Raw genomic sequence first — 104578 nt, 5'->3', positions numbered from 1 at the left:
TCAATCCAGAACGACACGGAAGTGGTTCGTTATGTTGTTCTAAGAACCGGTTCGTTGTATGATGTCGAACTTGTGATATAATTCAATTGAAAGCTCTCATTAATCATAGTGACGCAAACCCCAAGTATCTTATAATGAGGTTCTCAGCAATCTTTCAAATTTAAACGAACCTTAAATAAAAGATAAAACTAGGTATTCTAAATAAAATTTACTAATAGCTTTCTTTACTTAAGCGAAGAGGCTGTCAACAATGTGAAACTAGCCAAAACATAGATATTCATTTACTACAAAGAACTGGCCAACAAAAAAAGGCACGACAGAGAAATGTTTAGTTCGAGAGGCTGACTTCAGTTTAAACTTTACCCGTTTCAAAAGCATAAAAGCGGCTACTCGAGCATAATTGAATGTTCGATGTATTCCATTGAATAGCAACTGATTTGCAAAAGTCTTTCTCTAAATCTCGCATACAGATATAATGGCTATCCTCACGCGCTTCCCATCGCCCTCCCTAGAAATCTTCCGCTGCCGTTTATGTCGACTGCTATGGCCTTTTCGTTGCTTGCTGCTATAAGGTCTGTGGGGAATCTTTCCGTGTCGCTGCCACTCGTGCTGCTATGCCTGCTTATGTAAGAACAGGTAATATTGTCCACGTATTCGTCATGTACCTTGCGTATCTACACTCACTACAGGCTTGTTGTGCAGTCTCAATAGTTGTGTAGCCAGCGATAGCTACTGTATGGAACTAGGATTCGAGGACCTAGAAGACCTTCGGTGGAACGCTGACCCCATTGTACTCCTTCGGCCTAACCCACTGTTCCTACGTTGCTGCTGTATTCGCAATGTCGCTGTCTCATCCGTCATTCACTGCTTCTCTAGCTGGCAAATGTCTGAGGTCGAGCAGCTAAAACTTAGTAGAGCTCAGCACAATTTTTTTGCCTGACCTGTTTAGGACCCTTACAACTTCGAAGCTACGTAGAATTTGAAAGATGAGACTTGCTAGTGACGTCAATATAGGGAAAACGCCGAAGACTACTATTTAGCTACGTTGTAAGATGAATGATATTTCAGACAGAGAGGAAATCAACAGTAGTAAACGCGGGTACACGGAATCTAGTATTTTGATGTAACTGAAGTGGCAGATGGCATAAAAATAGTACATAATCACAAACCATTATTTACAGTACAGTTTGTATATATTCGATCGTATCTAGATGAAGTGTTCAATTCAAGATCTGAGAGACTGAAAGGAACGATCAAGGCGGTTACCTAGTACTAATCCATGGTGTCACAGATTTGGGCAGCAAAGGACTTTTCCTAAAACAAGGCTCAAATGCATTGGCAGTGCAGTCATCTATTAGGCTTAGAAATATACGGGTGAATATATTTCAATTTCGACGTGGCGGAACGGACCAAAAGGGACGAAAAGCTCAAAACATTTATACCATTGAAATGCATCACGTCATGATCATTGTGGGGCCTCTGGCGCCGGTCTACTCATTTCATAAAGTTGGTAATTAGATTCACAATAATATTGGGAACTTCGCTGAACCAAGGTTAAGAGATAATTGGTTCCTGTCGCGGCCGCTATGCCGATAATGCAACATAATTTTTCTCAATGCTATACTTCCTTCACGAATGAAAGTTATACAATCCCATACATTTCCGAAATCGTTTTGCTTAAAATTGAAATTCTTCAAGTCCAGGTGACCCATATCTGCGCGGTAATTTGATTTGCAGTCATGCCTAGTTAGCAGGACTTAAGCTCTCAATCGTATTAAATGACATACGATTATTTTTAAAGAAATGATCGTGGGTCGTTATCTGGAGTGGGCAGCAATTCTAGTCTAAGAAGGGGACCCGCAGACTCTGACTCCTGATCTATCTGAAGTAGTTAAAGAGACGAATCTGGTACTTAAACAGTTATCTTCCAGGACCAGCAGTAAAAGTTGGCTCGTTCTATTCTGCAACGTGCAGACGATTTCACAAGTTGCCCAAACCGTCAGGAGAACGCCGCGTTTCGGTAAACCGCAATGTAATTCGGTAGCATATAAAACTAGTTTGTTTTATTACTACACTGCGAGGCACGATAATGTAACCGTTTTAGACTCTTATTCAGTAAAACTCTATCAAACCTATGTATTAGCATTACGGCAAGACCTCGGTTCCCTAGTTAAAGATAGCTAGGCTATACTGTGCCGTTACATATCGTTCGTTAGAGCTATCCGGAGTGCACTTCATACAGAGATTTTGTAGAAATCGAAAAGTATTGCCATAAAGTTCAGCACAAAGCAAGTTTATAAAGGAAAATTTCCCTCAAAATCGACGTACCTATTACCTAGAGGTCGTTATGCCGGTAGTATAATTTTTATAGAACATGGGTCCTAATGCTATTAGTGAAAGGTGGGATACGGTTGCATTTTGGAAATCTTGCAAGTAATGCTATACGTGAATTAACACCTCGAAGATTTCACATACATTACTAAGTCTCGGCTTCTGCGTCTACACTCGAACTTTAAGCAAGTAGTTAATAAAATCCTGAGATACCCTCACAGCCAGTGGCCCACGGGGAAGAGCCTGCGCGTGTCCATAGGTATATAGCACAGTGGTACGCTACATACAATACAATAGATCATTGTCGTTTCTAAGTTAACACAAAACTAATGATAAGAGTGCAGCAATGTTCGTCAAGACAAGCCCGGGTGAAGGATACCATTCATGTAGAAAAATGTTGGGGTGTAACTTCTTCGCGAACAATCTGAAGCCTTGCTTCCGGCTGACATAGACGAGCGTCAATTGAGGACAAATCACGAATGAAGGCTTTACAGATACTGGCAAAGCCTTTTATTTGTGACTGGATTGAATAGGGTGCGGAGCCAAACACTGATAACAGCTGCACAGCACTTTGTCTATGCAGTTGTTGTCTAATCGACCAATATACAATAGCATTGACGACATATAAAAGTAATGCCAAGAAACAGAGGCAAAAATAAGAGGTACAGTTACGAACAGAACTCGCCAATGAATATACAACCATTGTATAACGCTAGCGTTTTCGTTCGTGTTAGTAACGGTATTACATTGCCATATAAAATAGCCTCACTTTTCTATGTACTTCGTCTATTATGTTCCTCAATTTTCTCGCCAATTGCATTTTAAGGGGACCAGCTTTTAAGAGTCTGTCAGCTCAAAGTCCTAAGCTATTTCATCAATCACCCTTGTTGTAAAGCGCTCTTTGAACGACTTTATTTGATAAATGTTCGATTGGTACCTTGGCATTATGTGCTTCAGAACGGTTTTGATCTGAACGAAAGGACGATCGTTTCCATCAAGGTGTTGATGACACATCACCCACTTCCGTTCGGGATAAGTCAACCTGTTTATCTAGCTCCACCAAAGTTCCAACATAGCTCAAAGAAAATGCAAAAACGCAAAACAGTTATACGTCTCTTCAGCAACTACAACTGATTAGGATTATGCCGTCATTGATAAATGGCATATATGGTCTATCCTACCATCACTTAACAAACACAGTGACAGACGCGTGTCTTTGTGAAGCGAAGTTACTGAGACAAGCAGCTAGCCATATTAAACATGTTCTAATTTCGTTATATGAGCGTTTCTTTGTATTTCGAGGTAGATAAAACCCGATGTTCCACGAAGTATCGTGGCCATAATGTGTAACCACAATTTGTGGCCATAGCTTACTCTGATTACCCTTGATATATCGTCACCACGATCTCTGATTCTCTAGCCGGTTCTATTGCTATCATAATAGTCCCGAACTCCATGGCACATTTGTATGACGCACCGTTCGGCAATAGATACGCCGAGACCTCCCCAGGAAGAGACCCCAGCCACCGGTTAACGCCTGCCTGTGATCTCCTACAAAGCAGAACTTCAGGGATTCTAACGGAAAGCTATGCGCGTTGCCATTACGGTCGTACGGCAACCTCGCAAGCCATTATACTTGACGGACGATTTAGAACGCAGACAATGGTCGATGATGCGTGCCATAGGGCGATGACGGAGCACGCGCGTTTCGGATAGACGGCTATAGGGGAGAAATGGCGCACCTAGGAAAGAAAACAAAATGTTGAGCAAAAGCTAATAAAGACGCAATGCAATAGAGAAGAAATGAGGGCACGCGAATCATTTTTACGATGTTGTCTTCCCGCTGCAGCATCCTCGCCAATTGTCGCTGTTGAGCTCTCCCCTCTCCCACTGATTGTCACGCCTACCTCCGAGAAGTATTGGACTCTTCTGTCTCTAATTCTCTCCCTGTCTCTTTTAGATTACAGCGACAACCGTTTGACGTTTCCTGGCCCCCTTACCCTTAACTTTCCGCTGCATCCGTTGATCCACTGGCTACCAATGCAAGCATTGGCGAGAGATAGTGCTGGCGGCACAAAAGCAATGCTGGAACCTTCCAGCGTAGTACAGCTAAAAGACGGTCAGTCAGCCCGACTCTATTGTATAAGCTTGAATCGCAAGCAAGACTCAACCGACAACCGGTTTCTCAGTAACTAACGATAGAATATGGCAGTGATCTATGCACCGGTGGGCGGGAAACAACGCACAGTATAGGTCTGGAGCTATGAAGGGGTCCTGTGCGTTACGTTCTACTCGACTTGAAGCCATCGTGCTCTTTCGACCTGCAGCCTGCCGTGTGCTCTCTGATAGCCGGTAGGTGACTGACTCTTTCCTGCACTAATTATTGTGCCGCCCACTAGGCGCGTACTGCTTTTACTTCAGAAGGTCTTGGTTTCTGTTTATGAAATATCCCTGTCGACGTCGTTGTTATCGATGCCGACACCCTATTTCATATATATACGCCCACATGCAGTCGCCACAGGCACGAACTCACCACTTCTCTTTCATTGTTACTACCTCTGCCAATTCTTTTCACCCTCTTTGCTCGTTACGCTACGCTACTTTATAGCGCGCACTTTGTCGTTCTTTTTTTTATCTCACTTACTCTCTATCATCATCACCTTTGTCAACAGCTATCCATAGAGACTAAACTCCTAGGGTCCTCATATTAGTTTGTCAGAATCTTTCCTGAAGATCCTGTTGTTATAGCGCAAAAGCCTAGCTTTTGTTTTTGGTTTTACTATCTATTCTTTCACCCCTTTGCACCGCCTTTCTCTTAGGTTTATCTATAATGGCGGTCTTAATCCCGCGTGCTCCTGCGATATTTATCTCGCTATATATCATCTCTTATCTTATTAGCCTTTCATTGACATCAGGGCCCCCGGGTTAAAGCGCACAGGAAGAAATGCGAAAGTCCGGAAGGTTTTCTAATCTAGAGTATCGCCGTTGTGATGATGACACCTGAAGAAGCAGCCATAACTTAGTTAAAGTGTCGCCAGCATCGTTGAGGCCATTTTCATCGTCTCATAAGATCTGTTGGCCGGCGAATCGTCGTATAGGAAGCCACCACCAAAAGGCACATCTATGTTCTATATGTTTTTTTTACGAAATGCTACTTAGATGTTGTTACCTACCGCAAAGGCACCTCTGTCCTTCAGTATTATCAAATCACAGTGGCAATAATGGCGATCACAGTGGAGATGGTATATATATATAAAGGTATAAAGAAAAAAAGGAAACGGCTGATGACGAAACACTACGGCGATCGAGAACGATCAGGATACGACTAAACCAACCTCCCTATCCCCTTTCACATATAAATCCAGTTAAAAAAGAAGCTTGTACAGCCATAGCGCAGAATCATGGGTTGTTATCGTGCGTTCAGGTAGAGTAGTAACAGCCACGCGCTTATATCAAATGGAACGTGTGGGCTTATAGTCGAAGGAGCAGTGTTAGTGCATACCTGCACCAAGTTACAAGCAGGTCATAGGCAGACGTTTAGAAGTTTATTGGCTGTTTTGCGACGCACACAATGTACGTCCGAGCTCATATGAACATCTTAAATGAAAACGTTTAGGAAGATTTGTGGTAGATTAATCGAAATATGTGGAAAATATGGCCACGCGTCCTACTACCGTAATAATTATGAATGTTATTTAAAATTCAATTTTATTATCGTTACTACTCAATTAATAAATAGTATAAAACATTATTATTGTTGCAAATGATGTAAATACTGTATATATAGTATTTACATCATTTGTGTGCAAGAGTTAATGAGTTTGTAATCCTAATTGAAATTTGCTGTTATTGCTAATCATTTGAAGTACGTGTGGTACCAACGCCTTCGGATCATCGCAGTTTCTACCGGCAGCAAAAAATCTGGTACTTATTTGATAGTCCTCGCGCGATCATTGGCGACACTTCGCCGGACGGCTAAAGCAACGTCGTCGTGATTTTATATTGGTTCATTTGAAACAGCGCCGCTTCATTATGCTTTCTTGATATGACAACGAAGTCAGAAGATGACGCTTGTCAAGATGAACCTGTCACAGGGTGCTGACCTAACCAGGAAAGGCGACCGACAAAGGCGCCAGGCCAACTTGTTATACAAGTTAGTTCACCGACGACTCAATTTAGCAGACTTTAGCGGACTACACTCACGCCGCCCCACATCTCAGCTGTATGACCGTTTGCGGCGTGCACATTGCACACCAAGTACATTTGTTCGTGCTTAATACCTTCTTTTTGGCTGTTACTATTAATCTTTATGTCAAATACACATAGAGTGGCAAGTATTCGTTGCTGTCTTATAGGAACATCTCTTAATCACTGCGGGTCTTTAACGTGGTCGGCCTGTAGCGTCAACGGAAATGACCTGACTTGACGGCGACGACCGGTATCAACTATCAGATTGGTAAGCGTATGTGGGATCGTCATGTGGACGTTGTAGTCAAGTCTGTCCGTCTACCACGAGTAGGTTATAGCCCGAAGCTATAGACGAAGGGCTGTGTGATCTGGATGCTTTGCCCGCCTTGATCTTCCATCTAATTTCGTCACCCGAGCATCGACTCGGTTAGTGAGAGGGAAAAGTCGCGCCGTTCCCTGTCGATATATTTCTGCAACCTTCCTTTTTTGTCGGACACATTTCTGCCACGCCTTACGCGCTCTTCTTCGCCTTCTTCTAAAATTATGCACCGACTCCGGCTGTGAAAAACAGATTTAAAGATAGCTATACATGTATATATATCCATAATTTTTTTTAATTTTCGGCTGTTATTATGTACCAGACATCTCTTCAATGATTTGTATTTGACCTATATAACGGCCCCTCTTGAATTGACGTAATTAGTAGTGCATAGGTATGTTGAGTCTCTCAGACGAAAGCTACCGAAAGACGTTTGCGTGACGCACGACCTGCGTTATCGATGTTCATCGTTAACTGCGTACTTCCAAATGTTATACATAGTCGTTCTACGTAATTAACTCAAAATAATTTTCCTTTGAATTATCTAGTTAATATTCTCTGTTACCTCGGTTAGGTTATACAACTAAGACATTCACTGAATCCTCGATAGCTGCTAGGCTTATTTGAAGAAATTAACTCGAACTCTCATAATCGGTATAGGTACGTTGATGATTAATTGCATAAAACATAAAAAAAAAAGAGTAAACATCTAAAACACTAATACGCCAAAGGCTGTTGTAGTTCTTCCTGGATATGTATTACAGACAGAATTCCATACACGCTGTATATTTACTATCGAACATAAGCGCTTCCCACTCTCATTTGAATGAAGGCTATAGGACTTGCCTTATCCACTTCTATTGCCGACAACACGGTGACTCTTGAAAAGGACAAATACGTTGACCCACTCCTTTGGCACATAGTTATTTAACGAAGACGAACATTTACACTCTTCCATCTACTAGAAACATTTGTCAGAGGACCGGCATTTGGACTGACGCCCGATGATATGCAATTCATAATATAGGCGTGTTGGATCTTGTTTCCTTGCAATTTCTGTCTTGAGTACATAGATTATTTGCATCGTGGGGCTGTATTCTATCTTCACAGTTATTCGACATCGCTGCTGGTGCTGCCGCTGCACCGCGGCTGGCTGTGCTTGAACATCTTCGACAACAATGTTCGAAGACTGGTGCTCCATCATTGAATACACTTATGTCTCTGCCAGGCAAACAAATGAAGGACGTACAGCCCTAGCAAGACGCAGCCGTCATCCTCGTAAAGCACCGCGTAGGCGGTGCGCAGAGAGTGCAATCGACCATCGGTGTGGCCGAAGCTTTCTTGGAAATGAAAAAACTTCAAGATATATGCAATCCACGACACTGTCTCTCAGTCACGTTCTGTGCGTGTCACCGCGCATGAGGTGGGGACCTACGGCAGCAAGACGGAGTGAGATGTGTGCGTGTTTCTTCTATCGAACACTAATAAAGGGTCAACGACATGTTGCACAGGTGTATTTCACTGTTCTCTAATAACAGAATGAATTTGTATCATGCTATGACGATGCTGTCTACCTGAATTCTACTCATCTGTCTGGATAAAGTTTGACTGAGGAGCAGATTGGTACAACAAAAAGTTTTTGAGATCGACGAAAAATTACATTGCTAGGGGATAGAATACAAGCAAGAGGGTCGGAATATACCGGTAATCGTGAAGCCTCTCAACTTTACCGGATAAACTAAAAGAACACGAGTGATCAATGCGAGTCGTTTTTATTACAGATAATGACTAAATGAAAATATTTATCTGCTACATATTTAAGTTTAGCAAAAATATCTGAAAATACATTAAAAATCTTAGTGAAATATGAATATATATATATATATATATATAATGCGCACATTATATACGAAGTAAGACTCCATGAACAGGTCGTTAACCTAGACCAGAATATCGAAGTGCTACATATGAATATAAGCACTGTACAAATTAGCAGGTCATCACAAAAGTTACTCATTTAGAGATAATTTAGAGAATAAATAATTAACTCAATCGTCTTATCGATAGCAACACAAATTTAATTCATCCACGCCCACACAAGGAATAAAGGAAGAGCTACCCAGATAACAAGGCAGTGATACTATCGACGTATGTCCCGTCTAATGGTTGTAGATAATCCGATAGATTCTCGTATGTAAGTTTTGCTTCAGCGAAAAAACAAGTATATACTTTTTATCTACTGATTAACGGCTAACATAGTTAAAAATAGTGTATTTATAAGCTCATCCAGTATAAGCGAATCGAAGAAATTGAGTAACGGACGAGCTGTACTAGGTACTTGATTACCTATGAATTGATCGGATGCCGTTAAAGAATAATGAACCTAAAAACTAACAAATTATTTACTATACAAACCTTACGCTCGATGGCTCAACTTTTTTGTTTCTCGCTGGTAGCATCTATTGAAGCAAGGTTAAAACACTAGGACAGGAAGGCCTGTCGCAAAACAACCATCCATTACCAACACAGTCATTTTCAATAATGAAACTAGGCAGTTGAAAAATCAAAGAGTAGAAGGATACACCTTAGGAGCATAAGCAGAGCAACGACCTGCTGTCATTGCCAAATCTTTTTAAGCAAAACAGAGCGCGAACAATGCGCTCTCCGTAGGTTCAATGTGACGTTAATCATGTCACACATGATGTTATGAAACTGCATCGAAATCATCGCAGATGAAAAGAATAATAAAAAAAAATTGATTTTCTATGAATTGAGGTTAGGTTTTATATATAAAATCATGTATGGCGCACTTGAGATACACACGTAGAAATTTGTGCAGTTCTCATCGGCAAGAAGAACATTTGAAGTGCACTGTCGCTAGAAATGGGGCATGGTCAATCTGCGTCGCTCCCAGAAAATGTTTAGACTTGGGGATGGCGCCGAACAGCAGAAAAGCCGACTTCGACGGCAGTTCTATATAGATTGGGGCGTAAACTGATGTTCGTGCTCGCAATGGATATCAGGAGCATTTGTACGAAATATTGCTTGACAAGGTCAAAACCGCCAGAGATCTCTAACAACTGAAAAATTTCCGTAGATGTTTGAAGTAGCAATCGAAGGAATGCAAAGTCGATAGTCAGTGACGACATACAACTTCATCACCACGCTGCGCTCACAGAATGGATTGAGGGAAAGTGAATTGGATGATGACTTTAGCCCGCATATTCTCCAGGTTTAAATTCGGGTCATTTCCATTGAAAGAAAGCAAAAGGCGGCATAGCGTATACCACTGCAGAGCCCCTCAAAGAAGCCATCAATAACGGCATAAGGTATGGAAATGCAAATGGCTCGTACGCAGCTGCTAAGAAGTTTTCCAGAACACTGGCATCAACGTGTGAACAAATGCAGACTACGTCTAACATAAATCAGAGTATCGTCGTTCTACTTTATATACTTTGAAAGATCCTCAAGCTTTTCGAACCGCTAATTACCTCCAGATAATTTAATATAATCTGTGTGGATACTCTCGGATGCCCGCGTATTTTTGAAAAACTACTTTTAGAAATCCTGTCGAGCTGCGTGAGATACCTGCGAAACAATGGATGAGAAGTAAGCAAATGGGCGCCTGGAATGGCGTTTTATTTGTTATAGAATTACTTGTCCAAACGCAGGCTTTTTTTACGGCCGGCCGATGACGATTGGAATATTAATGCTAACATTAGTAGTACAATATCAATAGCATTTCTTGAAAGAACCAATAATGCCACAAAAACGAAGTAGGTCAAGGGATTTGTATAGGTAAAGAAAACTGGAGATTTTATCTTAGCCGACGTAAAGCACAGGCAGATTTAGTTTGTCTAGCGATAAAAGTCGAGGTGAGAGAATATGTTGTCGAATTCGACTTGAGATCTTTATGGACTTGTACTTGAATGGGGGTAACGTTCTGAGTCGACCGCCTTCTGGCACTTCGACTGAGTAAGCCCTACGGTCTCTAGACTGAACTTTCCCACTGAATAAAACAGAAATCGTACTGCTAACTAGCGTATCGGACAGCTGAACGATAGCCGAGTATCATGGTATCAAAGGGAGACTCTGTTTCCTTTTGTCGTATATTTACAACTGAGATCGGTCTCCGGGAATCTGCAATGCTTACTTTCAATTTACAGACCGGGTATTTCGTCTGTTTATCCAGTAGCCTCGATAAAAACCCCACTACCGACAGCAAATAACCAGTCGCTGTCGAGTGAACACTGAATCATGAAGCATAGTGAAGCACGAGGCAAGGAAAACCACCGTTTATTTAATTCAGATGTGATTTGTACAATATATATGGGATCGCAATTAAAGTATCCTGTAGTCTATACGCATGTTGACGAATGCACTCTGCATTATACGATGACTGATGCTCGGCGAGGTGGTGAAGCTCAGTCAACGAAGCATCTTCTCTAACGTTCGCCAATATTCATTTAATATTTAAAAGTGAAATTCTGTTACTTAACTTAGTAGACTGACCATTTTAGCAAACAAGTTACCGTCTGGAAAATACTGCTGCGATGAAAAAAGATACGCGCATGTATGGAACAGAGTCTGTTCTATTATTGAATACCCGACGATTTAAATTTGAATACCGATATTTGCAGATATATTTTCCTTAGATATCAAACGTCTATTATGATTAACTAAACGCGGCGAAAAAATTGGCTATTTTAGAGTTCTGGGCATGAGAACAGTTCTAACTAGGAAAGAGTCCACAGACGAAGTTCGTTTCAGCACAGGTACTCTTAAGGCCTTTAGCCATAACGAAACGTTCATTTTCAGGCAGGATATACTATCGGATGTGTAAGAAACAAAGCACGTTCTCTTCGATGCGCGACAACCTCCGTCGAGGCCTTTGCAAGCGTGGCAGAATTTCTCGCAAGGCTTGAGTTTTAAAGCTTCTTACGTATCGTTAATATATGCATAGTGAGCACGCTACTTATTACTATTATTTCAAATTTGATGGGCAAGTGAATTCGACAGTCTATTTTATGCATCTAGCGAAAATTATGTAAATGTTTGTAATGTACTACGGCAAAGACCGTAACCTAACGACCAGGCTATCACAAAAATCAATGGGGGAATCGGCGCCAAAATAGAAAGCTTTTCTATTCGTTTTCAATGCCAGTTGAACCATATCAGAAAGTTTATTTATTTTTTTTTTAAATAGTCACTTTTATTTCGCTAAAATGAAAATCGCCTACGTGTGAAGGCTTTCAGTGCCGAATGGAGCGCGGCTTGTTGTCACGATGATCGATTCTCTACACATTATTATCTACGATGTATTAGAATAGCATATACTGTGTACTTTCTCTTCAGGGGAATGACCGAAACAGACACAGATGATTAGCATTGTACTGATATGAAGGATAAGAGGTAAAAACAGAATTCGGGCAAATTGGCACCTGTTATTATTATATGGAACTTATCGGCACTTTTTTGCGAACCGTGCACACCAGAATGTTACTTACTATCTTTCTACAGAACAACATTTACAACGCAGTATAACGCAGAGTTCTTCTCGTTTTGATTGTTGTTATTACTACGTAAGTGTACCGAGGTGCAGCATAATTCCACCGGTGTGAAACTGTTAACTAGTACTCATCAATAATCGATAAAACCCGCACAAATTTTAAATAGCATATATGTGACTCGAAAGGCCAATTTTCGTATCTACGTGTGGCTCAACCTCACCTCTGACTGACTGAGAGCCCAACTGGTTTATTCCTAATGGCATCGTCAATAATTCAAATCGTTTTAGTAAGCGATCGTATGCCTGTGATTCTACTAAACAAGCTATTACTACAGATCCCGCAATCGAACCGAGGGTCGGCCATGCTACAACTAATAGAGACGGCTATAATAAAACCGTGGCGAATACATTATAACAGCTATCTCTAACGAGTACCACGCTAGCTTACGTCGGCTATGCTAAATTGGGTCACAGGTCCACTAAAGAAATCGGGTACCACTGTTTGACGGTTACATAGTGAAGGCTCCTTTGTACTGCTATTTCCCTCGAACTTTGTAGATGTTCTCACTTTCAGACTTAACCATTTAGAATTACTTGCCAGTATTTAGACTGGATACAAGAGGCAAGGGGCGTTCGGGCGATTCTAAATATGCCCACGGACAAATGAAGTACTTTAACATACATATAACGCCACTGTAACCTGTTTCGTTCTTCCTCTTCAAACGCCAAACCGGTGTATAGAATAGCATCTTGACGAGCTTTTGAGATAACATATACATACATGATTTATTCGTTAACTTGTGACGAGACTTGCCGTACCGTGCAAATCAGTATGATAATCCTTATTCAGTTTTGCTGTTTTGGTGGTTACTGCTTCTGCCGCCAGCAACGTCAGGTCTGATCAAATATACTTCGTCATTCGTAGCTGGCCAACTATTGCAGAACGATACGCATCGAATCGCTGATCGCCGCACCTCGCCGGTCGGGTCGCCTTCGACGAACGCAAACTTTGATGACACTCTTCAATAACAAGCGATGCAACGACAACATCAGACCGTGATAATGGTGCTGTACCAGACATGGTACTGCCAGCGAGGTAATCTCATTCGCTGCAGCGATCTCAGACATGCACACTCGTTTCGGTGTGCTATAAGGTAACCGTTTCCTTCTCAGCTCAGTCTTAGCGTTAGCGTTAGATGGAAGTAATTCTTCTTGCGCCGATACGTCGGTCACCTACCGTCAGATCTGTCATAGCATCTGTCATCCGCACGAAGAGACACCAAGAGAATGAGAGCCAGCAGTTGCTCGGTCTGTGGCAGCGTAACACGTATCCCCATTAATATATAGTAAACACACAGTAGTCAGCTGGCGAATTTACGAGAAAACTGAATGGCGTGGCTATTAGAAGACAGCTAGAGGCCAAGAGTCAGCCGAAAGACAGAAAAGAGCAATACGTACGTAAAAAGCACGCTTTGAAATTAGCATAGGACAAATTAAATATGCGAAGAGCGGTCAAAGCTTGTTTTACCGGATAACATCGAAGAACGTTAAGGCACCTAATCTGTGGTAACGAAGACGGTGGCATTTCTAATCGAATATTCCACAACGACAAAGTATTTCATCTTGTTATTTTATCTGTTGATTTCTTATTAAATACACTTAGATTTGATTTGTTATCAAACATTAGATACATAAACGACCAAGGACTAAAATTCTGAGGTTATCATTATTTGTATATCGTGTTAATTGAAGTTTATCTCGTTTACTTCTAGACCCGGTTGGTTTCTGTATTTGAAGTAAAAGCGTGAATAGCCCATTTGCCATGTAGCTAATGGTAACGTATCATACATTAAATACAGAAGAGTTTCAACAATACTTGTGGCATCAACAGGTTTGACAAGTAACACAAAACTGTCAAAAAAGTATATACAGCTGATATAGAATAATCTATGCGCCCCGCAATGCATAAGTATTTGACTGAGGGTCATTGTTGTCTTCATGGTGACATAGAAACGTCATTACCTATTTTGTAGGTTAGCATCAATTCCAACATTTACCTGCAACATTTTTTGGGATCTAGCGCATCACAATAAATGGACCCTTTGCCCATAGACACAAGTAACATGACCAAATAATCTCAACATAAATTATATAACCGTGATAGACAGATGAATACGTGCACCCACATGCGCACAGTGGCCAATCTAGCAACCGTTATGAATAATATGCCTACCCAGAAGCGTTCAAATACCGCCCCTCTGTCAATCTCTAATAAGACAGTTAATCTAATCCATCTGTTCTCCACAGGGGGGTATCACAAGATTTCTTTATTTTCAGAAAAATTAGTTTCGTATATGGCTACTTTCATAAAACATCACACGATTCTAATGGCTATGTAACTGTCGAGTATAAAATTGAATCCTGTATGTATACACTTGGGAACTCACTTGAAAATCCGGTTGCTCGGGGTCCGTATCCGTAGTTGAGCACCTTCTTTCCGTAAAACAATCCAAATTGTACGGTTCCATGAAATTTATCATTGTCTACCGGGTGAACACCTTCCTGTTCTAAAAACACCGAGTCGATAGTGGTGTCCCGCACCATACGAACTTTGGCCACGAGCCAGTTGTGGGTTAGCAACGACGCCGAGAGTAGACAAATAGCCAGGCACGAGATTAGGAATGTCAAGAAAGTGAGAAAACGGGCCCGGGCGTCCATTTTGCTGTTTAAGCCACTTGTGGGTCGTGGGCGGCAGCTTCGTCAATGCTATGCAAGATGGGGACTATAATAGGTATCAGTGTGCCCCCAAACGTCTGGCGGAGGGTTAAGCCTCAAGCAATATGAGCTTATTAATGCTCTTGCCTTGTTGGTTCTACCATTCAAAGGCCTTATTTAACAATAGATTATCCTCAGATTTCACACGAGGCTTCAGGGACCCTTGCACTGGGGCACCACTCTGGTGGCAACAATTCGATACGAAGTCCAGCACATCGAAGGACTGGTAAGCAGAAATAATGTTGGAGCTCTGCAGAGTGAATTTCTACACAAGAAGTCTCTATATATCCGCTAGGTATTATTTTGTAGGCTTATAGCAGGCATGTACTCACGAGAGCTAAGAACCAGAAAAGAGACACCACGCTTCTTTGCAGGATATGGGGCAATCGTTTGTTAACGATTGCCCATCTCACACACAATAAACATGACAACTGAGGATTATGACAGCTCCTCTTTTTCTGACTCTCTTATCTTCCACAACTTTACACCTACTATTCATTTCAATCTATGTAGCACGACGTGATGTACAGCAGCTCCAAAGTGTTCTTCTCCACTTGTACCAATAAGCATCGTTAACTTGCAAGCGCCCACATTACGCTGAAACGTTAACCGGTCCTCTTAACAACTTTCAGCTACACTCACATCAACTTGTACCTTTCATACTTTGTTGGTGTTTCCCTCGTTCGAAATCCTAATAATTCGGTCTTCTTCTATGCAGAAATACTATTAGGCGCAATAAAAAAACGAACGGTAAGGAGACACATATACACGAACTTTGTAACAGCAACACCAGGTACGGTGGTTTTCGTCATGTCAGTGGCTGTCACAGTGGCGGGAACGCTACCCGGGTCAGCATCTGGCTTCAGTAGCCTTCAGCCGACTTTAGTTCGTTTGCAGAACTGCACTTATTTCGCTCACTGACGGGGTTGCTGACGATAGTGGCCAGTGCGCCGTTGGCGATGGCCCATTCTGTCGGCGAGGAAGCGCCGTCGTTGCTAAGCAACACAGCGACCGTAGACATAGCTGAGCTAGTAGGAAAGGAGGATATGAAGCTGGGGGGAACCTTGGCTGAAGAACAACGACTGACGGCTGAGTCGAAGTCAGAACGCTGTCCAGATGGGCTCGACAAGTGCAGCAACTCTGTGGTTTGTCGTTCTTCGCTATGCGTGTCAGGGCTTTGTCCTAAAAGTCTAAGGCACACATAATAGTTCTAATTTTGATAATACCATACTGTCCATACAATATTAAAGAATTAAACATAAGAGAGTATTTCGAGAGTTTAAAAATGTCAACCCGTGCACATAGTAAATAAATTGCTTGAAAAACTAATGAATACCTTATAATATCTAATCTATTCTAAACTTCGCCTTAGCGAAGTTATTAATGTAACGATCATTACTATAAAAGTGTCCGGAACAAACCTACACCAATAACATATTAAATACATTTAATTAGATTAAATAAATTAAAATATATTTAATTGGAGTAAAATTTATTACTTTAATTTGAAAATAAAATATGTGGTCGTTAACGCAGACAGCACTGGGGATTTTTATAATTATACATCAACTCCTTTCGGAAATAAATTATCAGTTTCAAGATCCAAGGATTTAGTAATATTGTGTAATAATAAAAATAGAAGAAGAACGCTTTGAGCCCTTAGCCGACAACTATCGTAGTTCTCAATATAAGGTAAGCTCTGAGTATCTTACTTCACGTTTACGAGCCAGAAGACCCTGGACCCGTTCCAATCAGTTTCCATAAATCAGGTAATTTTAAATTTTGCCGCGGCTTCCAACTCAACTACTATATATGTCATAAGGAATCGATGAAATCTATTTATATTTGGCGCAACACTTCAGTACGGACGTAGCTAAAGTAAAATTCGGAAAAAGCACAGGTTCTGTAGATTTTGAGGAAGATGCATCACTTCATTCTCCTGTATCCTGCGTTTATTGCTTAGGTGCAGAGTTGCACGCTTTCGAAAAAAAAAAAACAGATGAAGTACATTTTAGCTGGCTGTATAACTCTCTGCGTTGCTGGCTTCATTTGTTGTTATGTCTAGTAGAAGGGTTTTTAAGCCAAAAATGTAGGACACGGCAAAACGAACATGCATAGATCCTGTTAATTGGTACCAACGTATTTACCGAAGAAGATTTATCTTTTGATTACTGTATATGATGGGCTTACATGAAAGCATGTAGAAGCTGATCAATTTGTCGTGCTCTAATTGATGTTGATAGTCCAAATCCATTAATGGGTAGTACCTTTCAAGCTCTGTATTAACAAAAAGATGCCACAACGAATAACGCGAAAGGCGATCCATCATAGTAGACAACCTTTTTTGAAACGAAGTACCCCTTAAAGGACGATCTTTCATTCTGAGAATATTTGACCATCACTTACATTTGTCGCAGTGCCAACATTTGCCGCACAGGTTATGGTTGACTGTGTATTTTTATTTTTAGTTGCTGTTTTGTTTATATTTGAATAGAAATCTATTTTATATACAGAGGTTGAACGAAACGATTCAAGCAGAATCCACGTAATAATAATTAAGCTGTCGATTCCTCGAAAAAAAGATCTCTTCCTCTAGAATCCATACAGCCACCTAGGTTTCCTCCACTTCTAATGATTTTGTTTACAGCCTGCTATGTTTTCGAACTTTTATTACTATAGAACTTTTTATTTGAAGTTAGTTGAATACAAAGTGCTCGACTATCGTATCTAAATTGAATTAACTTGAACAGTGTCGCTAGTCAAATATCGACCGTTTTAATTAATCGGATTTGCATTAGTTTGTGCGCCTTATTAATGTTCTATATATGAAAATTGTGTTCCAAAATATCCGGGATCTCTCTTCCTCATTTTCCCTCCATCTCATGTATATAACTTCGCTTCTGTGAAGCTTACGTTCAGCTTCAGTGCTTACTTAAATTCAAACGTGTACCGTACAGCTACATCAAAGGGAACAACAATACTAGTTCCGCAGAAAACATCACAGATTCCAATTGATCGTATTATGATAAATTCTTATAGATCCTGCAAATTTGCGCTTTACCGGTTACCCTATTATATCGTGGCTATTCAGTCGCGGCCAATCATCACGAGCTACGAAATACTTCAGCCATACATTGCTACCATCATCTGAAGCTTCGTTTGTTCTAGTTTACATTGCGTTCCTACTTGAATGTTTGGTAGGTAAGGTAGAACATGAACGGAACGAACCTTCAGAAAAGTTGTTCCTCATCGGTAACAGTCGTTAGATGGCTTCGTAAAATTAGCGACGCTCCCTAATAAACCGCACGCGCTTAAGGCACAGTTCTAACGTCTGCTACTTTTACCATTACTAGAATAACCATAAACATGTCACCAGACTCGCTGCTACATAAAGTTCCTGTCTTTCTGAGGTACATGATATGTTGCTGATGCAGTCGGCACCGCTACCGATAACAGCGATATTCTCAGAATAAGGTGTTTCTGGCATTAAAGACGAGACTGTTAGTTTCCCTTTCGTTATTTTGCCTAAGATAACCCGATTAGTTGGAGAGTGGTAACTTCGTCCCTTGAGAGAGGAAAATTACTATCTTCTAAGAATACCCATAGTGGTACCACAGAGCTCTGTTTTGCCCTCATCATTTACCAGCCACGTAACTTCTATTCTCTTTGACTTACTTTCACTAATAATACTCCTGCCTGAATTCAAATATCAGTATTGTATCAAAAATTCGTCCGCGTCCTAGCTGCCAACTAGATTACGCCCTTTGCCCTCATAACATTCCTATGCTGCTGTTTCGGACAAGTGCGACTGCGTGTATAACGCCAAAGCTGTACCAGTGGTTCTGAAGATATGTTCTTTTTCCTCTTGCAGCAAAAAAAGCAACGTCAGGGGCTACGCCATATCGCCGGGCATGAGCCATAGCGAAGCTTGCAGGCCTTAGGACAGAACTGGAGATAGTGGTGATAGCAAAAATGGTGACGCTGTCGGCCAGAGGCGACAGCAGCGCTTCAGCCCTTTTAGACTCGTAAGCCTAAAAACCGTAAATATAATCAGCCTGTTCGACCAGCTGGAACGGCGATAGTGGCAGGTGCAACAGCGGTAGTCTGCGATGGACCTTTCGCGCTTCGAATTCTCCATAAAAGCAGGTTTTAAGGCGCCAGTCCGCCCTGCCGTTGTTTTGGTCTCAGAGAAAGGTGCGCGTACCTAGGGAACGACAGGCTAGTAGAACGGGCCCGTGCGAAAGACCGCGTAAGCGCAATGCGTACATGGATGCGTGTCCGTCGTAGAGAAGAGGGCCTAAATTTTGCAACGCTGCAAACGACGCTGGAACGAACAGAATGAGAGCCGGCAAGACGAAGGACCGAAAAACGTTAACTAGCTTGCCGCGCGCGGCCGCCGCCAAATTGTAAGGCAGTAAAAAAAAAACAGGAGGACAAAGCATACGAGGAAACCCTAGGCAGCGCAAATCGGCAGCAGGAAATTGATCCAGAAGCAACAGGACCAATGGCATGACCAGCGCGTGCAACTGAAATGACAGACGAACTGGCCGTCAGTCATTGTAGACCTGCCTTAAAGAAGAAACAAAAAAGGACGACCTCATGGAATAAAAGCACAAAGGCATATAGAGACAGAAGATTCAATTATGCGATTGCATTATACATCATCATATCTCAAAGGCTGGCAGAGAAATGGTAAGTAGGCGCCGGTGCCTATGAAAGTTGAAGAAGGTTTGATGCTAAATGAGGCAAGGAAAAACGGGCTAGGTGAATCAGGAAGCTCAGACCCCGAGGGGCTCCGTAATTTAGCTCTCATCTCTAGACGTTTTCGTTCGAGTTGAAGCCTGTTAGTAGATGATGCCAGTGGGCAATGTGAGCGAAATGCCACTAATGCGTATGATATGCATAAATGTCTTACTAGTTAGCTAGGATGATATTATGGTAAAAGCGCCACATTTATCTTGATTTATTTGTTGATGTCTTTCAAAGCACGTTTTTAGTTAGGCCTGTTTATATGATATACCACATATGAAAATAGCTTTTCTTCTACACCATATCTATTACGCCAATGCCCATATGAATATGATTAGATCAACGTCGTGTAAAAAATATCAATATAGATTAACAAAAACTTTGACGAGTTTCCCTAGCGCTAAGACATCCGCGTACCGTCTCTAAAACAGTGACTTTATTCAAAGTGTTCTACATGTGTTCTACATGTTGCACAGCTGTACGCTTAAGCGAAAAATCAAAAGTAGCAGTCGCTTGTACAAACTAGCAACCATATTCTACATCAACCGTAGTAAAAGTTAGATAAATATAATCAAAACAATATACACGAACAGTAGGTTCAGTACTCGTAAATCAATCAGCTAGCTAAGTGCTACCGGCGTAACCGTACTAGAAATAGAATATATCTATCATTTAATAGCGTCGAAAGATGACGTACGTATACGTATAGAGTTCGATTATTTTTTCAATGTAGCTGCTAACACTTTCTCTACGTTTTTCTGTCAGTAAGCGAAAAACCCATACGTCATATCGTTGGCTAAATATGACACTTTCAATACTGCACCTATGTATATATGTTATCGTTCTACTATAAATCTTGAGATTGTTTCTTTTCATGTCTAAACGATTAGTATATAGCTTCGATCCGACTAGAAAATGTCAACGACAAGTAAACAGATGTACAACAATGTAGATAGGCTACATGTTAGTATTCGCTTCGTTATTCGCGCAGGCTTTGTCCTTATTTCTCACCTGTACGTTTAACGCGTTCCTAGATAACGGCAAGGGACATTTTGACTAGATGTAAGTTGTTCTGCAACGTGTCGTACCTCTACAATATCGCTGTACATCATTTAACGTACCACAATCAGTCTCACATCTAAAAAGTAACAGGGTTCATAAATTTCGTTAAGCGAGTTCCTTATTCTTAATTGATTCTGTGTTCCGCGTTAGATAGGCATACGCGAGAATATGCATCTCGTAGAAGTCGGGTAATTGTTTGTTCGGTTGAAGATTCGGTTTACTAAGTACAAATAGGCGTAGGATGCCATTTGTCGTTCTGCAAGAGCGAGTGTTTTGGGATTTCTGATCGTTGCAATTCTTCAATCACGCATTTGGTTAGCAGTTGTCAGTTCAGAGTTATAATAACGGTGTAATAACTTTTCCTCGGATGAGGTTTTGCCCAAAATACATCACTGAAACATTTATAAATCATACTGCACACAGATGTTTGGCAAGCTTTTCTTTATTTGGTGCAACTGCGTTTGGGACGCATGCTTCGTTCTATAATATGTATTGTAGAATACACTGGGGTTTTTACACGGATTTAACATAGAGGTCAACACCCTATGAAGTACAATCCAGCTAATGAAGCCACAGAGGCGAGCCAATGAATATTCTATTCCCACGACTAGGCTGATGAGCGTCTTTATGCCTCCCGCATGCTGGCGCTCTTCTATCTCGCGTCTTCTTTTCGTTCCGACCATTTATTCATCCAACATTACAGTAGACAATTTAGTCGTATTTAGCATGTGTTTATGTGTGTCTGCGTCCTTTTGGATGCACCAAAAGTGACTTTGTATCTCAAGCGCCCGCACTGTCTGGCCTTCCGGGCAGCCAGACAGCCTCGGCTGGCGTAAATGTTGCCACACGGCGGAGAAAAAAGGCAAAAATTGTTATGGCATACACGAAGCAGCAGTTTAGCGGGAATAGTCTCAAGGGGTAAGGTCTGAAAATAGGGTGGTTGTGAGGGATTTGTACAATTCTCATAATAATTCTGTGGAGAGGTACATACATGTAAATTCCCGAACGAACCCGAATGGGGCGAAAACGGAAACCAGAACAGCAACGAGGCGGCAATGAAAAAACAACAGCAGCAGCAACAACGGAAAGGACGGCGACTCTGCTGGCTCTGACCGCAACTGACGACGCTGGCAATGATAACCAGTGGAACTTCCAGCGAGCACGAATGAATGAAGACAGGGACCCGCGGTGGGATTCCTGGGCAGCGGACGCGTTCGCTCGCCACCGGAAAACGCAATATATGGAGCATTATGGAATAAGGAGGCTTTCCTGCTCAGAATATCCTGTGTGCTTCACAGCAGCAAACTAGCCGAGGCTTGTCGCTGGTTTTGGGTGCTGTTGTAACTGGCGATCACCACTGACCGGGCCCGGCGGGCTAGCCCTCATCGGCTGCAGCGTGATTTGTGCTTTCCTGATTAAACCCCCACGAACCCCAGTTCACTACTCTGTTTTTGCTGTTCCTGTAGCTGCTGCTGCTGCGCTCTAGCAATGTTATGTTTTTTTACTGAACGAAAAATGAAACGACGGCTCCTAGATCTGAGTCGCTGCTGCAGTTGCCGACGGTCCGGAAGCTTCTCCCGAAGACCAAAAAGAAATTGGGGTTCGCCAGAACCATTGAGAAAGGCCACATCTGCATTTTGAGGAGATCTCTTTCGCTGCCGGTGTCGAACACTTGTTTAGCTATTCTTTCGCTTTCCTTGTCCGCCGACGCATCCTGCGGTGGGCCCGCACATACAGGAGCGCATAAGCTCAGCCATTGTCGAGAAGCTCTTATTGCACAAACAACGGCAAGGCCACTGCATTAACGAACCGAATAAGGCGAGAACCGTCGGCAACAAAAGACTAAGTGTTAGAACGGTTGGACGAGCCCGGCAAAATTGAATTTTCATACAAAACCTCAATGGCAATAGCATTATTGCTAGGAGCCAAGTAACTGTAAGACGCTACGCCGTCAGCAGCAGCTTCGATCAACGTAGCCGCCAATGTACCTTTCATGACATGAATTTCTGCTGTTCGCTAGAGAACCGAGTCGGGTCGAGTAGACGGTGGTGCCGATTGAACATTTTGAGCGTCCGCAGGCTAAGCTAAGAAGAACTCAGCTCTTACGAAAACAGTGCGAAGAGTAGAACAAGTGTTGCAGCATACATATGGTTTCTTTTGATTGTTTCCGAATTGCTACTGCTAGCGTTGGGTATATTGCAGATGCCGATGGAGGCACAGATGGCTGAAACTTAGCTGTTGCTATAGCACACTAGTCGGCCTCGCGGCACAGAGTAGGTGAAAAGCGGTGTTGATTGGCCCGCAAGAAATATAAGCAGGGCGCTGGTAAGAGGCGGGGACGGTAGCGGGACGACTGCTCATCGTGATAGCTAAACGTTTCCGAACTATCCGAACCGAGAAGCTGATTATTTACAACTAAACAATCGATACTTTCGTAGATTTTCAGTACTCGGACGTCATTTACATGCAGAGGGAGAATTTCCATTTTGTACACTTTATATATTAAACATCAGATTCTACCCGACCGTAAGTCTGCGCTCCGAGCCAGTGTTTATCGTACGGCGATACTTAAGTTGTGTATTCCTACAACTGAGATAGTTCGGCCTATCTTGGAAAACTAGAAACTTGTTCACTTGCTGAAGCATTTTGACCGTTCCATAATACACAGGTGCTGTCAAAATACATAAAATGACGTTATATGCGCTTTGTATTTATTTTTCCCTCAGTAACTATGAAAGCTGGTAAGAGTTATACGTAGCCTTTACGGAGGGCAAAAGTCATCCGGGACGTAGGCGGACTATGCATTGCGGTTGCAATCTAAAGGCTCCGAGAGTGGAAGGAAACGCAGGAAAACCACATGCAAAAAAGGTCGGTGTCGTTGTCCACTAATCGGTAAAATCAACGACCTAAGGCTAGTTTAATAGAAAGAAGAAATGCTTTAACGAGAAAATGTAATTAACAAAAAAAAAAAACGAGAAGTGTCATTATTATATAACTTTTAATAGTGTATCAAGTTGAAGCGACTTACTTACAATTAATGTATTCGTTTACGTGCAGTAATAATAATAGTAGTAAGTTCCAATTGCGATTTAGTCTTGAACTTTTAATTTTATTCCGTCGCGTAGTTATATGCGATTAACGTAAATAAAGTTACACGTATACATGTATAGTTTCATATACTGAAAGTTACCTGGGGCGCGCAAGCCTTAAAAAATTTCAGCGCTGCTATCGTTGCTATTTAGCTTATCATCGTTTAAAATCTTCAATAGCTTAGTATTCGGTTATGTACAAACGTTCCTTAAACAAAAATATGAAATAACATGTCTTTATTGAGTGTCGACAGATTTGTGACGGTACATGCAGTACGCTGGCACCAATAAATCCACTAATATCTTTATCTTTTGTTTCTGGTAACCGTTAATCTCGCCTCAATGCAAACCCCCCGATCCGCCCCTTCAGACTGTTCAAACATGGACAGTGTTCCTTCGATCCATAGCTAAAAATATTTGTATGTCACACTAAATATCAAAGGTTAACGCATTTGTTTATAGCCATATAATTTGTAACGGAGAATTAAACGTTGAACACCGATCAAAATTCACAAGCATTAGAAAAGCATTGTATCAAGTAGATATAAACGCTCCTCATAACTATATTTTTGTTACTTAAATAAATGAAAATATGTTAACTTACTCACTTAAAGCCTATAAATATATAACTTAATTGAATAAGAATGTGTTGACCTTATCGAATATATAGCGTAATGCTACCTGACCAAATAGCACACTACCTCGTTTTGCATACAAAAAGAAGGTCGGTCGCGCATAGCCAACCGCTATTAAAGCAGCAATTGTAAACGTTCTTATTAGCCTTGTTTTTTTATATACATATAGCCTCCTATGTTTTTTTCAGGAGTAACAAATTTAGAACTTTACACTACAGGAGATCCGCTTTCCTTCTAGTTTGCTCACATACAGTGCAATATTCGTTGAATAACCGTAGATAGTCATCTATACCTATACCAATTTACGAAGATACAGCACATAAACGCATGCTATTTTATAAAGTGCAATTGAATAAGTTGTTACCTCTACATGGTAATACTGCTATTTCCACGACACATCCGCCCGTCGAACCACTTTTTTCCAGCAAGACGTTCCAATATATCAAAGCAGACAAATATCAAAACAGATTTTGTGATATAATGGGTAGCAGGCATCTTGCTACGCTAGAACTCTCGGTCAAAATATTGGTCAGGAAGTCGGGCTGCGTCGGGTTTGGGACGGCCTCATCGACGTTGACAGGCTGCATAAGTTAGCTCCAACAATTTGTGATCGACCATATAGCAATGGTAGCTGTGGCGCTGAGGGTGAAGCCAGCGCAGATCGTGAGGTTGTGTTACGGTGCTCTTTTCTGCACATAATTAGACGCATAACAAGGCGATTATAGGAATCAGGAAGGTTTGATCGGCGGAGAAGCGGAAGATAAGAATGAGAGAATGGTGGAAAAGGGGATAAAACTCACTTAGCCAAACCCAGCTCAGTCCAGATTCGGTCCAGGACAACCAAGTCTAGCCCACGCTTGGTTCAAAATCAATTCAGACCAGAGAATCAGCCAGCCGGAGGGAGTAATAAAAATGTCTGTGGTTATGGCTCTGTTGCCAGGGAAGAGGTTTTTCAGAAGACCTCATGGGAGTTGGTGCCGCCCCTTTTCACTCTCCGTCCACTGATTCGGGACGCATATTGCGTACCTGCGCTGACCTCGAACAACTACCTGTCGCCGCCGCCGCCGCATGCCTTTGTGCCTTTTTCACAGGTGACTGATCACCCACATTCCAGGCCTGCCTCGACCGTCCGTACTTCCAGGCTGTTCCTAGCGAGCTGAATGCAAGCAGAAGCCGGCTACTGGCTCTCTTTGGTCTGCGTCGTACAAATCTCTTGGTGTGAGAGTGAAAGGGTGGGAGAAGGAGTAGACACGAGTGACGGGCGAGAGAGCGGCAAAGAAACACGCTAGCAACTACGATGGCGTTCCTGTCGTAGTAATTTTCTCATTGTGAAACTTCTTTAGATACTTTGAACCTCTCCTATCTTGTATTGATTGGAGGCTGAGACAGGTAGCACTAGTATGCATTGAATATGTACGGGATAAGACTATTAAAGGGTTATGACAGTCACGGGCTATATGTGAGAAAAAACTTGAATGGCTGCGAAGCGGCCCAGCACGTACTGCAACGCCAGCAGCTCTAAACGTTTCTCGTTAGCCGCACTGGCAGCAATGTCAGCGGCGGATTGAGCAGCAACCCGCTATTCCATTCCCCAGCACTTTGGTAGCCCGTAGTACTGCACATAGCAATGTGATGAGTGAGGCAACGCTGTAAACTAGCCGGTCGTCTTGTAGCACAGACGGCGTCCCGATGCTGGTTTATAAATTCCGGCGCAGACATGCCTCGAAGGCTCTAAGAACCAGGCAACATCGAGAAAACGAAAGTGAGGGCTGACAGAGCAGGGTGCTTGGGGCCAGGCAAACGTCTGCCCTCAAACTTGCCTGCAAGTCTTGAGAGCGATGGTCGAACGGCGTGCTACTGAAAAAGAGAGTCCTTCAATGCTACCAAGCCCGGCTGACTATATCAGCCTGGTTGTGTTCGGCTAACTAGATCTGGTGGAACAGCTAAGTTCAGCGCGGATAGAATGCGCGGCACGGAATTCGCACAGCAGCGAGTGTAGACTAAGACTAACGGCGACTCGTTGAGAACGGTAAAGCTTACAATGAGTGATTGTAGGCCTCTGATGAGCAAGGCCACCTCATTTGAGCCTTGGATCGGGCGCACGTTTTATTTGCATAAGGTTCTTCGTGTCTAGATCTTCAATCAAAAAGCTCGATTCCGGCGCCCAGAAATCGGCGTAGTTGTTTGGCGGAACTTTCGATAGCTGCGGGCTATGGAGAAATATTTTCTGAATTGTTGGAACTGCTATCCAATCGACGTAGCTTATAGATACTCTCATAAGATACAGATCTTGTAGACATATGTCTGTGTATCTACAGACGGATATAGAACATGGAATGAAGTCATCCGATTTGCTTGAACAAAGAAGGCTCACGGTTCGTTTCACATAAGTACATTGATCGTTTATGTATGAGATCGTGCGATGGCAATGGCAAGTTCAACGAGTTTTATTCGGACGTAATACAAGCTGTCTTTGTGTGTTTATCATTTGCACATTATTAGTCTACATTTTTATCCTAATTTTTCATAATATCCATTAAAACTAGATGTCGTTTTTAAAAAAAAAAAAAAATATATATATATATATAAAACTATGTATGAATTTGTAGTATTTCACGCACATAAATACGCACACAAATATGTATCTTTTGCACACTATCTGTCTGCATCTGCACACGTATCGGGGGCAGATGCAAACTAGATTCGGTTGCTTATGTGGCGGTAAGATGAAAAAAATCCGTGTGCGATTCGTGCATCTTTAGCGATTGCTTTTAGGTTGGACAATAGCACAGGACCGAGCCTACATATTTTTCAATTTATACACATAAAAGGCAATTTTAAGAAAAATGGTAGAACCTTAAATGAGCGAAAAGACTGAAACAGCTCCATTTCAAAGAGAAATCTCTGTCAAATAAGAGAAGGCGACTTTGATTTAAATTATGAAACAATCGAATATTATGGTATTCCAGCGTTGTTTAAGGAGAGAAAACGTCGTTCAAGCAGGCATATAGTAACTCCTACAGAAGTCAGAAAATGATGACAAACTTGTACCGAAATGCGGACCAATACGTGGGAGAATGTGTTGCCACTGTCTACTAAAATTAAAAATTTAAACTTTATTCAGATAAATTTCGAATATTAAAGGAGTGAACAACTCAATCTTCTCAGGGTAAAAAGGCCACTTTTCGGAATGCCGGTGGCCGAAAATCATTAATCGCACCACGACAATTGAGGGCCATTTATATAATTGAGACCCGTGAGGTGCTCGAAGCTACAATACGATTCGGGCTCGAGCTATTTGATCTAATATATAATAAATAGAGCATATTTAGGTAGCACAGTGTAAACCTCAGTGAATATATAATGACTATGATAAATGCAAAAAGCTTCTTCGATCCTATGTTGCATACTACGGATTAATGCTGGTGCGGGTGGACGAACCCACACATTATCCTTATAACGGGAAACAATAGCTGTAGGAAGTATCACAAAGGTACTTTTCACATGATTCACACTTGGATTAAGTTAAACTGTGATAAATCCATGTAAACTTTCTGAAACAATGTCAGCCGTTCTTATTCCTCCATTTTGCTTTAAAGTTTGTCATATTAGATATTTGCAACTATTATATATCTAATGTCGACATACCTTTTTGGGGGGATCGTTTCAGCAAAAGTTAGCTTTCTGATACTGTTAGTAATAACTACTATAATAGTAAGTGGAAATAGGTGGTCACAAAGGTTTCCCAAAGGAAACCAAAGAAACCGTTTACGTTAACATCTACGTAGATTACGAAATAAGAATTAATGCATCTAGATAAACTAGTAGAACACATGTTTTTGAGCTCATCTTGTTCTAATTCGATATTCTCAAGCAACGTACGTTTTGTTTTTCGATCAAACAATTGGTTGCCTACCACCTTTAATAGTACGCAGACATGTTCAACCATCTAGTCCCATGAACCCGTCGCCTCTGAAATTACGGAGGTTATCAATGAATCAAGCGCGATCCACAAACGTCAGAAGAAAGATTTAGACAGTACAATGGGGGTCCGCTCAGTCTGCCTGTGTTAATCCTCGCGATGCCGGCCAGCTGGTTCCTACGCCTCTACTATTTTTGTTCGGCGATAGGTTCCTTCGTGCCTATCGAAAGAAAAACAGCTCGACTAACAGTTTTGAAAAAACCAAGTATATTCGTGAGTACGGTCTATAGAAAAACGAGTTATCTGACTGGCTAGTCTACGAGGATGGTTCCTCTTCGATGCACCTGCTTCCCATCGACTACATACGTCGTCGTTCTTACTAAGCTAAGTTGATAACGGCTCGTCCGTATTTGAGACATCGTGTCTATTTGGTTCCCGTCGAACTTCCTAGTTCGGCGTTTCTTAAGCAAAAGTGCGCATTATTTAAAATCGCCGTTGAAGATATCCACGGAGGCCCCGTTGAGTCCGCGCTATGATAATTTAGGTGCTTCGCGAATCAACTTCGCTGATTTAAATTCGAGCTGAAACATGGTGAGAGAGTTATCGTCAGGTGACCAGATACTACTGTCCCCAAACAACGCCAGGTGTCAACAGCCTGACGACCCGGCCTCGACGTAAACAAACGAGTAGCAGAGGAAGAAAAACGGATAGGCGCTTTGAATCAGTGCTAGACCTCAAAGTCTGCCTGCTGAGCGGCCTGCCTCTGTTGATGCAACATAAGGCACGTCACGTTGAAAAATAAAAAGAGACGAAAGCAGTGGGATACAACGAATGGTTGACGTCTTTGTTGCCATTGCTTGAACGCCAGACACGATACTAGCCAAGTGAAGGCTGTGAAATACGGTAATAAGAAGACACAGACGAAAGCAGGTAAGCGACCCAAAACGGGTCAAGGATCGCGCGGCGACAAAGCCGGCGAAAGTTGTCACGTAATCCACAAGGGACATTCTCATTTTGGCTATTTGTGGCGTCCTTACAGCGTTTGTTACCAAATAGAGAAAAGTGCACTATATAATAGTCCATTGAATGGAGTCTGGCCTAGCGGGCGGTAGTTTTCAGAAATCGTGATCATGAACGCGTGCACACGCGTCTTGATTGAATATGAATAAGCGACTCAAACGTACATTACTGAAATAGTCATATATACATATATATATATATATATATATATATATATACACTATACGCAATTAATACAAGTATGTATACCTATAGTGGTATAAAAGGTTGGGGTTACAGGGAAGAATTTCGTTGCTTCAAGGCGACATTTTGAAATATATATATATATATATATATATATATATATATATATATATATATATCAGTATATTGTAGAGCAGGGAAGTTGAAACAGCATTTTTTTGCCAGTCCCTTATTCCTGGATCAACATACCTGCAGACAGAGGTAATCGTGCAGTATGTGTGGACCTAACCATTTATATCCGTAATGATACTTAGGTAATCCCATCATAATCTACCACTGCGCACATGAGTATTAAGTATTTTTTATTGCCTACAGTACCTAATTTTCTTTTATATGTAATATTTACGCTCACAACAGCGTACGATTTTTGTAACGCCGCGATACATAAGCAGGACTATGACAAATAAAGGGTCAATGTCAAGGAAATCAGCACAAACGGTGAACAGTAAACGCAGCTATCGAACGAGCGTTGTAGCAGCTCTAGTATTGCGGCTTACTGTTCAAGTTTTGTACATTTATTTATACTGATTATCAATTTAAACAAGTTGAAACTTTTAGGTGATACGTTGTTCTGACAAATCAATATAAAGCAATGACCTTTCCATAGATTGTGCATCTTGTTCATCCATCGAAATTGGCTACACCTATTAAAGACTCCGCTCTGCCAGCTGTCAATGAACCCAGTCGCCTAAATCAACACAGTGGCTTATCATGCAGCCGCGTCACGTCTTGAATTGTCCTATTTGAGAGTAAGCATTTCTCTGTCCTGATCCCCTACCGGCCTTGTCGAAGACACCGGAAGGTGGGCGCCGTTGCATTCCAGGACGACAAGGGGTTGGGACGTCATCTTTTGTTTTGATAAATCCCGTTGAAGTGTTGACAGCACAGCCTCTTTCTCTGATATAAACAACAAACTCCGTTATGACTCACCTAGTAGCTGACTTCAAAAACAGATGGTCCTGAGACGTTTTTTAGTATTTCACTAAAATTTAAAGGGTGCCAGAATATCAAAGCAAACCATTTGTTTGTAGTCAAATTATTATCGAAATAGTATTTTGTTTATTTTAGAATAGGTTTTGTAGACTGCTAAGAATATGTATACAAGTTATAAGTTACAACCGGCTTACAACGATTTATTCGGTATCGAATAGATTTCTTCACCTAAGAACTGTAATATCACTAGTACTCACTGAGCGCATCATTATCTTACATCGGATTAAAATTCTGTCTGTTTTTTTGTTACGCATGTCAACGCAAGGTTAAGTTCAAAACAAGATCAAGAGCAATCATATTCGATAGTTTCTATCCGCATGTCAAGCTTCAAAAATGTGTCTATATATGTATATATGTATGGCGTATATATGTAAACTTCAATATTAGTATATTTATTTATGGCAAATAAATATACTACTATGTCATGAGATATGACGAACATTATGGGAAAAGAAGATTTAATTCTTAGAATAGAATCGGAGTTTACTATTAAAAATAAAATGTTATGGGGAGGGTCAGCTGGATGTATATTGAGTAGTGTTCGCAGCTTCGCTCAGTGGGGAAGCCTGTCAGATTATGGGTCACTTCCCCAGAGACGAAGCATAGACATATAGCCCTGTTTACACTGTCCCTATCCGTGATCTGATACCTGAATATTCGGCAGTGTTGCTGTGAACCTTCAAGCGTCGGAGTAAATCGTCAAAGTGATGTTGATTGAAATCCACACGAAGCGGTATGTTTCAAAAAGATTGTCCTATTTATTTATTTATATCTGAGCGCTCAGTGCGTTGGGAACTTCCGAATTATCTCGCTTCAACGAATACCATACGCCGCTTTCACTGACTCATGGTTATAAAAAAAATGTGGCAGTGTTCCGCTTGTAAACACTGCCAAAAATATCAAGATGATTTTATCGAACAACTGCTGCTGATTACGAAACCGTATTTTCTAATCGGCTGAAAAAAAATAACAGTATACGGAAAATTGTACGAGTGTAAACCGTGTTAGCCTCTTCATTTATGTGCCTAACTTTGTTTCACAGATACTCTCATGCTAGAGGCTTAGCATGCGCTTCGATTTAAATCGCTGGCGAGGCAGCTGGAAGGAAATTAACGGACTTAGCGCACCAGTGCACGAAACGGTAATTTTCCCACGGGCCTCATTGCTGCGGAGGCGGTTCAATGAAGCCTTACGTTTTCAGGCAATAGGTTGCAACGGGAAGAGAGCTACTGTTGCCTGATTTGACACGGGCATTCTGCATGCTCCCTGAGTAAATATCCCAACTTTAAGGCGCGTATACCCTATTAGACAAAATAACGGTAAAGGATAACTAAAAAGGCTAGCGTAAATGGTTAGCCAGATGTTTGCATCGAAGCACTTACTTTCTTCATACGGCCGCTAGACATATTTTCCCAAAACGCAATCAGAATCTTCAAGCCGTTTGGCTTCTCAACGAAGTTGAACTATCCCATTTCAACTCCTAGAGGAAAACTCAAGCTCTTCCTGTATCTGCCCGAGCCTGTTTTGTGTATTATAATAACTCGACTTGTTGCTATGGCTATACGCAACTAAAATGAAACTAAGCAATCAACGCCGGCTGATCTTGGCCATATGCTAGCCTTTATCGTCACGATTCAGTTATAATACAGCTGCTTTTGACGGCCTCTCGGGCTTCCCTATTAAGTCTGATTAGCTGTCAATGCTGCCAGCAGACTCACGCTCAACAAATATTTTCAATGCTACTAGCGTTGCCGAACGTACAAAATAGGAAAAAAAAAGGTTGAAAAAAGGGCGTTTCTCAAAGCAATGTCGTTGCGGAATCACTATGAAGGAAGGTTGCTCTGAAAGGACAGGCTCAAGTTGCCATACCATTTCGGTAGCCTGAACTGTCAGCGGCAAGCCCGGTAGTGAGCTTCGCAAGTCAAATGTCTGAGCAAACATCCAAAACGCGTCAACGTCAGACATTGCAATGTCAACGAAACAAAAACGAGATCCAGCCACACAGTTCGGCATGTGCAGGATGTAAGCAATAGATGGGGGATATTTGATAGATACACAAGCCGAAACCCAATTACACCGTGTTAGCAGACGTGGGACAAAACACAAACCGCCACGTGCTGATTTTATAAATGTTACAAAGCAAGTTCACTAATAGTGACTGACAAAATGAAGTCTGCTAAAAGCTACGAAATTCGACCAACGACCTAATGACGTATTATACGGATATTTAGAACTGTAATGAAAGGAAATAACATATTTATCATCACATTTACATATATATATATATATATATATATATATATATATATATGTATGTATATGGTTATGTAGCTATATGCTAACCCAAGCGCGTTTCATAATATTATTCGGTTAGGGTTTGCAACGAAAAAATTAATAGTATTGCTTATAGCCTGTGAAATTATAAATGAAAACGAGCGAACTAAGAAGACCAAATGCCCTGCAAATGATTTATAGCTTCGAGTGGCTTTGAAAACATTTGATTGATTTCCATATAATATTTGATATCCACAACTGGCTGCTTTTCCATTTTCCACTTGACGAAGTATCGCGTTGCTTGCGCGTATAACAAATATATAAATAAATACATTTCTGCTTGTATGTGTTCGTAACACAGTAACACAATGAGAAGAAGGAGCATTCTGTCAACTAGACCAGTGAGCCGAAACGATGCTAGTTTCTCAAGGAGATTATAAACTTGACGGAAAATACGTTTGACAGACAAGCATGTTCAGGTTGGACTAAGCCTTAGTGATAGCTCAGGTCAACCTGGACACGCGCTGAGCCAGTTCCTTTTCTCTGCTTAGTGACCAGTTCTTCAAACGCCATTCACTGTAGCACCGAATGCTTTGCCCATTGCTGTATCGGTTCCCTTTCGTAAAAAGTAGCCCCTTACTCTTTCCTCTCAATTGCCAAACCTAGAAACCTTCCGCGACATCCTACCCCCAGCAAATGCAGAGCTCAGCTCTTTCGGCCCTCTCAAACCATTGGGGGGCGGTGGTTGGAGGCTAACATGGTCTAAGTAGCTAAAGTGCATGTCGTCTAGTGCGTTACCATGGTCAGTAACGAGCGTGCTTCCACGCTTGCTTTTTAGGTCACAGCGTTCGCAAAGATTGTCACCATATATTGATAACCAGAGAAATGAGGAACAAAGGAAAAACGAGAAATTAGGCAAGATAAAGTATTTGAAATAAAATTAATAGCTGTTTCTATGCCGTTTCATAGGTTTGTTGGAGAAACCCAAGATGAATCCAACAAGACTCACAACGGTTAGACCCCCTAACAAAGGCAAGTCTTTAATGCTAAGACAAATGATTCCAAGTACTTGTTTCCATAGAAATAATTACTGAAAATGTTGAATAAGAAAAATAAGGCCATTGTCGCAACGCGTCTTCGTCGTTTCGACCACGGGTGAATTTCTTCTCACTCTGAAGCTGTAGTTTAACCAGTATTTCTTGAATCAATTCGCATTCCCGTACGTCACAGATCTTAGCCCTTAGCGTCTTTCAGCTCTTGGTGTTTCTTCTCTGTGCCTTTTTCGCTGTCGGCTTTATAAGTTCCGCTACAACCAGTGTCGCTATCCGCAGCCAACGAAACAACAGTTGTCCTGATCGATCGTTCTTTGTTTTCCGCATCAACTACGTTAACGTTGTCACAACCTGTCGCTGTCCTTGGCCCAGGTCCTGCATCTCTTACCACCGCCTATTTTCGTTCTTGGTGTCCTGTTACTCTTTAATTGGAGCCAGCGAACTCATAGAAGTCATCTCACTGACTACTCAAGTATGAGGGCGGCTGGAATCAACAACTCGGTATCAAAACGGTTTCGGCTCGTTCGAACTCCCGCTCAGATTGAGTTTATCCGCCGGGAATCGACTTCACCTGGAAAAACCTATGGACTCCAAGGCACTTAGTTCCGTAAACTCGACTGATCATGTCCATGAGAAGCGAAAGAACGGAAAGAGAAGCGAAGTAAGACTAATAACGGCAAATCCATTTTTTGAAATGTATATTTCAAAAGACGCAGACATAGTTTCTTGCAAATCCACAACACGAGCGTTACGCGAAAATTTGCACAAACAGGGTAAATAAAGTATTTCAGCAGCGTATCTGGTAAACGAAGTTGAACGACGTCTGCAGGCAAGTATCCAGAGAATAATGTAACGGGGAACGAAAGCAGTAGAGAAATCAGAAGAAACAAAGCAAAACAGTTCATGCTGTTTTTTTCGCAGGTTACAGCCTAAGATGGGTGTCACGGTCAAAACGCTGGGTGAGAGGATGCGGGACTGCAGGACGAATTGAAGGGGGTCACAGATGGACTGGGCATTATCTACAGATACCAGTGGTCGACGATGCGACAGTTTCTGGATCCTTTTTTTCTGTTCCAGCGGCGAAAAGCGCTCTACCTGACCAACCTCTTGGACACGCCTCGTAATCCCCCCCCCCCCCCCCCCCTTAAAAATGACTGCACTGTACTCGACGGTCATCAACTGTGAAATGAACTCGTCGTCGTTTTCCCCTCGTTGCCTGTTAATACGTTTTTGTATGTGCTACACCTAATCAGCCACCACACAAACCCACTTACCCAGCTAACAGCGACGGTTGGAATGATCGAAGTAGAAGCGGTTCCGTTTTGACTGATGATGCTGACCTTGTCGTTGAAGGAACAGGAGCTCACTGCCGAGTGGATGGAGAAAACGCAGTAATGCTTTGGAACCTGGACCTGAGCTGCTATCATTTATCGTTTGGGGCCGTAACTGGGTTCGACATACAACCGCTGGCTACAGCGGCCAAGTATGCCAAAGCAAAAAGCAGAAGCAATCATCGCACTGCATTGTTTATAACCCGCCAAAACATATCTGCTGCTGGGGGACAATGCGAATGAGAAGGCGTATACATGCAGACGCACATATGCAGGAGGTAATGGCAGTAATTAGGTGATGGCAAGGGACGCGAGCGGCTGGCTTTTGCTTAGCGTTACATGAAAAAGGAACAATGAACAACTGTGTACCGTACAAGGTGGATTCTCGCTTATCGATCCTTGTCAGTACGCAGATGGTGGAAATCGATGACTAATCATAGTACTTAAGCATGAGCCGAGAGGATGTTACATTACCGCAAACGCTATCGCCGTTTTCTGCCAGAAATAACGCTGGGAAATGGGAGATGAGATTGGAGAAAATCTGTGTTCTTGCTGGAAGAATGCCGGAGTGGATGACAGAAGTCATTACGCTAACGGTAAGCGTACTTGAGCACAATGTTTTTTTTATAGTCTAGTAACGGCTCCGATTCTTTCTTCGTTAGAATCTTTTCAACAAATATGCCAAGAAATCACCATGAAAAATCAATAGTCGTTTTGCGATAGGGCCAATACCACATAGTACCAAGTGAACCAAAAGAAGAAGTAATAATGTTCCACTGCATGTGGATCAAAATAAAGCTTACCGTTACTGCATTTAGCTCGCAAATTAAATACTTTCAAAGTAAGCCTTTCATAATGTCGCTATTGTTTATCTCATAGATCACTGCATGCCCTCGTTATGGTACAGTGGTAACGTATTCACTTATTAAATTTACTAAGTATTTTTATATAAATTTACTATAACAATATATATATATATATATTTATAATAATAATATACTATAATAAATATATATATATACTTTAATATACATTTACTAGGTCTTTAATATACATTTACTAGGTGTTTTTATATAAATTTACTAAGTATTTTTATATAAATTTACTAAGTAATTTTACAAAGTACTCTAGTGAATTGTTTTAGAACTTTCTTGATGTGCTGCTAGCCGTTTAAGCTCTATACTTCCGGAATCGAATCGAAAACATCCACAGAGCAGCATGTGTAGACTTACGTGTTCAAGAACTGTGACCTGTTGGATTGCACGCAAGACAATGGTGTATGGGCTACCACTAAGTGCTTAACACGCATTGTTTGTCACCGTTTATTCGTTAGTTACTTTAAAATGTCTCGGAGGAACAGGGATCTATAGAAAATTTTCAGATTGATAGAGGGTACGCAAGAATATGTTCATATAGAACTTTCTGTTAGGCAGCACTCTACGACCAATGGCCACTATTTTATCTTTTTTCATACCCTTTTTTGCATATTTAGCAAATATCACTCTACCTATAAATTGTCGAACTAATTTCTTGTATGTCTGTAGTGCGGCGAAGTCATAACAAAAGATTCTTAAGGGTGGGCGGGTAGTATTCGAGGTGTATGGAATGAAAAAAATAGAAAATACTTATTAAAGAGCTACAACCGTCCACTAGAAAAATATCCTGTTCTGCCAATGCGTACACGATATAGTGGTGCAAGATGATGTTGCCATATGTGCTCAGCTGCTGCTGACTGGAAGAAACGAACTGCTGAATCAGTGAGGTCACGTCTACAAGAAACGTTCCATATTGAACCCCTAGCCGACTCCGAGTAATTGCAGGTAAGGGCAAGGACAACCAGTGACGTCTGTAAGAGGTAATTAGGAAAAGACTGAAAATACCGCACGCTATAATAGAATCCGATTTGATTAGTGACCTCTGTCAAGTTAATCCCACAGGTATATATTTCGTTCATTTCATTTTTGCTTTCAGTCCGAGCTGCTCAGCAAAGGTTCGAGCTGCTTCCATGCGTCTCGGCGAGTATGTGCGAGCATGTATAAAAGAAATAGGGTGGATTATTCCGACGAGAATGATACTGAATTTAGTTCACGGTAGAAACTTGCGCATATGTTTGTGTCTCAAATTCAGTCAGTTGAATAATCACAGCGGAACGGTTCATCTTCGATAAATTGTTTGACAAGACACGTTAGACGTGTATCTCTATACGGAAATGGTCTAGCGTGATCCACATTCACTCACGCAGCATTTCAAATATTTCTAATTTCCATATAGGAATACATGAGGGCATGTTTCAGAAGCTCTATTCATCGACTGAGCAACATTAATGATCTTGCTACATGGACGGAAGGAGGTAAAAAGGTTCACGATTACCAGTTCAGTGGAGTGCCCGCCACAAGATCGAAAGGGAGCTCACATAGATTACTAATCGGCTTGTCACTGTCATGCTATAACCGGGTCGACAGCTGCCTCGTGAAGCCGTTAGTGCTAGTGCCGGTCAATGCAGGTTCTATTCGAAATAGAAAAATCTAGTGACCAATAGATCGAGGCACATTTTCCGGTTAGTAATAGCGCGCTACATAGCCTCGGAGACATTTGGTCCTGCTCCGAAGTTAATGTTGGCCTGTTCTACCATCTTACACTGATCCTGTGAAAGGTTTAAAGCATAACCTTCACAAAATCTGATCCCGAACAACTAGTCATGTCGCGAAAAGTAAATTAATCACTTCTACAGAAAGGTCAAAGCACGACACGAAACTGGGAATAAATGGACGTCTAGATTTGGTGGGGTACGAACCTCTGGTGCGCTAAGCGGTTGTGTAAGCACCGCACACAGTATTAGCTCTCTATACGGTGGTGCAATACCTAGGACACAGCCTCGACAAACCGGACAGGGTTGAATCGAACTCAGCCCGTTTCCGCCACGGCCGATATAAAAGCCATACACCATAAGTAAAATAGTTATGAAATATAGACGTATTTTGTTTTTTCGAGCTTCTGCTTGTGCTTTCATAATTGAACATCTTCATATCATAGCAAACGTTTACTTCAGTTCCATTGCTTGATGTCAAGCTGAAGAAAATTTACGTTTTTGAGTAAATTTTTATTTACATGCTGGAAACCATACGTTCCCTGAATTTGATTGTTTGTTCAAGTGAATATTTTGTGACATTCGTACACGAATATCCGTAGTACAGTAAATTTTAATGAGACTATCAACTAATTATCGTTACGTTTAGAAGCATGTACATGCGGAGACAAGGTTACCAGAAATTGTTACACAAAATGCTTGAAGAGGAAATCAAAAAATCCCTACAGACATTGCCATACGCATATAGGAATACATAGGATGGTATCTTTTTGCTATTTCACGTATGTTGTCGTCTCTGTATCTAGATCTTTGCGGGAAGCTGTCCACGAGTGGATAAACGTTATAATTAAATCTATATTGGCGTCTGGTCGATTTGGTCATGTGATAGATTGCATTTTATGCTTAACATATGTTGTTATGTTGACTCTCAAGGCTTATCCGCGTTAGAGTTAACAACCTACTATAATGAGCAGGTCTCAATGCTTCGATTATGCAAATGGCGAAAACCTTTATCTCCTTCTAAACGTTCGAAATTAATGAATGCTCGCAGACCGAACACAAGACCTTTTTGCGAACATAAAAAGATTTTGATCAGTTTGCCTAACTATAGGCTGTGGAGGACGACAGCCTAAGTAGACACTGTGCCACTCAGGAAGTTTTGCTTAGATAAAGAGTTCTGTTCTCCGTTAAAATATGAAAACAGTACTTTTACCAAGAAGAAATTTAGAAAAAAAAGGCATAAATATCCTTAGCTGTCATAGTTTACAAAAATTATCAGAATTTTTTTAAAGTAGATTATAATCAACGTAATACATACAGTTTTGTACTAAGATCAATGCCTTCGATCTTTACTTTTCAAAGCTGGCTTTATCCCAAAATAAAGATATTTTAATAATTCATAGAAAAACTTAGCACAAAAACTTGTCACCTTGTACACGGATATAATATTTATTTTGCTGGATGGTCTTACATATCATGTATGTCACACACTCTTAGGTAAGTCTCGCATTATTGGCCATTGGTATTAAGAAGTGTCTATCAAATCATACAAAAATGCCAGGCTTTTTTTAAATTTCGACCAATGTCTAAAAAACGTTGTGCAGTATCTAAATAAAAGCTTTATCAATATAAAGCTATATATATAAACAAATATATATAAATATATCAATATAATATCAATATAAAGCTATGTTAGTCAATTCAAGACGATCCAAGAGTAACTGGCTAGATTATATAGCAGAGCAACCTTCGAACAGGATGCACGTCGTCTTGGTTACGCCCCGAGTTCATATCGGAAGGCAATGAGCTTCACCCGCCGGCCTCCTTTTTACAAATAGCTCAAGAAATGATTCGTCTTGGTGAGGACCATTTTCTTGGTGAGAGCCTGACGATCGACTGTGAACGATATGTCAGTTGTCAGGTAACTGGCGATATCTTACTAACTGCCAGTCACGATATCGGGGAGGAAAGGAAAGGTCTCGAGGGTTCTGCCTCACGAATGCTTCTGTTCGCTCAACCGCCTAGGTTTCTGCCAGTGGTGATAAAGAAAGCGTAGCACAGGTGCGTATGTATAAGGTAGGATGTCTTCGTCTAAGACAGGACACAGATCGAGAAAAAAACGGCATCGGGTGTTGATTCTGAGCAACAGCACTGGGATATATAAAGTAAAAATAAAGCTGGTTCATAGTTTAAACCTTTTCTATTACTGTTTTAGTATTTAGCAAATCGGTATGTTACCAAACAGCTAGAAGGGTTATTTAAGGCTGATGTTCAAATTCGATTTGCTCACTGCTACTTCAAATGTCGAACTTTGCAACGCGGCTTTCCGTAAATGATCAAAGCACGTTTTAGCAATTGTACTACTGCAACGCGTTTACTCTCCATAAAGCAATAGAAGCTCATGTTATCTAGAATACCTGTAAAGCGTGTACTAATGTGTACACTGGTAAATATGTCGGTGAACGGACGTTGAAAACATTAGTTAGCTTTAACCAATGATTGAACCAAGGACTTCGCGGCTGTAAAATATTATTTAATATATTAGTAATCAAAACTAAATTTCAGATAACTTTAGCCCGTGTCCTTACCCCATCTCGCCCTATTTAACCAGTTTTTCTATAGACCAAAATACACGATGCATTTAAATACATATAAAATGGTATTTTTATGAGGGAAAACGTACGCTTGCCTTCTCTCCTAGCAGAAACACTGTAGCACATAACACATGTGACCCGAACACATCGAAAATCCTTTGCTCATAAAGTCCAAGTTTTTTCCACTCTCACTAAATAGGCTTTGATAAACAAACCACTGTCCGAAAACAAAAGACTAAATTTCTTACTTCACTTTCACTTCTCTCAGTAAGAGGAACTTCAAAGCAGGACATAGCGAAATAGAAAACGGGATAAATATTTACTGTGACTACTACCACCGTTTGCAAAATGGCCACCATCAGCATTGTTAGACGACCAAGGAGACTAGCTTACGTCGTCTCAAGGACATCATGTCCTTTTATCTTGCGTGCTTGTGCTGACCTTTATATAACGCACGTTGTTATTTTTATAGCTATTGCTTGAATGAGTATTCAACGACTGCTCGTCAGGTGAGCACGCTTTGCTCTCACGCTACTCGTGTACTAAAAGTAATGGGTAGAAAGAACTCCTATTGTGACCCCTCTCATGGCTTGCCTCTTGCTTGTTCACTTGCCTAGTCTCTTTTGGACGTGTCTTTGTTCACCCCTGGCATTCTAGGAAATGGCGATTCAAGAAAATTTGAAAGGCTCTAGCTTGGTTTCGAGTCACGACAGAAACGAAGGCGAACAAAGCAGAAGGAGATGATGGAGTTCAAAAAGTATTAGGTGTGAAAACTATTCCCTCTGCTTACTTAACGCCGCCTCTACCTTTTGTTAGTATCGTTACTGGTGATTTCGGTTGTTTGGCTAGATCCCTTTCCGTTATTGGATTTATGCCACGATCTATAGCGCCCGAAGCAGTACGTAGCATATGTTGCAGCCGTCAGATTCGCTCGTTTCTCTTAACTGTAGACGGGCGGCGACCACTACAACGTGAGAGTAGGTATTTCTGAGACTTTGGTACGTTTACTAATTTCGAAACCTGTTGCTTGATGGCAAGTGGTTGGTTATGCAAAATAAGACGGGTGTGTAATTGCGAATAGATGCTCAATTGCTACCTGATGGTCGACAGTCTCAGGGACGCCACGAGCTATATTGAGTCCATAATTGAGGTGACGAAATTTAGCCTGTGTCATAGTTTTGAGTTACTGTAATCTTGTTGTAAACTGGTTTTAGAATAAACGTCCCTGAAACGCTGGGTCGTACTTTATCTGTTGATAGGCATAGGACGTGCACGCCTTTCTAGGTCATTTATTTCTTTTGACGGCACCAATAATAGCAAATAAGTACAAAAATAATTTAAATCCTACCAATTCATTTCGCGTAAGGTATAAAAAAAACAAAGAGAAATACATACAAGTAGATACTTTTAGGTCTGTCACCGTTGATAGAAGTCTGATTGTTACTGCTTGTCGAAAGCGATCACACTTTTTTGGGTAAATAGAAATCAATATTAGTAGTAAAATCCATCGCGTCGTTTAAGAAACTACATTTGTATAGCAATCAAGTACAGGACATGTCGGAGCATTTGCTAAATCTATATGAAAACTACAATGATGTTTTTTTGTAATTCGAGTTTTTCGTTCTGCTTGTAATTGTTGTATTGCAGTTACCGACTGTTATACCATAGTAGGTATCACAATTCATATATAGCACTTGTTTATACCGGAAGCATGTCTTCCTAATGCGCTCTATTTAGATCAGAACAGGTAACCTTGAGCAATAATGTTACCTGTTCTTTAACCTACTATTACTAAACAGGTTTACGTAAACAAAATACAAACTGCAGCGTAGCACGCGCGTTACATTCGATTTGGACCAATTTTAATGCGTCCATCAATTCCTGTCATCGACCCGACACATCCTAAAAACCAAAGCTCGTATTCCAATGGTTGCTAAAAGCTACCGTCGAAAAGGTTCTCTTCGTGTCGAACAAGTTGGACTTGTTGGTAGAGAGCACCAATAAATTGTTCCTCGGTACGAATATCGTCTGCTCTGGAGAGTATTTCATAAGGGATTAAACTGCACGATCGTACTTAATGGATCGCAGTAGGTAAAGAGGCGTACGATCTTCTCGAGCCGGTTCTTGCGGACGACGCACGCTTACACACGCTTCGAATTATATATTGCAAAGCCTAGCTTGCGAAATATAGAGGTAGCGACTAAATTAGCTAAATCTATATGGATGCTATAAACATGTTATTCAACAAGGACGTGTTTTCCCTTTCGGGACATGTAGCAGAAGAATTTGACGACCGGCACGCATCGAATGTCGAACTGTCTATTTATATTTAATTTCAAGATGTCAAGTACAGCAAGGTTTGCTACACAATTTGATAGATTTCATACGTCCTGTTTAGACGATTCTTAGCTCTTAGCTAGTTATCGTAATCAAGCCGTCTCTCAAAGAAAAATCCTTTGGATAAAATGTCAAGTTGCACAACGTCGATTGCGATACGTATACAACCTAGTAGATGTTTCCGTTTCTCTAGGCCAAATGTAGTGACGATTTTTTTCAATCAAGGGTAAACGACATGCGGGTCATTGTAGAGAAGCGAGCCTCTGGAAATAGTGATTAGATCGGGAAAGAATCTTCAACTTGATAAATCGTTTATGCACTGCAGCAAATATTTATTATAAATAAAAGATGCATGCCATCGTTGTTAAGTTTATATGATTATCGTTGTGAGTATAAGGGTGTAATAATAATCATCAATGTATATATGGCTTGGTAGCGGAGCCATAACCAGGAGATTCGGGTTGTATCTTTAGCTCCAACGAAGAGATAGTTTAAGTTATCTTAATAAGCTATTAGTAAGCAATTTGCTGTGCAGTTGTGTTCGATCAACATAAATATCGCCACACTCTCAACAGATAGGGTTGAATATTCGAAATAATTCTCGTCCCCCTGTACGGTTTCATAAGCAATAGGCCCGTAGCGGGAGTATTGGTAGTGAGAAACTTCACTGATGTGCAAACAAAATATTGGCTATGTTTAGGTAGACTGCCGAGAAGCTTTGCTAGGAATATACGAACGGCAAACGAAACTCGCCTTGCCTAATGACGAAAATTTCGCTTTGCAACAATTTCGAAATTAAGAGAGAAACGGTTGATGGTAACGAAAATGACAACGCAATATTTGGCGGCTCCACATGGCTATTATGGCAACTCGCCTGAAAGCACGTCTAACATCAGCTTTCTCTCAGACGAAAGAATCCTCTTAGCTTGATGAAGACCTTGTGGAACCTGTATAACTGTGTAATTAACAAACTCAGCTGCGACTATACGAAGTGAATAGTGTACTAATTAATAACAGGACTATAATCAGAAAGGCAAACTATATAATGTGACGTTTGTATTCGGATGATGCATGACGTGTAATGTTGATGTCAACTAGAATTTATCGCAAGATCTTTTATACCACAGACGTCGTCCGATGTATTATAAGAAAGAAAAAAGAAGGAACTACATTAGAAAGAATGACAAACCTTGCCTTTGCTCACTACTAGGCGCTACTACTGTCAGTATACCCCGGAACGTTAAAAACGCCTTGCTTGAGCTAAAGCAAGGACCGGACAAAAACTATATCGAGGTAGATCGCTAAAATATCTAGCTGCAATCGATAGCCTGGCGCTTGGATCTTGATAAATTCCCATATTGTACACGTATGCATGTCGTATTTATAAAAGATGAATTTGCCTAACTTGCCATGTTCAATGTGCGTGTGACGAGATCCACAAGGTTTTCACTAATGAATCTTATCCCTTCGATTACAAATCTGATTTCTGGAAATTAACAAATATGCCTCTTCGTTTCGCTGTCGGCAGAAAACAGATTACAGGTATACGTGGACAACCTAGCGAGATTTATAGAAAAAGGATCCCTTAGAAAGAGGTCTCATATTAGATATATTATAGATCGCCTTAAATCCGTTGCGCTTTATAAACTGGCTTGTTCCAAACGTGTAGTGCTGTCACTGAACACATTTTATACAAAATACGGCCTTTTGTTAGGAACACATACGTTATTAAATTCTTAAATTGTTTTTTTCTGTATTCCATAATGTGATCGTTCAGCAAAACGCTTTAAGTACGCAGATTCAGATTAGCACATATCAGGATACGTATTAGCTGGATTCGTACAGTCGACATTTAGACTGTTCACATTCCTTGAAACGAGTTCATAGTCGCTGTTATAGGCGACAAAACGATTTTTAATACATAACCGTGCCTATTACGAGCCATTCGCTTTAAATTGGTTTCGTTGAAATTTTCGTGCAAGTAGTGTCGTACGAGCGTGCATGCTCGCGTGTCGTCCTTCCAAACACACGCGTTTCCGTTATGGCTTTAGAAAACTCCGTTTTCGATTGCGGACGATCCAATCCGGCCAATCTGCGATCTGATATGCGGATGCGATATCGATAAAGCGCTAGAGAGCGCTGGCTACTAGTTGGCGGTATGCTACCATCTGAAGACTGCGCCAGTAGCGCCACATGAAATGTTACTGTGATTTAGACACGCTAGTACGTATACATGCAAGCTGCATGCGTATCTGGAATAGCATGAGCCGACTAAACTCAATGAGTGTTATAAATAAAGCGGACAAAGCTGCTCGGTTCGAGCAGCGTGAAGCAGGCAATCATTCGCTTTGTAATAAAGTGGAACGCGGTGGACGTAACGGGGCGATGGCTGATCCGGTTCGGGATTACGGTTTGTTGTTATGCGTGATCCTCTGTATTATTCCATTTCTCAATGCAACAGAACTAGAATCTCGCAATTGAGCGCTTTGGCTCTTATTCAGCGTTTCGTCGTTGTATTCAGGCTAATACGAAGTGAAGCCATAGTCGCGTTTATCTCGAGTAAAAGAGTTCCAACATCATTCTAAAGCTAGGGAATGTTATTTCTTTTATTTATGTTTCGCGCAGGATTTCCCTGGCATCATCTGGACAACGCCTCCAGAATTTAGGGATTAGCTATGTACTAACATGCATGTGCCAACTCAAAGCTACACTTTTATCTCTGATCAACTCTAATATCTGATGAGTTGTCATGTAAGTTCTGCTCTTTTTTATATTATTATCCTAATTCATCATGTAGCGATCATTTCTGATGAAATGAATCTGTGTCATGGTACAATTGTGATATAGGTGTTGTACCGAATCCAAACTACCCCACATATTAAGCAAGAAAACACGTTCGCACTGCGTATGACGGTGCCTATATATTCGGTTTACTCGGAATATCACGTGCAGATATACGACAGATGAGAAGCGAGAATAAATCAGGAACGTATATATATACATATATATATGTGTATGTGTATAAAACAATCTTCTAAACACTTTCCACCGTATACCGACGTTTGGAAGTTGCGATATCAGAGACGGCAAGAGCGGCGGCACCGACAGGCAGCAGGCTCCTACTATTGAACCTGCGTTAAATAAAGGTAAAAGCTATGAGATCTGAAAATAGGCAGAGCGCAAATTCAACTCGATTGGACATACACTCTGAGCACAAACGACCAAAAACGGAATTGGCCTTAACTGTCCGTTAGCAAAGGCCACAGCTGTGTGAGTTTACTGGCAATTTTTTATCATTTTACCCAATCGAAGCATATAGGCATCAGATATAGACCAGTTTATGAAATAATGCTTCTTTTGTAGCATTGTTGAATAAGCGTGATAATGATGTTTTAATCATTGCATTATACTGATGTATGGCAATACCCATAAGATAATTAGCATTAGATACCACAAAGGTATTTTAGCACTCATTGTATTGGCTTGAAAGATAAGTTTTGGCGCGACATTTCTGAATGGTTGTTCTAGTGAATTCGATGCGGGATCGCCATTCGAAAGCTTTCATCGGTCTGTGCTCTTTGTGCAGCCAAACACAAGAAGGATTTGGAAAAAACGTCGGTTCATTGGTCCTAAGAATAAAAACCCATACGACATGCTGCCTGACTAACGTGAGGGCAAAATGTCATTAGTTTAGATAGGGATATCTAATATTTACCTGTTGCACATAGAAAGATCCTGTTAGGCCCATTTTCACAGACAAATATTGCCTAAAATGATTGCAATTAAAATCAAATACATGGAGCAATTATGGTACGAGCTTCTAATTGCTAGATCAACCGCTCGTAATTAAGGACAAGGGGAATAGGCAGTAATTGATAATTAGGTAATTTTGACGACTAATCTAAAATTGAGAGCGGGTTGTAGCTGGACGGTTTGCGCTGCAACGATTTATACTGAGGGAACGCAATTGCCATACTTAGCATTTTAGTCAGTTGAACTAGCGGTAAGCAGAATACAGATCTGAACTATTTTTAGTTTTTAACGTATTTAATATGAAACATTTTATGTAGCTAAAGAAAACAATGAGTACTGTAATATTTTTAATTACTTCGTTATTAGTTATTACTTTTTCCACTAGTACTAGATTATTACATTTTTCTTATATTGGTAATAGAAAAAGTTGATGAATATCGCAGTAATTAATTATATTGAAATCTAAAATGTGGATCTTATGGCTAATTGATATCATGAATGATATCGCTAAAAATTGTGATAATCACTAAAAAAAAATAAAACTATGTACTTGCGTGACGGAATTGTAGTTGTAACGAGCTGCAAGTGTGATAGGTCACCGGTGGTACCGTGTTTACAAAAACCTTGTCGTTTTTAGTTGTATATCTGAATCTGCTTGAAGGAAAACGTTTTTTAACGACATTGTTTTGAGAGTAACGGCCGTTCCAGTTCCATCAGAAGCCACGTTTTAGAGAACGTCAAGTTTTGTCAAGCAGCTTAGGCATTATTGGTAACTTGCTGTTGTTAAATTAAATCGACTAAATGTAGCCTCTACATTTAATATTTAAGAAAGCTTTTCCATTTTATCATTGTATTGACAGATCGCTGAGACAGAACTTCCGAAATTAAACGGGTTTTTAGCAAAAAGACATTCAATCTTGCCATATACACATATATGTATGCGCATTTATTACTTTTATAAAAGAATTTTTATAATAAATCCAATCCCTATAGATGAAATCGGACAGTTTTGAAAAAATTCAAAGAATATGCACTTCGGTTTGACAAAATGCAAGTATCTTTATAACGATACACGTGTAAGGTCGGTTCTGAATAATTTAATTGTTGCTAGTAGAATATATGGATCTAATAACCGTTTTTACATTATGGGTTCAATTATTTGGTACCATTCACGTATCTGAAATTTTTGAGACGATAAACGCGATCAAATGAACAGGGACATGACCCAAACGTTGTACTTTCTTGATTAAATCTTGTACATATTTCAATGACAGCACCACTTTTTTCAGTTTCAGAATACTCGGCATTTTCGGAAGACTTAGTATTCCTCTCCCATATATAAAACGTTTTAGAACACGACCGAACGTGCACCCCGGAAATACTGCTGCTGGCAATGCGTGGCGAGTAGTTGGGGTCCTTGGGACGTTTGTACACCCATCACACTGAAAATGAAAGGAGAAAGAAGTTGGAGTAAGCCTGTCTTGCCTCTCGCGTCCCTCCTTCTTCCACATGGGTAGGTGTGGGGCTCTGTACATCAAGAAGGTGAGACGAGACTCGCTGCAGAACACACTCGAAGTATACCCGAAGCAGATACGCTTCCTTAGCGTTTTCTTGGGCGTTAGGTTGATGGGACCACCCTCGGACGCACCCACTTCTTTTCCGTTATTCCCACTCCGTTCCTGCCGTGCCATGAAACCGTCATGACGAAACCAGCAAGTCGGCTGAGGTTATTCAGATGTTAAGCAATCTGCCTTCTGGACAGACCTTCTGCCCTACCGCGGGCCAAGAACATCAGAATCAGCGGTAAAAGCTAACAGAGTAAAGCACAAGTCTACCCAAGCGAGGACAATATTCATTGCAAGACCTCATTTTCTTCACTTTCCCTTCTTCCTGGATTGCATAGCTATAAACAGCTTTGCCGTGCTTCTTCTTTGCCCCATAAATCACTGACAGAATGTCCACGAAGACTTAACCTATATCATTTTTTACACTTAAGAAACAGAATACCACGATTAGCATTCACGGTTTACAGCAAATAACAAAGCAAGCACTCCGGTATGCGCAAAGAATTCCAACTTATTTTTTTCCCGACTTCCACCTTATTTTTATTTATAAATATTTGTTTTTCTTTTATTACTAGTCTTTAATGATGCAATTTAATACAGAAACCGATTACTTCTCATACAAAAGTGTACATAGCGTTAAAAATTAGCATATCATTCATCATTGGAATAACAACGTTAACTAATTGTTTTTATATTATATAGTAATACTATTATATATTATATAGTAAATAGTGATAGTCGATTGTTTGAGCTACGCAACCATCACGACATCGTTTCGTGTTATCTTAAGCTGTCCCAGTCTTGGCTACAATGTAACAATACAGGCCTCACTTGTAATCCTTTTTATAGAATGCCCATTTTAAGCTGCAAAAACAATCTCCTGACATGTATTCAGCTAACAAATTGTAATACGTGCATGAACAATAGTTTTCTGGGTACACGTGGGATGTCCAGAATGGGCAGGTTGCCTCAAAGATTTTTATTTTTAGCCTTACGTGTTACGACAACAGCGCTTTGTTGAAACGTAAGCTGGCTAGGGGGTTTGCTAGAGTTTCAGAAGGGTCTTTATTGTTTCTGAGGCTGTGAATACATTACGACACAATTTAATCCAATCCGCGGTTTGCAATTCGGAGTAAGTAAGAGTTGTTTTCTAATTCTGGATGGCCCAAGCTTTTATTATAGGATAAAAACTTACGACTATTTATTAGCGTGTGAGAGACATGCAACAAGGATAATGTCACGAATACAAAATATCTTCTAATATTTGATCAATCATATATATATCCGTTCGAGTTGTCTGGGTGAATACGCATACAGACAAATGTTCATGTTGAAAGAAGTAAGCTTTTGTGGTCGATACATAATGAAAAGGATCAAATTAAACTTAATGCAATACTAACATTTGATAAACTTTTAAAGTCACTTCTCGGTTACTTTAGGTAGACAACAAGACAAAAGTTTTCGGAAGCACTTCACTTCAGCGATAACAAGAAAGCTAGCTTTTCGTCAAAGGATTCGTGGACAAACTTCGATTAATACCGGCAGTGGAAAACAGGGGAGGCAACCGGACTCCGAAGATTAGTAAAGTCAATGGGTGCACGAAGCGAACTAAAAACGAGGTGACCTTTGCTAAGAAAAACCCAAATAGTTGAACATTTAAATTTTTTTGTTAAATTAAGTCAGAATGCCTGATGGAGTTCTGACCGTCTTTGCCATAGCTCAAGAAAAGTCGTCTGGCTTGTTTCAAATATTAGCCGCTCAGAGAGTTCTGACAGGTCCTGAACATATCCGGATGCTCTGTGCTGAGTATTCTATTAAATGGCTGAGCGCATTGGTGGAATACATCCAATTGAGATGTACATTCTTATTAACGTAATGTCATATATCCCAGTTTTCATTTGGAGTCATTAGATCTAGCAGGCATATAAGCAGTTTTTGTTACATTATCATTTTAGTACTATCTCGGAGCAAACAGTCTCATAGATCATTAAGATTACCGAATAGAAGGCAACATTCTCTATTGGTAGACGAGAAAAAACATGCGAATGTCCTTCTCTAAACATAGGAAGCATTTTCGCGTGAAATGGGTAACCGCGTGTGCAACTAGGCCGACGTGCCATATCAAAAGCGGATTGTAGAACCAGGGTAAATGTTCTGTAAGAAAGCTTCGCAAACTAAACTCGTGTACACGTATATATATATATATATAAGTTGCAAATATGTTTTAAAGCAGACATACTTTCACACAACTACTTGTTTTTCGCGTCTTTCGACATCTTAGAACTGCGCAATTGAAATTGTTTTTCAAACGCCTGAGGCGTTCGAGCGTTACGGAGGAACGAAGATAATGCTTTCTACAGAATAGAAATTGTTCATTGACACGGTATGAGGGGTTCTTAGGTGTTATTCGCCGCTCTGTGAGAGGCTGTAGAGTAAAACTGCACGCCTTCTAGATTCGTATGACAAAAGGTGTGCTACAGCAATATTTGTACCTATTTCACACTCATTTTTAAGCCCGTTCATTTAGGGCGTAAAAGCTCATTGTGCAGAGAGAAACAGTCGAACATAGGAAATGCTTGAGCAGAAAAAAAAAACACTCGAGACGCGTGTCAAACTCGCAGCGTACTTACGATTACATAATGACATTGCCTGTCGCAAACTGTGGCAATCATTATAATGCATGATATAAAGAAACCTGAGCCAACATCGTTGAAACTGAAAACTTCATACACGCCTTAGTATGGTATCGAGCGACCTGCCATCGACCAAGGGGAACCTTCTCCCTTAACTTCCTGTTTAAAGCAGCGAGGGACGGCTTAAAGGAAAACCACTGTTGCATCGTCAGTCAAACAGCTTATTTTCAGCCAGCAAGAACGTGGATGTCAGTATTATTCACTTTCTTCAATCAAAAGTTTTTCCTTCTGATTGGGAAAGATAAGCTTCTGATTGAAGTTTTGATATAAGTACATGAAGACCAGTCAGCCGAAACCACTGGTGTTTTCAACAGAACTAATAAAAGCCATACCTTTTTCTCCTTTGTCCTTGTACCGCTCTTTCGCTTTTCAACGCTATATATAGAAATGTGTGATATAAAGACCCTTGGCTACCGGTAGTTTCTCTTCAAAACTCGGATCCTTTTTAAGGCTGCTGCGGAAACGCGGACATGGCTTAGTGCCTACATGGAATATTTTTTAACACACAAGAACGTGTGACGCTGGTTTGGGCATGAAGCAGACAACATGGGCCCGAACCCCTACAGTCACTGTACGATTACGACTGTTCTGCTACTCTGTTCTGGCTGGCCACGCCGTGGTCATTGAGTCAATATACACGCGTTAACAGAGCTGCAAACACACGCGTACGGGACTGCCCTTATTGTATGCGTCTCGCATCTACATTATTGGCTTATCCATTTTGTGGAAAATGCACATGTCTCGGCCTCTTTACTAATTCGTTAACTAAGTTGCAGGTTTCCTTTCTTCTAATCTTCATTGCGCAAAAGCCTGGAAACTTTATCCATTGTCGGTAAAGTTTCACTATGCTAGCAAACGTCGCTTCTAAAAGAAACGGTGCCGGTTTAGCGGCGTCTGCTAGCTATATATATATATATATATATAGCTATATAAAATATTAATGAGCAATATTTCAGTTTCAAGATAATATAGGAAACAGTTGATGCTTGCTTAAATTCTTTAATGATACAGCCTAAAGCTCACACATCATAGCGGTCGAAATCTTTCCGAGTTCCTTGCACTGCCAGTTAAACGCTATTGACATAATTATAGCTTACAATCCACTTCTACGAAACAGCTTCCTATGTCAGTTGCAGTTCGCAAACGGGCATGCTAGACGGTTTTTTTTTATAATATGCTGGATTATCGATTTTAGGGGACAAATTGAGTGTTATAATATAGAACAATGAATGCAAACTTAAGCAGAACTAATTTTATCTGGAAACATAGTAAAGCACAGGTAAGCAGTTCGAAAATCCTAGGAAGTATCGATGTCCGTATCCGTGCATGCGCGTGCCTGCTCAAAATAGAGAACCTAACGATGCGACTTCAAAGTATTCATGCCTCCACTTTTGGCAAAGGCTGTCAATACGGAAGACGTGTACATGCTTCGAAACGCTGCTCTTCGAAGCATTGTCAGTCTAATATATTTACATGATATTTAACAGTAAGGTGTCAATACCACATCACTTCTGGCACCTTACTCTGATGACGAACTCTCTGAAATTTCGACTCAAACTTGTTTGCCAAATGCGTCTAAATTTACTCTGACAGATGACACTATTTTATAGTAATATTCACTGTAATGAAACTAAGTAAGCCTTTCAGATAGTTACGAAATAGCGTGAAGCAGGCTCACGAGCGCTTCATCAAACAAACTCCCAACATGTCAATCTTACGTAATTGTACACATGCTCATGTCAGCATAAAACAACAGAAGAAGACAAGTCGTTCTGATAGGCTCAAATCTTCTGTACCCACTGATAAGAATATGATGAGTCTAGTTTCGATGATTCGAAAATTGAGCGTACGTTTGAGTATCGGCGCCTTAATTATCATGCAAGAAATTACGGCGCAAGACATGCTGGCTTCTTCCTCACAAATGTCATGATAATAACGTGCATTGAGAGGTAAACAAAGCAGATAGCGGCTGGTTAGTTTCACCTGATCCATTAGTCCAGATATCTCGAATATCATATACATCGAATATTTTTAATATTTAGTAATGACAGACCTGCCTAGTGCAAATAGCAGCGCTGCATGCAGAAGATAGCACCTATTGAACTGGCCAAATTTCAGCGAAAAGATCTGGGAACGAACGAGAAACCGCAAAACACTCAGTTCATTATTAGAAGCCTTTTCCCAACCTCTGGGTATTGCGAAAGCGCCATACTACCATTGATTACCGTGTAAATAAACATTATTTTTCTATCTCTAACGTAATTAATATCTATTGATTAGGGATTCATTAGGTGCAAACGAATGCAGATGTAGGTGACTCAGCTCCTCATTGACCAGATGCAAAAGGATGTTTTCGAAAACTGCTTATACAAGTATGAAGTGTACCAGTAAGAGGCATAGGCCATCCTGGATTAGCGTTGGCACTCCTATTGTAAAAGCAACAAACGATGACTAATAACTTAATGTATCTCGATCAAAACTTTGGTGCTAAAAAAGAATTCCAACGCTAAAGATCAAACATGTAGTCGATTTATTTTTTAATAGCTATCTGGCATTTTATATACTCTTCGAATATAGTTCTGATAACGTTATACACGTTCGAGTCAAGGAAAAAACGAACTACTGAATGCAAAAGCTGTTAACATAGTAACAACCGTTAGGGCTCAAAGTGGATTCACAAACCACGTAGATTAGAATTGAATCTGATCTTGGTATAATATTGATGACGTAGGCAGCAATGAACGCGTGTGAACTAACCTAATGACCATACATTCTCTTGTGTCACAAGAGGATGTAAATCACAGAGGTAAATACAGTATCCTGTAGTAAATAAATAAGTATTGTTCCTTTCCAGGATCACGCGTACTAGAGACAGCGCTACAACAACCCTACACAAACTTAACTTTGCACGAACACAGGAGCGACCATAGAAGGACAAGCAGTATGGACTAACTAGATTTTTTCTATTCTAAAAGTGAATCTCGAATGATCATGCCAACATTGCTGGCAGCATGAACACCAGTTCTAATTAATAATTAATTAGTTATTACTCAGGCTTAAGATTATCTAGAATACTACTTTATATCCTTGTTCAACATTGTTAACGCACAACGATTACGCTACGTCGCTACCTATTTCACAACGATGATGGTATTGAATACGCAGGTCTTCTACTGAAAAATTAGAACATAATAGGTTTATTTTCCGTCTGCTCCTTAACATACTGAGTAAATCTTTTTAGAAATTTGGGATATTCCCGTTTGTAGATTGATCGTAATACAGATGCTGGCGCCCACCCTCCAGGATTAACTGAAAGATAAAATAACGATAGGATATTGTTGTTATTATTAGTACCTAGTATCGTCTAACATATATATTACAAAATCACTGCAACAGTACTAAGATATAATCCGTAATATACACGATATCTATTCTAATCATTTGTACGAGATCGAATTGTTTCCACCGCCTTTTTCATTTCATATAAAAACTTTTAAGGTCAACAACCTATAGGCTGCGCTAAAATGCCACACATCAACTCAGAACACCCGATGCTACCATTTTCCCGCTAGCAAAGTGCAGATCACTGGGACAGATTATGCACTCTTGAGGGAGGCGGGATTAAAGCATTCATTTAATAAATTTTTTTATGGCAGAGAGTTCCGCTGTTTCAAAAATTTCCACTATAAATCAACCATTAATTTTTCAACGTCAAACCTCAAAGCATCCACTTAGCGGTTCCTAATTTAGGTAGCTCATTGAGAGAATACGCCAAAACCATTAGTGAACTAAACTAACATTTCAGCAAAACTGTTTTGCTCATATTTCCTCTCTACTTTCCCTGTATTGGCGTAGTTATAGTTGTGCTAGCACTGGCAACTTTGCGAGCAGCAAAAGGCGTCTGACACTCTCCGTCACACTGGCATGTTCCATGAGCACACGCACACATTTTAAAAATCCTCTCTATAAAAAAATAAGTATCCGCTGCTGATTTGCCATTTCCTTTCTTTGCGTTCCTGTACGCGGCTATGTGAAAATATCTAGATCGAGCAACGTAAGTGTTTTCTCACTCAAGCTCATACTCCTGTCATGTAACGACCCATCGACGTTACTACAATCCAGAGCAATGTTAATGTGCCAAGAGAGAACAGAGCAAAGTAAAATAAGAAAGCATGGAAACTATGTCTTGTCCTACACCGACGTTAAGTCTGCTGGCTTGTACTAGCTCTTTGTGAACTGTCGGCGATGTGTGTCTATATACGATTTGAATGGGACGCATGTAGAGAAAATGTTTTTGAAGATTATTGCTACAGAAATATTAGCTCAGTTTGCAGAAGCACTCGTATGGCAGTCGTATCAAGGCCACAAGAGCCAGCTAACGACAGCACAAATACTTAGTAAATGATGACGAAATGTGTATACCTATTGTCTTAAGGGCCAGTGTAGTCCCTAATACTCATACCCCTAACGAACTACCTGCTCTTTTTATTTAGATAGATCAAGGTTAAAATTCATATTCAGCTGGTGCTGTTCGAGTTACCGAATGGGACCTCATATGGATTAAGCTACACGGACGGTACCGCTCCTCCGGCCAGGCACGCAACTTGGTGCCAATTGTTACTTATAATGCCATGCAGGGAAATGTTACACTAATCGCTCCCCATTTTGCCAGGTACAAGACAGGTACTACTATGCATACGTATGCATGGCAGTAGCCAGCCTAAAGACGTCGGCTTATATTTTGGAGATGATTTAATTGATAATACTGAGAGAAAGAATCGAATTTATTGCGTGACACTTAAACAATTACTGGCTGCATTTGCTGCTAGGATGTTTTTTCCATAGCCAGTCGTTTAAAATCAAACATTAGCACTATTTTTCTCTTCCACTTTACAAGTCCTGATGGACGTAATGTTAGTATATATTTCGTAATTAACATAACCAACATGTGGCTAGTAGTCCAGACAGCGGGTTCGAAGCTGCCAATAGCAACGAAGGCACAAACAAGAATAGGTTGTTTTTGCGCAGGCCCGTTGTAGACAGCAGCCCCAGTGACCGCTAGGCACTCGATGATGAGATGCTATCTCTGAGTGTTCGACAAAGAAACTCTTTCTGACAGCAAGTTCCCTGCCTTAAGACACCTGCAAGATTCTTCAATGGCACAAAGCTGTGTGCGGCCGAACCAAACACTAGGACTGGCTGACGACACAGCATCTCCATTGCCTAATGTACGCCTGCCGCAGATTGTTCATGCCCACATGCTTCAACAGCAGTTATCAAGCTGCAGATGGAGTGCAAGCCACATAGAGTATACACAGATTTCCGCCTTCTTTGTCTCTCACTGTGCTTAGGTTCCGTTGCGTATTGGTCCCACAAGGAACATAAAACTAAGGCGGCCCTACCACTCTCTACCATCCACCCCATAAAATAATTAAGGATAGTCAGCCTAAGAGATGTATAAATGCATGAAATCACCGCATTCTATATCTGGCGATATGACACCAATATATATATATATATACAAAACAATACATACGCAAGGAAACTTTTTACTTGGAGAACAACGAAGACGACCGTCACGGCAGAGGCTACGCTGAAGGCAACCACTTTAACCTCAGCAAGAAGGTGCAAATAGAGTAAAACTGTACTATAGTACTTGTTCTGGCAGATCGGAAAATAAAGCGAACACGATTAACGTAAGGACACATTGATATAAATATGCAATAGGATAGCCCCAGTTAACCACCGAACCTAAGGTATCAGTTCGGTCTCTGTAGTAACAAAGCGTGCCTAAAGTCGATGGGCGGGATTAGAGATCCGATTTCTGACAAAAGGCCATACATATTTTGCACCTGCATATCGTTCCTTATCTAGATAAAAAAAAAAAAAAACATTCGCTGTAGAAATTTGTTCATTCTAATATGATGATTAAATCAATCGCTTGAGGAATCAAAGCACCAATATAGCATTATCTACAATAAACACATCCCCAGGACTCAACATGCCCGTTGCAATGCGCCCACTGATAATAGGTAATTCGCATTTCTTTTTACATCTTGATGTCACTCGCATAAGATAACTGTAGCATGAGTAACCAAAGACGGCGATAGAAGCCCGGAAAATAGGGAACAGGAAAAACAAAAGTGATGAATTTTGACGGCACGGCTTTTCGTTACACCAAATCTGATGTTGTGTTGTCACTGAAACGATCTAGCGATGCGTAGGCAGTCTTAAAATGACTCACTATGAGATCGTGCTCACTATCGTGCTTATGTGAGTATGCTTATATTTCTGCTTTCTCGCTTTCGGCATTCATTTCTCTCCATAACTGCTCATGCACTCCAAGGCTGTCGACGCATAGGCGAAGAAGCCAAGCCAACCATCTGCCGCTTTGTGTAGCCATTTTCTAGCTTCTCTTTCAGACGAACGGATGTTCTTGCAAGACAGGAAGGCACTTGTTACGTTTCACCCGTTTTGGGGGGTGACGGCCGGCGTCGCCGCCGCCTGCTGCTGTAACGGCCGAGTGACGAAAAGCCGACTTCCATTAGAGATTTTCCCTTTCGCATTCTGTCAATACATCATAGGCGTATTTCATTGCCGTCGCCCTTCTCACAGAAACCGATTCCGCACCTCCACCTTCACCATGGACTCGTCAACGATGTCTCATGGCGGCAGATCCTAGCAGATCACATCGTTTGAGCCAAACAGCTTTGCTTTCTCGATTGGTTCGTCCCACGCGACCTACTCTCACCTACACCTACCCCCTAGAAGGGTATGGGAGAAGAGAATAGAGGGTATATTCAGTAGTGCCGATAGTTTAACGACGAACAGTCGAATACGAGAGCCCGTACGGAACGTCTACTCCCACATCATCCTAGTCCTCCTGTCTTTTGGCTAGACTAAATCTGAGTGAGCAGACGAACCTAAACATAACACAGAACTAAACGATAGACAACAGTGGATGAGCAAGACAACAGTTATCGTCACTGGCCGTCTGCTATTGACGTTGTTTACCTTGCTGCCATATTCTTTTGAAAACTGAATATAAAATTTGCCGCTCTAGATGAAAGCTAAACGGGTATAGTTATATTATAGGTCGCTCTTACTGTAACGCGCCATACGGTTGGTCTAAGACAAGCACTCGGGCAGGCAACATATGTTTAAGGGTACGCATGTAAATAACAAGTTTTTTGCCAGAACATGAATCAACTAAGACATAATGGCGCCTCGAGACGACCGCATAAACATTAATGCAGAAGGCAGTGTTTCCATATAAATCTATATTTAAAAATTCTGTAAAGAGTTGAGGTACAAGATCCAGCATGTACGTTGTTTGTACGGAGTGCTAGCTATATATATACATATATATTATTATTGTAGTGATATGCTATTACTATCTTTCAACTCGGGGTATCTCTACCAAGTAATGCAGTATAGAAAAGGAATTATTCATCGGGGCATCAGACTGCAGCGTATTCAATCCACAAAATCTATTTTAGTGCGAGGCTCATTAGAGATAGCATTTAAAGTGATAGAATTTGCGATTGTACCGCAAAGTGGCTAGAACAATTACTTTGTCGTCGCATAGTGACACGAATGCAACGACTTTTTTGTCACTGTTTAGGATGAGTAATACTGTTAATGTCATGGACATTTTGAATCCAAATTTGAGCGTCTATGAAGATCGCCAGTGCAAGGTGAAATTAACGGCTTGAAAAATTTTTTAAATAAGAAAGCATAAGTGAAGTGGCTAGTCGAATTGCTGAGTGTACCCCTCATTGAGGTCTTCATCTGCGAAATAAGGTTTCGTTGCACATTCGTGCAGGACACTAATGGTGGGCTCATTAACGGAAGGATAGCCAGCGGCTACATTCAAATAACATATCGATGACCGATTTTCATCAGATGGTTGACGCACAACTTATTTGTCAATCTGAATGTATCTATAACAACAGGCTTTTGCAAATTTCAGACCACAATATAGAGCAAAATGTGTACGTTCGGCCTTCTCGCACAAGGTACGAAAAGTGGTCTTCTTATATAACATGCATACAGCCGTCGTCGGCTGACCATCACTTTTACTTGAGCCGTTCGGATGTAACTTGCGTACCCCTTGTAATAATATGCTGCGATGCATTTTTTAGTAAGCATCTGTCTAGTGCTTACCTAGGTATCTTCCACCCCGCTGAACGTGTATTTTTAACAGGAGCGAATCTATAATCTTCTTTACGAAGAATACGATGATACATAACCTCGAATTAGTTCAGTTAAACAGACGGAACGCGGAGTACATGTGTGCATTAGTCAAAAATGTTGAAAATCGTACTGACGCTGCCCAAATGCGTTGGCCTGCCTGAGTCGTCAAAAGAGCATAACCAGCTTGATTTGACGGCATCATGGCGACAAGATAAAAAAGAAAGCCATTTTATTTATTATGCCAAATTGCTTTACAGTGTTAACACTCACAAATCAACTTTGTCAACCCAGTAGCTCTAACTGAGAGCCAGAGTGTAGCGAACCAAAAGGATCACTCTCAACAACATCACGTCTTCATGGCAGACAGGCTGCATGGCGTATTGCTAGCTAAGGAACGATATGATCACAGGCTCTTAGAAAGGAAACCTGCTGTATTAGAAAATATGAGGATAGTTCAGACTATAGCAGGCGCGCACCGCCATAACTTCAGCTCTCATTTATCATTTGACCATTACCGGCCCGGTCTGTTTTGTTTCCTTTACAAACTTGCCTCCTTCATATATTTTCTTGCTCACGTGCCTCCATTTTGGAGGTCTAGAACCGGTTCTGTGCCCATGTTTTTTGTTTTTCCCTTGTATAACATAGTTTTTCAAATTTTCCCTTTAGGGTCTTCGCCTGCGAATAAATCTACCTCCAGCGGCGTTACTGCCAAATCTGTTATTACATCTGACTTAAACGATTAGCTTTTGTTTCTAATGCTGTTGGCCTACTTATCGCACACATTGCGCTATTGGAGAAGACGACAGTTACGAAATTTGGCTGCCCGAAATGTATTTGAAGTCTTACAACATTGGACTTACAGGCGAGTGTCAATACATACTCGTCCATGGTACAAATTTCATGAACGTTTCAGATTGTATCAACATATCGAGATAAGTGAGAATAAAATGTGTAACATTTTATTTACACTTATCCCGATAGGTTCTCACCCTGGCAGTCAATCAACAGCCCGACGGTATATGGCACGTAAAAGAAAAATGTATAAAGAAGAATAGCACACGTCCAAAACAACACACCAAAGGAAATTCAGGTCACAGCAACATGAATTACCATTATTACCGTTTACTTCTTTGCTATTGCGGAATTCCCTTTGCATTTTCTCGGGTGTACCTAGATCTCCGCAAAAGAAGGTTAGTTCGTTCTATCATCACAGCGACTACTATGGCGTCCTCACGGTTATTATCAGCGTCAAAGCATAGATCATCATCAGCAGCAGCAGCATCAACATAAGGTGCATTATCGTCATCATATTATCATTTACTAAATGCACCTCTGGCTAATCGCCATCCTTCATACGTTCACCCATATATGTGCATATATATACTCGTATAGTTACACAATATTACACAGAATAACTAAAGCAGTCAAGTTTAGGCTAAAGGGGGCGATACAGAGAGCGAGAGAGAGAGAGAGAGAGACATAGTGAAAAGTGCAGGGAAAAATGGAAACGTAAAGGGCGGATAACAAAAGACACAGTCGTCAATGATTATTAACGTCATTAACGGGTGCCCAGACGAGCTAGCAGATAGACGCGAGCGTCGCTGTAACGAATGGGAAACGGTCGATCGTGGGCACCGGTGGAAGAAAAAGAAAACGGTGATATCTGGGATTGTCCAACGGCTTGTCGTTGCTGGGGTAATTTTAATACTTGGTATTCATCGTACATAATAAAGATAAAAAAGCCAGCTTTCGAAAAATTAGCTTTAAAACGCCTTTAAGGAATTGAACTATGTCGCATGTTTCCATAGCAATGAAATACTACCGAGAAATACTGATAGTATGCGTAGCTTTAACGTACGAGCAGTTAATAATATAAGTAACTGTGAGTTGTAACAAGTCGTAGTACTATTGTCAAATCTATCAAATAAATAATAATAATCTCTTGAAGGCTAAATATACTTGTGTTAGTCTATCAGTCCGAATGCAAATAAAGGTGGTCGGATAACTACTACAATGCTACGTACGTGTCAAAATAGAATAATCTTTACTGAATGCTCAAAAATAGTTGAGGCGCTCTTTGGCACTGAGTCCACGCTGATGGTCTTACAACTATGCCGTGACTGACTTCAGTAGTTTTCACATACGAGGCGTTCTTTCCCAGCGTCAAATATGGATAAAATAAATCAATACAGGAAATGTTCCTTTATAATTAAATGTGACCCTACGCCCCACAAACGAGATGTTTGCTGGCTTCGGCGTGTTCAGAGCCGCATGGGTGCACGAAAGTTTCCGGATTCAAAATTAGCGGTTTAATTACCGTAGGTTTGTGTGTATGACTAATACTCACTAGAGGAGCAGTAGGTTATACGCGTGGTCACTTTATCCCGACCCGCTATTTGGGGATCCCCTTCTACATAGGTCTGACCCACAAGGCATACCGTCAGAAATACTCGAACACATCGACCCACCTGAAATAATGAAATGATGTAAAGCCAAATGTTACCTATAGTTCTACATAACGACCAATAAAAAAAACAAACACTTTCAGAAAACGATACTTTCAGGAACAGAGTTTTATTTATATACAACGGCTGATCTATGAATGATACTTGCTGGCGCTATTGTACTTTATACGTACAGGTTTTGACTGAAACCGAACAAGTTAATACATTAATTTCTATTGTACGTTAAATGCAAAATGGATTTAAGATAAGAAACTGATATTAAAAATTGAAGGTGGAAAAAATACTATACATAGTCACGTCAAAATACCACGAAGTTCGTCACGGAAATAAGTTGTTTTAGTTGTTGTATTTAAATTACACTCGTTGAATCCGTTTTAGGGACGGCTTTTTCTTATGGGATCAATGATCGATTACCCCCCTTCATCGATCCAACTTCACCTTATATAACTTAATTTAAAGAACAATTACACAACTCCTTTTACTTGATGTGACAAGTCAATAAGGGCGTATAGGTGCCTTATAAATACTGTTAATTCGCATTGAAAAGCTCATTAATTTTCATTTTCCATCAGTTTTTCTACGATAATTTATGTTTTTGCTTTTCACCATGTTTTCTCTTGGTACGGTTCTTTTTGCCAGATCTCACTGCTCGTCATCCTTCCTGTATGAGCGTATGCGTGTATATCGTAATTTAAGGCATAAAAAGTGCACTCCACATATGTAACCCAGCGCAAATCGCAGCCGGCCTAATTGGAGTGGTGCAGCTTGAAGTTCTTTGGGTTTTCTTTTTCAAATTTCGGTGACGTCAAATGGACGCAAAATTTATTAAGCACTTGATTAGTGCTGCAATATACAGGCGGCAAATCAGGCCCTGACTTCTGCTTATTATCTGGCCAGCTACCGCTGCTCTTTATCGTTTTAGTCCACGCTTCATTGCAGCTACGTTACTCGCTACAAGCCTAAAGCCCTTGAGTAGACGCAGACATATCCAAATACAGGCACCGATTTAAGCAGCACCTTGTCCTTGAAAATCGTTTGCATCGATCAATCGAAGCGAATTAAAGGCCGGAGACAGGAATACCTTTTCCGTTCACAGATCTAGTTCAGTTTGCTAGTGCATTGGGGATTTCTGAAGGATCTTTCCTAATTCAAACAGAAACTGACTTCCCGCGTCTTTCGCTTTATCGATGCCCTTCTAGGCGCTGCGTTTTTAGCTGCTCCAAGCTAGTGGTTTATTCCATTCCACTTCTCGGTGGCGCAGTCCCAAACGATTAGAATAATGATAATATTGCTGGGGCACTAGCTAAAACGGGATTGTCTTATTTTCCCTTAATATTTTACTCCCTTCCCCTTGCCCTCTTTTATTCCTTCGATCTCTTCGATTGTTACAGAGAACTACGAAAGTTCTCACTTCGCGCTTTCCATAAGCATGGGCGATCCCCTGCTTGAGAAGCGTTGCCCGAGTTCATTCTTTTTACATTATTTCTCAAGCTATCGCTTTATCGCAATCACAATTAGACGATTATTTTCCAGTCTAATCGTTTGCTTTCAAGTTTCACTGCTGTCACCGCTGCTTCATGTTCTGTGTCTAGCTATCTAGTAGGACAGAGTTTTTACAAGGCTTTTAGCCTGATCAGTGCAGTGCGCTTAAATATCAAGGGGAGTTCTAGGCGCTCTCGTCCATGTCTGTTGTGTCACAATATCTTTCTATACTAATCTACTAACCCTAGCAACGAACAATTGCGTGAACGACTGAATAGTTGCTAATGGTTCGTTTAGTATTTGTTTACATTAAGATGCATTGTGTGATGCGTCCAGTTATACAACATTGTATATATGTAAATATACTTTTAATGACTACGGCATGACGCATTTTTTCGGAAATTCTTATGCAACATGCAATACAGACATGCGTCATTGTGTTTCATGCTATATTAATGTACGATGTTACACATTGTGATACACCTATTGTAAAAAGTTCTCCTTTCAGTATACTTAGGTCTGTTTCAACATGACAGATTACAAGGCACACAAGGGCCAGGGCAGATGTTATATACAAGCACACATAATTATCATTACTGGCTAAACTTGTCTCCCCGCGTCCCTTCATGAATCGCGTCTAACATTCCGGCAACTGGCGTAACCCTTAATCAGGGTCCAAGCGTGTACTAAAACAAATGCAATATGCAACACGAGGGCACATAAAGTCACACGTGATACGAGTATAGGCGCCAGAGGGCGCGCAAAGATGAATTAATTTTGACAAATAAAAGTTGCGAAAAAAAACACCATCGTCGCTGAGAATGAAACTGTTGGTGAGAAGGCAAAAAGCGCTGCAGCACGTGAAACGTACGCGAACGAGGGACATTCGTTTGACAAACGGCGGAAGTCATTTCTTTCCGTAAAAAAAAAACAAATAGAACTTGATTTCTCGGCAAACGGACAATACGCATGTATCCATAACAGAGAGGAAATCCAGCTGGTTCACGCTATGTCATGTCACCGATTTAAAAAGGACCAAGAGGAAGTACAAGCGAGATCAAAAATGTTGCACATTAGTACATCGTATGTCATCTGCATATTCACTGAGGTGCTGAACATGAGCTGTTAAGGACCATTGATGCTAAGACGAACAAAAAATAAAAGATATTTATCAGCTTCGAACGAGATTCCTCTATGACGGTGTAAAACTCTTGTTTAAAAGGTACGATTTTGAGACAAATACTTTTGCAGTCAATCAGGCGAAATAGGCATAGGTCCGTTGAGATAGTTAAACCATTGCGGACTCTGTGTAAAAGTCAACGACGAATAGACAAACAAAACGTTGCTACCGACTATATCGCTTTCACACTGAAATTTTCAGTATTTGGGGGCTGAAACGATTTGATCCAATGCCGCAGTGTTTGCCAGTACCATGCTACAGTTCAGCGCTATTTCTTCTCTGCCACAAAAGCTATGCCTATACCAAATACTGTTTTTTGCCGGCGCTATGGTACCATATAGTGTTCTAATGCCAATAACGCCTCAAGTATTGCCGAAACGGCAGTCCATTTTTTTTCCATTGGATATTGAGCTCCGATTTCAAAAAAGAACCTCAAACCCTACATTTAGAATGGAAATAAATTAACGAATAAAATAAACAAAAATACGATTCGATTTAAAGCTGTTTTAAAACTCAAAAATTTAGCTAACCAACAAGGGTTTCGTCTGGAAAAATCTACCGGACACATGAACAAAGGCATAACAAGCACAGACTAGCAAAGTTCCTCCGCATCAGCTAAAACTCGACAAGACATAAAAATGAGGGAGCATGACTCAGTGGCCATTGATTGCGGTCAGCCTTTTTCGTTAAAATCGTAGTGAAAACAATTCCTCAAGCATGCATATATTGATGATGACCATAGCAGGAAAAGAGCCACGTCTTGACATAAATGAATACGCGACTTTGAGTACAACAAAATTAGTTGTACACCTCTATAAACTGTATAATCTCAGGTGGCTATATTGTGATTATTGTATTAGTTAGCAGGTAACTGCATAAAAATAAGTAAACGCTGGCTTGCGTAAATTGGCTTGTATCATTTACGATTAAGGCAGTATCACAATGATGGTGCCTATCTCGATTACGCTCAAACTATCAGACATCACTGTGTGTTCTGATCTAGTTAACTAGCAATAGCAGTATTTAGTAAATAGTACTGATACGTATTAAATTAGGCTTTGATAAAAATAATAATCGTCATCATCATCAGAACACATAACGGTGATTTAAGTCTGAAAATTCACGCAAACATGTATCAGTCATAAATACACTATATGTGTTTACGAATCCGAGCGCCGATTTTTTTCATGCCCTGTTGATCTGCACCTTACGTCCCCTCCTCCGATATTACTGCGGATTTATCCACCGAATTAATTCCAATCACAGCCAGCATGTCCCAAAGGTCAAGGATCGTCCACAAAGCGGAAATTACTCATTACTCACTGGTTGTTCATATTATTGTGCTCTTCTCAGAAATAGGGAGGGAAGAACTGCGGTATGAAGCAAGAACAGACAGAGCGAGTGCTTTACTAGGACCCCTGAATCGTTAGTAGGGGAAAAACTCCACAATAAATGATGGAAAAACCAACGAACCAACAGAGCTCCTGGTATCTGGGTCCACGCTCGTCCTGAATCACTAGTCTACTAGACATTACATAACAGTCATTTCCCTGCCAACGCATCAACGGTAATGTTCTACGATAACTATGTTAGGATAGGTTAGGTTAAGCTAGTTTCTCGGTTAGGCCATGTCCATAATGAGCCACTAACCCGCCAACACCGCTGGCACATTCTTAGCACTACAAGACAAGAAAATGCGAGTATGGAAGAAGGCGAACGACAAAGAGGTTAACAAGTAGCAACCAGGTGTTGATCGTAAAGATGGCGACAACGACCGAGAATCATAACGTCGTCACCATTGAAACGTGCCAGCCGTCTAGATTGGATAGAATATTATGTACAGTCGAGATGGGTGAAAACTGCTCTGAGAACAGGAAAAACTGAAGATGTGACAGTGAGTCAACAAGCAAAATTAGCTATGCTATAACATTTACACAAAATATGTTACTGATGGTTTTTAAAACTTCAGTTACAGCAATTAAAATGATCTACAGTCCTGTAGCCAGAAATAAGCTTCAATAGAAAGTGACGTAGCAAGACCTTCAATCATATTATAGTTGGCTAGTGCAAGGATTTTATATGTCCATAGCAGTGTTCAATGACAGAACAATGCTCTGAAGCGAAGATAGATTTTCGTTTACTCTAAAAGTAACAACTAGAAATGTGCTAATCATGCATTTTATTTTGTCTAAAGCCTATTTACTACAAACGACCATTTTGTGATACCTTCTTGCTAAGCAAGGCTAACAACAATTCGATTACCCGCTGTATTCGTTCTTTTAATTGATACAAAATGTTTTCTAACCAATAACAAATCGTAGGCAAGCTGAACACGCAACTAGCTGATTAAATACATACATAATTCCGTACTGCCTTGTTCTTTACGAACGTTTGAGACCACATTATCACTCACCGGTATCTCAGGCTGATCGCAGGACTTGTTGCACACCATCCACGTGTTGAACAGGTCCCCGCTGACGGGCGGACCCAGCGGTTCACCAAACTGTTCTACCTGTTCAGCCTCAACGCCTTCCCCAGCCATTTGCTCGATGTGCGACCAAAACAATGCGTCGCGCTGGGCTGCAGGCCACACCCGCTTGTGTATCTGATGAAATACTAACGTTTTTGACGTTTCAACCACTTCAACGACCTTCATTGTCTCTACCGTCGGCTCCCAATCATACCGAACCTCGGGTGCAAAAAAATAGTGGCACATCTCACGACCAGTAACACCCTGAAAATGCAAATAGAACGTATACAAAATGAAGTAATGTTTTACTATGTACAGTTACTATGTACAGGAATAACAATTCGCACTACTGCAAAGTGTTTACCGCAAACATTGATATCTAAGCCTACACAAAAGGTCTCGTTGCTAACAGCCATTCAAAGAGTTGTTTTTCATGTTTAGTGCGTCTCTCTTAAAATGAACACGAGATGAAATAGGTAAGAAACTATCCTATAGTTTCGAATACAACTGATATACAAATAGTCGATAATTAGGTACTTACTTTGACAACGTGAACGGCCTTAAGGGGATCGCAGACCAACCCATCAACCTCAACTTCTCTCTTATACATTTTCATAAGCCCATCTTCAGCGAACAGCTGCCAGCCTCCTTCACCGCCAAGGCCCATAAGCGCGTATCGATACTGTTCGCGTGTCGTCTCATCAATCTATTACAGAATCAGATAGAAATAGTATCAATATGTGTAGCCGGCAACAACGGTTGACTAACGCTGAGGACTTTTTTTGAAACGAAAAGAACTATATTGTATAAGAGCATGGTGACGATTATCACCAACTAGGTACATGAGGTCAATTGGAAGATAAGATCGAGTATTCGTTCCGAGCAAAAGCAGCGATCAAGGCTTGCTGAAACCTTTTCATAACATATTTTCCACGAAATATACTATACAGGAGTAAAGCTAGTTAGAATTAAAGGTTATTTCTAATTTTGTATACGTATACACTTTCAGAAGTTACTATGTGAGGCAACGTTGTAATGGTATTTGTGAAAAAAACTGGCGCGCTAGACAACAAGTTCAAACAGAAATGTAATTATCATCCACTTGTATTTACTCAATATGATTTTCACTAGTCCAAAAATTCGTTATATTCACCTCCTTTGATAGAGGATGATTTTTTATTTGGGCCCCAGTCGCGTCCGGATTTTGCAGCTGGCGCACTTTATTTCGAATTTGTCGTTTCTGTTCAACCTCTTGATCGTTCTGTTCGATAAAAGCTTCAACTGCATCGAAAAAGTCTTCTTCATTTAGAAGCGAGTGCGGTCCCTCCACCATATCGGGGCAGTTCATGTTAATCAACGAAGGTCGTTTGCCCAACGCCGTGACCACGCCGTTTCCGCCCGCGGAAGCAGCGGCCGACGAGTCCAAGCCACCTGTTGCTACAATAGTAGACATCCCATTGCCCGTACCCAAAGCAGCTTCTGCCCGCCTACGTCGCTCGACCTCCTAATAAAAGACAAAACCAGTAATACGAGCCGACAAAAATATTTATCAAAAACAACGAGCTTTCAGCTTGTTGAGATTGACAGGGGAATTTCTCTTTTACCATGACATATGCACACGTTATATTGGAACACTTCACGGAAAAATGACTCAGTCGTTGTGTTTGTTCCAGTTTACGCCACAAACCCTGTGGTAAAAGAAACGATTTTATGGCATTAGTGCAATATAATTAATCACAATATATTGATAAATATACTATACATTTTTCATAATACCGCCTTACACTTGTAATTAATTCTGAACATAATTTGCACTGAGATATGCTGGAGCAGTAAAAATACCACTTATCCTCCTTTTGACGGACATGATTCTATCCAACTTGTCATCAATCACTTGGGATAAACTAGCCAGAGACCAAGAAAGATGTCTCATATCTAGCTCGACTAAAGTAATATATACAAATACAAAAAAATTTTGTTCAATGATGAGAGCGACATGAGATTTTACACTAGGCTTATAAGTACTACCACTTCAGTGAACGTACAACGCTAGATCTATAATGTGATATTATTTAGGAAACTGAGCTGGGTGCTACATTAGTATATGTATTACTACTGACCCGTTCAAGTTTTCTACGCCAGTTATCTTCGTGCTGCGAGACCAGCTCGACGCACTGGGCGCAGGCTGCCAGTAGGGCATGACTCGTGGCTTTAAAGGTCATCGCTTCACCCCTGACGTCAACGGAGCTAACCGCTGACGGAAACTCGGACACAACTCCTGCCAACCCCTCGTACACCGTCTAAATAAATAAGTAAGACAAACGGGTTAGGCAAGCAAGCAAGTTACATGATGATAAATTAACATCAATGTCTTTTAATTGTGACTGCCCGCACTAACTGTGACCGGCCGCGTTTCTTGTCAAACAAATTAGTTTTTCCATACTTTCTCCATACTTAATCCATATTTACCCTCCATACTTTCCATACTTACTCCATACTTACCCTCCATACTTTCCATACTTGCTCCCATAAATTTAATTTCTAAGAAACCTCATAGAAAAAAGTGAGTATTGTTATGTTGCATTAAAAGAGCATCGATGGGTAGGTGTCTCTCTGGTGAATAGTATGTTTGCTCCTTCAATAATTTTAGCATTTTGCACTCAAACGATATGTATTTTTTTAGATGTTACAAAATTGCCCTTCGGATAAATTCTACCGCGAAGTGTGATTTGACCGCATGACTTGTAATCTTTTAACAGTTCACAGGGAGGATGCCAGCGTGACGAATAACGCTTAGATAAACACTGATAATTAGTGCTGAAGCCGCTCTAAACGGCACCGTCGACACTTGAAATTCGAAAAGTGGTTAATTTTTTAGCTAGGTCATCTGTTGATATCAGAACAAGTTGCTCGAAAGAATGACTGTTATCTATAGCACAAACATATTACATTATAACTCTTCTAGTTTCATGTTAGGGCTTTAAAATTCAGCGTAAGAGTTTAAAATTATTTATAATTTAGCGCAGTACTGGTTATTATCAATTGACTAATTAAAAGACCCACAGTATATGAGGTCTCCATCTACCAGGATATATTCTTACTTTCTCAATCATCATATGCAATACTTCCCATGCAACCACGAGTTTGCTGAAATGAATTTGAAGAAGTCAGACTCTCCCAAAAGTCAACGTTTACCCGTAAAATCAACGTCGGCGCCCTATGGTCGCGTTGGTAAAACTGTCTTATTTACTGAGCTCTTCATAATACATCTTCAAAAAACCTTTCTTAAGCACTGCGTTCAAATTTTACAATTACCGATATAGCGGCTTCAGTAAAGTATAAGCTATTTATTGAAACGTATTTACAACGTTTGCGAATTGTTTGATTGCCGCTATAGATTCCTAATATCGCCTTTAAAAACAAAGCTGTAACAGCAAGAATAGATACGAGGTGATATGACCTACCTGTATTGTGTCGACTTGTCTTGCGAGAATGTCTTTAAAGGTGTCAATTTCGTTTAGCTTTTCCTTGATTAGACTCCTTCGGGAGCCGATCGAGCTCTGCGACATCGTCGATCCAATTGATATCGACGACCCATGGCGCTTTAAGGACTGATCACTCCCATACGCGCTGTTGTTTACCAGAAACCAAATTCCAAGCAAATACCGGGACACAAATACAGGGTAACGCAAGTTAGTCGAGGAGGAAACAAGCGTGGTTTGGCTCGAAATAGCGTTCGTAACAACGAGTGGCAGTAGCAGTGTTTTTGACAAATGTTACTTGGGAAATCTTTTATTACTCACTCTAACAAGTACCCGATTCTATCTGATACTTTATTTTTTAAAAAGAACTAACTGTAACAAAAAAGTGCCTTAAGCTCTAGCCTTACTTTCATGCATAAATATTGATTTGAACATATGGGACCCGTCTTTGCTGAGATAAGAGCGTCATACTTTGTATAATTTTTCTGTATACTTATTAGTTTAACTGGTCATTTTATTACTTATATGAGCAGCTCCTACTAGGCGTTGGAAGTGCTAGCTAATAGAAGTTAGAAAACAGCAGGATTTTGCGTAACCCAATCTTGAAGCTGCCGAACAAATAAAAAAAATATTACAGATTCTAATACAATATTACGATACTTATATTGCTGCTTTTGCTCTTTTAGAGTCATATTCATAGACATTTACTTACCTGTCAGGCGCATTTTTATGACTTTCGATGGCCTCAAGCCACCGGTTTCGCGTTTCAACATCATTAGCTCGAAGGTACCACATATCACCATTAACGACGCCCATATCGAAACGACATTCATCGACTTCGTGGGGCTGAACGATGAAATTGATTGTCAACCAACAATTCCACAAATATGTAGGTGCATCCGCGTGTATCACGGCAGTAGAAAGTGTACGATTCAGATTAAGAAACAGGTAATCCAGAGAAATCCCGTCAGGTACAGAGACATTTGTTATATGATTTATTCTAACACCTTGATTATTATAAGAATATATGAGGAATTGATGGCACATGGTATGTATAATCTCTTTTATACCGAACTCACCTAATCACATAAATATTGAATTGAACTATCGAAGAATAACACTCTGAAGACTGGATTTAACTGAAACTTATGAAGGAATTGCATTCAACTAACGGTTTAGCTAACCTACAGCAATATCAAAAATAGGTACGTGCGCATTATGATATTTTCTAACAATGTAATATATATATTTTTTTTTTACGATGAGGTTTACGTTATTTTTATGATGAAAAATTCAAAGGAAACATCTGAGTGGATGATTAAGCCATTTTCCCATGGCAATATTGATTGACATGTTGGATAGATACAAACAAGGCAGCCTCTATTTTATTGTATTGTTTCATTGTTACTGAGGAACATTCTCGTGTTGTATTGTATTTGTAAATTCCAAGGCATAACCCTAGTTTCCCGTACCTTCTTATATTACACTTCGAGAAATTTTTTTCGAAAAATTTCGAAGAAAATTCGAGGAAGTTGCGAAGCAACTAGAAACAGTGAACTAGTAAAAACAAAGCCAATTGCTCTGTCAAACTCAGTTGACCGCACTAATTAATTTTTGCTTAAAAGTGAATAGGCTTACAGTAACAGAGCTCGTACCTCCCAGCTCCACCCATATATCCATAAATCAACCTTTTTGGGAAACATGATACTCACGAACGAACTCGGCTATATATAGATGAGGAAAAATAAGTTCCTCATTTTATGTTATTTTACATAACTAAAAATATTATTAAAGGAAAGACGCTACTTTTTAAATTAGTCCACCGGTAACTATGGAAAATGTATACGCTTAAATATGCACAGCTAGACACTAATGTGTTCTAGAATGTACTGATCTTAATCTCGTCTACGTAAATGTTTGTGCCCTATTTTGTTTAAAGTATATATTCGTTTCTCCTGAAGCTGGTATCCCTTCTTAATTCTTCTACACACGATTATCTGTAACGGCCTTATACCTTACACTCACCTTACAGATAGCTTTCTGTATGCTCACAGCGCCGCGACAGCCGAAGCTTGTGTCATTCTCCGATTTATAATAACTAAGAGTCTGATTTGCTAGCACAAAATATCTTGGCTGCCATCCATGCAGGTAGTTGGTCCATTTACAGAGCGATCCTTGCAGTGTAATACCACTGATGGTGGACGACGCAGACGGCCCTGCTGACGAGGATAGTTCTTCCTCTTCGTCGGATAAGAGCGCCCCACCTCCGGCCAGAGCTCCGGAACCACCATCATCCGACATCGCGCCAGGCTCACTCCTGCGATAATGGAAACAGGACACAAGACTACAAATGATTCCTGCGAAAAACGGCGCAGACTGTTCGGGCAGGAGCTCGGTAAGGTGAGTAATATTGCATATTTATTATAACGGTGTAATATGCATGTGGACACCTACTAGCAACTTGATTGGTGTCTCATTTAATTTAGAACAACAAATCGAACATGAATAACAGCTAGATGAACCTTGATATAAGCTAATTGGATTTTATAAAACACTTTTTGCAGCATGCTATAGCAGCTATTCCCAATAGCTCCGTAACGCCCAAATGCCTGTGCGCACTACTGTATATATGTTATTATATATTATTTGCGAAGCCCCTCTCTGTTCGGCACGAGTTTTAGTATTAGCTAGCTGGCCTGTTTTGCATGGCGACAGTCATTTTATGAGACTAGATATTCGAAGCCCTTCCGAGATTTCTGCCGCCCTTTTACGGCTTTACGTAACATACGCATCATGCTAAGTGGAAGAAAAAATATAGGTGTGGGTACGGAAAACCATCAGTACTAGAGTTACATAACTGTGCTCTCCTGCGCCGCCGTCATAATGTAGTAGCTACCCAGGAACATCAACATATTTCCATCGCGTTTCGCTATTGTCGTAGCGATTTGAACGATCAGCTACAATAGTAAGATGCTGATAATGACGTCAACATAAATATTACCCATTATTTTAATAAACTAACGGGGTCAATAAATGTTGTCAAATATAATAACGAAGAATCACAGAGCCACTAACTAAAATCTTCTAAAATCGCACCCTCTATTCCGTTACAGAAGGAATAAGAACCAATCGACTCACGTGCTGCCAATGATCCCGCATCAGTTCGCTAAATACGTAGTAACCGACAACAGCGCCACTGCCGCAACCTCAAGTTGCTGCTATTCTGGGATCCACTTCTTTCTTCGCCTTGGTATCAGGGCCATCTTCGAGTCGTTCAAGAACAGAGAGCAGCACCGGCGACGCATACGGAGGCGTAGTTCACTTCGTCGTTTGTTGACGTGGTCGATTTCGACACGCACTAGATTATTACACACTGCAGTAAGTGTGAAGATCTGTCCACACACGATGCGATGACGCCAGTTTTTCCTGGCACCTCCGAAATAAGCTTACGGTACGGAGCGTCTCCCTGCACCAGTTTAGAAACGGCCGTGTAGATTCTACAGTAAAGCAGGCCCAATAAGCCAGCTTCTACTTCCCCGAAAATCCTAGCATTGTGAAAAGGGGTGAATGCGGCCGACAGACCAAACGAAAAAACGAGGTGAGCACAGCAACTATAAGATGCTTGCATTTACACAGATACGTAGAGTAAAGAAACGGTCAGAACAGGGGCATCTAGGAGATTTTAGATGCTCCAATAAGGCAGCAACGTCGGAAAAGCTGGTGCCGTCAGACGTACAGCCTACCGGGCAGGGTCGTGCAGCGCAGGGGTGGAGTCAATTCGCGGACAAAAACACGACAACGAAAAAGACGAACCACCGATGTACTGACTACGTTGTCGTGTCAGCGAGTGCAATGTAGTTCTACAGTTGGTAATGGGTACCCAACAAAAACAGCCTGTCACTAAAGGGCGAAAGCTAGAGCACTTAGCTGTGATCCGACAGTTAGGCTGCACCTTCTAGAAGCCACGAACTACAAACTACACTGGAGAAAGAACAGGCCAAACCAAAAATAGTCTGAGGAGCGACAAACGACGACGGGAGGATCGATCAGTAAAAAAATAGTGTGTTTTTTCTATTAGAAATTCAGCGGTGTTAGCTGCAGTAGCCGTCGAAGAGGCTGAGGGAATGAGGGAAATACAAGGCTAATAAAGGTAAATAAAAGGATATATAGATATAGCAGGAAAGAGAATACGCGGTACACGAAAATAGATATGGTATTAGCATATCCAACTAAAATGGATGAGAAAGCCTTTCTCAATCGTTGTTAACTATCAATGACGGATGAAATTACACAGATTCTTTTTCACGAAAAATAGACTCGGTGTATTCAAACACAAACAAAGACGTCATTTCCAGAGGCTGAGCAGTAGCATTTTCGTTACTGTTATTTCCATCGTTGTCGCACCTATTTAAAGCTCAGAACAATCGCCCACTACATCATCAACAACGGCAACAAAATCAAAAAAACAACACATCTGTGTGTATCAACAACTTGAAGTGAATTAATTACAATTACGTGTATTGGCATGTTTGTGTGCGTATGTGAAACGTCGCATCCATCGTATTTTGCTGACCACCAAATCCTGTGCAGTTCTTGCAGTAGCTCAGCCGCAGGCAATGGGCGTGGCTGTAGCATGTATAAGCTTCCCTTCAGTATCGCATTGTATAGAGCACATATTCAATATAGTAATAGCAGGTAGTTGGTTTAATATCTATTAGAAACTGAAAGCTAGAGAGGTAGACGTTGCCTGTGTTAGATCTGTTGCAGTTAACGAATGATTGCCTAACAAATGGCGGTGCTGTGCGTGGATACGTTCGGGTCAAGAGTGGTGAAGAACCACTGTTGAAACAGCAACGACGGCGACGGCGACGATTGTATCAACTGCGGCGGTGGCCAGGCCACAAAGAAAACATCTCAACGCAAAACAAGAGAGCTAGTAAACCTACTGGTTGAAACGAACGAACATGCGGTTAAATTCGATTAAGTTATTGACAAATTGAATATTACTTAGGTCACGCAACAGAAACTGGGAACAAAAACTAGCGGAAGAGTTGAGGTTAGCTATTGTCATAGGCATAATTCTATGGAAAAGCATAAAGGATAAAGTAAAAAAGAGTAATTGCGGTCTGTTTAGGGCATAGTGTAGATGGGGCCAGAAGAAGGACGCACGGCTTACAAATGTATTGCGTCGGACAGTCTGCACAAACGAGCTAACCGATTGATAAACTTGTACGAAGGTATACCTTATTAAGTTTATTAATCTCGGTTAGGCTTCGCGGACGAAGATAGTTAGCTCGCTTTGAGTCTTATTGCTACCAGTAAAGAAGGTAAAGAGAAACTACAAAAAAAGAAACAGACCGTTCTTAGTAACCAGGAAGAATATAGACGACAATCACGATGAACTAGTCTCAGTGACTGAGAAAAACGCTGTAACTATGTGGCGAGTATGACCAAAGCATGAACCACCAAAGGGTGACAATGTGTGCAGATAGACAATATATGCCAATATACCGGCAAATGTAGACTAGAAATATGGATTCTAGCATTGCCGTCAGCACAAGCTGAATCTGCTAAAACCGATAGTAATTATATTAATAATACAGAACCTCATTTCTCTAGTATTCTAGAGAGAGAGAAAAAAAAGAAATTAGAGATTTCTTTAGACAAGTTTCCTTTTCTGGTCACAACTCATTTTTTTTCAATCTGTATATAGATTTGTTATATGCCGCTCTTCAAACTCATTAAATCAAACGTGAGTTTTGAAACACATGTTCATGCCCGAAAAAAAGGCACGGCAAAATAGGCTGACAAAGCTATAGTACCTTACTCCCTCTCGAAACAATTTCGCGCTTAGTTTAATTTAATATGACGGCACTACAGTTTCAAATAGATTTAATGTCACTCGACACCAGTAATACAAGAATGTTGTTACGGTGTTTTCGATTTTAGCGTGTGGCATCCGGACACGTCAGAATGAGGTGGCAAAATCTACAGCATAGAGACTAGGTATATCAGCATAGCTACAGCATGAGCTTAACTCACTGGTGTCAAATGCGACTCTGATGAAGCCGAGGTACTCTTGAAAATCACTTTTTAATCATAGCTATTTTCAGAGTTTTAATCGTAACCTTTTTTGAATAATTCTATTTGAATTCCACCGAATTCACTAACTCCGCTATTCTATTCTAATTATTTGAATTTGAAGGATATGTCGCACATGGGATGTCAAAAGGTCTGCGAGGTAACGGTATATAGCACCACCTTTATATATCATACGCACTGTTATGTTTTTGTTGATGTTGACTGTGATGTGCGCGACCGCCCGGTAGATCACAAATTAACACTCCCCCATGAGAGGTTTGAGCACAGCGAGATCAGCTGGTTCAGTTCGCGCCACCGCGCAACGGCTACGATTCACTCAACTCACTGTCAACGACGCAATCGTAGTCCGGGGTAGCAGTAGTAACTGCGACAACTCTTTTTTTCATTAGTAAATAGCAACTAATTTTTACCTATCCTAGCAGAATCTTAAAAGAGAACGGACAATGTTTTCTGTCATACCTGGTAACGGCTTTCTACCCCGCCTGTCATCAAGTTTATTTACATATTTGGATGCTCAGTTTACCGCTCGCTGTCCACGAGCGAACTTCACGTCGAGTTAGTTGCCAAAATAATATCAGTGAAGCATATCGCCATAAGTTGTAACAGTGCCTAGATATCACACTACTCCTACTACAATATACACATACATACACGGTACAATCGGACGAATGCCAATATTCCGCCGCCACCGATGGAAGCAATAATCTCAAGCGCGCACACTCTCACTTTAATACCTCATCATCGACATGCAACATCCGGCCTTTGACAGGTACGACCTAAAAGCAGTCGGAGCAATCACCACAAGCACTCACTCACCTGCTGCCCCTGCTGCTGTTGCAGCGCGGCCCGGGCCTGGTTGTGTTTCTGGTGGGTCGGCACCGGCCTGGGGCTGGAGAAGCCCAAACGACCAGGCGCCAGCAAGTCCAACTTGACAGACGGAACACCTTTTACCTTGATCATATAGGTAACCAGCTGCTTGTGACAAGGACTGAACGTCAAATTAAACGAGGGTCAAAACGGCAGGAGCGTTATGTAAGAGCATTACAGCGACAGCAACGGTACGTTCTGCGATAGCAGTAGGTGGCAATTGCACGATTCAGCACTACAGCTCTCTCATTATCAGAAAGCGACATACGAGTGTGTACACGCAACACATCGAGAGAACCAAGGCGATAGTCCGATACACAAGTAGCCAGCCACTCAGCTATCCCTACCACACTCCTATGCCAGCAGTCGCTGTCCACTAACTCTCTTACACACACAGAGACAAACAAAGAGATAAGACACACAGTCCACCACAATGACACTCACACCCTCATTGCAGACACAAACAGGGTTAGTGCCCCTAGAAAATGGAAAAATAGAAGTAAGCGGGCACGAATTATCCCACACAGGAACAAAAACAGATCGCTAGAAACAGGCATGGACTTAGACTACATATCGAGACGAAAGTACCGGAACATCGTAACATTTTACCTCCACTAAAAAACGCTCACTTTGTCCTCTTTTATTTGGACAACCTAAGAGGAGAAGTGCGCCGTAACAAATTTAGACTGATATAGACAGTAACTATAATTTTGAAAAAAAAAGGTATAATCGACAACCCTCAACAATAGGATGGTAGCACTTGCTCAGCTAGCAATACAAACAATAGAAACCCCAGCAGACGACCAATATTATTGTAATTTCGAAACAGTATAATCAACAGCACTAAACAGGAGGTTAACAGCATATGAAAAATTCTAGCATAATAATACAGAGTTCCTTATTCGTTCCTTTAAAATATGTATCCATTGTGAAAATAAAAAGTTCATCTTTTTCATTCATCTTCTGTGAAAAGGCCAGAGCTGTTAATGACTCGCATGCCATTCAGAACAGGGCCCATCGAAACGGACGACAGATATAGCACACGGCTCCCGGTAAAAACGGCTATATTCATTCTATTTGCCAGGGTTTATTTTTTCTGGCGGTCTAAAGATTGCAAACGAGAGGGTAGTTTACTGGTCCCGCACTGCCAACTTTCTGTTGTGCGCAGTAGTCGTGACAGTGGCGGCGGGCGCAAGCGTGCTCTGACCACGGACCACTTGCTCTCGCAGAGTCTTGATCCACATGTGACGCGGGGAAGGAGGACACAGCAGATACTGTTATTTACAAGAAGTTATTGAAGTGACCGTCATGATATCTGCTGTGGCAGCTGGCCTTTGCTGAAACACCTAGTCACGACCACATCAAATCTAGGAGGGTTTTAATGAGAATGGGCACTGATGTGCGTGTCGTCTGCTTAAGCTGAGCCGAAGTTTCCTACGGGGCCTGTAGCTGCGTCTGTTTTCGGAGACGCTTCTACCAGCGAGTGACAAAACGAAATTTGCCTGTTATTGTTTATTTTAGACTATGCTCAATTCTAGAGAAAAATGTAAAGTTAATGTTGACGAAGAAAACTCGATAGCTGAGCTACTGGCTAAGCCTAGGTGGCTTATCGAATACTGCGTGTGAACTGCGGGTGTTTATTTGTCTGGAAAACCGTCAGGAGCATCGAAATACAAGTGCTGAGTTCTTCTGCTGGTTTTCATAGGAAATCCGATACCGTGTTAAATACATTGTCATTGTTAGAGTATAGGCTGATGAATCGATTGCATCTTGTAAAAAACCAAAATTTAAAAAAAAAAAGTGTCGCTCAGTATATATCGACGGCAATCCGGCATTTGCGAATCGCCTATAGTAGAAAAAAATTATAGATATATTTCGCACTGCAATGCCGATCTTTATCGGTAAATGTGTACTAAATTATAGACCCAAAGCATGTATGCAGATTGTGGAAGATTGAGCTATGTCTATAAAATTATATGCCGGTAGTCTGATGCTGGTGGAGTGACTCTGGGTGCCTATGTCAGTGCATTGAACAAAAACATTCTTTCATTAAATCTGTTGTTCGTGTACCTAAATCAGTAAACCCCTTTACTGCCGAGAACTATAATTGTTGTGTATTCGGACAACTGATAGCAAGTCAGTCAGGTTCGTTAAGCAATACATTAATATCGTGTGTGTTTGTTACTTACCTGCGTTACAGAATGCATGCACCCAGTGCACTTGTCAATAAACAGAAGAAACTCTTTCTGGGAGTTCAGGCTCCCCTAGGCTACGTGGCCGGTGTAGGTCGCGGAGCTACCGGATTCACCACCAGGTAAGGATATTTATAAAAGACAGAAAAGCTTTGAAGAATCATTAGATTTCTGTAGGAAGTAGAATTAATATTGCTTCATAAAGGCTGAAGCCTCAATACGGTGTAGTTTCCTGACGGTCACGATGAAGACCAATATTGTCTTACTTATAATAAAGACAAGTAAATCAAGTTTGACTAGGCTTATATGTATTTGTTGACAGAATATAACCAACATATTGTATCTGTGTATATCGCTTTTAGATCTGATATCGGTCCCGCCAGAGAGAGTTCGGATGTTCCCGACGATCGCCACGGTCAATCGGTTCCAAAAAAGCCCCGAAAAGGTCAAGATGATGACGACGACGAAGACCTTAACGATGCTAACTACGACGAATTCAATGGTTCGTGACCACATAACACATATAACTACAGTTAAAAATTGGACTACCATGAATATGATGTGTGTAGTTTAAACATATGAACGTATAATCTATCTAGTTGTTATGGCGAGCATGTCGTAAGGAATATAGTTAAAGGATTTTAAAGCATTTTTGCATGCATCAATAGTCCTGGTAAATCTACGGCAATCATACACATATGCATAAGCATTTTTCTTTCTTCTTTGCGCTTGAAGACTTTACGTCTTTGCTGTAATGAAGTAACCATTCATGGGTGTTGCAGGCTATGGAGGGTCATTATTCAGCAAAGATCCTTATGACAAAGACGACGAAGAAGCAGACGCCATTTATGAAGCAGTTGACAAACGTATGGATGAGAAGAGAAAAGATTACCGCGAGGCAAGGCTCCGAGCAGAGATCGAGAAATATCGTCAGGAACGTCCGAAGATCCAACAGCAATTCTCTGATTTAAAGCGCGAGTTACAAGAAGTGTCAACCGACGAATGGAATGCCATTCCTGAAGTGGGGGATGCGCGAAACAAGAAACAGAGGAATCCCCGTGCCGAAAAATTCACACCATTGCCGGACAGTGTCATCGCTGGCGCAATGAGCAGTGGTCAAGGGGTTGCAGCTATTGACCCGACGACGGGTCTTGCCTCACCCTTCCCCGGTACTGCGTCCGGAGAGCTGGATCTTCGCAAGATTGGTCATGCGAGAAACACGCTTATGGAGATTAAACTTACGCAAGCGTCCGACTCAGTGTCAGGTCAGACAGTTGTCGATCCCAAGGGGTACCTCACAGATTTGCAGTCCATGATTCCTAACCATGGAGCGGATATATCCGACGTGAAGAAGGCGCGCCTGTTGTTGAAGTCGGTGCGCGAGACAAATCCCAATCACCCTCCAGCATGGATAGCGTCTGCACGACTTGAGGAAGTAACGGGAAAGCTTCAGCATGCGCGGAACCTGATCATGCAGGGTGCTGAAATGTGCCCGAACTCTGAGGATGTGTGGCTAGAAGCCGCACGACTGCAGCCGGCTGACATGGCCAAATCGGTCATTGCGCAGGCTGTCCGCCAGTTGCCACACTCAGTTAGATTATGGATAAAAGCAGCCGAGTTGGAAACAGAAAAGCGGCTTCAAAAGAGAATCTATAGGAAGGCTCTTGAGCAGATACCGAATTCGGTACGACTGTGGAAAAATTCGGTTGAGCTGGAGGATATTGAAGATGCGCGGATCCTTCTGACCCGTGCGGTTGAATGCTGCCCCTCTAGTGTAGAACTGTGGTTGGCACTAGCTAGGTTAGAATCGTATGAAAACGCAAGAAAGGTTCTGAACAAAGCCCGTGAGAACATTCCCACAGACCGACAAATCTGGATTACAGCAGCGAAGCTTGAAGAAGCCAACAAGAATATAAAGATGGTACCAAAAATCATCGAACGTTCCATTAAATCTTTATCGGATAACGGTGTAGAGATCAACCGTGAATTGTGGATGAAGGATGCAGTGGACGCAGAGCGAGCCAAATCAGTAGCCACATGCCAAGCCATTATTGACCATGTTATCGGCGTTGGAATCGAGGACGAGGATCGTGAGCATACGTGGCTTGAGGATGCTGAACAGATGGCTAACCAAGGTGCTCCAGAATGTGCTCGCGCTATTTACGGCCACGCCTTGGCGGTATTCCCTGGTGTCGAAGGCATATGGCTTCAGGCGGCGCACTTCGAAAAGAGCCACGGCACGCGCGACAGCCTGGAAGCATTATTGCAAAGAGCGGTTTCACATTGTCCGCAGGAAGAAGTGCTGTGGCTCATGGGGGCGAAGAGTAAGTGGTTAGCAGGGGACGTACCTGCTGCCCGATCAATTCTGAGCCTTGCCTTTAAAGCGAATCCCAATTCAGAGGAGATTTGGCTTGCCGCTGTCAAGCTCGAATCAGAAAACAACGAATACGAGCGAGCGAGGCGATTACTGGCCAAGGCGCGCGCATCGGCACCAACAGGTCGCGTGATCATGAAGGCGGCCAAACTCGAGTGGGCGTTGGGTGACTTAGAGGAAGCTTTAAGGATACTCGAGAAGGGTGTCGAAGATTATTCTAGTTTCGCGAAGCTATGGATGATGTACGGGCAGATCTGGTGTCAAATGGGACGACCTGACAAAGCTAAGGAAGTTTATGGAAGAGGAATAAAAGCATGTCCGAGTGCTGTGCCCCTGTGGGTGTTACTAGCGAAACTGCAGGAAGAGACAGGCGTATTAGTATCGGCTCGTTCCGTATTAGAGAAAGGACGACTACGAAACCCATGTAATGATGTATTATGGCTGGAAGCGATTCGGATCGAATATCGCGCAGGCATGAAGGATATCGCAGCAAAAATGATGGCCAAAGCCATGCAGGAGTGCCCAAGTTCTGGCAATCTCTGGGCCGAGGCCATTTTCATGGAGCCTCGACCGGGTCGTAAATCCAAAAGTTTCGACGCTTTAAAGAAATGCGAACATGATCCCCGGGTCCTTTTGGCTATTTCCAAACTTTTTTGGGCAGAGCGAAAGATCAATAAGGCTCGTGAATGGTTCAATCGCACAATTAAAACCGATAAGGATTACGGTGATTGTTGGGCAAATATGTACAAGTTTGAAATGCTCCACGGCACCCCGGAGCAACGAGATGAAGTGAAGAAACGCTGTGTGCAAGCAGAACCAAGGCACGGGGAATTGTGGTGTCGTGTAAGCAAAAATATTAGTAACTGGCGTAATAGCTGTGAAGAACTGTTGATTCTATGCACCAAGGAAATAGCTGAACCGAGTTAGGCTGAATTTACGAACTCTTTGTGAGAATTTTAATTTTCTTTGCTTACAACTTAATGGGTTCATGTACATTTGTCGATAACCAGAGTCATCTTAAACACCTTAAATAAATTATGTATATCATTCGACTTGAGGCATATTTTTTGTTCTCTTTGATAGAACGAGATTGCTTGTTCTTTGATTTGAAATTCTGATTTTGTTTTTATTTGGTATGTTTCGCCGCATATATATATATATATATATATATATATATATATATATAGCTGAAATTAGAAGTCGCTGATTCAATTGTTACCAACGACGCGTACAATGCAACCTACAAGAGTAAGTAAAATCATAAGATTTAATTACAGTTACTTAATTGGACCAAACGGCCTTTAGAATAACATGTTATGTATTTCGTAGCTGGAAGTGTTCAAGTCAGGGGAAGGTAAACCTAATGTTTACTATTTATACAATGTTTATTTATCTTTAATGGTATATGTTCAACAACACAACACATACGTATCACGGAATAAATTATTATCATTAATTCATATGACTCTTAAGTTGTAACATTCATAGGCTCTGAAAGTTTAAAAAGATTAAAAGTTAACAACATTGTTGCTGAACTACCGATAGCACTAGCATGCCAAGCTTTCAGGGGCCGCCCAGAGCAACAGCCTGCATAGTATATATCATAATTCTTGCCGCATTTATTACGAATAGACTTTTCGCTAGATTTATGGAAGCGTCCGTCTGTAACATTTGTGGCGGAAGCCGTGGATTTTAAAACGGGTGATTATGTGACGATTTATCCGCTCCGGTTCCTTTTAATCCTTATCTCTCATCGCTGTCGTGCTGAAAAATTCACCGTCTCTTTCTACAAATTTCTGCTTCCGCCTGCTGAAACACTAGAAGAAAGTCTTGGTTGTCGGCAGTCCAAAACAAGATCCTAAATCCTCCATGAGCAGAGACAGGGTGTCGGAAGGAAGGTGAACTAGTCTGTTTGTTGCCGTACGAATAAAACCCAGAGCACACTTCAAAAGAAAGGCACTCACTCAATTGAATAGTTTGAGATGTCCTACTATAAGGCCCTGCCAAACTATAGTTACCTCGTAAACAGCCACCGGCTCCACCATTAAAACAAGACGATGTTTCAAGGGAAAGGCGACTTGGGGTCTCGACGCCCTTCTGTCTCTTTCTTTGACGTGTGAGGTGAAGCTATCATTATTGAAAAAAGTAGCTCGAGACAGAGGAATCTGTTAACATACCGAGAGATGGCGTATCGCTAGCCGCGATTCTGCTTGCCTCCTGAATTTTATAGCTACGTTTTATACCGTTAATCTCAGTCCGTTGCTGTCTTGTTACGCTAGCCAGACCCTTCGATGCAGACGCTTCGAATCTGTTAGAGCCGTGGGTTATCAAAGCATTCACGCAGAGGATAACATCGACTGGGTCACTTTAGTCCTTTGTTTTTTCTGGAAGATCTGGAGTAAGACTGAGAACAGAAGAAGCTCAGATTTTTATCTGGAGCCGAGCCAGTCGTTTCAAAAGTATGGCACCTTCACCACTCTGTCATCGATACTTATGTCGCTCTCCTGCAGGATCGTAATCAACTGGAAGAGCATATTTCGTGGTACACACACGTATGCCAAGGTACACAAAACCAGATCTGTGTACGGTGCGGAGTCTAATTCGGTCTTAAAACAAAAAAACACCCCCTCTTGGGCGCTTGCTGGATTGTTGAAAGATCTTTTGATGCTGACCATCAGGACACTGTTGGCTGGTCTCTCTATTGAGAGCTCTCTCCGAAATTCATGCTGTTCCTTCAATATAGATTTACTCCTTTCTATAAAAGGACACTATCTTTTAATCAGTGCACCGTCGAGCAGCTTGTAGCGTATACTTCTGTTAGCAACTCCGTATCATGAGCGCTGGGCCAGGCCCTCTGCTAGCAGTCTCGTGTACTTGTTTTACAATCTTTACCATGCGGCATGATAGTTTCTGGAGGCCGCGAATTGTCTCCCTGTTCTTACTTCTTGCAAACAAATTACGTTTCCTCAAATGTTTACTACTTGTCAGGTTTTTCAATTGAACCTTAATATTAGATCATACATGGACTTGTGCTTAAAATAGTCATTCCCGAATGAAGGCAAAGGGGTTGATAAAATTTAGTTTATATTAGGTGTATACCCGAACTATTTCATTTTTTGTTTACTAGGATTTTCTACAAGCATGTTTCATTTTAGTAAGTTGATTTAAGCGTAGCCAATATAACGAGCCGAAACACATTTTTACTTAGATGACGTCCAAACAGTCGCGGTTGTTTGTTATGTGTAGATGTTTCCAAGATCAGCCTTCACTAAATATTAATATTTGTTTGTGTGTAGCTGTATTTGCCACTTTTGTGAAAACAACAAAAACGAGTTGAGAAAAAGAGTTAAGACCAACTTGTGATCTCGCGGCACTTACTACTACTGATCTAAGCTTGTGATACATCACAATTTAAATGAGCGATTTTCAGTTTGTCTTACGTAACGTTTAGAAATGAAAGCAAGCAAAAGACGCAGTATTCGAATGTTCCAGGGCTAATGGCGTCATACTCGCTAAAGACCTAAGCAAAATTGAGTCCTAAAACGTTCTCTCTTCATAAATGTAAAGCTTTTTATTCAATATGATAGGAGTTCGCTACAAATATGCATTTTAAGAAGTTCAAAGGGTATTGACGTGCTTACTGTTAGCACAAACGGAAATGAAAAATGTTAAAGATTCTGCTTATGGGCCAGTTTCACTATTAAACTACCTTTCTTTTCGACAATCACAATACCAGATTAAGATTGTTATTATTTTTATTAAAAATACTTGAAGACATACCACTCAATTATACGACAGACCTTTCTTCCAGCTTGTTTCCAGTTTTAGTTCCTTTGCATACTCATTAATAAAATAAAAATAAAGATTAATGACAAAAGGTATTCCTCAAGCCCCCCTAAGACAGCATGTTCTGCATGTATGTCTGCGGCTTAAAATCTACACCAGAGACCAAGCTTCCTGTGCCCACGGAAGCTAGCCGACGGAACGACTTACTGAACTAAGGCAAGGAACATCTTGCGTTCTAGTTGTTGGATGCTGTTTACAGCTCGCTCTTGCTCTTCTTATTACCGGAACGGTCATAGTTCTTTAGTTCATTCGTGGCGTGTTTTGCAATATATTTAATGAAGTCGTTGAGATCTCGGCCACCGTCATATTTTTGCGGGTTAGACTTCTCACCCTTCGGTAGCCAGTACAGTGTGGGGAACCCTTGAACCTCGAATGGTGCAGGAACATCGTTAGCAGTGGCATCCATCTTGACAATAAGAACATCCTCATTTTCCAACTCTGTCCCAAGGCTTTCATATGTTGGGGCTAGCTTCTTACAGTGACCGCACCACGGCGCATAGAACTCAATGAGAATATCCTTGTCAGACTTCACCACGAGCTCATCAAAATTTTTAGCGACAGCGACTTTCACTGGTCCATCATTTTTCTCTGGCACATCCTCGGATTTGAAGTGTGGTTCGAGCTTGCCAGCAAAATAATCCTTGATGAACTGATTCAGATTGTCGATCGAAAAGTCACTCTCCATTCTGAATTTCTGCTGCTTCTCGTTACGGATGCCAATCACGGGCTTATCAGCAGCTTTCAGACCAAACTCGTCAAGCTCACCAGCAAACTGATCTTTGTTGGAAACAGCAAATGAAAGCTTGCCAGAAAACTCCTTGACGGCCTTCATAATACGGTTACGCCAGTAGTTCGTGCCCTTAGTGTTTTTGTCGTAGTCGACATCATAATAGGCAATGAGCAACGGGTTATCGAACTGTTGATAGTTCTCCTGGGTACGGTGGCCAACGAGACCAAAGAACCGCTTCCTAATGAACGATTCCAACGCGACTGCGTCCGGAGACCCGTCGTAGACAACTTCATTATCCTCGAATTTGCTGTGGAATTTCTTCGCACGGATGAGCACGACATCGTCTGAAAGCTTTTTGGCATCGGCAAGTGCGGCCTCATGGGTATGGGCAAACGTGTAACGCTCGCGTTCCTTATCAGCAACCTTCTGGAACACCTTGTGTAGACTAGAGTCCTTCTCTTTGAACACACCCAAGATGACAGTCTCATCACGTTTGAGTAGAGATTCGAGTTCGCCCTTTGTCTTAACTTCCTTCGAGGCAGGTCCGACTTGTGCCTTCATATACTTGACGATGCCACCTGTATTATCGAAGTGAAAAACCCAGTATTAGTATGGTATCATATGCATCGGTATAATGTATGTAGTTATGTAAAAATATTGAAAACAGTGAACATTTAAAAAAGACGTAGTTGTTTTTTACATTTGCGGAATGTTGAATTATTTCAACAGCCTTCCAAATTTTCGCATATTACTGAGTTTGCAGCTACAGGTTCATACCGTCAGCTATGACTATGTATGAAGTACAAGCGAAACTGTTCTCGTTGCCTTATACACCTGTAATAATTAGTTTATGACCCTCTGGGTATTAACAAACTTTTAGATTCCATCTGCAATATTCAGCATACGTTTTCACGTTAAGTAACTGCATGACGAAATACTGGAAATTTGCAGAAAGATCTTCGAAGTTCTCTGAGCTGCAAGTGTAATCCATTGCACTGTTTGACTAGCAATACAGACGACACTGATCAGGTTTCAGGAATAAACACCTGAGCCTAGATCGATGGTTCGTTAAGCTACACAAGGTTATAATCCCTTTATACACTATATATACTAGAATGCAAGAATACATTGGATACGGTTTAAAACGCGCGTAACACTGCGACCAGTTAATTCAAGTCCCATCTATAGACCTAGGTGATCGTAGGCAATACTTTGCTAACCGATTATTTGGATTAAGGCCGAATTTTGACACAACTCAAACAAATCTTTTTATATTGAACTGTACCAGAACGAAACAATAGAACTGACTCGCCTGTAAGTACACATGAAACAGATGGATTCGACAAAGGCAACAATCTGGACAAGCTTGTTACTTGAATCTGCCGGAAGATTTTACGGGCCGGAATAATAAAAACTACATGATACTGCTTCGCAAACACCTACTGCACTTGCAAAACAGTATCAAGCTGCTTTTAATATTTTAGTTATCAACGCGGTGCAGAATACCGACATATTCCTAACGACGTTCGAACTGTGTTTCGAATCGCTTCACAATTGTAGCTCTTAGGTTTCTCGAAACAGGTACCAATAGAGTACCTCTAACAACAAGAAAGTCTCCTGTCGGAGGAACAAACACAAAAACATAAACAATTTTTGAAAATTTACAGTAGACGATAATGTTTTGTTCGCGGACAAATATACTGACCAGCCTCGCGAGGTCCATTGTACTCTTGAGAAAGTTCTCCGTCACGGAAGATTTTTAGGGTCGGGTAGCCAGAAACGCCATACTTTGAGCAGACATCCTTGCCGCTATCAGCCGTACAATCCACGGTGGCTAAAATCACGGGAGGATCGTTGTTCTTAAGGATTCCCGCAGCCTTGTCGAATTCCGGTGCAAGTCGTTTGCAGTGTCCGCACCTATATCGAATGGAAATCAAAAATAATGTTTGACAAATGTAAATACGGTGATCGGTGTTCGTACGAAATAAAAATATTTTTTATTAGGATAATCTATTGTAAATAAACGCTGTCAAGCAACCTTTACGGTTACAAAAAATCACGAACATTTGTGATGATGGAACAGTATCCTATAGAGATATTAAGACAAAGCAGGCCCTCAGTTTTAATAAGGATATAACAAATTGCATGCAGAAAATATTTTCTATTGCTCGTTGCATGTATGCTTTTTTCGTTCGGTTGAAATATTCTTTTTTGGTTCGAGTACGATGAAGAGATCTATCAAAAAACAAATACTCGCATAAAGAGAAGCCAACACTTCTTATTTTCTACGTCAGTGTGGTGACATTTTAGAGAAGTTTCCGAAATTCTTGCTCTATTCTCCGTCGCGAACTGAAAATTGCCATGCTACCTTAATCAACTAACGCAATGAGAAAACCAGCAGCACCACCAATGGAAATAATATACAAGCAAGTAAGCTGTTCAGTAGAAATAGGAATCTGATTGCGAACACGGGGTGGAGTACAAGACCCAACGAATAAATGACAGTACGTGGACATGTCATCTCGTGTGCATGAGATGGTCCATTAAACAATATCCAACGCTGGCTTTCCTACCTTGATCACTAGCAAAATGGCTAGGTCAGACTTCATGGGTCATATCGCAGTACACATTCATTATAATCCATAATAACAAATCTGATGATGTTCAACAGGCATAGAATTGAGTGCCAAATTTGCATATGGTACATGTTATACTTTTTTCACAAAGCTACGTGAACCTTCTTGAACGAAATGGGAAACCAAGGTCAGCACTAGTATGTGTATTTTTGACGTTTTCTGCAGGTTATAAACTTCCAAACTTCTTATTTTGCGAATAAACTGCAATGACGATACTAGAAATGAGTTATTAGCTACAGATAACATTCTGCAAAATCAACCAGGTCTTAGCTAATAAACGTTCACCGTAGATCCACCTTAGCTATCATCTTTTAGCTGTATTGGCTGCCAATATGCTAATCTCTACAACCCAACTAATTAGCATTTACCAAGTGTACTAGTATATCAAATGATTGAGTAGCACTACATATGATAATGAGCCTGCTCAGTCAGTGCAAGACACTGACAAGCTGCTACTTCTAAGCTGGTCTTATTTCCAGCATGGTCACGATTCCAAGTAACTGACCACAGTAACATTGGTATCGATTACAGAATTTTCGTTTCGATTACTGAAATGATAATCGCCATTGACACATGAAGTTATATAGTTCAGCTTCGAGATAAATAGTAAACTCTTCTCTATTCACGCCGTTTACCTTACGTTAACTGTATTTAGTGGCGACGTGCAGCCGAAGACGTTCAGGACTGATGCACCGCTCAATTTCTTATTTTATCGCATGTATCAACTAAATTTGTGTACAGATTATAAAACTTTACTGGCTCCGAACTCAACGCTGACAACATCACTAGCTTTTGACTATTCCTAGTCTGTATTCCGTTGTACTGTCAACCAATAATGTTCAGGATCACCGACCGGCTAGTGCTACGTCATCACAAAGCGCTCGCGAGTGGGAAACTGTATAAGAACACGTAAATGGGTCGTCATGTCTACGAAAAAAACTAGCATCGAACAAGCGACCCGGCTGTCCCAATACGAACAGCGCTAACCCCATTAGCAGTCGATCACAACACAACTGAGACAAATGGCACGCCGGCTACAGAAGATCGACTAAGTAAACAAGCAAAGCGGATTAAGCTTTCTGTACCATTATAATTATTGTTGCTGGCTGTCATGTTGACACAGGCCGCAATACCGGCTTATTAACAATATCATGTTAGTTGGCCGTGTCTAGCGGAGTTCAGCTACTTGCTCAACAATGATACGATTATATAGTAATACACGATATCGAGTACTAACCATGGAGCGAAGAATTTCACGAGCGCAACGGGGTATCCAGTGATCTTGCCCTCGAAGTTCTCCGTCATTTCAATGTAATTGTGGGCGCTCACTGTCGTGAAAAGCGCGACAATAAGCCCCGCACCCAAGGTCTTCATTATGAGATAGGAGGAATGGCTCCTCATTGCTCACAATACTATCTTGTACAGTCAGGCACGCCGATATCGGCCGACCTAAGAAGTGCCTCCGAAACAACTGCGCTGACACCGAGTCGCTATCCGGCCGTTTAACTTGATGCCAATCGCAGGCAACTCGGCCCATTGGACACGTCACTTGATACGAATGTGGTACGAATGGTGGAGAGGGTAGGTCTGATGGTGTGCGAATAATCTATCTTGCTAGGCCATTTGTTAATCTAAATAAATGTAAATACTATTGCTGATCGAAATCGCTTCAAATAACTGTTTCGTAACATGAAACGAATTATGTCTATGGCTGGTTTCGAACGTAGATCACAACACCTGTCTCTAAGCTTCTTGGGCAATCACGTTACTACTGTATTATCGGTGGGATGTCGCCATCTTCGCGGCCCATTGTCATCGAACTTCACAATGAGATAGACCATTTGTAGATATGTTGCTACGTTTAGTATACGTATACTACGCATAGCAGTAGACTACTATGATCTTATCTCAATTTCGCGCCCAAATTAAAATATGAAGAGTCTGATAATTATGAATTCTACGAGGCAAGGATCTGCATATATATAGTTAACTAAAAAAAAATTTACCACATGAACACTTAACAATGACCCTTCTGACAGATATAATAAATTTTATTAGTGCCTTTTTCATTACCTAGAAAATGATCAGAGGAATAGTTTACTAGGTGAAAATAGAAGACGTTTGTGGTACGGTTCAGTGAGAGTGAACCAAAAACAGGTGAGCGTTGTCTTGTTAATTTGAACAACTCGAGGTATGAATATTCTGTTTATAAGTGCAAGAGAGGTCTATACACCGTTACGTAAGACAAATCTATATGCGCCGTCGTTGCTGAAGTTCATATGCTGCTAGAGAATGCAAGATTTACTAAATGTGGGTTCCGCTGCTAAATTAAACTGACCACCGTTGCCAGTTTCGACGATGGAAATGGTGTATCTTTTACGGCTATTTTAGACTGTTGCAACGCCAATATAATCTGGGGTGCACGTTTTCTGACACTTCTGTTCGTTATCATGAGACACAGCTATACAGCAGCGTCCTGAGATAGTGCAGTTATTATTATTTTTGGTGAAATATTAGCTTGCGCGAGGGGGGTAGTAGCCGTACCACACGCTCTATTGTGCTTGTTGGCGGGAAACTTTATTCCAGTAAATACTCAGCTTGTTCCTGCAGTCTGTGCGTATTGTAAGCGTAGACGTGAATCGATCATTCTATATTTACTAGACCTCAACAAAGTAAATAGAATTTGTATTTTAATAGCTAATCCAATTGCAGTGATCGAGGCTGGGATTAACATAAAGTGCTGATAATAAGAAGTGTGGCTTCTGTAAGTTTATTAAATAACTTTGCTATATATATATATATACATGTATTAGTTTTATGCTGATTTTGATACGTATTGTATCAGAAGACCCTGTCAATAGCATGAATCCGTTGCCATGACGCCCATGTTAGCTCGTAGCTATAATTAATATTTTTTATTCAATATTAAATAAACGGTAGAACCAAATTATTGTCATGTATGTCTGATTAGACTTGTGAATATTGACGCGAAAAAGTTTTTGTGAAAAACAGTATTTCATCATAGAAAAATTCTATAGTTAGGTAGAATGATTTATCTGATTTTTAGCAGAACAAAAAATGTCGTCGCTGGAAGATCTTGGTCGGCGAGAGAGTGTTGAAGAAAGCGAAAAACGACGGATTCTACGCTCAGCTATCTTAGACCTAACCGACCAAGCCCAGCAAGATGACCTTCGCCTTGATCCCGAGCTCATCAAAAAGAGCAATCAGTTGGCAGCACAAATCAAGGAAGTTCCAGAAGCTTTGCTGGATTCGAGACTTGCCGTCATTCTCGGACAGAAAGGTATACATTTCTATCCTATCGGCGCTGACAAAATAAAACGCTTCTCGCACAATTTAGTCCCGTCAGCTAGTAAACCCCAATATTCCTAAATCAAAATAATAGTAGGGCCAGAGAACAGGTGCTGGGTGCAATTCTGACACAGTCGAGGACAAAAAAAATTTAGAGAATTTGTGGAGAGATTAGAGGGACCTGCCTATCACGCAGATCGCACATAGTAATACTAATGAGTATGACATAAGCAGGATCTGTAATATTAAATAGGCTGATGAGAGTAAAAACGCCTCTATACACATTGGAGACAGGATTTTGGATGCGAATTTTGCGGCTTCTACGAAAGTATATTGACTTTGTCAACCTATTCGCATGTGCTCGATTCATTGTGTAACTATGTCAAGCTAAGTGTGGACGACAAATAGGCGTTATTCGTACTGAAAATCTAATATCGTCGTGTCAGCCGATTCCGTATTATGGGTGTTTGCTGACGGAACGAGCTTTTTGTTAAGTACAGATGACGATCATTGGCACTAACGATGACCAAAACGGATCGTGATGGTTCTTAGCTAAACGCCCTTTTATTTGCCAAGTCAGAATGTGGAGGCTACATAGCAAGTACTTAAGTCCCGTTCGATATAAGAGGAGAAATCGCTTACGTTTTTCCTATGTTATTGTATTATATATGCACAATATATAATATATATTGTTATTACACTGCCTAGTAGAATATGATCTGCCTTATTGCCTGATAATCAGTTTACCTCTAATAGATCTAATGTATAAATGTACTCGACTGTATCGTCTGAGATAACAATGTTGAAACACGATATTTTTTTGCCGAATTTTTATGCCATAATGCAGGAATTTTTGAACTAGAAGAGAACACCGCATGGTAAATTTGTTCTAGTTTCTTCAAAATTACTTAGCAATAGTATGAGATAAATACGGTACTCGGGTAATCGATCAAAATTACCGAATTGCGATGCGTACGCGTTTATTACATTGAGCTCTAGTATTGACGTGTAACTGGGCCGGCCGAAGGTATTAGCTTTTAGTCGTCTAGCTGTATAATTTATGGATTGGATTACTGCAACTATACATATGATAGGTCAGGTACGAGGATCCATTTTGCCTAGACCCTATGGACTTTAAGAAGCACATAAATCAAGTTCTTACTGGATTTGCCAAGAAATTAGAACCTTTACATATACGGTTCACCTATCTTGAATAAAATAAAACAGTCATCTTACACTTAACATTCCAGTTAATTTTCCTAGCCTTCTCTATTTTGTTTTAACAATTCGTACCCGTCTTTGCATGCCCCCTATACTTTAGCCGTCAAGGCGTCGAGCAAGCTTTCGATCTCTGGAGTTAACTACAACACTTCTGATTTCCTGATGCATCTACGGCGAATTCTTAGTGGCCGTAGTTCCTCCTCCTCAAAAGCATCCTCTATAGATAATTTTTGTCTTTTGTCTCGGATGGTCCCTAGAAGAGACGCTAGACCAAAAACGCCAATCGCCGGCTCATTTAATTGCGATGACCTCAAAGAGAAACAAGTTCGGCGGAGGGTAAGTCCATCTGCAAAAAACGTGTTAATCAACAACTAAATTTGACTTTGATGAATTAAACCAACTCGTTATGCACCAGTGATATTTTTCACTAGCTATGCTGCCTCCAAATAACAGTACCTTTAGGTGGAATACTGCTTTGTACGTGAGTGGTACAAGTCGTCGTGTCAACGTAAAATTGGATTAAAACTAGACAATAAGGATAAATAACGAAATATAAAACTATGCTACTCTATTATTGTACCATATTATACTATACTTTAACGCCTTTGCGTGTAAGGTAAATGGGCAAAGATCTCGTTAATTTTTATGAATCATTCTTAATGCATTTTCTGACGCAGGCTGCTATGCAAAGTCAGAGGACTGAGGGACGAACAGAAGTTCGCCAAATTGCTTCAACAGACGGTTTAGAAGAGCCTACAACGAAAGCTGTGGATCGGATCTTTCGCGCTATTCGAAAGTTGCATGACAAGGGGCTAATGCCAGTTGATTTCTTTGAGTTCGTCATCGACCCTGAATCATTTTCAGCAACAGTTGAAAACATCTTCCATCTCAGGTGATAAATATCAATGATGGAAATTATTATACGGTTTGCTTGCTTATGTTTACGATCTACAATATACTTGATAATGACGGAGATAGGGTCATCATGTAATATTGAAGGACAGAAAAGGTATCGTGTCATAGTTGAACGCATCAATACGTCATTACATGCGATTCCAGTCGCGACATTTGTTGGAGATTGGTTGTCATAATTTGCTTTGTTCGTCCTTGTAAATTTCTTTTGTATTTATGTAGTTTAACCCAAATATATTTGAGGTCATTTTCGTGCGGAATGAGCCAGATATTCCAATTGAAAATAATAGTAATTAGAACAATAAATTTATTTTGCAGCTTCCTAGTTAAACAGAATCAGGTTGAGTTCAACATTGACGACGAGGGTGGGCCTTCACTGTCTTTCGTAACGAGTCAACAGACAACGCAAAAACGGAATATTGCAGCGAGCTATAGAAGAAGCACAGGCAGATCACAGAAGGAAGAAAGAACAAATGATCAAGATGAACCTTTGAGGTCAAGGACTGTTTACAGCAATCAAAATGACGAGGAAGAGCAAGTCGACTGCCAAATGGCTAGTGGTGACTGTTTTTCACAGGTTGATTACACGGTCATCGCCTCAATTAGCTTTAGGGAATGGCAAGATATTGTTGAAGCCTATGGTTTAACTGGAAAGTCGATCATAAAACGACTCGGGGGTAGTGGCAAGAGTTAAAAGCTCCTTACGCCCCATTGGGTCGATCATGACAAAAATTTGTTAATTTGGTTGGATTTAAGTTATTATTACGAAAAAGGTAACGACTTCAAGAATTTTTTTTGGTACAATATCAGCTATCGACCTATCAGGTCGATTCCGTAGATAAGTACAATTAATAAAAGTCTGCTACCTGCGTTTACCCGTTTCTGAACTGGCCACAAAGAATCTGCTGAATTTATTTTGTGTGTGCTATTAGTCGTCATTTATACGTAACGAGAAGAGGCTTCGCTCCGCGCCCACTTTACCCTGTCGGACTACTTGTAATAACGACAATGACGTGTAACGGGGAAGAAAAGACTCAATTTTTGAATAAAAAATTTAAACAAAAAAAAAACAGTTGGCAAGCATATGACATATAACAGCTAGGAATAGAACTTTACGAGCAACCAAAGAAAAATAAGATCAGAGCAACTACTTCACGTTGGACATTTTAAACGACCAAACCAACTAACAGCCAAAACTGATAATATATAATAGGCAGTTGTCGTTTAAACTAACAACCTGTGTGGCATACTCCAAGTTTCTTACAGAAAGTGACATGGCGTTATAAGGGCCAGAACGATGGCGGCTAATGGTCGGAACGACGAGAATTTTTACCTGAAAGTCAACAATATTGTGTATTTTAGGCCATAACGAACATTAAAGTGAATAGAACATTTGAGGATAAAGCTGAAACGTGTTATAAGATAAATATTAATTGTACAATGCACCATGTTGTAAACTAAAATACGTCTAAATTTGTATACACTCTATGTACGTTTCGTGTGCGACGTTCTGTTCGATATATTGATACGAAAACCGGAAGGCAAGTCTGCACACGTTACTACTTGCCTTTCGAGCTGATGTACAAATGTTTTTCCTTTATTTATGCAGCATAGTGTTTTAGTTAGGAACTATTATTAAATGGTTACATATAAAATAGGCTACATAGAATTTCCGCGGAATAAATTTTACACGGTACCTGTTACGCCGTGTACCTACTATTCATTACTAAGAAATGCCTATATCAATTTGAAATGGATCTTACCAAGATACTTTTGAATTGCACACCGTCGAATCATTAAATATTTAATTCAGTGAAGTCGGTTTCTTACAAATTTTATTTTGTAGACATTTCTGTGCAAGCCTCTCAATAAGCTATGATATCATTATTAAAAAAAAAAACATAAACATAATAATGCCTTAGGCCCCGCAATCGTAATCCATCGTCTGGATTAGTCTCTTCATTTTTTTGCATCAAAGAAATCAACAGTATCTTACATTCACCAGTAGCGAAACAATAACAAAGCTTACCCTAGATGAATTGTGATACAATATACGACTGAACATTACGATATTAGTCTAATATCTATTTTAAAAGTATCGTGTATTAACTTCGAATACGGCTCACAACTCTCATACAGTTTTGTACAGTCTTCAATATTCTTCTAAAACATATTGAAGACTACCTAACTCTGTTTCCTCGCTGTTACAGTAATGACCCTGGTAACCACTTTTCATCTAAGAGTGATTCTGGTGTGCGATCTCTCTTCGCTCAGTATGTCGATAGTTAGCTCCTGCTTGAGGTACAACTTCCAAACACGAAACCACACGAAGATTTTGAATCAACTAGGGGCTTCAACCTTTTCCTCGATCCAACATTCTCGATTATCCGTATTTATAAGTAATTGTGCCTTAGTTTGAAAAATTTATTTAAGCTTTTCTTTCTTAATGATTTTTAATATTATTTGCGATATTTGAATTTTTGTCTAGGTGATTATATCTGCGATACGCGCATTTAGCCCATGAGGCGGTCATTGTTTATTGGTTCTTAATATTTCTACAATATTTAATTGTACTTCGCAAGATGTTAGTTTTCTTTTACCTTTATCAACAACTGATCTTCAAAAGATTAGTTCAATTCTTGGTGCTCTACAAAAATCGATGTTATTTTTTACAACTAGGTCTCACATAGCGAAAATAATAACGATGTTTTTTGTTTTGCAATGAAGAATCAAATTTCACCAACTACGGACTTCTTTTATCAAAAGTAGCGTACTATGCACTGAATGTATTGAAATCTTCGAGGCATTATACCCTATTCGGCAAACACACAAAAAGAAAATTTTAAATTTTCGCGGGCTTCCTTCGGCCGCAAACGACACCCCTGATTATTTGATATCTCAGCCATATGTAGTGGCGAACCCTGAATTTCTGCCAAGTCGCAAATCAGTTCGAGTTTACAAGAGAGTTCCTTAGTATCAGATAGAGAATTCCGAGCAAAGATCAAAGGTTTGTTGTAGAAAGCCATTTCCATGCGCCGATCAGCTGGTGGGTGTTGTTTTCTGAAGTTGTGCGCTGAAAGGTGCTGTGCTGTGTATTCGGACGAAGTCGTGTACGAAATTTGTGAAATTGTCCAACAACTTATCACGGTTGTAACCTCCAAGGAAGTCGTTACGACACAGGGCTGGAGCAACCATCTCGGCCAACGGAGCGTCGAGGGTAAGTTTGACCTAGTAGCTTGTTTATTACAGGAAAATATTCAAGTCGGGGCACAAAGTCAAAGCCAAAATTAGCTGCACCGTTCGTCCGCTCGAGTCAACCTATAAAATACCCCCTAATAGAACTGTTGCTAACGCGGCCACTAACATTTCTACTTCAACTGTCATCGTTGTTCTTGCTAGGTGAGCAGCACTTTCTATATTCGTTGTGAATGGTTTTGGTGTGTGGCAGAGCTATTGGCAATAATGGAATAATGACCGTTGTTAGTGAATTGTGTATGGTGACCAGTGCAGTCTTTTAGCTTACTTTCTATGCGTATGAGCGTAAATAATAAGGTCGGTTCCTTTATCTGGCTTAATATTAGTAGAGCTCACTGTGTACATTCGAGGCCACTATGCTCGCGGCCGACGTCTGCCGCCGCCATCCCGCGCCGATTTGTCTATTGGGCTGTTTGCGTTAAATTGTGTGCGTGCGTCTACAGTGAGAGAAGAGTCGAACGACTAGACGATGCATCAATTGACGGGCCGGTATTAACGGACAGTCGGGTGGTTGCAGCAGATATACATATCTGCTCTCTGCAGTGTCTAGGTGGATAATAAGTGTGTGCGTATTGAACAGAACAAAAAAAAATAATATAGTAAGGCGAACATTGAAAACAAGTACGGCGCCTGCGGGGTGCAATGATAGGAAGTTTTTTTTGGCTGGTTAACTTTTCTATCGCCTGTGTTACTGCGATAAAGCGGCTGCTGCCACAGTTAGCCGTATGCGCCACGAGATATGGATGTTCGAACAGGATTACGAGAACAATAACGGCAACATTGATCTGTATTTGTTGTAGGCGTCAGACCAACAAGTGCGCTTATGGTACAATGCAATGATCCACGGTTCTGTAAACATAAAGGTCATTGTTGTACAGTATAACATGCAGATCATAAGCCCTTGGAAGTAATTTCTGGTCGAGTGTGGTATAACTAATCAAGGGAACGGTGCACTCTTAGAAGGCTACTTGCTTACAAATGTACAAATGATAGATAAAAGTACAGTCCTGACGAGTTGGCTTATCCCAGTGAAGAGGAAGCCCACCGTCTTATCTTTCGTTGGCGATGTGTACTTTTGTAGCCAGGGGTTCTTGATTCGTGTACTTGGCCCATGCGTTTATTTTTCGAGTCGCAGATCTTATGACCTCAAGCTTTGGCTATGGCAGCAAGGAGTTAGAAATGTCAATAAAGCTAGCGTGAACATGGAGAACAAGGCTGAAATCACAGCAGTTCATCCTTCACGGCACCGTTGGTAAACCGAATAATCGACTCCTCAAAATCCATCACGTACGTTAGTGAATGTATCTCACTTCGTATAACCTGTCGTGTTCAGAAGAATCGTCGATGTCGGCTGCGGTTCACCATCGAGATGTAATAAAGTTAGCACTCCTAAGGACGGTGAAAACAGTTATGCTGATCTCTTATAACTGAATAGTTCGCGGGACGGCACAAGCAATAGGCACACATGCTGCTGACAGCAACTACTACTTCTTCGAGCCTAAGCAAGCTTTCGAATTCACGGATATTTTAAGCTTTCACTCATTTACTTTTTCTCTTCCTTTAAATTGCTCATAAACATGGATCGATTCTTCTGAACGTGAAAGGTTATTCGAAATGAGATACATTCACTGAGGTACGTGATGGCATGAAACGGATTTTGAGTAGTCGGTCATTCGGTCTACTAATGCTGCCGTAAAAAATCAACAATGCACACTGTTATGACTTCAGCTTTCTTCTCTATATTCATATTAGCTTTGACACACAGCGATTACACAGCGCCAACAAACGCAGATCTTTACCGGGATAAGCCAAGTCATCGAGACTGTGTTTTTTCTATATATCATTAGTAAATTTATAACCTTCTAAAAAGGGATACGAGTGCACTGTTCTCTTGATTGGCTATAACACATTCGACTATTTATGATTTCCGAGAGCCCATAACTTACACGTCATACCGTACAATAATGACTATTATGTCTAGCTGAACCGTAGATCATTACATTGCACAACAAGCGTACATGTTAGTCTGACGCCTACAGCAGGTATAGATGTATGTTACCATTATTGTGCTCATGGTCCTGTTCGAACATCCATTATATCTCGTGGCGCATACAGCTAACGGCGATAGTAGCAGCTTTGTCGCAGTAACACAGGCGGTAGAAGAGTCAACCAGCCAAAGAAAAAAAGGAATCTTTCATTATTGCACCCCGCGGATGCCGTACTTGTTCGCCGTACTATTCTTTTCTGTTCTATTCGATACGCACACACCTAGTATCCAGCTAGATACTGAAGAGAGCAGATATGCATAACCTGGCCCGTCAATTGATGCATCGCGTAGTCGTTCGACTCTTCTCTCACTGTAGACGCACGCACACGATTTAACTCAAATAGCCCAATAGATAAATCGACGAGGAATAGCGGCGGCAGACGTCGGCCATGAACGTAGCAGACCCGAATGTACACAGAGCTTTACTAAAATTAAGCTAGACAAGGGAACCGACTTTATTTACGTTCATACGCGCAGAAAATGTACTAAAAGACGTTTCGTGCGATCACATGCCACAGTGAATGTAGCTCACTTCGAATAACCTGTCACGTTCAGAAGAATCGGTCCATGTTTATGAAAAGTTTAGAGGAAGAAAAAGAGAGTAAATGAGTGAAAGCTTAAAATATTCGTGCATTCGAAAGCTCGCTTAGGCTCTGTCGGGGAACCGGGTAGTTGTTGTTGTTGTCAGCAGCATGTGTGCCTTTGCGTGTGACGTCCTGCGAACTATTCAACTATAAGGGATTAGCGTGACCGCCTTCACCGTCGTTAGCAGAGCGAATTTTATACATCTTGACATCCCCCCCCCCCCCACGACGGACGCGATTACAGCAGCGAAGTCCAAGAAACAACTACGATTAATACAACGACGGCGGCGACAATAGCGAAAACACCAAGACTAACCGTTAGTACCACTGTCGCTACGGCTACTTGTGCAGGCAAAAAGACGAAGAGAACCGCCTCGGCTTCTGAAACGCAGTTTACAGCAACCGCGAAAAGGTGAGAAATCAAGTAACACCAGAGAGTCTTAATACAACAGGAAGACAGTACCGTTTCTGACAGAAGCAACCGGTCAGTAGCGCTGCTGACGTGTGCTTATCTAGCACGCGGCTATGCCGTTTCGACCTCGTTTGTACCACGCTGCGTCTATCGCTTTTGTGCAGACGTCTATACATAATGGTGGCAACGTGTATCGAGTAGTTTGAATCACGCAGGGCACGTGGCCAGTTTTGCTGTTAAAATTATAGGAACACAATCAGCTCTATGCTGGAACACAAAACCAGTTCGTAATATTAATTTAGTGTTGTTTTATTTCTAAGTGGCTGAGAAAGAGTAAAATGGAAAACAGTGTATCCAGCAGCACTTGATTGAAATTTCCCGCAGTTATTGCCACCATTGAGCCATATTTTAATGTGCATTGTTGTGTTGTATAACTTACTAACAAATGATTGACTTCGAAGTTCAAAAATTAGATCCAAAAATGTTTATAATAAAATGACTCGATTGCACATTTATGCACCACTCATCATACATTCCTTTCTGCTGCTATAAAAACATGTGTACGTTTTTTTTTTTTATAAAAAATGCTGACATAAGTTTGACTTCAAAACGCTTTGTATTCTAACAAAAGCAGATATTTCTGAACACGTGACATATCGTCTCCATTTGTCCGTGAACTTGGCGTTACGCTATTCAGCGCACGTACTATTCAGTCGACTGAGCTCTAGAATGCAAGCAAATTCTTAGGGTAGAGAAAGCCTATACTTAATTACGATGTTTCCCAAAAACAACGATAAAATGTTGATGTATTGCACAAACACTGATTCAATGATTTTTATATAACGATTATACTACTTGATGATCACTTATATTTTTCAATGTGCTGTCTAATTCAGTTGTTCCATACATTGTACAAATTCTAGTCGGATTAATGAACGGTTTGTTTTAATGTATTTTGGGTTCGCTCATACACTTTCCCATCTTATATGCCAGATCTAATAAATGATTTGTTTCAGATGGGGGACGAGCTCGGGAATATCGCTGTTGTCGTCGTGGGCGATTTCGGTCGATCCCCGCGAATGCAATACCACACGCTTTCGTTAGCTAATCACGGATACAATGTTTCTGTGGTGGCAGCACAGGGCTCACCGCCTATTAGGCAATTGCAGAATCACGATAAAGTCCACATAAACCTTATAAAAGATCTGCGCCTGTTATTTTGGCCGCGTCTCCTCCGCTATGTGACTAAAACGGTCTTCCAGACCGTGATGCTGTTGTGGCATTTACTGATTCGAATACCTCGACCTCGAGCAATTCTTGTTCAGAACCCCCCAAGCGTTCCGGCTGTCCCTTGTGTGTGGCTTGCTTGTAAAATTCGCGGAGCAAAGTTTATTGTTGACTGGCACAATTACGGCTTCACCATCCTAGGTATGAGCTTGAGAGAAGAAAGCATTCTTGTGAAACTGTACCGATTTATCGAATTTTATTTTGGGGCAAAGGCCGAATGCGGGTTCTGCGTATCCGAAGCAATGAAGTCCGACCTAGCTAGTAAGGGCATAGTAAATATTACTGTTCTACACGACAAGCCACCGGCAAGGTTTCAACCCATTGAATGGGGCAAACAGGAATGTTTGAAAAAAGTACACGAAGTGCTGGTCAGGCTATCAGTAACGCCTGGCATTTCAGGAATGCCAGATTTGGCCGAAAGTGCCACTAATACGGTACTCACGAGGCGAGAGCCTTCTGGAAAAGTGATACTCAAACCGCGGACTGAACGACCACTGCTCCTGGTTAGCACCACATCATGGACAGAGGACGAAGATTTCGGCTTGCTCTTCGCCGCACTGAAGAAATATGACAAGGCAGCTCAGCCTGAGGCGTCATCCATCATCTGCATCGTCACCGGGCAGGGTCCTCAAAAAGAGTTTTACGTGGAGAAAATTTCTCGACTAAAACTTAACAAAGTTAAGATCATGACGCCATGGCTCGAAATCGAAGACTACCCCTTCGTCTTATCGCTATGCGATCTCGGAGTCTGTCTTCACAAGAGCTCAAGTTCACTTGATCTACCGATGAAGATCGCGGACATGTTTGGATGCTGTGTTCCAGTTCTCGCCTGGAATTATCGTTGTATTTCCGAACTGGTTCAGCCAAACTCCACAGGCCTTCTGTTCGAAAGTTCGGACCAGCTATGTCGACACCTATTAAAGATGTGCGACGTGAAAAGCGCGCCCCTTTTGGACGGCTGGCGGGAAAATATCCGTCGTTGGCAGGAGCTCAGGTGGGAGCGACACTGGGAAATGTGCGCGAAAGACGCCTTCCTTTAGCAATCAGAGCAGATTTTTCGACGTGTAATGTTCTTTCGACTAGTATGTAACGCTAGTAGTGGCCGCTGCGGGTTCCGGCGTCGCCGTTGTTTAATTGTCCTAAAAGCGAACCTTTGGAGTAGGCGACCGTCACTACCGACGTCAGAAGCAAAGCCGATAACTGCGGTGACGACACAAGCTTCAGCAACAACAACACGTTGACGTCGATGATGCGCGCAAATTATTGCTGGGAAAATAAAGCAAGTGAACACGACAGCAGCAGCAACAGTGTGAAGCAGCTAGTCGTGCATGAACAGACATGACATTTGAAGATGCTAATGATGACAAAGAGGTGACGCAGCTACCCGCTATCAAGAGAACCAGTGGAGACAACTTGCTTGGAGCGCGGAACGTGTATTGTAACTTGTCTGTATACGCGTGTATAATAATTACTATAATCACATATAATGGCAGACAGGCGAACAGATCTACAGAATGTTTGTTACACCTGTGTAAGCGTAGTGATACTGTTCGCTGTTGGCCGTTTTTGTATCAATGTTCTCGTCATAATATATACATATATTATATTAGTTACGTTTAATCAGGTAAACACAGAGGTTTACAAACATAGACACATAGTATACACGGACGGGCACACAGCAGAAAAGATTCGTGTGACTAACAATAAACAAATTGGGTTTTATTCTGTAACATTCCGCCCTGTCGTGTTATTATTTGTCAAGCAGACTAATTTAATGAGACAAAATGAAGTTTATCCCTATTACAAATCTCTCTGATGCTGGTACGAGCAATAGATTACATTTGACGGCACCTACGACCATCGGTGCTTTTGTGGCTTCTGCAATCGACACTGTAATACCTAGTGTTTGTGGTAGTTGACGTAAAAAAACGCTAGACACGTGACGTAAAAAACGCTAGACACGTAACAGTATAGAGAGGAAGGACGACTCGGATGTTGCATTTAATGCCGCTCATCAGGAATAAAAGAATTTTCTATTACCTTGTGCTGGTGTCAGTGATGTACTGTTTATGGTGGCAACTTCTGAAACGCTGCCATTGCTTGCGTTAATTTGCCCAGACATAGTGAAGACAAGATGTGGAGTGGAAGGCAAGAGATCCGACGCAACAATATGGACTCTCATGTGTGCATTTTGAAAATGTGACGAAAATCTGTTGATGGGATTTTTTTCGCATTTACGGAAAACGGGTGTATCCAAAAATATCGTTATATATATATATATATATATATATATATATATATATATATATATATATATATATCACGGAATCTAAGCATGGCAATGTCAATTCGATTGGTCTTACTGACCTGAAATTAGGCGTCGTTTAATTTCGCCTTTTGTACCCGCCTGATTTTGATTTTGACCTACCTTTGTTTAGAACGAATGGTGGGTTCTCGGCATGACCCAGTAATCGTTTTTTTTCATCAAATACCTGTATGCTGATTTCT

General features: G+C 40.9%; 6 protein-coding genes and 2 long non-coding RNA genes across 30 annotated transcripts; 4 read left to right on the top strand and 4 right to left on the bottom strand.

The window, feature by feature from the left end:
- Positions 1 to 12002: 12002 nt before the first annotated feature.
- LOC147755419 (uncharacterized) lies at positions 12003 to 41464 on the bottom strand. 2 transcript variants are annotated; one of them, XM_086990758.1, is made up of 3 exons: positions 40763 to 41405; positions 14795 to 16312; positions 12003 to 13657 (listed from the first exon to the last, which is right to left on the bottom strand). In XM_086990758.1, exons 2-3 carry the CDS (start codon positions 15063 to 15065, stop codon positions 13608 to 13610), a joined length of 321 nt encoding a protein of 106 aa, XP_086846884.1. In that variant the 5' UTR covers positions 15066 to 16312; positions 40763 to 41405; the 3' UTR covers positions 12003 to 13607. The 2 variants fall into 2 exon arrangements, 1 of the variants encoding a protein (XP_086846884.1); XR_015328874.1 differs by lacking the exons at positions 12003 to 13657; positions 14795 to 16312 and adding exons at positions 39460 to 40170; positions 40497 to 40598 and having other exon boundaries at positions 40763 to 41464.
- A 12725-nt stretch (positions 41465 to 54189) lies between these two features.
- Positions 54190 to 77831, bottom strand: cert (ceramide transfer protein). Of its 7 annotated transcripts, none has more exons than XM_022809193.2 (11): positions 77215 to 77828; positions 73435 to 73841; positions 72322 to 72613; positions 71009 to 71142; positions 70279 to 70444; positions 68935 to 69114; positions 67968 to 68318; positions 67356 to 67520; positions 66758 to 67078; positions 61565 to 61685; positions 54190 to 54330 (listed from the first exon to the last, which is right to left on the bottom strand). In XM_022809193.2, the coding sequence occupies exons 3-11, from the start codon at positions 72595 to 72597 to the stop codon at positions 54203 to 54205; spliced, it is 1842 nt and encodes a 613-aa protein (XP_022664928.1). In that variant the 5' UTR covers positions 72598 to 72613; positions 73435 to 73841; positions 77215 to 77828; the 3' UTR covers positions 54190 to 54202. The 7 variants fall into 7 exon arrangements, with proteins under 7 accessions (XP_022664928.1, XP_022664929.1, XP_086846853.1 ...); XM_022809194.2 differs by lacking the exon at positions 77215 to 77828 and adding an exon at positions 76577 to 76722; XM_086990727.1 differs by lacking the exon at positions 77215 to 77828 and adding an exon at positions 76339 to 76525.
- LOC147755418 (uncharacterized) lies at positions 57142 to 61780 on the top strand. 3 transcript variants are annotated; one of them, XR_015328880.1, is made up of 3 exons: positions 57142 to 58187; positions 59884 to 60079; positions 60199 to 61780. It is a non-coding gene; the product is annotated as an uncharacterized LOC147755418 (long non-coding RNA). The 3 variants fall into 3 exon arrangements; XR_015328879.1 differs by having other exon boundaries at positions 57142 to 58345; XR_015328878.1 differs by having other exon boundaries at positions 57142 to 58718.
- Positions 77832 to 78391: 560 nt separating the features above from the next.
- Positions 78392 to 82892, top strand: Prp6 (pre-mRNA processing factor 6). Of its 2 annotated transcripts, none has more exons than XM_022809192.2 (4): positions 78392 to 78664; positions 79466 to 79579; positions 79820 to 79959; positions 80240 to 82892. In XM_022809192.2, exons 2-4 carry the CDS (start codon positions 79467 to 79469, stop codon positions 82756 to 82758), a joined length of 2772 nt encoding a protein of 923 aa, XP_022664927.1. In that variant the 5' UTR covers positions 78392 to 78664; position 79466; the 3' UTR covers positions 82759 to 82892. The 2 variants fall into 2 exon arrangements, with proteins under 2 accessions (XP_022664927.1, XP_022664926.1); XM_022809191.2 differs by lacking the exon at positions 78392 to 78664 and adding an exon at positions 78671 to 78941.
- A 2676-nt stretch (positions 82893 to 85568) lies between these two features.
- Positions 85569 to 90584, bottom strand: ERp60 (disulfide-isomerase A3). The gene is made up of 3 exons (XM_022809198.2): positions 90281 to 90584; positions 88113 to 88324; positions 85569 to 86985 (listed from the first exon to the last, which is right to left on the bottom strand). The coding sequence occupies exons 1-3, from the start codon at positions 90442 to 90444 to the stop codon at positions 85871 to 85873; spliced, it is 1491 nt and encodes a 496-aa protein (XP_022664933.1). The 5' UTR covers positions 90445 to 90584; the 3' UTR covers positions 85569 to 85870.
- Positions 90585 to 91023: 439 nt separating this feature from the next.
- Positions 91024 to 96204, top strand: Nse4 (SMC5-SMC6 complex kleisin component Non-SMC element 1). 7 transcript variants are annotated; one of them, XM_086990753.1, is made up of 6 exons: positions 91335 to 91353; positions 91756 to 91807; positions 92111 to 92344; positions 93674 to 93909; positions 94251 to 94465; positions 94804 to 96204. In XM_086990753.1, the coding sequence occupies exons 3-6, from the start codon at positions 92122 to 92124 to the stop codon at positions 95177 to 95179; spliced, it is 1050 nt and encodes a 349-aa protein (XP_086846879.1). In that variant the 5' UTR covers positions 91335 to 91353; positions 91756 to 91807; positions 92111 to 92121; the 3' UTR covers positions 95180 to 96204. The 7 variants fall into 7 exon arrangements, with proteins under 7 accessions (XP_022664937.1, XP_022664938.1, XP_022664940.1 ...); XM_022809202.2 differs by lacking the exons at positions 91335 to 91353; positions 91756 to 91807 and adding an exon at positions 91024 to 91200 and having other exon boundaries at positions 92114 to 92344; XM_022809203.2 differs by lacking the exons at positions 91335 to 91353; positions 91756 to 91807 and adding an exon at positions 91024 to 91200.
- Positions 95137 to 98411, bottom strand: LOC147755417 (uncharacterized). 2 transcript variants are annotated; one of them, XR_015328877.1, is made up of 2 exons: positions 98009 to 98411; positions 95137 to 95818 (listed from the first exon to the last, which is right to left on the bottom strand). It is a non-coding gene; the product is annotated as an uncharacterized LOC147755417 (long non-coding RNA). The 2 variants fall into 2 exon arrangements; XR_015328876.1 differs by lacking the exon at positions 98009 to 98411 and adding an exon at positions 97086 to 97581.
- Alg1 (ALG1, chitobiosyldiphosphodolichol beta-mannosyltransferase) lies at positions 97561 to 103805 on the top strand. Of its 6 annotated transcripts, none has more exons than XM_086990740.1 (3): positions 97561 to 97702; positions 100429 to 100783; positions 101800 to 103805. In XM_086990740.1, exon 3 carries the CDS (start codon positions 101800 to 101802, stop codon positions 103108 to 103110), a length of 1311 nt encoding a protein of 436 aa, XP_086846866.1. In that variant the 5' UTR covers positions 97561 to 97702; positions 100429 to 100783; the 3' UTR covers positions 103111 to 103805. The 6 variants fall into 6 exon arrangements, with proteins under 6 accessions (XP_086846866.1, XP_022662327.1, XP_022662325.1 ...); XM_022806590.2 differs by having other exon boundaries at positions 97564 to 97702; positions 100616 to 100783; XM_086990742.1 differs by having other exon boundaries at positions 97564 to 97702; positions 100526 to 100783.
- The last annotated feature ends 773 nt before the right edge of the window (positions 103806 to 104578 follow it).

The sequence above is a fragment of the Varroa destructor genome, unplaced genomic scaffold, assembly GCF_002443255.2.
Source record: "Varroa destructor unplaced genomic scaffold, Vdes_3.0 BEIS01000005.1, whole genome shotgun sequence".
Classification (NCBI taxonomy): Eukaryota; Metazoa; Arthropoda; class Arachnida; order Mesostigmata; family Varroidae; genus Varroa; species Varroa destructor.
Note: the sequence above shows the minus strand (reverse complement) of the source record. Positions and strands in the feature narration are given on the sequence as shown.

What these genes read in the sequence shown, in the direction of transcription:
- LOC147755419 (XM_086990758.1), bottom strand. Translation starts at nt 15,065, where the DNA reads ATGGACGCCCGGGCCCGTTTTCTCACTTTCTTGACATTCCTAATCTCG. An exon ending in CCGAGCAACCGGATTTTCAA is followed by an intron (nt 13,658 to 14,794) that starts GTGAGTTCCCAA and finishes ACGCTGCCACAG; the next exon opens with ACCGAGCAACTGCTGGCTCT.
- cert (XM_022809193.2), bottom strand. Translation starts at nt 72,597, where the DNA reads ATGTCGGATGATGGTGGTTCCGGAGCTCTGGCCGGAGGTGGGGCGCTC. An exon ending in CATAAAAATGCGCCTGACAG is followed by an intron (nt 70,445 to 71,008) that starts GTAAGTAAATGT and finishes GGTAAACAACAG; the next exon opens with CGCGTATGGGAGTGATCAGT. An exon ending in GACAAGTCGACACAATACAG is followed by an intron (nt 69,115 to 70,278) that starts GTAGGTCATATC and finishes TTATTTATTTAG; the next exon opens with ACGGTGTACGAGGGGTTGGC.
- Prp6 (XM_022809192.2), top strand. Translation starts at nt 79,467, where the DNA reads ATGCATGCACCCAGTGCACTTGTCAATAAACAGAAGAAACTCTTTCTG. An exon ending in GCTACCGGATTCACCACCAG is followed by an intron (nt 79,580 to 79,819) that starts GTAAGGATATTT and finishes TATCGCTTTTAG; the next exon opens with ATCTGATATCGGTCCCGCCA. An exon ending in TAACTACGACGAATTCAATG is followed by an intron (nt 79,960 to 80,239) that starts GTTCGTGACCAC and finishes TGGGTGTTGCAG; the next exon opens with GCTATGGAGGGTCATTATTC.
- ERp60 (XM_022809198.2), bottom strand. Translation starts at nt 90,444, where the DNA reads ATGAGGAGCCATTCCTCCTATCTCATAATGAAGACCTTGGGTGCGGGG. An exon ending in GTGAAATTCTTCGCTCCATG is followed by an intron (nt 88,325 to 90,280) that starts GTTAGTACTCGA and finishes CATTCGATATAG; the next exon opens with GTGCGGACACTGCAAACGAC. An exon ending in CAATGGACCTCGCGAGGCTG is followed by an intron (nt 86,986 to 88,112) that starts GTCAGTATATTT and finishes TCGATAATACAG; the next exon opens with GTGGCATCGTCAAGTATATG.
- Nse4 (XM_022809199.2), top strand. Translation starts at nt 91,323, where the DNA reads ATGCTGCTAGAGAATGCAAGATTTACTAAAT. An exon ending in AGAAACAAGTTCGGCGGAGG is followed by an intron (nt 93,910 to 94,250) that starts GTAAGTCCATCT and finishes TTTCTGACGCAG; the next exon opens with GCTGCTATGCAAAGTCAGAG. An exon ending in GAAAACATCTTCCATCTCAG is followed by an intron (nt 94,466 to 94,803) that starts GTGATAAATATC and finishes TTTATTTTGCAG; the next exon opens with CTTCCTAGTTAAACAGAATC.
- Alg1 (XM_022806592.2), top strand. Translation starts at nt 101,800, where the DNA reads ATGGGGGACGAGCTCGGGAATATCGCTGTTGTCGTCGTGGGCGATTTC.